At 41.9% G+C, this 123,061-nt stretch overlaps 2 protein-coding genes across 9 annotated transcripts; one reads left to right on the plus strand and one right to left on the minus strand.

The window, feature by feature from the left end:
* Positions 1 to 18,447: 18,447 nt before the first annotated feature.
* On the plus strand, positions 18,448 to 78,739 carry LOC142107515 (protein kinase C and casein kinase substrate in neurons protein 1-like). 4 transcript variants are annotated; one of them, XM_075190982.1, is made up of 11 exons: positions 18,448 to 18,557; positions 52,718 to 52,808; positions 57,221 to 57,377; positions 57,617 to 57,852; positions 61,794 to 61,949; positions 65,776 to 65,951; positions 69,825 to 69,945; positions 71,136 to 71,230; positions 72,151 to 72,245; positions 76,762 to 76,788; positions 76,926 to 78,739. In XM_075190982.1, the coding sequence occupies exons 2-11, from the start codon at positions 52,749 to 52,751 to the stop codon at positions 77,039 to 77,041; spliced, it is 1,239 nt and encodes a 412-aa protein (XP_075047083.1). In that variant the 5' UTR covers positions 18,448 to 18,557; positions 52,718 to 52,748; the 3' UTR covers positions 77,042 to 78,739. The 4 variants fall into 4 exon arrangements, with proteins under 4 accessions (XP_075047083.1, XP_075047085.1, XP_075047086.1 ...); XM_075190983.1 differs by lacking the exon at positions 18,448 to 18,557 and adding an exon at positions 31,896 to 31,974; XM_075190984.1 differs by lacking the exon at positions 76,762 to 76,788.
* Positions 78,740 to 79,465: 726 nt separating this feature from the next.
* Positions 79,466 to 109,667, minus strand: MED25 (mediator complex subunit 25). Of its 5 annotated transcripts, none has more exons than XM_075191058.1 (20): positions 109,568 to 109,667; positions 103,688 to 103,834; positions 102,375 to 102,420; positions 102,166 to 102,290; positions 98,649 to 98,747; positions 97,288 to 97,408; positions 94,399 to 94,558; positions 92,091 to 92,224; positions 90,828 to 90,939; positions 87,813 to 88,030; positions 86,414 to 86,551; positions 86,215 to 86,300; positions 85,723 to 85,780; positions 85,148 to 85,255; positions 84,537 to 84,725; positions 83,582 to 83,689; positions 83,395 to 83,478; positions 81,189 to 81,371; positions 80,202 to 80,388; positions 79,466 to 80,044 (listed from the first exon to the last, which is right to left on the minus strand). In XM_075191058.1, the coding sequence occupies exons 2-20, from the start codon at positions 103,810 to 103,812 to the stop codon at positions 79,938 to 79,940; spliced, it is 2,388 nt and encodes a 795-aa protein (XP_075047159.1). In that variant the 5' UTR covers positions 103,813 to 103,834; positions 109,568 to 109,667; the 3' UTR covers positions 79,466 to 79,937. The 5 variants fall into 5 exon arrangements, with proteins under 5 accessions (XP_075047159.1, XP_075047158.1, XP_075047160.1 ...); XM_075191057.1 differs by lacking the exon at positions 109,568 to 109,667 and adding an exon at positions 106,956 to 107,098; XM_075191059.1 differs by lacking the exon at positions 109,568 to 109,667 and adding an exon at positions 106,944 to 107,098 and having other exon boundaries at positions 90,828 to 90,936.
* Positions 109,668 to 123,061: the final 13,394 nt, after the last annotated feature.

A 123,061-nucleotide genomic window follows, 5' to 3' on the forward strand; every position in this document is an offset into this window, starting at 1 on the left:
GCTTAAATATGATACATTATCATGATGTTTTAAAGAACTGCTATGGCATTTGCCTGACGGGAATTATTCCTGTGTCTGTTTTGGTTCAGGGGGAAATGGTAAGTTTTTAAATATTCCTTTTAGCTTCATACATCACTTCATTCTGCCCACAAAAACTATAATAGATAGATGCAAATTAAAATAAAGTAGACATTGTGTTTTGACTAGAGATGCTCAGGCTCGGTTCCCAGAGAACCGAACATACCCGAACTTAGCAGACCCCAGTACCGAGCCGCAATTTTTTGGATTTGAAAACGAGGCAAAACGTCATCGTTATGTCATCGGATCTCGCGTTTTTTGGATTCCCTTTTAAGATCCAACATAATGGTGGGTGGGTTGGCGGGCCCAAGGACAATTCCATCTTGGGTTGGGAGGGCTGGCCCAAGGACAATTCCATCTTGCACCATTTTTCTTTTCTGCCACTGCTGTGTGCCAATGTGTCCTGGATGTGCTAGGAACTGCCGTGTGTTTGAGCCATTGCTCTGTCGCTTACCATCCAGCCAGGTCGCTGCAGTATTTGTCTGAAAGTGTATGAAAATAATATTGTGATCTGTGAGGTGGTCAAACTTGACTGCAAATGACTTGAAATTAGTGTTATTGAGGTTAATAATAATGTAGGAACAAAAAAGAGCAAAAATATGTGATTTTAGCATATTTTAGTATTTTTTTCTAAAAAATCCAAAACCAAAACACACAAGGGTGGTTTTGCAAAACCAAAACACGAAGCTAATCCAGATCCAAAACCAAAACCAGTTCACGGGGGTCAGTGAGCATCTCTACTTTGTACAAATGAAATGATTAGTTTGGGGAGAACGCTAAGCGTGATTCATATATTTGTGGCAATGTTGCAATGCTTCAGCAATAGCCCATCAGCGTGCAGTTATATTTTCCACATAGCTCACAGCAGGTGGGTCTGTGTGCTTTCAATTCCAGCGCTAATATTTAGTCCCTGTCTGGCCCTGGGAAGACTATATCGTCTGATGAGAACAACATGGAGTTATTTGGCCTAAATGCTAAGCTCTGAGTTTGGTGCAAGTCTAAAATTGCATCATCCCTAGGCCACCTAAGCCTGGTTGGTGGGAGCATAATGCTATGGATATTTATCTGTTCAGGGACTGATGAGCTTCAAAATAGATGGCAAAATATTGAGCAAGGTATAGACAAATCTTATAGCCTGCTTGAGACTTAGAGCTTGAGACTACAGGACAATGACCCAAAGCATACAGCAAAAGAGATAGAGTGATGTAAATACAAAAACAAACAATGTCTTGAAGAGACTTAGAGGTAAGTGTATAAATCTGCAAGGTTCCGCAGGGTTTAAAAATTGGTGATATTGCCTATAGCAACCAATCAGATTCTAGTTATTTATTCAGTACATTCTAAAAAATTATATCTGCAATCTGATTGCTTGCTATAGGCAACATCTCCAATCTTCAAACCTGCAGGAAACTCGTAGCTTAATAAATTGACCCCTAGTCAAAGCCCAGACTGCAATTTCATTGAACATCTATGGAATGATTTAAAAATTGCTGTTCCCCAATGGTCCCACTCGCCCAGATGGACCCTGAGCAACTTTGCAAAGAATGGGTAGAAATTGTATTGTCCACATATGCAAGCTAGCATAGACTTACCTAAGTTGACCCTCAGCTGTAATTGCAACTAAAGATGCTTCTACCAAGTATTAAAACATGGGGTGAATACTTATGCAATCAATTATTGTCTGTATTTTTTATTTCTAAGTAACTTTTTTTTTTTTTTTATTTATTTGACATTACAGGTTATTTTGTGTTGTTCAGTGGTAAGAATTCCTGAAGAAATCGTAATCTCAGAAAATGTGAAAGATACTAAAAATGGACCAATACTATTTATAGCCGCTGTGTTCCGTGACAGTCTGTCCCACCTCCTTAGTTGCTGTCTTTAGGCCGGTTACCACTCATGTGCCCGGACCCTGCTGCATACTGAATGCAGTGATTTACAGCATTGCACAGCAAATCGCATCCTTAAGCCTCGCATCTTCCCAGAGTCCAGGAGTGAGTCTACTTTTCTGGGACTACAGCAGGAATCCCCAAAATAGGGAACCTCACGGACATTCTGGGAAAGCACGAGGTTACTCAAATATGTGGATTCAAGCTGGTGCTTTATTGTAAAAAGTATACTCTTCTTTAGCTACACGCATCCTTGATTGACAGTCCCAGCCCTTTTGCAGTTAGTTGGCTGAGACTGTCAATCAGTGCAAGGTATAGCAATTGTAGTGCACCTGTAACCTACTCGCCATGTAGGTAGCCATTTTTTGAGCTGAACCAATATTCATGAGCATTTTGGCTATCTATTGACTGTGAACCAGACCTCATGAATATAAGTCAGACCTTAGGTTAGGCGGTGCCTTGGTGATGTCACCAATTCCTAGCAAATTGATAAGTTGCATACAGGTTCATCCCAGAAAATTCATCCCTGCACTGTGTGTAGGTGACTGGTCCCAGGAATGTAACTAGACATTTGTAGGCCCCATACAGACAGTTTGTAAGGGGCCCATGTATCGCCAAAGAGTCTAAAAAACCCCACTTATATACATGAGGCTTTGACTCGGGCGAAGTCCCCCAACTATGGACCCACTGCAGTGCACCCTAGCTACTATGCTAATTTCATCTTTCACTGGTCCATAGGAAGGGCCAGAGATAGCCTACCCCTGCTTTCAATAGTGAAGACAGACTTCGTAGTGCCTTGTGATGCCTGGTAATTGACACTAAGTGGTGCATTATTCCATATATTTTGTCCTAAATGTACCAATACAAGATGTATCCTGGCTATAACAAGCAAAACAAGAAAATAACTTTATGTAACTACCAGTGACCCATAGAATTAAAGTGTTTGCATTTCTCTATAAGTCAAATTACATGTAACCCTCTGTGTCTGATTCACCTCATTTATTTTTACAATTATTGCCATATGTAGTCATTTTGCCAAATTATGATTCAGTATAATCACATGGCGTATATTCAACTATTACATCAGATTTGCTTCTCTCTTGTGCTGGAAATGACACATGAAGTCAATTTCCCCATTTCAGAAACATATTTATACATTAGTACTAATGTCCTTTCATTTTACAGAAAGGAAAAACATATTCAGCTGTCTTCGTATTTAACAAAGGGAAATCCTCAGAGTCTTAAATGTACTTTATAAAGGTAAATACAAAACAAGAATACAGTAGTGACAGGCCTAGATTCTCGTCACCAATCAGGGAGCACTATCTGTATGTGTTATCCATGTTGTCTCATCACAGGAACAAAGGTGATATGAGTATGGGGTCTCCAATAAACACACCCGCGCTCCAGACAGCAGGTGTGGAAGGCATGAACTTTTGGTGCACCCTTTTCAGAAACATTCAGCTATTTTTTTTAGACGTTTAGAAGAGCCAAGAGTATCTCCTTATTCTATAGCGAGTATGTTCACCCTTTCATACCCCTTCCCTTTTCTTATGTATATGGTCCAATATTGGCATAACTAATAATGATATGACACAAGAGAGGTGTCTGGAGAGATCATGGGGGTGGTGAGAGTTGGCTGGAGAGATCACAGGGAGGTTGAGAGAGCAGGGGGTAATATTATACTGCGCTTAGCCAATCAGCTTAAGAAGAGGATTGGTTAATTTGTATGTTGTGCCTAAAGAGTAGCTATATCTTCCAATTATTTCCACTATTATTCTATAGCACCTCACATGCTGACCAGAAGATAATCCTATCCTGCATTAAGGAATCCTAACAAGGTTGAGACAGTCTGTCTGTGGGTGGATGCTCTTTGTTGGCACAAGCCCATTTCATACTCTTAAAAACCCAATGGATAAAGTATTGACTCAAAAAGCTAACATGTAAATAACATTAGGCAGGTCTATTCTCCTATACAGATGGTTTATTTTTTTGACATACACGTCTTACATAATTGTTTTTCATTTTTCCACTTGTCTGGTTTTTAAGCGAGCACTCAGGTTTCTCGATTTTCTGCTTGTTTTCAGAATATCGCAGTGTAGTCTAAATCAGTACTAGACCAAAGTTATCCCAGTATCTGTCACGGGCACTAGGAGTCTTTGCCCAGGATATCACCAGATGTAGTCTTACCAGAGTAGTGTATGCACACAGTGGTCTTCTGGTAGCAGGGTGACTAGCAGAACAGGAGAATCAGCAGATGGTGAGAGGATGCTAGAGGAAAGTCTATGACTAGCAGCAACAGGTTATGAGTTAAACAATATGAACACGAGGATCTTGATGGACGTGAAGACGTGAGGAAAGTCAGTGGTCTGCGTACAGCAAGTTGTACCACTGCTATAGTGAGAGGAATGTCCAGGGATAGATAGGAGGTAGTGAAGTCAGTGGTCTGCGTACAGCAAGTTGTACCACTGCTTGTAATGATGGGACAGGTTCCAGGTGCAAGTAGGTAACGGGGAAGTCAGTGGTCTGCGTACAGCAAGTTGTACCACTGCTTGTAATGATGGGACAGGTTCCAGGTGCAAGTAGGTAACGGGGAAGTCAGTGGTCTGCGTATAGCAAGTTGTACCACTGCTTATAGTGAGGAAACTTGTAACTGGTGCCAATAGGAAACAGGGAGTCAGTGGTCTGCGTTCAGCAAGTTGTACCACTGCATATATAGGTGAGGATAGGTACTAGGGTAGATGAATGGAGCATCAAAGGTAACACGGGGAGCACAAGGAACTTGATTCCAATGATATATATAATACAATAGCAAATGACTAGCGCTGCTTGGAGATACAAAGTCACTACTGAGATCCAGGACATATGAGACAAAGTCAATAGCATCTATAACTTCGTGAGATAGAGGACTCCGTAGATGAGCAGAACACAGTCCAAGCGGATATGCAATAAACTGGTAAAGTCAATAAAAGATAAGCATACCGCGGTTCAGTTGAGCAGGCTGTCACGAGAGAAACACAGGGATAGCTGAGCGGCTGAACGCCGACACGAGTAGAGACCACAGGAGAGTGGTAGCGGTAATCCGTGTCTGTGAAGCACACAGACAGAGAACACAAGAGGAGCAATGATGATTCTTGCGGAGGTCAGCAGGAATAGTAGACACGATGAAACACAGGAGAGTTGAAGCGGTCTGGCAACCGGCAATGCAGTAGTCAGGAATCAGCTGGGACTGAAGACACGATGAAACACAGGAGCGTTGAAGCGGTCTGGAAACCGGCAATGCAGTAGCGAGGAATCCGCTGGAACTGAAGACACGATGAAACACAGGAGAGTTGAAGCGGTCTGGAAACCGGTAATGCAGTAGCTAGGAATCAGCTGGAGCTGAAGACACAAGGAAACACAGGAACACCTTCAGAGACTCACAGGGAATGAGACTCCAAGATCAGGCAACGAGGTATTGACCACAAGTGCTTTAAATAGGGAGTGTTGCCTGATCAGCCAATTAACTAAAAGCAACAGGTCTGAAGAGTTCATAGAGGCTGCGCATGCGCAGACCATCAAGGATGGCGGGCGGCCACGGTTCCTAACAACGGGAGAAGAGGCACTCACAGTCCGGTGAGTGACAGTATCAAGCCCTTCCCAAATATAATATTTATTAAGGATTTCCAGTTCCATCTCTTTCCTATATAGGCAGTGTACCACAAAGTACAGTGATAATGTCAAGGCAAAACAGAGAAAAGGATGTTCCAGTAGAGGGCACTCAAGGGCTAGTGAAAACCCCCCCTCAATATTTATTGAAATGCACTTAAATATACCCACCCCCAGTTGTGTGTGTGGCGAAATATGAAAACAAAACCAAGTTAGAAGTGAAACGTTGGGCTTCTCTTGTATTCTTCACAATATAAACAAATATATTTTCTTCTTTATCATTATATATATATATATTGTGTGTGTGTGTGTGTGTGTGTGTGTAAAATCAGTGTAAATATCCAATTTATACACATTTTACACTTTTGTTCAATACAATCATGTTTAAGGGAGATTATCAGTCACAGGGCAACATTAGTGTGTGTATAACTCCTATATTTCAGTGAATAATCTTATTTGGGAAATATATTATTATAAGAGTCACATTAATTTCCTTATGTTAATTTGTTATAAAGAGGATTTATTTCTGTGCTCTGTTATTCTATTACTCTATCAAAAATAGATTACATGGTGAGCTAATTTAACATATATGGTAAATTATTTAGCTGATAATCAAAGTAAATACCCATAGGTCCAGACTTAATGTAACTCCTATATTAATATGGAGGATCTATCATGTACTGCTCACGTGAAAGATAGATTTTACTGGGTTCTGTGACTTATTCCCACATTTGTGATCACATTGTATCTTTAGCTAGAACAGCATATATGATAGAAGGTTTTATTGTGAAGACTAATTTAATATTCTAAGTCCATGTATCATATGATTCTTATAAATGATCACTCACTGGCTCCAAACTTGTCTGTTTTACCACTTAGCCACCGTGCTGCCCCAACACTGTGCTACCCTATGATATGAAAATCTGACTAGCACGGTGTTGGGGCAGCACGGTGGCTCAGTGGTTAGCACTTCTGCCTCACAGCGCTGGGGTCATGAGTTCAATCCCGACCATGGCCTTATCTGTGTGCAGTTTGTATGTTCTCCCTGTGTTTGCGTGGATTTCCTCCGGGTGCTCCGGTTTCCTCCCACACTCCAAAAACATACTCGTAGGTTAATTGGCTGCTATTAAAATTTACCTGTCTCTGTGTGTGTGTGTGTGTGTGTGTGTGTGTGTGTGTGTGTAAGGGAATTTAAACTGTAAGCTCCAATGGGGCAGGGACTGATGTGAATGAGTTCTCTGTACAGCGCTGCGGAATTAGTGGCGCTATATAAATAAATAGTGATGATCATGGTGATTAACTTAAAAGTTATTGCTTGATTGAAGTATACACCATGTACCCAATGTTTATAGAGGTTGCCATTTTTGTGGCTATTATATAGTCTCTCTAATAATCTATCTGAACATTAAACGTCTGTGTGCCGGTGTTATCAGGTTTTCATACTTAGAGCTGCTGTCTGAATTTTGCACCTCTGCCCAGTGAAGCAAGGTACTCTTCTGACGTAACGCCTGGGCATCACGGACAAGAAAGTGCCCAGCTCCTCTGAACCTTCCACAGCCAAGAGCCCGAAAAAGGCCAAGAAACAGGCAACTGTTTTCAATTCTCTCTCTACCTGGGTGATATGATAAATTATTCACTGATTTGAAAGAGTAGTTCATGGGGAAACAGCGAGGTACAGCTCAGGTGCTTTTCAGTGGTGCCCATATAATTAACAAATACCGTTTCCTGTGGTCATATATTACCTCCATAGTCCATGTCCTGTTTGGTTGTCGTCAAGTGGCGCCTCTCGCGTAGAGCTTAAATTTAGTAATATTCTAAATTGGACAATTTGGGGTTCAGTTAGTATTGGACGTATGTCTACGTTTTTTTTTTTTTTGCCCAAGAGACACATTTTCATGCTGCAAGTGTGCACCAAAAATGTACACACATGACAGTGTATAGTGTTATGTAGAATGTTGACTTGTGTCTCCTATCGCCTGGAGAGACAGAACCAGGGAGGACGGTGGTGTTCATGCATAGACTGAGTACAGCAAGGACATGTTTACATAACTGTGACACACGGCAGCTTAATGGTTAGCACTTCTGCCTCACAGTACTTGGGTCATGAGTTAAATTCCCGACCATGGCCTTATCTGTGTGCAGTTTGTATGTTCTCCCCGTGTTTGCGTGGGTTTCCTCCTGGTGCTCCCGTTTCCTTCCACACTCCAAAAACATACTGGGATGTTAATTGGCTGCTATCAAATTGACCCTAGTTTCTCTCTGTCTGTGTGTGTGTGTGTGTTAGGAAAATTAGACTGTAAGCACCAAAGGGGCAGGTACTGATGTGAGTGAGTTCTCTGTACAGCACTGCAGAATTAGTGGCGCTATATAAATAAATGATGATGATATGTTTACATAACCGTGACACAATTAGATGTGGACCATCGTAGATATGCCTTTTAGTAAACATATCTTCGCGCTATATTGATGACCATCAGCAGCATTATATAAGCGCTTCTGATTGGCTGATTGTGCGTTGTCTTTTCCTGTGTGTGTTTTGAGCACGTACCACCTCTAGATGAGTCCCTTTGTATTTGAACTTATCCTATCCCATCTTTGGCTGCTTTAGCAGAACAGCACCAGATGCAATCCTATATAATGGGATAAAGAACTTGTCTAATTTAATTTAAGAGCATGTTTGCTGAACATGCAGACTTGTCACGAGTCAGGCACGTTGGCTGTTTAAGAAACCAGACTCTCACCAGCTTCATACATAAATAAACTGCAATGGAGCTTCACAAGTCCCATCAAAGCCGGGCTATGGGGCAAGCCGAACCTCGTGTCGGGTGGGGCACATTTTATTCTTAGCTCACCCAGCTGTCATCTGGAATGCAGCGAGTGTAGGAACAAGGCTTCACAAAACCAGGACTCTGCCAATAGATCCACAGTCTCATAAAATGTTACCCTGGGATTCAGTAATATTTTTCTGAACTTATAATCTATGGCTTTAATGGTCTTTAATTGTACTTCCCAACATTTAATGTTGCTCAGCGTTTGGACCAGCTAATTGTACACGGTGACATAATACAAAGCATTAAAATTCCAAATACTGTACAAGGCAAATGCACAAATTCTATTAAAGAGCCCTAAAACCACTCTGATGTTGCCCCTAAATTCTGAATATGCACGCAAAATAACTTGTCCAGCCCCCAAAAGCTGAGCTGTTCTACAGATATTTTGGGGAAGGGGAACCAAGACAATGGGGGGGAGGGGGGATATCTGTAGGAGGCAAGAGAAGTCCATATATGCAGTGCAGTTCCTATTACCCAGAACCCTCCTGTGTACTGCCACTTGTTTCATGCCCGAACAGTGTTCCCTGCCTCATTGCTGATTTCATGTAACAACAATGGGCTATGGCGTGGCTTCCACTCTCGCAGGCTGGTGCTGGAGATGAACTGCGTGCAAAACATATCTGTTGCGTGGTCTCTCAGTGTGGCCACCATACACACCCCTCAGGAGCTGTTATTATTTGCAGTAAAACTATTTGACAGGCTTATTGTTAAGTAATCATTTGCTTTCTTCCAAATTCAGGCATTTGGAACCCCCCCCCATTCCCCCTCTAGATATCCATCGTTTGCCCCTGCTGAACTCCTCTATAAACAAAACCGCTTTCTTACAGCAAGGGTATATGCAGAAAGCTGTTGCAGGCGAGTTACGATCTGTACTGCTATTTATAGTTCTTGGACTGTTTGTTCATTGCTCATCTATCTTTTGGCCACATTTTCAGTTTTGACTACCTTGGACATCGAAACAAAAGCGTCTGACAGTTCTGAATAGGAAGCTGGATGGGAGGGAAAATAAAAAAAGTAATTATCTGTTCAATATTTATAGAAAATAATGTTTGGTAGTGGAGAGTCAGGTCCTTTTGACATTCAATTATTGTTCTACATATATCAAATGACCCACGGGATGCCATGAAAAAGTCCCAGCACATGTTTTTTTCTGTCACTCACATCAGTCCCTCTCTTAGTGGAGCTTACAGTCTAAATTATCTACCACACAAACACAGATGGGTGTAACATGATCTCCGGGTCACAGAACAAAGCTGTTCACCCACTCCAGAAGCCCCTCTTCTGGTCTCCTAAGAATGCTTGTGGGCCTGCTCATAGTTTGGGCTTCGGTTTCAGAACAGAGTTCTCTGGAGCGGACGGACTTATATCGCCGGGCTCCCCTTACCGCTAGTAGTAGTTACACGCTGCATGCTTTTGGAATGAATTGTGCTCATATTCCCTGGTATATTCAATTTAGAAGAGAGCTTTAGTCATGTAAATGCTTCGTCAATAACCATACCACCGATCTGCCTGGGCTCTGTGTTATTGCAGTGCACCTTGTTTGGTGAGCCACAGGCTCAAATCACAACATGCAGGAGAGTCCTCTTTCTGTTGTACCCGAGCAGACTTGGGGGTAAATGTATCAAGCTGGGAGTTTTCCGGCGGGTTTGAAAAAGCTATCATTTATTTAGTACATTCTACAAAATGATAGCTAGAATCTGATTGGTTGCTATAATCAAAATCTCCACTTTTCAAACCCGCTGGAAAACTCTCAGCTTGATACATTTACCCCTTGGACTTGAGAGGTGCTTTAATGATCAATTGCCTGTAACGAGCAGCCAGCATTCAGTTCCTGTTAAGAATGTTGCTTACTTACATGCTGTCTGTTTGGAACCATTTGCCAGAACATTGTTGATTGGTTCTTGAATGAGTATCGCTGATCTGTGTTGCTCGACAATCTCTACATTCTGGTTCCTGCTCACTGGTGATTCCTGATTCTTTTTCTTTTTCTCATAACTGACCTGGGTTGTATGACCCCCCCTGTGCCAGCTGCCACTACAATCCCCGGCCTGTTTATAAGGTATAGTCCTATGCTGCTTGTCCTGACTTGTTGGAGCATGGCTCTAACTTTATAGCAGTTCTACAGAGACCACAGACTCTTGATACACTACACTAGCTGGTCTGTTGTTGTGGTTACTGTGCACTTATGCAGGGACTGTTATTACCTTCATTCTGGATTTCCATGTACCATTTAGAGCTCCGTTTGCAATTCTGTTTCTATACTTCATACCTACATTCAGTCTAATAGGGGATATACTAAATTAAACTTTCCACCTGTTACTCCAGCTACTCTTTAGGAGCCTCACACGACAAACCAGCCAACAGAAGAGGGACATTTGGTGCCCATGAGACTATGGGGTATATTTACTAAACTGTGGGTTTGAAACGTGGAGATGTTGCCTATAGCAACCAATCAGATTCTAGTTAAAATTTTAGTAGAATGTACTAAATAAATGATAACTAGAATCTGATCGGTTGCTATAGGTAACATCTCCACTTTTTCAAACCCGCCGTTTAGTAAATATACCCCTAGGAGTAGAGGAGATATTCACCCCTGCAAATACAGTTACTTCTCAGAGCTTGTGACTGCAGCAGATGAAACAAACCACAAAAGCAATTTAATTCATAGGTCAGATTTCAAATGTAAAATATATAATAGAATGGGAACACTCACAGGGGCAAACACAGGATTTTCGAGGGTGCCGTACCACCTTTTTAGCCACATGACTCAGTCTACAAACTACATTGTACAATAAATATGCTCTATGAATATAAATGTATATCACCACCTAATTCTAGGGAAGTGTGTCCAATAGACATAAATGAAATTAAAATCACACGGGTGAGTGATTGGAGTGTTAGCCAGTCAGAGGGTCCAGGATATTCTGGTAGCCAATAGGACATGCTAGGGGGTATAGTTTTGGTTTATATATAGGGCAGTTTGTCAGCAGATCTGTCTCTTTGCTTCCGGATTCCTCCCGTCCACCCTGCAGTTTTAGGGGTAGGGGTGTATATTCTTTTTCAGGTAGTGTGTAGGTAGGAGAGCAGTGCAGTTGGTAAGTTTGCATCACACTTGCCACCTCTCCCGGAAAGTCCGGGAGACTCCCGAAATTCGGGTCAGTCTCCCGGGCTCCCGCGAGAGCTGGCATTTCTCCCGCATCCCGGAAATCCAGTGTTAACGGTGAATCGCCCATTTTGCCCCCCAATCACCCCCCCCCCCCGCGAACGTCATTTCCGTTGCAGGGGGTGGGACCAAAATGACGTGTTTGGCCACACCCCACCCCCTCCCGCCCTCCAATTACACCTCTCTCCCGGAAACAAGTTTCCAAGAGTGGGTAAGTATGGTTTGCATATGGTGCTTGGGTTATCTCGTCATAGGTCACTACTCCCCCATTTGGTTCGTGGTGTCATCACATGTTTGGTCCCATTGTGAGGAAGACCCTTGGCCAGTATGTTAAAGGTTATACTGGTGGTTATAAGGGGGTGTAGTCTTGCCGTTGGACAGATATTTAGCACCGGCCAATAGATGAGGTATGATACTGGGTTGGTGGTACTATGGTCTGACCTTTCCACCGTTATTGGTTTTGTTGTTGCTGACTGCCCTGCTCTCGTCCGCCTTCCAGTTCTCTTTAGCTTTCATCATTAAGTCATTTAATAAATCCCATTTTATTCCAACGTTAATTTGGTGTCCGTGTCTTTATTGGTTTATTCTGGAATGTTTAATTCTGGTATAAACGAGGAGAACTTCCCCGCTGTGCATTTTAATAGTTCTGTAGTTCTGCTTTTTTTTTTTTTTTAAATAATTTTATTTAAAGTTTTAAGTAGGCGATACACAAATATACCGCTCAGATACAAGCAGGTGAATACAAATAAAATGTGGCATACAATAATACAATAGTATAAACAGGTGTATGCATAAGTTAAGGGGGGTAGGAGGAAGGAAAAAAAAAAGGGGTCTGGGGGTGATGAGACCAAAACTGGAACCCCCTGTGACCGTCGGCCAGTTAAACCGTTGAATCGTGTACACCCCTACCTAAAAATAGAATAGAATTTGGCCTACCCGACCCTGTTCTTAACAAGATAGCCGAAATATTCTGAGCTTGATCAGCCAATGGGGCTGGGCTAGAGGGGTTATTGTATATGAACCTATAGTTCTGTTTTTTTAATCATTCTCCGCATACTATGGATTTCTTGGCTTGTGCATATACCAATGTATACTTCTCAAAGGAATAGTTAGTTAGTTGCCTCGTACATTTTGTTTTTTAATTTTTGTACATTACAAAAATTTGCAAGTATTAAGTACATCTATGGTTGTTCTGCCCAGGATTTGTATGATATGTGCCATATATCAACCTATCTTGCAGTGGCCTGTACTGTACTGAATAAAATGACGTTTTCGTGACACTAGCTTTTTTTTCCAAAAATCCAAGCTGGTAACATAAGTCTTTTCTGGCATACAGTGAAGCTGCTAACAGGGAAGTTTAGGCACTTAACCCAAGTCAGTGAATTTAGTATACGATCATCCAGTGGGCAGCAAAGAAATCTGATACATTACATACAAAGCTGATCGCCCCCCCTAGCAGGGGCTTGCTGCCGGCGGCTGCACACTGTGCAGGTCCGTTCAGCAGTGACAGTGTGCTGCCCGGCTGCTCTGATTGTGTTTTAAACACAATCAGAGCAGCGGGGCAGCACACTGTCACTGCCGAGCGGACCTGCACATACTGTGCAGCCGCCGGCAGCCTTAGAAATTAGAAAGGGGCGGGGCCTAAATCCCCCCCCCTAAAATCGCCCGGGGTATAGCAATAGTCTGGATCCGCCCCTGATCTGACAAGCAGATGAATGTGATGCCATTCAGTTAATAACAATATATATTTTTTAAATGAAATATGCATTAACTGTATTCTTTAATGTTACAGACTTGCCATGAAGTGTTAATGTTTTTATGCCACGTAAGTTAGCAGCACATGTAAGTAAGTGCAGAGAATTCAGCTGTGCTGCTACCAAACTCAACATCTCAACAGCTGCACGAGCTCTGTGACAATCAATGATCCATTTACATGACCATGGTCCAGCTCCCTGTAGCGTTGACTTATGGAGTACTAATATGAGTTGGTGAAGCTCCACGTCTTCATGCCACACCAGCAACGTCTTGATGTGCCATTATAAGTCTAATACCGGGAATAGTTTAAAGATAGAGAAGTATAGTAGAGCCAAGTTCTCGTTCACACCCTTCTCGGCAACAAATGGTCCATGGAATGTTCAAGTCACCGGCCAACTATTAGGACTGTCGTCAATGGATTATACCTCCTACACAGTTAATGCTGAGGGGTGCAGAACCTATTGATCGGCAGCTGCAAATCCAAGCCTGTACTAATGCTGTGATGGCAGTCCTAGGCCAGCCAGGGCTAACATAGGAAAACTGAGGGGGGTTTCTAGTGCCTGGAAACCCCCTCCAAGCCTGGGGCACTGTATAATTGAGGTGACTGGAACGTGCTCCCACTTCACACAGCTCTGCTTGAAAAGGGAGAGCTGCGTGCACTTAAGAGTAGTGCACGCAGCATTGCCCATGTATATTATGGGGATAGGAAGAGTTGGAGAGCAGCCAAGCACTGTCTGATATTATAGCCACACCCCCATGCATGCTGGTCACGCCCACTGGTGGCGTAGTGTGGAAACCCCTCTCTACAAATCCTATGTTTGCACCTGGCTCAGGGGGCCCAATGTGCCTACACTTGCTCCGCATCAGAGTTAGACATTGTGGTTCTTTAGCTCTTTGGTACTGCAAGTTCCAGCTTGGCTTGGAACTGGAGAGCCCCAGGTTGCCTAAAGGAGTTATAAGCTCATGTCTGCTCTGCTGACTTTTAGGACTGGTAGTTTCCTAACTGGGAGCCCCAAGTTGCCTGTCTCTCTCCTCTATAAAATGTAATTATGACTTAAATCAGAGGTCTCAAACAAGCTGAGCAGAGTCGAGTTAATATCATGACCGCTGAGAATTTGTATCCAGACATTACATAAAAGAGCACTAATGTTTGTCGCTGAGTGGTCATGGATCGATTTCTGGAAAAGGAGAAAGCTGCATTACATTGGAGCCTCTGAGTATTCTTCTTTATAATGGATATGATAATACTTTCCATCTTGTCTGCTGACATATTGATTCTACACTAGGAGATGTGTACTGTGGATTTACAAGTAGATGTCGTAAATACGGCTGCAGATACTTATATGTACTGCTGATCTTATACATTTTCATTACGTTTTCTATTAAAGGTGTAGTAGGGAAATATCTATATTTACAAGAATGAATGGATTGCAAGCAAAGCGGGTGGAACACGGCATTCACCAGAAGCGCGGGAGGAGGGCGCTGTACTTGGGAAGGGGGGGGGGGGGTGTAGGCGGCAGCAGCAGCCTACCTGGGCAGAATCTTTTCGAGGTGCCCCTTATGTTCCGAATTCCTGTTTTAAATAGAACAGGTGCCAGAACAAGCACAGGGATAACTGCACAGGCACCATGAAGCATCTGGCAACATCAGGGCTTTGGAGCACTGGAGAGTCCAGCGCTGGCTCTGCTTGCAAAGTCTATGATGGGCAGAGGGTAAGTGGTTCCTTTGGTTTATATTTAAATAATTATCAAAATGAGAATTGTCCAGTATGCAGAGATGACAATTGGGGTCTCGGCTACCTCACCTGGATATATACTATGCGGACTCGAGGCTGCCTGCCCCCCTCCCCGATTGGGTAGAGACGTGAGAAATAAGGAGTGTATATATCTATAGCCAATGCTGACATCGCTGGTAATTCTCCCGTGTATGAATGCGCCAATCCATAAAGTGCATTTAAGCAAAGCAAGTCTGTAAGATTGTAAGAAGTCTCTGCCATATTGCCCCCTCAAATATGGTTGGTGTGCTTGATGACACTGATCCAGACCACTTATCAGGGAGTGTAACAGCACTTTGTGAATATGTGGGCAATGTAAGGTGTTTATTTATCATTTGTTGTATATTGGGTGGCAGTAAGTATCACTAGCAGTGATACAAATTGTCCTGACGTGGGTATTTACCAGGCCAGGCCTCATTGGCAAGCCCCTCTTCTAAACTAACTAAAAACCATACTCGCCAACTTTTCCTCCTTGGCTTCAGGGAGATCCTGGGGGAGGCGGGGTTTGACTAATTGTATCATTTGGCTCCACCCCTAAATGATTATCACAATTTAGGCCATTTACAGCAGTGGGCGGGGATAAGATAATACGATATTTGCATCATTAAGCCCCACCCCCACCACTTATCTATTGCAGGGGCGAGAACCAGGAGGTTTCCCTGATCTCCCGGGAGGTCTCCCAGAAATGCGGGAGTCTCCCGGACATTCCAGGAGAGTAGGCAACTATGCATTAAAGAAAAGCAGCTAGTGAATCTATAGAGACTGAAGTGTCTTTTTTACATTTCTGTCTCCATTACAGAAGTCATGTTGTCTTACCTGTCAGTCTTTGATTAAATCTTGGTCTCCATGAAAATGGCCACCTCCATAGGCATCAATACATGGACATAGGACACAATTTCTGAACTGCGTCATCATGCCACAGATGGCGAAGCCAACCACGTCTTTTACTGGCTCAGCATCAGGGAGAATGCCAGACTCTTCAGGGAGAGAGGGAGATCACCCCTATTTCAGGGAGTCTCCCCGACATTCAGGGAGAGTTGGCAATTACGTTAAAAACTCCTTCACCGACAGCCTTATCCTGCCGACGAAAGATGGAAGGACCCCTGTTTGGCTACTGCGCATGCGCAGCTAAAGCCGTGTATGTGATTAGCAGTGGAACCCAGAGATGGTTCCAGAGAAGCTTCTCCCGTGGACACCCGTGAACTCCATTGAAAAGGAAACTAATGTTGAGATGGAGTTGGGTTTAACGGTGGCGGTGAGGAGCAAAGCTTTTCCTGGCAGCTACATCCCTTGTTGCTGTATGCAGTGAGGCAGAGAATTGCAGTAGCTGGATAAATCTTTAGTATTGTGTATCGCAGAATAGTTCTGTGTGGTCGGAGTGTACCAAGTATTGTGAGGATAAGGTTCTCTTAAAAACAAAAAAAGCTGTTGCTCAGAATTTTTCTTTTTGGATGTGTATAAAACTTAAATAACCCAGGCTGCCAACTGCGCGCTGAGAGCTGGATGCACACGTCAAGGGAGTGCCTGCGATCTCCCAGATAGAATGTCTTTTTAATAGAGATGAATAGACGTGAGCAGCTGTGCAGTTTGTATATCAGAGCATTACCTAATGTTTCAGTCTGTACTTTTATTTGTAAACGTGTCCTTAGACTTTTGGGCAATGGATTTATTAACTAATAATCACTAATTTCTCAGTAACTCTGCTTTTTCTTTCCACTGAAAGTAAATTCCTGCATTTATTCTTATTCTATACATTGGGACAACTGCACAGTACCTCTCTTGTTCTGTATGTAAATGCAACCGGTGCACCGGTGTGTTATGTAGACTGGAGGCAATTCTCACACTCTGTTCTTACTCTGTCATAGGCAAACCAAGGAGGGGGGGGGGGGGTTTCTAGTGTCTGGAAACCCCCCATCCAAGCCTGGGGCACTGTATAATTGAGGTGGCTGGACCCTTCCCCCGCTTCACACAGCTCTGCTTGAAAAGGGAGAGCTACATGCACCTAGCAGCATTGCCCATGTATATTATGGGGGTAGGAAGAGTTGGAGAGCAGCCAAGCACTGTCTAAAATTATAATCACGCCCCCATGTATACTGGTCACGCCCACCGGTGGCGTGATGTGGAAACCCCCCTCTACAAATCCTGCGTTTGCCCGTGTTGGTATATAAGAATAATTGCACAGTACTACTGCGCTTGTTCTGTATATTCAAGTTCATTCTTGGTGGTAAATTTTTTAAGCTGTGGGTTTGAAAAAAATGTAGATGTTGCCTATAGCAACCAGATTCTAGTTATCATTTATTTAGTACATTCTACAAAATGACAGCTAGAATCTGATTGGTTGCTATAGGCAACGTTTCAAACCACCCGGAAACTCGCAGCTTGATACATTTACTCCTTGGTATCTGTTCCTTTTTTATGTGCTTGGACAACTGCTCAGTACCAGTTCTCTAGTTCTGTACGCTGGATGGAATTTATTCTGTATGTGCGGACAACTGCACAGTACTAGTCCTCCTATTCTGTGTGCGGGATTTTTCATATATGACAGCGAGCACAGTGGCTTAGTGGTTAGCACTTCTGCCTCACAGCGCTGGGGTCATGAGTTCAATTCCCGACCATGGCCTTATCTGTGTGGAGTTTGTATGTTCTCCCCGTGTTCGCGTGGGTTTCCTCCCGGTGCTCCGGTTTCCTCCCACACTCCCAAAAAAAATACTAATAGGTTAATTGGCTGCTATCAAAATTGACCCTAGTCTGTCTCTTTCTCGGTCTGTCTGTGTGTGTATGTTAGGGAATTCAGACTGTAAGCCCCAATGGGGCAGGGACTGAGGTGAATGAGGTCTCTGTACAGCGCTGCGGAATCAGTGGTGCTATATAAATAAATGGGGATGATGATGATGATATATGCCTTAAGGCTTAATTCATCAAAATCACTGAAAATAAAATACATTGATCTGAACTGAAAATAATTTTTTTTTATTGTTATCACATAATTATTGTGTGGAGCATATTCTGCTACGAAGTTCTAAATATTTATATACAAATGTTTTCTATCTGCCGTATATAATTATATAGAAAATTGGGCCTTGACCAAAGGCGCTGCCCACGTACCGAAGTGAACTTTGAAAACATTATTCATTAACAAGAATCAGGGTAACATTACACCTTGTGCCCACTCCCCACATCGCAGGGAGCATGAAGAATCAGGAGTGCAGGCATCTCATTGCTGGCTTACTGCAGTATTTCCATCAGCTCCAGCTTTCCCCATCTGACACTGTCTAATGTTACCCCTCCTACTCCCACCCAAGCCTCCTCCTTTCCTGGCCATCTCTAGTCCCAGCTAGCTAGCTGGCAGGGAGCTGTAAGTCATCATCTGCAAGGCTAAGACGGGGAGAGGGAGAGAGAGGCTGCAGGCAGGCTCGGCTCTGGTAAGTCTGCTCAGAGTTCTCTGTGATTTTCATTGTTTGGATGTCATCTGTAGTTCTATTTTATGTCTTTGGGACACTCGCTGCGTTGGGGGATCCTCATCATGTCCTGGGTGACTGGAACAGCTGAGATTGGCAGGTTGGAAGACTGAGGTTGAGCTAAAGCTCAAGAGTGGATAAAACTTTATAACATTGCAATAGAACTAATTGTGAAGGGAGACCTGTGATCGGCTTTAATACCTTTCACTTTTTCCTAGACAGCTGCAAGTCTAAGCTGTTTGTGATACTCTACAACCAGACAGGACATTTGATGGCGTGTGCTATATATTTGTTGGAATATACATGGGCATTATGGATTGCACATTGGGAACTGTATATCTAAGTGTGAAACGTTTTGCTGTTTGCTCCCTGAAGCTCTTGCTACACCCCCCCCCCCCCCCCATCTATACATAGCCAGCGACTGAGGCTGATGGGACTTACAGTTCACACTCTGCTTGGGAGCAAAAGTTGCTGGGGGGGGGGGGGATTGATCCATATTTACTAAGTGCTATGTCTGGTCTAGTCCTTGCTACAACTAGTATACTATATCATTTTCCAACAAGTTAACCTCATCACATGTCAAATGTCTCACATCTGTATTCGTCACATTCCGAGCAGCTTTGCCATTAACACTCTAAGTTATATTATACATAATTATCAGTTTATTTGTATGTGAAATCAAGTAAGAGGTCTTGCAAGAAGACTATTAAAATATGCTAATAAAATATTACAAGATCTCATCCAGTCTGTAGTGTTAGTCTAAAGAGCTAAGTTGTTTTGAACCATTGAAAAGTAGACCTTAGAAGCCCGTGGGCTGTTTGTGAATATTAAGTTGGGATTTAATGTGTAGTAGCAGTCCAGAGTGAGTTAACATTTTAGTCCATGTACAGTAGTCAAACAAAGGGATGTATTCTCCTAACTCTGTTGAATGGGAGACAGAAATAGATAAAGGGGACATATCATTCTTTCATTTTGCCTGTCTGCAATCAATACCTCATGTTGGTATTGCCGGCGTTCCTGACATTATTGGCCTAGCGGTGGGAAACGGGCTATAGTATTAAATTAATCTGGTGGAGAGAGCAACAGGCGCTGTATAGACATAGTCAGCCAAGGTCCCAGCAGTCAGACACCTTGTGGAGAGGCTTTGATTCTATTTGAAAAGCTTTGAGGAAGTGGCACAAAATTACAGTACCCACTGCAAAAATGCACCTTTTGTTGTATTTGTTTAGCAGCCAGGAAAATAATGTGATTTCAGCCCAATTATCTTGCTGACTTGCTTAAATAATTCATTTTTTTGTTTGCCATTCTTTTGCATCCAACTTTCTAACTTATTTTAGGGCCCCCTCCTGAAACTTTCTAATATCCAAGGCGCCCTTTGACTAGACTTTTGGCTGCTAGCAGAGGAAAGAAAGGTTTTTTGTTTTTTTTATTTTATTATTGGGGAAAAGCCGTTCTATTCACACCTCCCCAGCTGTTGGGCTATAGTAGATTTCAGGAGAATATGGTGGGGAGCTTCTCTCCTCCATTCACCGTTCTGCCTATCCCCTCCAAGCCGGTGCCCCTGAGAAAGCGGAGATAGAGCCAAAGAGCTTTTATAGTCGTAAAATGCAGAGTGCTAGTGGATTGCAAGGTATTTCGGCACAGCTGTGAGTGCGGAGGAGCCCAGCCATTGGGATGATAGATGAAGTGCTTGGGGGATGAATGGGGGATAAAGTAAGGTATGGAAAGTTTAATAATAATAATGGAGACTGAAAGTATTCAGCAATATTAACCGTAAAAGTATGACGCAAACAAAGCTGCAAATAACACGGTCGTGGAGGAGTAAGAAAGTCATATAGGTCTTGTCCATCAGTTGCAATATATTGGGCATGTAAGGTATATAAAAATGATAAACGTTATATGGATTTGACAGCTGATCACACGCCCTCCTCTACAAGTCATTTGACCTGGTCCTTTGTGCAACGTGCCCGCTGGTGGTGATATGTACTGTCGTATCATCTAAGGTCAGGCAGCCAGTGACTAACGTATAATATGGACTTCCTTCTCCAAGTGATGTAATAAGGTTTTGCTGTAGACACTTATAGTACCGATCTTCTATTTTCTTCAGGGCCCATTATAATCACATAGCATGGACTTCATTACACAGAAATAAGAAATGGTATTGCCAGGGCTGGATTAACCATAGGGCTAACTGGGCTACAGCCCAGGAGCCTATGGCATCCAGGGGGCCCTTGAAAGTGCTCAGCAGCAGTATTGATCGGTCGGGGGAGGGGGCGCCCCCGGCGCGATCAGTGCTGCTGAGCACTTTCACTGCGGTCCTTCTCCGGCGCGCTATAGTCTCCTTACGGAGGAGATCTCGTGAGTCTCACTCTCACGAGATCTCCTCAGTAAAGAGCGTACAGCGCACCGGAGAAGGAGGTAAGTGCCGGGGGGGCAGCTCGGATCACGGGGGGGCGGGTAGCTCGGAGCACGGGGGGGGCCCTCACGGGGGAATGGAGGCCCCCTTAGCCCAGGGGCCTCCATTCCCTTAATCCGGCCCTGGGTATTGCTATATTTAACTTGTTAGTACGTCCTTCCTAGTAGCCACATTATTGGATTCTATATTTGTTTCTCACTTTAACACAATTGCAGTTATTCAGTATATTTATATTATCAAGTAAACTCATTTGAAGAATGCAACAGGGTCTGTACCAAATATATTGAGTCGCACAACTCGGATTTGGTGCCGGGTGGAGTAAATCTAGTTTTGAAAGCTCTGTATGTATGTTTAAGAAGCCACTGTGTTGGTCTGACAAATAATAACCATATTATAAAGTATCCATACAGTTAGGCATACTTGCCACACTTTGGCAAGCCAATTGCGGAAGATCCCAGGCAGGGGGGCGTGGTTGGAGGGCGGGAGGGGCGGGGAGCGGTAATTCCCGTCATTTTGGCTTCACCCCCGCGACAAAATGTTGGATTTTTCTCCGCGGGGGGTGGGGCCAAAATGACGCTATTCACTGCAAATCGCGTCATATTGAGGAGCATGTTGCCATTTGCGGGATATTTGCCTGCTCGCCCGGGAGACCTACCCGAATTTTGGGAGTCAGTTGGCAAGTATGCAGTTAGGCCATATATGGACCAGGAATATTTGGTTCTATGTCCCAGCCTGACACTAGACAGGTTGAAAATTGTTGAAAAGTTCTAATAAAAGTTAAAAAGAGATAGAAAGTTGTAAGAGAAATCTGGGCTCCTAGGTGCCCCCTGGGCCATAGGCTGGAGCATAGGTTGCCTAATGGATGATCAAGCTCTGAGCAGGATTAATGGTATAGGCGGTGTTTCTCCACCAGAGAACAGCAGCTGCTGCACAACATCTTAGAAAGTGGAGCTGGCGAACCAGTCTCTATTGCGAAGCTGAGCACTGATTGACAGCTCTGCTTCTGTAGCAGCTCTTAGTTTTTTGCAGCAGTGGATATTCCTGGCCTGTCTATGTAAAAGTCATGCCAGACTATTTATAAATGTTACTAGTCTGCTGATCACACTGATTGCATGTCAGGGTGGGTCTCGCTTTCTCCCATCCTCATGTGCAGCAAGTTATACATTGTACAACCACTGCACAGTACATCTCTGCTTTCACCACAACCGTGAATGCAAAGAGACAGAGGCACCGATGCTTTCATTTGTTTGTTTATTATAATTTTACAGTTGTAGATCTTGCGCCTGTGTTCAGCGTGATGATATATAAAAAGCTATATGTAAGTTGGATGGATGGTTTTGCACCTGTTTCTTGGTTTGTTTGTCTTTTTTGCATTTAAGATGGAAGTAAACTGCAAAAATGTAACTTCATTATTTTATATTGTATTTTAATTCTGGCTTCCATACGTGTTTTTCAGCAAGACCTTTATATCATTCGGGCAAACTTGTTTGCTACCATCGTTGTATACACCACAGAGTAACTATACGCTGTGAATTCACTGTAATTGTATCCGCTTAGCAGTTCTGTGTCCCATTGAAGAGACATGGGAATAAATAACTTTCCCTGGGTATATATATATTTTTTTTGCGCCCTGTCTATACAGTGCATATAATGTTACACAGTGCTATACACAGAACTGTACAAGCAATAAAGCTAGTATTTGACACAGGGAGACAGACTTTTTTCCAAGGTCACAAGTTAACAGTAGAATTTCTGCTGGCTTCCCAGTGCGATTGCTGTATGGTCAGCACCATTAACTATTGAGCTAGATATGACTCAAATTCTATACACTGTACACAGCATTGCTCAGGGGCTCGAGAAATATTTTACAATCCAGGAGCCAACCTAAATATTTAGAAACCTCCTTTACACACAACCTGCATCATAACCCTTCCCTGTCCCCAATCAATATTTAGGCGCATTGTCGCCTGTTGCCTCCGGGTTTTCAAACCCTGTTGTAGCGGAAATGTGTCATATCCAAGGTCAACACAAAAACAAAGAGGGCGTGCACAAGCGTAATAAGTTCCTCTTAAATCATCACCAATGTGCACAGAATTTTGAGGAACGTACCAGATAACCAAGAGGATGACCAAGAGGCTTATCTCACATCACTTTGATCCTGCACAACTCCTCTTCAAAATAAATATCTCTCCAGTGCCATTCAATACTATTCCAATACTCCAGTCATAAAAGAGGTGATTGCCAAATAGTTTAAAACCTTTTAGGTTCTATAATAATCACTATTTAAAAAAAAACCACAGAAAAAATAGGCTGATCTGTGATCAGAATGTCCACAGAAGGTTTTCTTATATTCACCAACGCATTTCACTTCCATAAGACTTCATCAGGGGGATCCACAAGTTGTATATAAACCAATCATTTTACGTTACCGACGGATGAAAACCCATTTAAATCTCTGTGCAATGGACATCTCTATGATGGTTCAGTCCTCATTTTCCTGTTATCTCTGCTTTGGAAGGGAGGAATTCAGGGGAAAGATGATTGTCTGCTCTGCTTAAACAGTACCTGGACCGAATTTCGGGATGCATGCACAAACTTTTGGCAAGTAGGCGTTCATCTGTTTACCTCTGGAAGAACAGCTATTGCAAACTATCGGTATTGGTGGCATTCAGTACATGATGCAGATCATACCCCATTCCTCTTGGATGTATATGCATGTGTCGGTGGCCCATGACTTGGGCAGGGAGAGCGACTACTAACGGCGTATGTACCGGAATGGTGGAAGATTGAGGTAGTATTTGGCCACTTTCCACGGTTACTAAGCGCTCTCACCCAGGGGATATCGCACACATGTCAGAGATTGAATTAATGTTTCCAGCAGAACAGTTAAAACCACTTCTATCAGAACTGTTTCAGAAATTTCCATAACCATCTGCCAGCACATCGGCTCTTTAATTCTCCCTTCTTCCCATTATATATCTGTATGGTTGTGGTACTTGTATAAAGAGCAGCGGTGAAGACGGGACAAAACGTGCTGTAGTTCCTGTAACAAGTTATTTACAGAGGGCCTTTAAAAACAGCGAATATTTTTGAATTGATAGAATAACTGGAGTTTTTGGGGTTATTTCTAGGGGATGAGCTGTTTGCGGAACATGTTTTCTGTGTGTCAGTGGGATATCTAGAAAGGGCAATGTTCAGCTGATCTCTCAAGAGGTTAGTAAACTATGTAGTAAACGGTCGAGTCTACAGGGGTATATTTAGCTCAATTGAAAAAAACTAAAACTTGTGCCCATGGGGTAGAGTAGAATTTTCTTTTATTATTTGTCTTGTCATTGTTTTTATATGTCAATTATGGGTCATTCATGGCCACTCCTTCATTCTTGTTGTGCATATTACAACATGTGGGGTGTGTCATTTTGTTTTACTATTGGGTATATTAGGCGAACAACATTTCCTAGTGGCCCTGGTGCTTGTACTTTCATCAGATCCAGCATCCTCTAGCAGCTACCGTTAGCCATGGACATGCTGGTGCTAGTGGTTCTACCAGCGCCATCAGTGGCTGCCAGGGCTTGCTGGGACTTCTTGTTCCACCAACGTACTTAATTATGTTAACACTTTAAAACATTACCCTGGCATTCCCCGCCTAGGGGAGCCAGGAGGAACCTCAGTGGTCTTCAGGACATAGCTGCTCTGCCCTGGCGGGTTGTGGTGACCGACCCATTATTTAAAAAATGAAATAGATAAGCTGGCGAAACTTATTGCCGGAAATTTTAGTGTTCATCATCATTTATTTATATAGCGCCACTGATTCTGCAGCGCTGTACAGAGAACTCATTCACATCAGTCCCTGCCCCATTGGAGCTTACAGTCTAAATTCCCTAACATACACACAGTCAGACATAGAGAGAGAGACTAGGGTCAATTTTTTTCTTGATAGCAGCCAATTCACCTACCAGTATGTTTTTGGAGTGTGGGAGGAAACCGGAGCACCCGGAGGAAACCCACGCAAACACAGGGAGAACATACAAACTCCACACAGGTAAGGCCATGGTCGGGAATTGAACTCATGACCCCAGCGCTGTGAGAAAGATGTGCTAACCACTGAGCCACCGTGCTGCCCAGTGTTATCACCAGATGGAAAATTTTGCAATCCTAGTTACACAACTGAAAAGAGCTGATAATACTGTGATTTTCTTATTAAAGTACATGTCTTCGGATCAATGATAAATGTGTTGTTTTATTTTACTATACAACAAGAACAGTTTCCTGCCCCTTACAGACGTAACATAGATTGCATGAGAAGCTTTACTAGACTCCAAGGAAACTAAACTGTTAGGATTCAAGGGACACATCAGTATACTTCACTGGGTTTCGAAGTTCTAGACATTCCGGTGTTTGTCTCGTAAGTAAAATATTTGCTTAGTACATTCTGTAGGTGCAACATCGCTGTACAATGTTTCTATAACAACATTATAAATATGAAAATTTGGGTTTACTTATTTTACGAAAGACACCACTGCTATAACTTCTGGCGTGATGTCTTCTACTGGTATAACGTGTGTGAGGGGCACTACTGGTACGTGCAACATTTGAGCAAATCATCTCTCAACCACGGGAATAATTTTGTCTTACGCTGGTGTCACGAGATCCGGGTACAAACGCCATCTCCTGGGGAGCAATTTTCACACAGCTGCCATAAAAAGTCACAACAGTTCATTGTTCTGATACAAGTAGCCTCAGCTGGTTTTATTAAAGATGAAAAACAAAAATGAAACCACAAAAAAAAATAAAAAAATCCTGGTCTGTCCGGCTCTAATACACTAATCCCACTGTAAGTGTGGAAGGACCTAATGTTCAACTCGCAAACAAAACTACAGATGCCCTGTTTAGTTCACTTCCAAAGAAATGGCAGTTTGCTCCCATTGGAGTATTTCAGCCTGAGAGACACAGACAGCGTATACTCACTGACAGCCTTTTAATTTTCACCTTGCAGGTACAAGCGTACCTCCCAACATTTGGGTAGGCTGCTTTGGGACTGGGGGTGTGGCCACATCACGATGGATGCACGGCCACACCCGGGGACCTACCTTTTGAAGCGCTGGATCGTATCCTGATTTTGGCCACCCATTAGTGTGAACAAATAGAATGTTCCTGCTACTTCAATCTGGGGTCCAGCTGAAGGATGGGCCAATCTGCGGCCACCTTAGCATGACTAAATACAATAATATTAATGGATTGTTAATTGTGGATATAGTTATTTATATTGCACAATTTGGCATTACAAGTTCCCGAATAATATAATAATTCAATAATTTTGTCCCCTTAATATAATGAACCCCTCCACCCATAAGTTATTAAATGAATTTTGCCCCTTAATCAATACATAATAATGATTGCCCAAATAATTTAAATGTCAATGGTGCTTTCTCTTATGTTCTGAATGTCAAAATAGTTCAAACTGAATGTTTGAACTATCAAGTCATTCAGAAACAGGTATTAAAACTGTCCTGTCCTGTCTTTTGGATGGCAGATTTAAACAAACCGCTGGTGGTTCAGCTTTTTCAATCCACCACACATCGCTATCCATTTTAAATTGCAGCCTCAACCCGCCCTATAGTAAATGCAGCGGTTTCGATCATTAAACCGCGGGCGATGTGTGGCGGTTTAAATCCGCCACCAAACTCGATTCTTAGTAAATCTAGGCCTGAGTCTCCATCACAGTGCCCTAGATATATTTTTATAAATATAATTTTTCCTCGATTAATGGCTTCTTATTTGACATGCTTACGCTGTTGTGTGATTCTAACACAATTATCTATAAAAACCCAGAAATTTACACTTGTGTACACAGGGTGCATTGTGTGCGAGCATAATTGTAGCATGACCATTATGATGCAAAGACAATAATCCTTAAATCCTATTTAATAAATAGGATTTAAGTTTGAGGAAAAGTGTTATCATACCTACTGTAGTTATTTTTTTCTGGCCATCTCAATATTAATTGCATTGGGTCTGTATCTTGCCAATAGACAGATGCCTGTCACCTCCCTGAGGTTTAGAAAGATTACTCACCCCGCTAGATAGGCTTTGTTAACTTAGTGAAATATACCTGACACAGATATTGACTAATGATCTCCTAGTTCAAAGGATGTACCACTTGAGAGTAGCTAGGTGCATCATGTATTGGGTTGTAGGTCTTAAACAACATGATAGAAATATATCTCATTGTCACAATGGCAGTGTGTTTGTAGGTGGATAGACCAATTGATTTTTGTAGGTGGAAGACCTGGTGAAGCTATTTATCTGGTCTTGGAGTTCTAGGGCAAGATTTACTAAACTGCGGGTTTGAAAAAAGTGGAGATGTTGCCTATAGCAACCAATCAGATTCTAGTTATCATTTTGTAGAATGTACTAAATAAATGACAGCTAGAATATGATTGGTTGCTATTAGAGATGCTCATTGACCCCTGTGAACTGGTTTTGGATCTAGATTAGTTTCGTGTTTTGGCAAAACCACCCTCATAGGTTTTGGTTTTGGATTTTTCAGAAAAAATCCTAAAAATGCTAAAATCCCATAATTTTGCTCTTTTATTTTTTTTGTTCCTACATTATTCTTTTATCATCAATCGTTTTTATTGAAATTTTTTAAGTAAATGGGGGGTACAGAAAGAAAAAAAAAGGGGGGGGGAAGGGGTGGAGTTCGAACACACCAATATAGCATTTGCAAGTTACAGACAGTATACAATATATAGTATTCAGTTTACTGTGGAACTTTAAACTAACTCACCAGACCTGGCCTAGGAAAACCCGCCATAAACACTCAATCAGGGCGCAACTATTGACAAAGAACCACCAATAGCAGGGGGAGGAGAAGAAATGTTATTTACTGGAGCCCCACCCCCGTCGGTCACGTAGACAAGCCATTCAAACCATTTCATCAATGGGGAAGATGGTTTCATTGAATAAGAGACATCTAGTGTTTCCATTTCCCTACATTATTCTTAACCTCAATAACACTAATTTCAAGTCATTTGCAGTCAATTTTGACCACCTCACAGATCACAATATTATGTTCATACACTTTCGGACAAAGACTGCAGCGACCTGGCTGGATGGTAAGCGACAGAGCAATGACACAAACACACAGCAGTTCCTAGCACATCTAGGACACATTGGCACACAGCAGTGGCAGAAATGAAAAATAATGCAAGATGGAATTGTCCTCCCACCCACCGTTATGTTGGATCTTAAAAAGGAATACAAAAATTGCGAGATCCGATGACGTAACAATGAAGTTTTGCCTCATTTTTAAACCCCAAAAAGTGCGAAGGTCTCGGCTCGGTACTTGGATCTGCTAAGTTCGGGTATATACGTTTCTCGGGAAACCGAGCATCTCTAGTTGCTATAGGCAACATCTCCACTTTTTCAAACCCTCAGTTTAGTAAATATATTCCCTAGCGTTATAAAGGTTAACACTTAATACACCTAAATACTCCCAAGTGATTCAACACAATGAATTGGAACCCTTACCCCCTTGCTAAAGGCAGCAGCTACCAAAACAGTCCATACCGGCACAGATCGTCTACACCTCTCTCTAAAGAATATACAAGTGTGTCACCAAATCTTTCAATACGCTTTGTGGAATTTCTCCAGACTGATGAATTCTATTTTATTTCTCCTGGGTATCCGAGTTGAACTCCGCAGGTACATTTTTAAGGACTTGCATCTTAGAGAATAATATATAGGGGGGGAATTCTGAATGGGAAGGCTAGTAAAAGAAAAAAATTAGTAATATGTGCTAAAAAAAATAATCTTTTTCTTGGTCACTCTGATCAGCATTAACTACATTGGGATCTCTTCAAGCAAACAGAAGTGTGATACCACAAATGCTGCATAAGCTCAAGTTTATTTGTCGGAATTTGCAAGAAGTCTCAGGACACTCATTTCAGATTGAGCTGTTTTCACAATCAGGCAGTTAATCTTCCTTCAAGCTCATCAACTATTTTTCTCGTGGAATGTTCCATTAGATCCCAGGTGACTGATTTGGTTTGGATCTTACGTGCTGTTGTAGTGGTCTTTACAATACAGCAGTTCTGCAGCAGGGTGGTTAGCACTTCTGCCTCACAGCACTGGGGTCATGAGTTCAATTCCCGACTATAGAATTTTCTGTATGGAGTTCGTGTGTTCTCCCTGTATTTGCGTGGGTTTCTTCCTGGTGCTCCGGTTTCCTCCCACACTTCAAAAAACATACTGGTAGGTTAATTGGCTGCTAACAAAAATTGACCCAAGTGTGTGTGTGTTAGGGAATTTAGACTGTAAGCTCCAACTGCGCAGGGAATGATGTGAATGAGTTCTCTGTACAGCACTGCGGAATTAGTGGCGCTATATAAATAAATGATGATGATGATGATGTAAAAGAAGAGCTGTTTTTAAATACCAGGTTTCCCAGTGATGCTTTGGAGCATCTAGTGCAGTGATGGCTAACCGGTGACACTCCAGGTGTTGTGAAACTACAAGCCCCAGCATGGTTTGCCAGCTATCAGCTAGTTATCTACTGGCAAAGCATGCTGGGGCTTGTAGTTTCACAACACCTGGAGTGTCACAGGTTAGCCATCACTGATCTAGTACTTAGGTTAAGTCCTAGGATGGTCCACATAACTTTACTGGATCACGTCTCCTAAATGCTGCTTTTATAGACCATCGAGGCACTATACACCAATGATTGTGAAAAATGCTGGTATGGACTTTGGGGGATCACAACTTTAGATTCTGATAAACACCAACCTGCAGGAACTCTAGTGAGGAGGCTGCTGATGGACTAGTCTACCGCACAGACTGAGGATCTTTTCCATGCACGATGGTAAATGGAGAATTGTTATATTTATTAATGTTTGGACGAGTGCATGTGTGGATGCTTGTTCCAAAATAGTTTTTCATTCAGCCACTAAGCAGTCAGGGCTAGCCATTGGTGATTGGATGACATACAGGAACATCCCCATCTAACAAAACAAGTAGACCCCCAACAAAAAAAAACACATACAAAGGATAGTCTAGATGGACTTGTAGGTTCATTTCAGCCGTCAAACTCTGTTTCAGGAAAACTGAAAGACTTCATTGTAAATCTAATGCAATCTTGTTGCCCATCGCAAACCAGGGGCCTCTCAACCGGAATTAACAAACAATGATCACCTATCAATAATTGTTCTGATTATTTTGAGGAGAAGCAAGATAGAGGGAAAATTCAGTATCCGTCCCCTCTGCTTGGCTCATCTTTCCTCTGTCAGAAAGCTTGGTATTCGCTGGAATTGCCATCAAGTCCACCACTGGACCGCTCCACCTGGGCACCGATGGGAACATTGTCTGGTTCAACTCCATTTCATGTCTGCCCAATGAAAAATTAACTCTGTCGTCTTGGTGTACTAAATGTAGTCTTGCCTTTGTGATCATTCTCTGTTCCAGGAGAAGTATTGACTCCAGCAACCCTGGACTATTTAAAACTACAGAAAGGTCGGGCACACGCACATTCGTCCAATTCCAGCTCTGGCATCTGTCACAACTTATGCTTAGAGTACCTGCTAACGTTTGCGCAGCTCGAGTAGAAGGTGCAGAATCTAACGTGCCCCTGGTTTTTACCCAGAACCCCCGCAAGGAAGTATGGGCTTCGCTGCAGGAGACCCGCAGGTCGCGGTCCTTCAGTGAGTCATATAGCGAGGCACAGAATGAGAGTAGACAAGTGAGCCGGTCTGGTAACGTGCTGGCAACAAGGTACAAGGGGGAATCCAGAAGAGAGGTCAAACAATGCCGAGTCGATAACTTTCTGGAGAGAACAATACACAGGGGAAATCCAAAGGGGTAGTCAAACAATCCGGGTAGAAAGGTCACTGGAGATCAGAGGGTAGTCAGAGAAGCCAAAAACACACTAGGACGCTGGAGCAGGAAAAGACCTGATACTTATAGGCATAGGAACAGCCTTAAATAGTGCTGACAGCCAATGGAGAGAGAGGTGACGGCGCTGTCATCGGCCGCCGCCAGAGATTAGAATAGCGTCCCATTGCCTAGCAACGAGACGCACATGCGCAGATGAACTGGCGGTCCGGCCGGAAGTATTGCGTCTGGTTGTCTGGCAACGTTTGAATGCTAGAACATGTTTGCAATTAATAGCCACTGTAAAAATTAATTTTATGTACAGTAGCCCTAACATTCCGATAAATGTGTGTGTGTGTATATATATATATATATATATATATATATATATATATATATATATATATGTGTGTATTAATGATTATATTAACAGATGTTGATGTATTTAATATTTTTTTTCTGTAAGTTCTGATGGGACTTATATGGGACTTCTGATGGGACTTTATATAGCACAAAGATCCGCACTAGAATACCGTACGTATGTTCCATTTCCATCCGCTTAAAAAAACAAAGTCCGATTGCGTTCACTTTGCGTTCCTTGATGAATAAGGCCCGGTATAGTCACAAATAAATAATTGCCTATAAAACTAGACTTGAATGGTCTGTGGACATTTTAGTAAACTGGAGCTGAATTGTCAGCCCTGCCTGACCTCCCTGTATAACCCTAATCCCCCCAGCCCCCCTTCCATTCCCCTTTATGCCAGAAATAATATCTAGCAGGCTGTTTAAATGGTTGGACGTGTCAGATTACAGCTTCTGCAATACCACTTGTGAGGGTCGGTGTATCCATTTTCTTGGCTTCCTTTCTCCATGGTAATGTGTTTTGCTTCATATATTTGTTATTACTTATCTGGGCCGTATACAGAATGTTCGCGTGAAATTAATAAAATGTGTGTGCTTACCATCCAACAAATAGGCTACACCCTGATCGGTACACATCACACCTGTTTAGAATGAGACCGCGTCCTATCCCAATAGACCACACCCCTTTCGGACTCCGTAAATCGGAACTGTCTCGGACCAATTGGGAGACTTTGTAAGGTATATATTTCGTCTTTGAATTATAATTAAGTTTAGGCTTTTTTGTTTGGAACGTTTTGCATAGTGTGCGCAATATGTCTGCTACCATTACTTCACGTTAGCAGGAATAATGGTGCTATTTATGAATCTAAACACCCTATGCAAAAACAAAGCAAAAACTTTTTTTAATACCTTGTGTTCCTTACGATATTGCTATACAACATAAATGTATGCCTGCCAACATTTATAATCCCAAAAGCAGGACAAAATAAGCTCTTCCCCATTCCAACCATACTCCACCCACAAATGGGTAATTTTTTTTAAAAAAACACCTACTTTCTATGTTTTGCACTACCCTTTTTACGGTCTGCGAATCGGGATGTACCTCCAAAATCAGAACCTTTTGATAGGTATGTAAATGTCTCAACAAAATGAAGATTCAATAATCTGTCCTTATCACCACAATGTCCAACATATCTTTCGTCGATAGGGTCCAACTTTCAATCATGTAGCAATCCAGCCAACAATGTGTATATTTTAAGAAAAAAAGACGAGAATGATATAATATAGTGTAGTAACTTAAAATATATTGGGCCTTTTGCAGAGTACAACGCGACTTTGGCGTAATGTAAGGCCTAAAATTGTACATGCAGAAACAACGTATTTCAGCCCATATGCTGAGTCCCCTAGGCTGGTGCAAATAATACGGCTGTAAAAGATGTATCTATGTCTGCATCACTTTGCAATTCCACAAACATCCTCACTGTACTCGCAGGGGCAAACTCAGGATTTGTAGAGGGGGGGTTTCCACACCATGCCACCAGTGGGCGTGACCAGCATGCATGGGGGCGTAGCTATAATTTTAGACAGTGCTTGGCTGCTCTCCAACTCTTCCTATCCCTATAATATACATGGGCAATGCTGCGCACACTACTGTTAGGTGCACACAGCTCTCCCTTTTCAAGCAGAGCCGTGTGAAGCGGGAGCAGGGTCCAGCCACCTCAATTATACAGTGTCCCAGGCTTGGAGGGGGGTTTCCTCCCTCGGTTTTCCTATGACTCGGCCTACGTGGAACGCCCCTTCCCTTCCACATCACACCTCTTCGGCACCATCGTGGATGCGTGTACCTGTGCATAAGTGTAGGGTTTTTTTGTGGCCGTGCGCAGAATGAAATTGTTTAATTTACAGTAGACAGACGTACGTGCTGCATCCGGCCTATTATGTCTTTTCACCACATTTAACTGTTCTCATTTAAAATCTAGAACTCCCAATCACTGAACAAATCGTCAATCCATAATCAGTGAAGTAGACACCACATCCCTTTGTGATTACACTCACTCGATGACCATATTCGTTATCGCATAAATAGATTATATGGTTCTTTTGTAGCCTCTGACCTCAGGTAGAGTTTTCCACCGGTCAGAACTTCATAACATAAGAACAAGGGAGAAAGTACAAACCTGGCATATTTATAACAATAGTATTACTCACAGTAATAAAACATAAAATTTCATATGTACGAGTTTCCTTACCAGGTAGAATGTAGGTTCAGACGGGTAAAGTTCTCGCTAAAGTCCCTTCATAAGGTGCGGCATTATTCCCACTAACCCCCCCCATAGGCAAACCAAGGGAGGGAGGGGGGGGTTTCCTAGTGCCTGGAAACCTGAGCCACTGTATAATTTAGGTGGCTGGACCATGCCCCTACTTCACACAGCTCTGCAGTGCATGCAGCATTGCCCATGTGTATTATATGGATAGGAACAGTTGGAGAGCAGCCAAGCACTGTCTAATATTATAGCCACACCCCCATGCATGCTGGTCACGCCCACTGTTGGCGTGGTATGGAAACCCCCCTCTACAAATCCTGCGTTTGCCCCTGCCCCCCTGATTGTGTCACATTGCTCCATAGAGTTCTATGAAAGAGAATTTCATGGGTTGTAGTTCCCAGCTGTGGCCAGCAGAGGTGCTGTAGAAAAAGTGGACTGGGCTTTAGGCAATATATATATATCTACTACCAGATCAGCCATGTAAATATGGACACACATTAAATACATATATTGCATGGCTGCACTGCAGCTAGTTCACATGCATGATCATATCTGCTGGGTTTTTTTTTTGACTATGCAGATATGCAGCAAACAAGAAACTTGTGTACATATCTCACATTATTATATATTTTGTCAAAACATTATTTTGGAACTTGAATTAGGAACAAAAAACGTCCCAGCAAGGACTAATTGTCCTATAAAAAGACTTAACAATAAATAAAGAACAACCATCCCGACTCAAGTCGAATATCTCTCTAAGGCAAAATGAAGTTGGGTTCTGCAATATAAAAGCACTCGGCGCTTAACGATGTTACCAATGGTTCAGAAACTGCCGCCCGAAATTGAATTAAATCTCTGTACGACCAGTATATGTAATCCAAAAATATGAAGGCACTTCCCAATCAAGTACTTGCATGGATGTTGAATCTCTGTGCGGAGTCAGCTGCCCATAGCATTGACGGTGCGCTATTCTTTACTGGAAACAGACAGAAGTCCCATACAAATATCCCATATATGATCCTGCCTTCTATTGAAGACGATGTCTCTACAATCATTCCCTCTATCCCACTCAGATAAGTCTTATGTTGATTTATATTTGGTACATGGTTTGAATTAAATCACTGATTGAAGTAAGAAACAAGCGGCCTTGCTGTATGTGTTTTTTATGTTTACATAGTTTGTTATTTTTTATTACTTTTACAAATCACGGTTTATTTAATTACTCATTATAGCGCCACAGGTTTTATATTGTTTGTTAATGATCAGAGTCCATATAGTCACTGCCCAGGTACTAACGCGTTTTGCTGATATGGCGACAATTTCTTCAGAGAGCAATAGCTTTTCAGGACTGCAGTGAGACGTAATAATATATACAAAATTCATTATGTACAGTCTGACAGCTGTGCGCCTCGCTCAAATTGATTCGCTGAAAGTCTTATTGTAGTACTTTATTGAATTGATGTATTTTTATTGTTATACCCTAGTGCTCTAGGCATCCGCCTTGCGGTAGCTCAGACTCTGCCAACAGCTCAGGGTAGTTTTGTGATGATCTTGTCACATTGATACAGAAAGACCGTGGTGTCAAACAAATTTCATATATCCAGCTTAGTTTTTTTTCTTCATCTCTCCCGTCCCCACTTGGAGAAGTGACAAGAGGTGTAAGGATGCCAAGCACAAAGTTGTATCTAGATGAAATATCTTATGTCTGCCACCTATCACGTCTGTTTTTTTTTCCTATTAAGTCACACTACAACCTAACTGCTGAGATTTGCTGTGAGTGACATGTTGAGTGTTTTTATTCGTTTAGCCCTAGCTTATATGGACTCAAGTGCGAGATTTCTACGTTTTTATGTTTGTGCACAGGTAACGTACATACACACTCCTCCGATATGGAGACCACAGTTCTGGTCCTTGACGTCATGTGTACGCTGCTCAAGTAAAAAAAAAAGAATAAACATAATTTAAAATAGAAGTTGCGTTGATTCTAAGAGGAACAAGTGAGGGAAGCCTTCAAATTGTAACTTGCATGTGGGCTATTATTGTTCTATGATGCGATTGTTACCTGTGGAAGGACAAGTGTCTAATCTTATATGTAAAGAGAGCACAGAAGAGGGTTGATTTTGCCCAGGGGTGTAATTTTTTTTCAAACCTTCTAAAAAAGGAGTGGAGGTGTTGCCCATAGCAACCAATCAGATTCTAGCTATCATCTTATAGAATGTACTAGAAGAATGCTAGCTAAAATCTGATTGGTTGCTATCCTCTTCTAGAACGTGCTAGATAAATGATTGCTAGAATCTGGTTGGTTGCTATGGACAACACTTCCACTTTTCCTATTTAGAAGGCTTTATAAATCTACACCTTGATTACGAGCCCACATGGACCAGCATCACACCACCAGGCCCCAAAGGAACTATCCCTCACTCCCTACAGCACTGTTCAAAGGTAGAACTACCATAGTGGAAGGGGGTGCAGTCGCTATGACAGAAGCGCAGCTTTGTGTAATATACGGGGATTTAAGAGCGGAGGTGGCCCCACACAGATGCAGGCTCTGTAGCAAGTGCATCCCCTGCAACCACGGTCAACACCTCTAATGCTCCGTATGCATCCGTGCTCTCAGTCTACAGGTGTTTTGTAACAGCACTGTGAAAATACAACACGCCAGACTCTGTCATTGAAATGACATTGTACACGCCATTGGAACATTCCATAAATTCCCACACAGCAAAGATTAACTTAGATATAAATCAAAACATTCCTGCTGACTGCCAGTACTTTGCTGCTTTAAAGGTGTAAATTTTTATTTTCTTTGTTTATATTTTCTACTATACTTTTATTTCTCATACGAGGTAAACCAATTGGCTGTTAATGACTAAAATAAGACCGGGCTTTAAATATAGAAAAAAACAAGTTCAGTAATTGACTAAAAAATATTGTTTAAGATTGTTTTAGGACCAATGGTAACTTATTGGCAGCAAACTGTAGACAGCTAAACATGAGCGAAGCTGTGGTGAAATTTCATGTTTCTCAAATTTTTACGCAAAACACTGTTTCTTAGAGGCAGAGCCGTAATTTAGAATTCTAGCGCCCGGGGCGAGAAAGACAAATGCCGCCCCCCTAGCCCTCAATTTTAACCAAATTAACCTAGAATATTCCTAAATTGCGCCCCCCTTCAGTGTTGCGCCCTGGGCGGTCGCCCCTGTCGCACAGCCCTAGTTACGGCCCTGCTTAGAGGTGTGAGGTTCCACAGATACAATGTTCGAGTTCCGCTGTTTCTCCATTCTGCTCAGTATTTGTAAATTCTGAGTACTTTATAGCCTATAAATAGAGCTGGGATGACAACAGTGCTCATTCGTTCTGTTCTGTGGTGCTGTTAGGAGTATAATAAGTGCAGGCAGAGCAATAATGAGGAGAGATCCGCAAGGAGCGCTGAAGGTGAAATTCCCCCAGAGAAACAAATTAAATTCTGCAGCCAATTGTGGAATGTGGTGAATATTCCGCGGAACAGGTTTGAGAATTTGGCTCATCACTGTTCTCTGCCTTCCTTGTATTTCGGGGGCTAAGGATCTATATTGCTACTTCCAGCAGTTCTTGGTTTTGAGGGACGGGTTTATATAATACAAGACATGAAAGAAGGTATCTCTTCATTCAGCCAATGTCACAGGATTCAATATTCCAGTGCAAATAGCTTAGTCTATGATGTGTCCAAATGATGCACCAGAAGCATCGATCACAAAGATACAGCAGTATAAGCAAGAAATGATTTGAGGGGAAAAATTAGGAATATATACCATACATGCCAACTCTCCCTGAATGTCTGGGAGACTCCCGAATTCCGGGTAGGTCTCCTGGGAGAGCTGGCATTTCTCCCGCATCAGAGCCGGCATGGAGGTATGCATGGGGAAAAGGGGGCGGGGCTTCACAAATCGCAGCATTTTGGCCCCGCCCCAGGGATATAATGCCTGCTTTAGGTCTTTTTACTAATGTGACAGAGGTCATGAGGCAGGAGGGGGTGTGGTATCACCATAGCTCTGCCCCCACTATAAAATGCAGAAGTTCACGGCATTGAATAGCGGGGGGTGAAGGCTTAAAGACACGATTAAGCCCCGCCTTCGATATTCAATGGCGTGAAATTCTGTATTTTTCAGGATCCAGAAGGTTTTCCTACTCGACCAGGAGGACTCCCTGAAATTTGTGAGCCTCCCAGGAATTCCAGTAGCGTAGGCAAGTATGATATCTATGTGTATTATTATAAGTGAATAGCTGGAGATAAAATGAGAGACTCAATAGCACAGTGGCCACACAGCCATAAAAACGTCAGACTGCTTCCTTGCCATTATCTGTGGAACACAGTGTACTGTTGATATAGTGGCAAACAGCCATGCTGAAGCAATGCAACCAATCACATTCTTGCTTTCATTTTATAACCTAGGAAAATTACAAGAGAATCCGTTTGCTATGGGATATAGCACATGGCATCATTTTATTCAACAATATTTATGTTGTTTTTAAAACAAGCCAGATGTGTCCTTTCTTATGTATAAAATATATTAAACATTATGGACCTAATTCATTAAGGAACGTAAATGCCGATTAGTGTCGTATTTTGCATAATATTGTTCTGCGCATGCCCAGAAACGAACCATACCCCAGAGAACGAAGCAACATCATCCAATTCAATTTCAAGTGCAAAGGACCCTTTCTATATGCAGCCTACGATTTCAGGGGCAGAACAGGGAGGAGACTGGGTGTATGCACGTAGTCAGTGTCATCGCTGCCTACTCTCCCGCAATGTCCAGGAGACTCCCAAATTTTTGAAAGCTGTCCTGGACTCCTAGGAGAGCAGGGCAACCTCCTGAATCCTGCACGCTTTGTTGGTGAAGTGGGTGGGGCTAATTGCGGCATCCTGGCCTCACCCCTGTGCTATAATAGTCCAAAATTTGTATTGTATAGCAGGGGGTGGGGCCTAATTATGCAATTAGCATGGCTCCTCCCCCGAGACACAGCCATCTTTGAATATCTACCGGAGGGGTGATCTCCAAAGATGGCACGTATGGTCAATGCACAGTTACGGTGTGCCAATCTCGAGCATCCGATTCAAGCTCTGGGCATATCTAAGGCATACTTGCCAACTCTCCCGGAAACTCCCACATTTTGCGAGAGTCTCCCGGACGAGTGTGGCAATCTCCCGAATTCTGCCCACTTCCTAGTGAAGCGGGCAGATCGGGAATCGCAGCGTTTGGCCCCGCCCCTGCTGTCAAATGACGTGTTTGCGTCATGACGTCACAGGGGCCAAAATGACGCGATTTCATTCATATCACTTGCACCAGCTACAGGTGTGGGGTAAGTGCCGGAAACAACTGTAAAATGTATTTCAAGTACAGTAGACAATAACATTCGAATGATTCTATTTTATGGGAACAAAAAAAATATTTTTAATGTTTTATCATTAATAACTATGGGCCTGATTCATTAAAGGATCTTAAATGAAGAGGATCCTTATTTCAGTCTCCTGGACAAAACCATGTTATAATGGAAGGGGTTCAAATGTGTGTTCTGTTTTGCACATAAGTTAAATATTGACTGTTTTTTCATGTAACACACACATATCAACTTTAAATTTCAGTGTACAAATAAGCTATCAAGTATTTGTGTGTTACATGAAAAAACAGTTAGGGCTAGATTTACTAAGCTGCGGGTTTGAAAAAGTGGGGATGTTGCCTATAGCAACCAATCAGATTCTAGCTGTCATTTTCTAGAAAGTACTAAATAAATGAAAGCTAGAATCTGATTGGTTGCTATAGGCAACTTCCCCACTTTTTCAAACCCGCAGCTTAGTAAATCTAGCCCTTAGTGTTTAACCCTTCTGCAAAACAGAACACTCATTTCCACCCCTTCCATTGTAACATGGTTTTGTCCAGGAGACTGAAATAAGGATCCTCTTCATTTAAGATCCTTAATGAATCAGGCCCTATATTATTAACATGCAAAAATTAATTGAATAGTTGTTTTTTTTCCTGTGTGTTCTTTCGTGACTTGATATTCTACATATGTATTGTACGTATCTTGCAGTGTATTGTCTGTTAGAGCAGAGTGGATCAACGCCCGTATTCATCAACGCATCTCCAGACCCGCCCCTTGTTGAATACGGACGTACATACACCCAATGCACATGAGTTTTTGGATTTGTTAAAAAAGCGCACATTACGTTCGTTTTGTGTTTCTCGCTGAATGAGACCCCATGAGTAAATTATAATTTGATGCAATAATTTGCTCCATTACAGAGGAGCAGGAGCAAGTTAGACTCGCAGTAAGTGAGATGCAGTCAGATATAGAACATCTGCCAAGGCAATTTGCCGCTGTCCCCTTATTTTATGACTTTTATAAATGCATGGAAAATAAGCAGGCAGCCAAAGCTGTACCTGCCAACGTAAAACAAATTGCTAAAGTGACATGGCTGGACGTGATGCGCTGGGGATTGGGGAGTTGGATTGGAAATGCTACATCCAGCCAGGAGATTTTCTGTTCCAGGAATCTGCCGCTCGATGCTGGATGCTGTCCCAGCTCAACAATTCATGAGCCTTCTGTGGCCAGAAGCACAGGGTGGATGTGACGCTTCCAAAGTGCACAGGCTTCAACCTCATCCCCACGTTGTGTCGTGGCTGGAGCAGCAGCAGCTGTACAGAGGACAACAACTGATATAATACATAGACACAGACATTCAAAGCTTTTTTTATTTTTGTTTCCTGTCATAGGAACTCCTGTCATTGTTCATTGGTCAGGTGCATTGTGGGAAAGGGTGGATGTGACATCATTGGCGATGTAGTTGGTGTCCACATGACTGAAACGAGCGGGAAACCTGGTGGCAGACACAACAATCTGACTTTGCTCAGCGCCTGTACTTGATAGCTCAGGACCAGGAGCATGTTTGAGGACACAAGATGTTGTTAGACAAGACTTCTGCAGCTGTATGAATGGTCAAACTTCCAAAATGCGAATCAATAAATGTATATGTGAAAATACTGTGTTTAATTGGCATAAGTGTGTTGACCATTGGCCCTGGGCAGTGATTCATACTCGGAATTCTTTAATATCCCCTATCGAACCCTTCCGAGTTTCATTTTTCATTTATAGTGCACAGTAAGCCCAGACTCCAAGCGATCTGCATGAAGAACATCTCTCCCCAAGATCCTTGGAATATAGACCAAGCCCATCATCCCAAATACAATAGATCTCTTGCCACAGTCATATTTGCAGCACTGTTTACATAGGACAGATCTGTGTCCCCTCACAGCCGTAGACCTTCCATAAAAGACAGTTCTGCTTTTTAAAATAACGTGTTACACACCTTCCTCTGCTTTGTGGGGAACCCGATTAAGTTGAGCTTGCAGAAAGTCGAAAACTTCATACCTAATACATGCATTATTAGGCCGCCTCAGTCAGCCAAAGCAATAACAACGCCGAGCATGGTTGTCTCCGGGACTATCGGGTTACAACGTCCGTAGTCCGAAGTGGCGACTGAGGGGCTTGGGGTCTGAATGGTATAGCCACCATAGATATGAGATAACCATCAGAGATTGGGATCTGCAATGCATAGACAACAGAGACAAGCAATCAGAAAAGGGCATCTGCAATTTATAGCCTCCAGAGTTCTGTGTCTGCATTTTAGGACCATCGGAGAACGGCCATCTGAGAATTGGTTCTTCATTAAATAGCCATCAGAGATTGGGATGTACACTGTGGTCACCAGATCATGTTCTGCATTGTATACTGGTCATCAGAATGTGCCCTGCATTATACAGTGGCCTTCACAATAAGGTCTGAAATGTTTTATGGTCAGTAAAATGCTTCTGTATTGTATATTGGGCTGTCCTCCATGTGCTTGGCATTGGGATGTAGATGATGGACAGTTGTGTCTCATGCACACATATTCTTGTTTGTCATACCACCAATGCATTGCTTTTAGCTGTACCCTGTGTCATGCTGTTTACACAGGGGACCAGAGCATGCACGGAACTGGACGCTCGGTTTAAACAAAAAAAAGCTTACGTAATGTGTTTCCTTTTTACTGAGGTCCACTTGATAAGTATTTATTTTTATGCCACAATAAGTGTATCCTTTTATCCATCCCATGCATAACCATATACTTAGCAACTTTGGAGATCACCCCTCCGCGACATCTCCAAAGTTGGCTGTCTTGGGGCCGTGGCCACGCTCATGGTGTCGCTAGGCCACACCCCTGCTATACAAGGACAATTTTGGCCTATTATAGCAGGGGGCGAGGCCAGGATGATGCCCCCACCCAATTCACCAACGAAGCCGGCAGGATGCAGGAGGTTACCTTGCTCTCCTGGGAGTCCGGGAGAGCTCCCAAAAATGTAGGAGTCTCCCAGACATTCCCAGTTCCCCGTGCTATGAGGAGTGCACTAAGTATATATTTTTCTTTCTTTTACAACCTTTCTTGCAAATTTAACTTTCCCTCGCCATAGTGCAAAATACTCTTCTCACCCCTCTCAAAGTGCGTTCAAGTTAAAAATCTATGAAAACAAAATTGTCAGTTAAACAAAAGAGTATAAGCAAAACTATGCCAACAAGTGTTACACAACCGTTTCGATGATGACGTTACTCGATTTTCAGCAATTTGCTTTGCTTAATAAATTGCATAAGGGAACTTGGATGCAGATGTGGCTAAAATAGGCATCACATAGATGTTCAGAACAGATGTGTGTGTTTTATCCTTTAATCTATAGACTCAGTCTGATCTATATCTGTAAAGTTTATACTGTAAGGAAATTGAAAGCAGTCTCGGGATGTGACACTTGAGCTCATGTGCTCGACTAGAAGTGAGACCAATATGTGTCAGACAATCTTCTCTCTGTTCCAGCAGTGTCTTTCCCATGCAGATCAGTCATCTGCTCTTTTCCTAAAACCAGAACAAGGGGTCACTAGCCCAATACTCCTGTCTCCCCTTTCTGTACTCTCACTTTTTCTTCTTTGTTTTTCAATATTGTTATAAGCAGTGAAACAATGGGGGGTACAGAAAGAATAAAAAAAAAGGGGGTAGCAAGAAGTCACATTGAATGTCAATAAATAGTAGCTTCTTAGAAACATTACCTGAAACCTGAGATAATCTACTGATCGGGAGTCGATTTGGGTGCGGGGAGGTGTATAATGGGGGTGGGGAGGATGAACTAGAAGTCACAGTAAATTGACGGTGTGAGATAAAAGTTAGCAAGTTTATTTTTGTAGTGGATGGGTGACCTCATCGTACTCAGTACAAAGTTCCAGGTGCAAGAAAAAGAGTGTTATTTATACTACTATAAATATATTCCATGCTAACCTGGCAAATATATTGTGTTTTATATTTTGAGGTTTGTCTTTGTTAGTAATCTATCCCTATTTTTAATTAGGCCTGCAGTAACTCTATGCTACCAGAGGTGCTGCTGTTATACCTGGACAGTTTCACCTTGCCTGCAAGGGGTTAATGCCTCATCATCTGATCACCATCATGATCACCTGTGGCTGGCCTTTTTAGGATTGCATTTTCCAACAGGCCAGCGCAAGTTCATTTGTCTTTGAAGCTGCTGGATTCTGGGATACTCCTGTTTGGATCCTGACTTTCTCCCTGGCATTTGACTCCTGCTTTGCTCCTACATTTTGCACCTCCTTGTGTGACCTAGACCCTGGCTTTGTTTGACCTTGCTCCTGCTTACTCCCTGGTATATTGTGGATCTCCCGACTTCTGACCCCTGATTTCGCTGACCTTCCTTTTGCCTGATTCTCCTGTGGATCATCCAGTGCCTCCTGGCTAACCTGGTAATCAAGTCTCCTGTTTCCTGCACTTCACCTATTGTGCCTGGTCGACAGCTCATCTGCTTATCCTGGTAACCAGCATTACCAAGTGCTTTGTTTCTGTCTGTAAATATATCTCGCCAGCATTACCTGTTGTACCTATGGACTTGTGATAGCTGTATTGATTGCATATGATTATAGACTGTGACCGTTGTTCTAAATAAAGACACTGTTTGTATTTACAGCTATTGTCTGTTGTTTTCACACTTGGAATCTGTAACAGTCTTGGTAGATTAGTCATTCTAAATTTATTGTAGAGGAGTAATTATGCTAAGCAAACCCTATTTGAAAAGGTGTTTGATGCGAGTTTCTTTTCCCGCAAGTTTGCTAGATAGGCTTATTATATTCATCTCTGTTTCTAATCATATGATAGTCCAGTGATGGGCCTTACAAGTCATTAGTTATATCCGTAGGGGAACGGACACAACATCTCTCTTCATATAATACATTGTAAGTCTTTGTCAGAGATCTAGATATACAAATTTATTTAGCAACAAACAAACCAGGGAGACAGAACTATAATATTATGAAGACCTTACATATAACATATCACGGTGCTAGTAGTTACAGGTCTGATAGTCAGAGCAGGCCTGTACACGACCAGATGCTGAGTCTACTAGGTTCAGAATAAGGAGGCAAGACACAATGTAGTTCTTCAATACTTCAATGAAAAACACATATACATATATATATATATATATATATATATATATATATATATATATATATATATATATATATATACACACATACACAGATGATGATATGCAGATGTCAATTAGCCACGGCGGAGCGTGACAAGGTGGTAAACACAATAGCAGTCTATTCACAGCACAGATGATAATATGCAGGTGTCCAATAGCCAAGGCGGAGCGTGACAAGGATAAACACAATAACAGTCTTGTTATATGCACATGAACAGACTTGCAGCAGGCTGTGAATCAGTAGAGGCACAATAGAGAGAAAACAAAGTCTTGGTAATATGCACAAGATGATACTTGCAGCAGGGAAATCCCAGTAGAAGTGCTCCAGCACTAGGTAGAGAACTGAAACTCATACACAGGATACACAGGAGTCCAAGGAATCAGGCTAGCAACAAGTTGCACTGACAGTGAGCAGATGTCAGTGCTGAGTTTAAATAGAGCAGGTAAAGTGACCACGCCCAGAGGGTGAGTCATGTGATGCACAGAAAAACAGAGCAGACAGGGAAAGTAACAAAACCTGGTCAGGATTGTTACATAACATTAGCAAGAAGCTAGCAGACGTCCATCAGGTTAAGCTGCTTCGTTATTCTATGATCCACAGAGATATAGTTCTGTATGAAACCAGTGCAATTTTAGATCTCTGAAATAATGGCTGAGCATTTGCAAATCAATATATAGCGGGGGTGTATACAGTGGTATACTATACCACCATGGGCGGAGTTACATACTACACTGACCTACTAAATTCTTAGCATTATCTAATATATAAAAGCCTAGCAGCGTGTGTGTGTGTGGCGATGAAGATGACAAGAACCTTTTTAACACCTTAAGTAGCTTGATTTGACTAGAATGCATGAGTATCATGCACGGGTTAACTTGTGTGTGTGTGTGTGTGTATATATATATATATATATATATATATACATATATATATATTTTTTTTATTTTATTTATATAATTTGAATCCAGTTTTAATTGTAACTAATAACGTTTATGATTTTAAATATGATTGTAAGCTGTCTCACAAATGGAGTTTTATGTCGGAGCAGGGCTCTTTTCCGAGGTGTGAAGTTCTGGTGATACAATCTTCGAGTTCCGCGCCGTATCTGTAAATTCTGTATCCCACATTTCTCGGAGCTGGGGCAGTGTCGACGACCGTTCATTCTGTGCTGTGATTGGTGTAGTACTGGGAATTTTGGGCGAAGCACTTAAGGTCAATTTCCACCAGAAACGTGCACAAATCTGCAGTCAAATACGGAATAAGACTAATATTCCACAGAACAGATTCTCTCATCTCTAATTGCACCACTACCCATGTGGACATCAAGAATATAAAATATTGTATTAACTTATTTGAAGATGACAAGAAAATTAAAGTGGAATACACATGAACCTAGTGACTTGTATTACAGTGGACATAAATGCATCTTTGTACTGCTCTGGTACATCCCTTGGACATTTTCTCTGCTGTTACCAGGACAACTGTGTCTTGCACTTTAATTGACTTTCACTGGGACTTCACCATATGGAATGTACCGCTGTACTTGGACATTTCTTGTTTCCTATGCTGTTACCATGACAACTGCACAGTGTATCTTGAACTTTATTAGAACACACAGGAGTAGATTTATTAGCCTTCTAAAAGGAAAAGTGGAGGTGTTGCCCTTAGCAACCAATCAGATTCTAGTTATCGTTTACCTAGTACAGTCTAGAAAATGATATCTAGAATCTGATTGGTCGCTATGGACAACAGCTTCACTTTTCCTTTTTAGAAGGTTTTTGATTAATCTACCCCTTGGAGTTTGTTTTTGGACTCTTTATGGAAATTATTGTTCTTTCTACATTTTAGGTTTTGGGAATTTTCCCTTTTGTTTCTACCGTAAAAATGCACGTGGTGAACTTTAACAGATTTCAACTTTCCCTTTATTATTGTCTTGTTGATTATTTTAAAAGTACTTAATATTGTATTATTTTGTTTTGTCAAAGTAAAACGTGCCTCACAACTCACCTGGCTGCAGTAGTGCGCAGTAGTACAAGGATGTTTACAGGAGAGGGGGATTGGGGAAGGCCGAGCGCTTCCGAAGTCCTTGGCACAACCCAGTTATATTCTTATTTTCCAAAAAGAATTATTGTCTTCATTATACTCCTGATGTGTTTGCTTGTGAGTTTCTCTACAGCACAGTGGATCCCATTTACACTTTGGTTTTGCACCTGGATGATACACCCAATGTACACTCTCGGACACCCCTCCGCACACAATAATGCGCCCAGGCTTCCAGGGAGCTGGGAGAAGCTGAAGAAGAGCACTGTGCAAAAGTGTAAACATCATAACAACGTCCGAGCTCCTACTGTTTTACAACCACCCGTTTCATTAAATTAAACTTTTAAGTTTTCCTACTAAAATGTTGCTCTATTTAGCCTATTTAGCCTAATCTATGGCTTTATTTAATAATAAGTGATTGTATATTAGTACTGTCTTCATGACATGTGGCACTTTTGTGTGTTGGAAACTTGTTTACATTGAGCAGACAGCACCTAAAAAGACGCTTCTCCACTGAACCGAAGCTGGAAGACACAAAACGCGTTGCATTAAAACTATAGGTTGAGACCCAATTTCCGGCAGGTTAGAGCTTGTGCAGAATTGAGGTCTTTTTTTTTCATACTGAAAACTGACCATCATTCTGTAAAGTAAAGAATGCACCTAAAAAGGCATCTTTCCATATGCCTCTTTCATGTGTATCCGACCACCCCACATTCACATCAGACCCCCCACTTACCTTGACAGTTAGAGCCTGCAGACTCTGCAGCGGAGAGGAAGAAGGTAGGCCACACTGCACTTCCTACGCCTCTGGTTGTGCAGAGGAGGTCACGTGGCGCACAATTCGGCTGCTCCCGGTCACTCTTGCTCTCTGCTTTATAACAAACCATAGAATAAGTTAGATTGGGTGCAGCCTGCTGGGGGCCAATCTACCCCTGTCGGCATCACCGTCTGCTCTCCCCTCCAGGTGGAGCACCTGCAGCAGGGAGCCACGTTTAAAAGCTAAACATCCACTCGCTCCACTCCTGAGTGGTTTGTTGCTTAGATGCTGTGTTCACGTTACTCACTTTCACTTTTATCCTCCAGTACAACTGTCACTTTACGAATGGAATACATTTATCAGGCTCCACTTCTAAGAGACAATTCTCTCCAAACAGAACTTAAATACCTACAGGCTTACCTCGCTGTCAGACGATACCACACTCAAACTAAAGCTGGTTGCCTGTGGGGACTGACCACCCCCTGGTAGAGCTAAATATACAAAGAGCAATAAACAATTAAATTGGCTATAGAAATAGACTTGAGACAAGCAAATTGACATAGAACGGCCCTTAAAAATGAGTACATCTTAAATCGCTTGCATAAGACAAGCTGAATGGTTATAACAACTTTCAGTAAATGCTAGAATACACATCTCCTTTTCATAGGTAAGAAACTTGAGTAACGAATCTCAAAATCACCACAATCCCACTTGCACCAGTTCTCTCACGCTGGCTATCTAAAGCAGATAATGCACATATATAACATTGGGTACCGTTGGTGCATTGTTGCATAACCTGAGTTATGTGATGTCTCTGGTGTATATGGCTGTGGTTATTAACTTCCACACTTCTCCACAAATGAAGTAACTTATTAAACTTGTCGCTGTCTTTAACTAATGAAGTAGGTAAAAGTGCAGTAGCGCTATTTAGGAGCAGTAAGAAAATCAAACTTTAACTCCATCTCTTTGCAGTATGTACATATGTGTTTAAAGGATGAATACACTTATCACTGTGGAGACAGGGTTCTGGGTAGGCTGCAACAGGAATCAGCTGGGACCAAACCTTCTCTTGTTTGCTGTCCTTTGTGCTCACCCACAATTCACCCCACTAGTAGTCAGCATATTGATGCTGACTACACCGACAAGACTTCCCCCGACATCTTCACACCGAAAGGCTCCTTCCCGACGAGGCTGTGGGACGACTGATGTGCCCACCGAATCCAAGCAATCTTGATGAATGAAGAAGCCGGCGAGACTTCATGACGTCACTGGGAACCGCAACGCTGTTATCGGTGCTGTTACGGGGGTAATGGAGGTAAGCAGCTATGGACAATGTACAACGCTTTGGGGAAGCGTTGGGGGAAGTCTTGTTGGAATAATCATTATCATTATTCTGTAGCCCACCCAATTCACCCATACCAGGAGACTACCTCTCTGACCAAGTGCTAGCTTTGTATGCCCACAATAGTAATTCTCTGCAGGGCCCACCTGGAGGTTCCCTGTCACAGGTCCCTTGTAAAACGTTTCCCTCAGGCTGGACAGTCTCAGCAACTCTGGGTGACTACTGGCTCATCAAGTCCCTCCAACCCTCTTCCATCACTGGAGTCACTGGCTTTGTAAAACTCTGATTCTCCAGCAGCTGCTCTGCTCTACTCTCTCCCGCAATAACACCTTTCCTTGTCTCTGGGTAAGTTCTTATTTATATTCTCCTCTCTGCTGATTGGCTCCTGTGGACTTCTCGGACTGCCTCCCTCTACTCCTTGCCCCAGCTGGTAGATCACTTTGTGCCACCAGTTTGTTGTAGCCACACGACTGCGGGGTGGCACAAGTACAAAGAACCGCAGGTTAGCCACCGCTGCATATGTGGACATGGAGTTTCCATGTCCACAAACTTATGTTAGTGAATATTAATGAACATGTGTTTTGAAGCCATCCAACGAAATTGTGTTTTGTGGGAGAATGGGGTACAAAATCTTGAGACCAGGAGACCTTGAGTCATTTGTTGTGAGAATTTTACAGGTCAGTATTTCAAAATAGATTGGGTAGTATACATAGCACAGCTTATTCTGGGGACTAGTATCAAGAGTGTGCATCCAATCTGGTGAGTGGACTTCCAATGTGGGGACTAGTGTTTAGCGGACTTGTCTAATGTGGGGACTAAACCTTGATTTCTTGCTATGAGTTATAGCACAATATTATTAACGAAGCTCAATGTTGTGCAGGGAGAAATGGAGTTGTACAGTACACGGTATGTGGAAATCTATGTGAAGTTCAAGCTCCAGAAGAATACAATATAATTGTGTAGTTATATAACCGAGAAAACATTAGTTCTGTCATGGATGAGATACTTGCAAGTAAACCTAACTGATTTTCCCTCTGGGGGAAGTACATTGTTTGACTACAGACTGAAACAAAGAATTGTTGTAAATATTGTAATGAACAAACAAAGTGCAGATTGTGTGTGAAATGCTACTCCCGTCTTCAAAGGACAAAACTGAGACTTTTAACTCTGGAAATACAGAAATGATTATTGTCTAGCCTCTTGCCTTTTATCTTGCACTCATGACTACAAGGTTATGCAGGGATGTCTGTACGAAGAAAGCATCCCCTCTCCCAGACGGCTTGTATTACCTGGTGTGTTGTGACTGTTCTACATCTTCCATAATGCTCAGCCAGTCTGCCCACCTTAGAGGCACAATATACTCACTGAAACAATCAAAGGGATATTTTCCAGAAGTCACTTCTTGAACAGTAGTTGCTTATTTGCATACTGTCTCTAGAGATTTGCCTAATTAGCCCTTTTTGTTATTTTAGTAAGTGGGTAAAGCATTCATTCAAAGAGCTGCCATGTTACTGACATTTCTTAGAAGTCAGTTTCTCATTACTATGGATGGACACTGTGTTGGGATTGCTGATATGCCCACCATGCTGCGGACCTTCTTTGTTGCGACTGCATCCGCAGGATTCTACTTGAGAATAAATCAGCTCTGCTGGGAACTCTATGTCTCACTGTTTCCTACTGGTTGGATGGACCTTGACTGGGACCATTGGGCAGCTCCTTCCCTTACACCTTTGTTCTACTTGGATGTGGGATGATTTGTGAGGGAGCACCATCTGGAGGGAGTTAACCCAGACTTGTGGAAGCCCAAACTATCCAAAGGCTAAGGACATGATGTACACAATGGAGTCTGTTCTAGGGCTTCCTGCAGCAACTGTAAAACATGTTTGGGAGAATTCGGCCTCTAAGAGTATATCTATTAGACATAGACATGGATAACTATTCAGGGGAGTTTGCCTCTCAGGACATTTGTGCACTCCCTGAACCTGTGCAGATATGTTTACTGCCTCTGGTGTATTGTCGGCAGGGAAAAATCTCAGCATATCTTTTGGGACTGCCCTTATGCACAGGCACTTTTGGATGCCCTGGAACATTAACTTAAGGACAATGCACCCAGGACTTGCCTTTCATGCCATTCAGTATTTTATGGATTATTTCCTTGAGTCTAATGGATGTTTTGCTATGAAATGTGCTGTGAAGGCTGCCTAGGATAATGAAGGATCTTCCCACAAAGAGCCACTGAATGGTATTTCAGAAATGTTGTTCTGGTGGATGTTTGCAGCCAAAGTATGTAAAAGCCATCCCAGAAGGAAGCATTTTTACAGTACAGGAAAATACCTAACTTGCCACTGCCCATGAGAGGTCAGCAGGACTCATATGAAGACTGCTATGTTCAAGTTATTGAAACAAGTGAGACAACAAATTGTGTAATTAAAGCCTCTGGAAAGGACTATAATATTGCTATTGAGAGGTTATGGTGCTGTCTGAAGGAAAAGTTTATTCCAGCCAAATCTGCTGAATTTAAAGTTATCTGCAAGCTGACACAGTGTGCAAGGGGGACATAAAGCGAACTCATTTGTCACAAGCATGTGTCTATACTGCATCAGAAGTTAGATTCTATTGTGAAACTGCATAAAATAGTTGCTGAGAAGAGAATTGCCAGGTGTTTAACTCTACAGTTGCTTGGAGAGATTTATTACTAGTTGCATCTTGTACAAGTAAATAAGCTTCATGTGTCCAGCTGAAACTTTGCTTTAACCTGTGGATTACAATTTACCCTCATAGGTTCTGTCTATTGTAAAGTGAACCTAATCTACAGTCATTTCTGCTAAAGCATCTAACCTGAACAAACTGGATTAATCATTGTTGCGTCTCTACTGATTTTATCTGATAAGTGGTGTATAATTGCACTAAAAGTCTATTGTGATTAATTTGTCTAGATAATCTTCCGCAACAGCATTTAGTGTAATGGTCTAATTAACTTGTTAGCAACTGGTTGCCTCTCAAAATATTTATCCAGTGAAATCCATTTCACTGAAGCACAGTGCCTAAATTTAAAGTGAGATATATTTATTCAGTGACCTAAGTGTTATAATAATTTTATGTTTGCATATTGCTGATATTGTTGAATCAAGATATTGATGGTATTGTAGTATTGCTTCCCTACACTTCGCCCGCGCTGCCCCCCTCCACTGGAACAAGCTCCCTCCCTCCATCAGAACTTCCCCTAATCTGTCCAGCTTCAAACGGGCCCTAAAAACCCACCTTTTTCTTAAAGCCTTTCTGTCTCCCACTTAACTTCCTACCTTATCTTCTGCCTCTGTCCCCCTACTCTCCCTCTCTCCCCTGCGTCTCTCTGTCTGTCCACCCCTCCCCTTAGATTGTACGCTCCTCTGAGCAGGGCCATCTCTCCTCCTGTTTCCACCACTTCTAACTCTGCTCTCCAGCTACTTAGCCCTCCTCCTCAAAGGTCCTCCACCCCACATCCACTTTCGCTCCCTCCTCCCCCCTGGGGGTCTCCCTGTCTTCCGCGCCCCCCTTCTTGGGCCCCGTCGTTTTCGGATCCTCCCTCCCCCTTCCCCGCCCTCTCTAGCTGTGCATTGAGCGTACTGAGTTGCTGTGTTTACTGTACTGTGCTGTCTCCCATTGTATTGTGATTTTGTTTGTCTCTGTACGGCGCTGCGGATGCCTTGTAGCGCCTTATAAATAAATATTAATAATAATAATAATAATAATAATACACTACTGCTACTTATCTGCTGCAGTGGTAAAACCTTATGCCACAATCAAAGAGAATAAACCCACAAGTTTATGCAGTTTTAGCTTGTTTTATTCCAACACTACTGGGTGGCCTTTGCCTCTCTACCATGCTACCGAGCCTGTAGAGTGCTTCATTACACTACTTCTGAGGTGCCAATCATCTGCCCCGTTACACATGCCTAATATCTATTTAAAGTTGTTTAAAATGAACCCTGTATTTCCTTACTGTCCCTGGAATTTCACTATTGAATTTAATTGTCAAGCAGAGCTCCACATAGGAAATGTACACAGGTACATTTGGTGAACATGTTTGTGTGCATCATAAAATCATGAAACAGCAGCAATTTTTTTTAACTTTCTGTCTAAGAGATCCCACGCATGTATATGTTATTTTAATGTTTAAGTATATTAAATTATATACATTTATGAGTTATGTTACTCTTCAGTAGATAATAATATCTGTATAAATGGTGGGTTTTGATATCATTCCCTATAATCAGTGAGTTCTGATGTCATAAGTTGTTTTTATTAAGAACATTTGTGTATTATAAAGTACTCCCTACTAGAAGTTATTATGGATAGTAAGTCATCACATACTATATGATGACAGAACTATAGCAGCCCCATTTACTGTGCATTAAAACTGTGAATACATAGAGAAATAGGGATTTCCTACCTATTTTCCCTTTACAGCAGTCTGAAGTGTTGTGCTGTTCTTCAGAATTCTAGTGGGGTTCAGATAATAGATGTTCACATATCTTGTTACAGACGTCTGTGCAGAAGAGAAGAGGACATAGCCATGTCTGTGATATACAGCGAAGTAGCAGTTGATGAAGCCACCAGTGATAGCTTCTGGATGGTAAGTGTATGGTCTCCAACCACCTTCAGGACTGATATTGGGCATTTTAAACATGATCATCATCACCATTTATTTATATAGCGCCAGCAAATTCTGTAGCGCTTTAGAATTGGGAACAAACATTAATAAGACAATACTGGGTAATACATACAGACAGAGAGATAAGAGAACCCTGCTCACAAGCTTACAATCTATGGGACAATGGGAGTTTGAAACACAAGGGCGCGTGCTACATCATATTGCACACTGGACCAGCTAGAATGCAAAGGTAAAAAGGATGGAACATCCCAAAACAAGCCAAATATTAAAAGGCGTTCATGGAAAATGAGTGCAGTGGGGGAGGTATAGCTCCTCAGAGTGTCAATATTTTAAGCCTTTGGGAATAAAATAGCACGGATATGAATTTTCCGACTAGGTTTGAGATGTTAGGCTTGGTGTGAGAGGTGCAGTAATCAGCAAGTAGTGACCAATGTTTATTAATGACCAATCCTGAGCAGTAAGGTGAACAGAGAGTTTCGTCTTGCTGACAGTATATATATTTGGGTGTGTGACTTAGTATGTACAATTACTGGTAACAATTAATATGCCAAGTTTGGCAGGGGTTCATCCTGGTGCTAGTAGACATATATGACCAAAGACAACTGGAAATTATGAGTGGAGATAGGAGGTGAGAGCTTCACGTCTGTGTTTTCACAGGAGACCAAGTAAAAAGCAATAACTAAAGCAGGAGTGTGATATTCCTGCCTGATTTAATATTCAGACACTTGGAGGGATAACATGGATGGAATCTGGATAATGTATTTTAAGGCATTCAAAAACTATTTGTAAAATGTCTGGAATCCCGTTCTTTAGCACTGGGCTCATCACAGCGAGACTTTCCATGATCACACGCTATAAGAACTGTATTACTGATAGGAATGATTCAGATTCCTGATGACTGCTTATCACCCTGTTCTCCAATCAGGAGCCAGAGTAATCACGGCTACATATCCCTGGTCTGAAGGGAAATTCCAGACACCGGCAATCGCTTACCATAGCTTCACTTGTCTCTCAAAGGGGTGGCGAACCAAGAACGTAGCTGCTTCCAAGGCAGAGAATACAAATGGACCACTGAGTGATCGGGACTGACCCTTTGCTGGCTGGGGATTTAAAAGGCAGCATCTATTGTATGACCATCGCTCGTGTATTATAAAGATGATTTGCAGAGCAATATAATCATGTTCCAGAATATTAAGGCATCTATGACCTTATACCTGAATGTAATATTTAATAAAGTGAGTATTCATAGCAATGCTCCCTAACGCACCCGTCGGTGGTAGTGCCCCCCAACGTGCCCATCGGTGGTAGTGCTCCCTAATTTTAGTGATGCCCATATACTCACACCACCACTGTAGCCTCTTTGTCTGACCTGCTGCCTCATTTGTTGTCTTCTTCAGCTTTCCCCACCTCCTGCTCTTCCTGCGTCTTCGTGCTCCCTGGGGGAGTGCATTGTAACCAGATGTGATGTGAGGGTGCACACTACCCACTTCTTATTAGTCCCTGCCAATGGCCAATAAGATGTTGGGCTCACTTCCACGTATATCCAGCGATGCCAAGACTGATTGGGGGAACATCAGCACCTAGTTATAACCCCTTTCCTCCAACTCTCAGTTTTGAGCCTATAAAAAGCCCCTTTCACACACTGGGCCCCACAAATCAGTAATTCCAAATATTTCTGAATCCCACATTAATGAACAAGTTGGAAATTCAATTTTGGAGATTAGGAATCACTCCGACACTCGTTGCCTAATTTTTCTATCTGACCTCTGTGAGATGTGGAGGTCAGGAATAAAAGGAAGAGGTGGCCCTGACTTGATGAAGCCAATTGAGTCATCAAGTTGGCTGGGGTAAGGTGCATGTTGATGGGAATTAATTGATTACACACCTTCATGATGCCATTTGTGCCATGCAGTGGGTGGAACAAGACGTATGATAGCTCAATCTGCATCATCGTGGCACTTCCCTGCCCAGTTTGCAGGTCGGTGATCATCGTTTCCCGGAGCTTTGTCTGCTCTTCTGGGAGTCTGCTGGATATTCTGGGACAACAGCCAACTATGATATAAAATACTAAATAGGGGCAGAGGGATCTGAGTTACAACAAGTGTCCGTCACTCCAAAACTTCTGAACTTGGAAGTAATTTGTGTCTGCATACCTGTCATAACATGTATTTATTACAACATTAAATAAAATGGAATATATCCATTGACACAAACTAGTGTCCTCTTTAGCCTTGGAATACTGGCAGATATGCGATCACCAGAACAGGCGCAAAATGCTTAGCTTGGTTCCGCTATTTCTGATCTGCAAAGTGTAATGATGAAGAAATGTTATGTTATCACTGCTAGGCTCTTCATGTGGCCAGGAGACAATGTAAATCACAGCCGATGATCTCCATATTAGACTTGGAGAACAAGTGAACATTTGTTGTTACATTAAGTTGATTAACTGTGTTACGGAATCAATTCAAAACAACTATGGCACTGACTGTGAACCCTGCTTTACTATGAGCAGACATAGCAAGAGAAAGCTCTTCACAACGGAAGCCATGCAAAACCAGTACAGCAGGACTGGAGGAATTTAAGTAATTGACGATTTTATTTTGTCCTTTGAGAATAGTCAATAGTCACTTCCAGGGGGTGAATGTATCAAGCTGAGAGTTTTCCGGCGGGTTTGAAAAACCAATCGGATTCTAGATATCATTTATTTAGTACATTCTACAAAATGACAGCTAGAATCTGATTGGTTGCTATAGGCAACATCTCCACTTTTCAAACCCACCGGAAAACTCTCAGCTTGATACATTTACCCCTGGGTCTGGGACTAGGTGCACAAATGGTATTGGTTCCACATCTAAAAAGCGACTTTCCTAAATATCTACACTGACAAATCACGTCCGTTTTACCGGTCAGAGTGAAAACGGATTACATTATACAGGTGGTGGGTCCGGGCATTGCCGCTTTAAAGAGTGCCAGTCTCTTATATGGTAAGTAGATGTTTGGAGGTTGTGGCGGTTATTGTAATCGTTATTTTTAAGTCTGTGTAACATGTCGGCTTTATAAGTGCGGATGAAATGAGTACCATTAACCTATTTTACATAGAACATAACCTCACCCGGTGTCCACCCATTGCTCCTCACAGATAGGCAACAGCCATTATTATTATATGTTGGTAGATTAGGACAGGTACAAGCAGTGTTCGGTGTTCCCTTTAGGCAAACTTAGGCAGTCACCTAGGGCACCAGGGTGTAAGGAGTGGTTAAAACACTGAACGAGTGACATAAGCGCTACGGAATATGTTGGCGCTATATAAATAAATGATGATGATGATGATAACGTAGGAGCAGCAGCTGGCTACTTCTTAATGTGAAGCTGCCGGATGCAGCTTTTTACCTTAGTGGCTCACATGGAAACATTTCAATTTTCAGTGTCTAGTGGTCCTTTAAAACCTGCCAGGACTTAGTACAGGCTGCACATTTCTCAGTCCCTCAGTTTCTTTCCTCTATGGAGAGGAAGAAAGAACATAACTTGACAGATGCATTGTGCAGCTGCAGCATGAGAGCAGGAAAGTCTCAAATTTCAGTCTCTAAAGCCCCCAGGCATGAATCTACTACTGTGCCTTGTGATGAAATCCGGCACTTCCGTCTACCATCAGTATCTTTCTGGTTTATGAATGCCTCCAAATCATATCCATTTTTTTTGTTATCTTGTGATTTTCCATGCTCTGGTGGGTAATATGCCATTGTCCTGCTCCAGAAATGGACTATTAGTGTTGGTAATCCGATTGAGGTCACCTTGGTGTGGTAAATAGGCATTTACAATTTTGATTAAAACTCCAGAGAAAGTATGCAGTTCTCCTGGGTGGGAGGAGAAGTGGGCAGGGATGAGGGCACAAGGACGTGATTAGCTTCATTTTGTCCTCCGACCACTGCGTGTTTATGCAAAAAGCTCCACCTTCCACCTGTCCCCATTTTCACACTCCTGAATTGCGGACTTCAGGGGGAGCTTTTGCAGAAATATGCTGACTTTCACCTAAAAGTGGGCATTTTGGGGGGATATGGGCAAATCAAGGGATTATTGTGTTCCCATTGTCAATTTCTGCATGTTGGCAGGTATGTTATAGGGCAGTATTATACTGCCAATGTATAATAACACACGATATCCAAATGCCACAGATGGTGGCTCAGGAATATGGAATGTTGCCTATATGTTGGACGTTACGTTTTTTTATAGATCAAACTGCACAGATAATTTATTTTGTTGTTGTAATTAATGTTAATCTAGTTTCCAAATGGTGGGTGGGACTGTGTCAGGAATAATGGGATTCACAACGTAAAAGCTACAGTTAATATCTGTATTGATTTCCCATCTTCCAGCCAAACAACTACAGCAGCACAGTAAAGCGGACGGAGGATGGCTACAAGCTGTGTGACGACATCGTAGCTTGTTTTCAAGACAGAGCCAAGATAGAGAAGCAATATGCATTGCAGATGGACGAATGGACTCGCAAGTGGAAACCATTAGTAGACAGCAGTGAGTAATTTATGAGAACTGTCAGCTGCTGAAATAGGGTATTTCTATTACTGAAAGATGATTCGTTCCAAGATCAATCACAAATCTTTAAATGTCTTCTTTATCTGAGCTTAGTAACATGGTATGGTATAAGTTGATATTGTCATTTTACGGAAAGCTTCTAGATAGCAAATAAAATGCTCACTGTAAATGTGAACTTGATTGCCTAGCAAGATCCATTGTGCCGGTCTTAATTCTAGGTCCCATGTACGGCTCCCTCCTGCGAGCCTGGCAATCGTTTATGACGGCCACCGAGCGGCTCAGTGAGCTACATGTGCAGATCCAGAAGACCCTGGTGACGGACGACACAGACAAAATACGTAACTGGCAGAAGGAGACCTATCACCGCAAGATCTTTGGTGGCTTCAAGGAGTCCTGTGAGATAGAGAATGGGTTCCACAAGGCTCAAAAACCATGGGCTAAGAAATTAAAGAAGGTAATTGACTAATGTTATTTTAGTCGTCATAAAGGAATGCTTAGTTCATCTCTAATGAACCTCGGACAATACTGTCCCGTCCCCTCCCCTCTTTAACATATTTTTATCTTCTACTGTATTGAAAGGTGTCAATCATGTTCTTCCCCATATTTTCGATCAACTCTCCTGTTGCTACTCTGCATTACACCTGTCCCCTTTATGGCATCTGCTATTTGTTTAAATATGCAATGCATTTAAATGTAGCATTTATAAAGTTGTATGTGTATGAGCAATAGTTTAATCATTAGGTGGGTGTAATTGGCATGGCTCCCCCATCCTAGTAAAAGCACCAAGACCCCAAACTGGTGCATAGTCACCCAATGGCGCACGCAGGGGGGGGGGGGGTTTCCGAGTCTCTAGCAACCCCCCCCCCCGGGCTAACTAAGTGGCCACTGTCCTATACAGCAGCCGCGGCGCTGTCAAAGAAGCGTCCGTGGCGTTGCTGTATTGTATACAGCACCGCCGCAGACTCTTAGACAGCGTCGCGGCTGCTGTACAGGACAGCGCCGGCGAAACGGAGCTGCTGCACATGCGCAGCAGCTCTCTCTCGGTTTTTTTTTTGGGGGGGGGGGGGTGTTTTGGGTCGGCGCTCCTGTCACCAACACTTCTAAATAATTTCCAGGAATATTCTGCTGTGAAGTCTTGATGGGCCTTGGTGCAATAAACCAATCATCACAACCTTTTGACGGAACTTGGTTATAAACTTTATATAGATTAATATGTCTTCTCCTTCAGCATCACAGGAGGACACAGTGAAGATGAGGTTAAGCTCCCACGCGTTTTCTGTGCGATAGCGCCCAGGAACCACTCTATGCAAAAAGAATCAATCCTACAATTATGTATATAGTCAAACCATAAACCAGTGGATAAAAATAGTTAATTAGTTGAATTTATTCAAAAAGTGACATATAAACAAAAGCTCTAATATCTTTGTTTCTAATGTTCAATTGTATATCCAAAAGGAAACAAACTAAACACAAAATAACCAGTGGATTCCGGTGGGAGTGAGCAACAAGTAATGCTGCAGATTATTATTGAAAAAGTTTTGCCAATAGTAATAAGACTGGTTGGTTGAAAATTCTAAATGGATTAGAACCGAGCAAACAGTTGTTAGCAGAACCTGCATCTCTTCTGTCCATACAACAGTTCACAATCGCAAGATAGGAATTGGCAACGATTACTTTCTAATAACTGTTGGTAAGAAAGCATATGCTTAGCACACTGATTAGGTGCAATAGAAGAGACATTTTATCAAATCTTCAGCCATGTGGTCTTTCTGTGTATATCACATTGCTGCTTCTCCTCTGTGCGCTTGTGTGTGTCACACTTGTAGGAGTTCCGGGCTAATCAGCAGTTGCAGCCGCAGAGATTGTATATGATAGACCATGACAGGTAGATGCAAATCACCACTGCACAGCAAAGTCTCACACTTGCCCAAGTTTCACTTCAGATAAATTTCTTAGCAGAAGTGCCACGGAGAATCCCATGAGTATTTCTTTTAGCAGGACAAATCAAACAACCTGATCACATCAACTGACGCGTTTCATTGCTAGCAGCAATTTCCTCAGAGACCATATACTGTTGCACACTTTTTTTCTAGTTTTTATTAGGGGATTGCAGGCCCCTAGTGACTGGCAGCCTTGATTCACTATACATACTTGGCGCTGAAGGGGTTTGTAACATATATTTTGAACTTCCCACTCTTCTTCTACCTACAACTTTCCTCAGCTCTCATCAGTTTGTTTTAGTTCCCTGCTTAGAAAGGTGAAGTTCAAGATCTTTTGACTGAGATAAAAGTTGATAAGAGAAAGAGAAGACAAATCAGAGGATTACGGGCAGTTATGAATTTACTGTTTTTGCCAGTCAGTCTCGGCTGACATCCGCAGAGTGAAAGGGGAAAATCCTGGACTTATCCTGGGCCCGACCACTCCTGCCATGGGATCCCTATCTGCAGCCTCCAGTGTGGGTCTAAACCCATGTCTTTGTGTCAGCTGTGTGCTCCCTGCAGCTTAGTGCTCCCATCCTCTATTCTCAGGACTGGAAACAAGCCCTATCAATGGTGGCATTGCTCATCCCAGTATTACCAGGAATCACTTTTGAAGTGACTCAGACTTGGCCATCCTGTGCTCCTATTGGGAGGAAGGTGAGGTGATAGAAAGACACCAATCAAGGAGTCCCGAACACATAACAGTCCCTTCCTCTTCTCTACCCCAGACTCCAGTTCTGGGCTCTACTTGTTTCCCAGAGTATTTCCCTACTCTCTGCGTCTTTAAGGGCGATCTGTACTGCTGTGCACCTTTATCTAGGTGACTGGCTTTGTTTAGCCATCAGGACCTTTTTCAGTTGAACCTTCTCAGAGAACACAATCTCCGACTACAGATTCTCCAGTCCTTTTGATGGTTAACAGATACGTGTGCACCAAATGTCAGAGCAAGCTGCCAGCCGGACAGTTGAGACTGTTAAGCCCATTTGTCGGTCAGTTCGGGCAGCAGACAGGATAAAATAGAACAGGATGTGGTCAGTGCGGAAAACAGGATAACTGTTAACAAAGAATGATCAAAGACGAGCAGGGTTAGTAACGGGCAAACAGTAATACACTACATAACACAAACACCTAGGCAAACTAATATTATAACAGGCAATGAGTGAATGGCGCTGACCGTCTAATAAATCCGCAATGACCCAATCCCAGCAAAGCACCAGTTCAGCCCTAAGACTGATAAATAAGGTAAACCAGTCGGGAAGTATCAAGGCAACTAACACACGGACTGAGAGGCAGTGGAACACCGGAGTCTGCCACTGATTCTATCCCACCCTCTGTCCATTATCTTGACATTCCCAAATCTTCCAAATGTCTACATCTTCTTTGTCCCTATAATCAATGACCAAAGAAGATGATTACTTGTTGATCCTGTTTCCGCTCACTCTCTATCCAGGTGGATTAAGACTGTGATAAGCAAGGCATACTCAGCACTAGACTTGAGACTCGCAGCTTATTGCTCTTGGTCATTATGACATAGTGATTTGGCTAAATAGATCTTTAAGGTCCTCCTTGCATGCCTCCATTAAATTCAAATGCTGCCTTGGACAGGAGAGACCTGCAGGCTGCTGTTCTGAGCATCGGAACATCCGCATTGTGGCTGTGTCCCCCTGCTGGAGGAAAAAAGGAGTTTGCACCTACTGTAAAATCCATTTCTTTGAAGCATATAAGGAAATACAGTGTAGCTGGGACTACTATTTTTGTTGTTGGACTTTCATGTATCGTTGTTGGCTAATGGTAAATTAATGGGTTATGGGAGCTGAAGAATGTTATAGGAAGGAAGAGGTTCTTTATTTTTTTTAGTGCCCTGCTCCCTAAGAATGGTAACTTAACACCATAGTCTTTGTAACCCCTTAAATGTGGCGAAGATATGGTAAGTACAACATCTTTTTCTGAATTTTAAAAGCTAGGCTCTTCATTAATATTAATGCATAAAGCCCAGAGAATAAGAATAACTAGTTACATTAAATATACAGAAGAGGAGGAGTTGTACTATACAGTTGGTAAAAAATAAATAAAACATTGATATGTTTTTAAGCTCCCTCACAGCACTAGGGTGAATTCACCTCTGACCAAAGCCCTTTCTGTGTGGAGGCTGCATGTTCATCCCTTGTTTGTGCGTGTTTGATTTGGTTTAAAAACATATTGGTTGCTGGTTAAAATGGACCTGTGTGTGGTAGAGAATTTGGACTAGAAGTACCAATGGAGAGAAGGGACTAATGTGAATTATATTCTCTGTGCAGCACTCATAATATGGTGGTCCTATGTAGACTATAATGAAGGGTGACAGTCTGTTCAAATAATTCTCTGGCAGATAACATGTGTTTGGAAGTTCACTATCAGTGCTTTTAACTTTCCACAGCTTGAAAAGGCAAAGTTTGCTTATCACAAAGCCTGTAAGAAGGAACATTTAGCGAGTATCCGAGAGAACAATGGAAAGATCAATCCAGAACTCTCTCTAGAAAAACAGAAGAAACTCACAGAAGAAAATGAAAAGTGTAAACAGGACAAGGAAAAGGTGAGCTGCCACCAAACCACAGGTACCCAAATGCTACAGATAGTGGGAATGATGTATATATGTGGTGCATTGCCTATGATGTACGTATGTGGACTACACTTCATTTTTATACAAATTACAATTTTCTTTGTCATCACCATTACTTAAAGAACAACTATTGTGTGAAGTTTTCATTAATTAAATCTGCCCCCTTCCAGTGATGTGTATTGTTAAAGTATGTTTTTGATTACTTGTGATAAGATTTTTTCTTTATCCCTAGTGATTGGGGGATTTATATGCAAGTGTTTTTTTTTTTTACATATATACTCATAATATGTAACTAGGGTTGTATCATCCTGTATTGTTTAATTGGGTTTCTTTTTTGATACTTGGATACTTGATAATCGTGGTAATCTCATAAGTATACCATGTCAAACCACTTGCCTACACAAGTTATTTGAATAGTGCTTTTTTTGTATAAAAACTGTAATAAAATAGACTTTTGATAGAAAAAAATGTAAATAAGTAATTATACCCCCGATGTATAACAGCTTTTGGCACTGGAGGACTCTAGGAGGGGATTCCCTCGTTTGCGTATTTACTTGCACTAACGTTGGAGTTGTCCTTTTACAGGGCACCCTCCGCATGCACGCTGTCTGGGGTCATCACTGACTCCATCCTCAACTTCTCTCCCCATATCCAGTCCCTGGCGCAATCCTGTTACTTCCACCTTTCCAATGTTGTAAAGATTCGCTCTTTTGCGCTCACTCAATGTTACCAAGAACCTCATTCATTATCTTCCGCCTTGATTACTGCAATCTCCTCCTCACTGGCCTGCCTGTCACCCGTCTGTTCCCCCTGCAGTCTGTACAGGATAAGGCGTCATGCCAAACCTTCCGCTCCTGACCTTTTCTGCTGTGTCTGTCTACAAAGCCCTCCACTGACTCCCCATTGCCTCCAACTCAAGCTGCTTGCAAAATTCAAACAGACCAGCACTAGTATTGCAAAAACATGTTACAGGATCGTGCCCAACAATTGTTTCAGCGTCAGACTTTCTTCAGTGGCAAGAATACTTCGTGTTTAACAAGGGATGGCAGATGCATTAACTGTAACCCGCTCCCATAATCGTGTCAGCAAATGGTGCGGGACACAGAGGAAGAGTTGTATAGTCAGAGGCGAGCGAGAATCTATATTATTGAAGTACATACATGGGATGTTAGGGAATTTAGCAATAGAAAATGGAGGCGTTATGTAAAAGGCAAATATCAATAGTAGGATCGCATCTACAGAGCAGAGAATAAAATAAAACTGCAATTTTAATCTAATAACATTTTTCAACTAAAGCTGCACGATCCTCCCAACCAGGACTGTGAAAGCGTAGAGTGGAAAGATGTTTAGTGCCAGTAAGATGCGTCTCCTGTATATGTGACTCATCCGGGGACCATATTTTAATGTAGCCCAACACTAGGGAACATTTCAATCTGCTGTTGAGCCCCCCTTGAATTTCTAACTGAAGAATTTAAGTGTTTTAGCAGCCATTGTCTTTATGAAACAGATGTTATAATAATCCCAGTATCCAACAGACATATACGATGTGTTATGTTTTTACAATTATCCAGCAGTGCATAATAGAGACTACAGTACATGTATTCCCACCCACCACCATGTCAAGTAAAATATACTGTAGTTATTGGACTTATACCTTGAGCACATGTAATCCATGTTCGGATAGAAGCTTGGCTCAGAAAACTGCGTCCATCACTTACACTGAGAATGATCTGAACCTTAAAGTTGTCCTGACTGCCCTGCATGGTTGGAGGGCGACAAACATCTTGCCTAGCAAATATGAAGTATAGGTAAGCCAATACCTTAAACTGTCTCTGCATTGGATGATTAATACACAATCGGCAAGTCAATGGTGCTCATGATAGGAGGGCACCTGATAAGTTATCTCTACGGTCAAATAAGGGCAATCGGCAAAATAAATGCAAACATTTTAGGTTATAGATCAAAGGCTTGTCAGGGCCAATTAAATGGGGTTATGTATCCATTGTCACATGGGTCAGTGTTACATCTATGCTAATTACCCTTCTTAGTGTAGGAGGGGCCATCATGCTGTGTTAGTGCAGTTTGCAGGTAGCTAGCTGGGCTTGCGCCCATTATATACCACTTGCAGAGTTTGTATGTTCTCCCCGTGTTTGTGTGGGTTTCCTCCCACACTCCAAAAACATACTAGTAGGTTGATTGGCTGCTAACAAATTGACCCTAGTCTGTGTGTGTCTCTATGTCTGTGTGTGTGTTAGGGAATTTAGACTTTAAGCCCCAATGGGGCAGGGATTGATGTGAGCGAGTTCTCTGTACAGCGCTGCGGAATTAGTGGCGCTATATAAAAAAAATGGTGGTGATGAGGATGATGGTACGTTTATATCACTGCATGTGGTATCTACAAGACTTGGTGGTTTGAGATTGACCACGTTTTTTTTTTCTGCACCTCTATAAGGAGTTAGGGTATATTGAGATGGGTATATTTTAAAATTGCAGAGGCTCTTCCCTCGGGCAAGGCAGTTACTGCAGTAACTGAGCAGTGTTGTGATAAAGGTACATGGGGGAGCATCCGGTGAAGGTTTTCGGGAGATATGCTATGATCTTTCAGTACTGAATATAAATGACAGGACTTCTCTTTCAAACGTGGCTAGAAGCCTATGTCCAAATAAGGCAACCTTCAGTCCGCTCAGTGAGCCCCACAAGGCATATGAAGGTGATTTTCTTAATTTGGTTTGCTGAAGCTGGCATTGTAGAGGTGTTGGACATCAGGAGAGATGAGATCTTGCATGCTGTGGTGACTTCTAGCACATGACTGATATCTTCTGCTGTGGTTGGGTTCTCCATTGCTTGGAGCTCAGCCTTGTGCACCACTTGTTCCATGCCATCTGGGCAGCACGGTGGCTAAGTGGTTAGCACTTCTGCCTCACAGCACTGGGGTCATGAGTTTGATTCCAGACCATGGCCTTATCTGTGAGGAGTTTGTATGTTCTCCCAGTGTTTGCGTGGGTTTCCTCTGGGTGCTCTGGTTTCCTCCCACTCTCCAAAAACATACTAGTAGGTTAATTGGCTGCTATTAAATTGACCTTAGTCTGTGTGTGTGTGTGTGTGTGTGTGTTGGGGAATTTAGATTGTAATCTCCAATGGGGCAGGGACTGATGTGAGCGAGTTCTCTGTACAGCGCTGCGGAATTAGTGGCGTATAAATACATGATGATCATCTTGGTATGTGTTTTTTGACTTGTCAAGTTTATCCAAAGTAGGTGGCACTCCACAAGAAATTGAAGTTGGAACTAGTAAGGTGTGCTCTGGATGTTGTTGGGGTAGATAAGATGGCTATACAGGATCAGGCTGGAGAAGGACTAGCTTGTACAGTGCCTTACTCCATATCTGCAGTGACACTGTGCCCAGAATCTGCCATAACATGCCTATGACAACACGAGCAGCGTAAAAATAATTTTAATTTGATTTTTCTTTTTTCCTTTTAATTTTTTTGTTTGTTCTTGTTTCTACTTGGTATTTACCAACCACCCATTTTCCCCAGTAAAGATAATGTAAGAGGCGGTGTTAGATACAGTGGTATAAGCATGTTGGATGCACAATTATTAATATATAATACCCCCAGAGTATTACTAAATAAAGCCATATCTGTATGTGGTTATTGCCATTAATAAACACTCCTAACACACAGCAGAACCAAACATAAAACATAGATGATGATAAAACTACCTCTGTATAAGTGTTGCAGTGCATGATGGTCTTTTAAATACAGGGGGAGCATGACCTATATATTCTCCCACATGTAGGTGAAGCAGAGGTATGAGAAAGTCCTGCAAGAACTAAATAAATATAATCCCAAGTACATGGAGGAGATGGAAACGGTGTTCGACCAAAGCCAACAACTGGAGCAGAAGAAAATACTCTTCCTGAAGCAGACACTTCTCTCTATACACAAGCACCTGGATGCCACCAATAATGAGAGGTAAGTGGACAGTGTCCTCAGCTTATGCCCGAGTCTCACAGGTTGCTTTGTAGTCTCTGGTGGTTTACCAATTACTCTCTTTTCTAAAACTATTCTGTGCTACTAAATAATACAATAATCATACAATACTTACTCATTCCACTGCTGTTCCTGTACCCATTGTATGTCTCTCTGTTTCATCATTTTTTTTTTTTTAATCCTATTTAATTATAATTTTTGAACATATCTCCAGTTTGCTAAGTTACCTATATAATTATTTTTGCAATAAGGACATTTCCAAACGCTAGCAAAAGACAATAAGCCAATCAGGGGACAAGTCTAGGCATGGAATGAAACACTGTATAACACTCAGCAGTGGATTGCCAGGCAGTACCTGCTCTGCGTTCGGGCTAGTAAGTAACACACACACACTTGTTACATTAACACATATGCTGTACACAGCACAGATACACACTCTACATAAACCAATAAGACGTTCTAATTAGCTACTCCCACATGTGCTTAGCATTCTGTACTCGGTCTGCTCCTTTCAATGGTCTCCACTCTGTGCCCCCTGTCTTATCACTTCATCTCTACTCCCAGCATGTTTACCCCACACACTGCCCCACACTACACTTCATTCTGCCCCTACTCCACACAACTCTGCTGCAGCTGCTGTAATGCATTAGACTGGGGAAACCAATGGTAAGGGCCCATGTAATCTTGTTTAAATACCTTGGACTCACATGTCCCAGCCTGCCATAAAAGCAACTGACATAGCATGCTGGGACATGTAGTTCCACCGCAGCTAATTTATATATACTAGATATTTAAAGACAAAATAACAGTGCGCAAATTATTTCTTATATACATATAATGTCTCTTCTTAAGTCATCAGATAAATTCAGAGTTTCAAACAATCCTTTTTCTCCAGCTGGAATGCCCGCTTCTGTTTTCTTCACTAAGTGGATTGTAATCCTTGCGTCCTACCCTTTATAGCTCCACAGGAAATGCACAGTCTAAAAATCAATAATATAAGCGGGTGTTTCCATAGTGTAAAAATTGTTTACAAATTTTATTCACAATGGTTATAACAAATTCATACATACCAGAAGTAAAGTATATTCAAGCATGAATCATCGAAAGCTGAATTTTCATTTTTAGGTTCGAACAACTGCTATCAACACTCTCCACCAGGTATATCATGAAATTAAATTTTGTTTTAAACAAAGTCATCAACGCGTTTCGCCATCGACTTAGTCAGGAGGGATTGGCTCAATTCTTATAATCCACACACTTTATAGAACTATCCTTAATTTAAATACCACGTGTCAGGACAATTAGTTCTCTTCACATCTTTTCAATGTGCGGGTCACTTATGTATATTACAAACCCCACAAATACACAATTACATGCGTACACTCGACTGATTTAAAATCACATACATGTTAAATATTTTAATTCATTTATATGTATGCTGTCACACCTGGTATTAAATTAGGGATAGTTCTATAAAGAGTGTGGATTGTAATCATTGAGCCAATTATCCCTGATGAAGTCGATGATGAAACGCGTTGAGGACTTGACTTACAACAAAATTTCATTCCATGATCACTGCTTTTTGATCTAATAAGAAAAATACAGATTTTGATGATTCATGCTTGAATATACTTTCCCTCTGGTACATGTGAATTTGTTATTACTATTGTGAAATTTGTAAACTATTTTTACACTTGTTTTATTTATTTCTATATACACAAGGACACCAGGGCAGGGGAGGTTTATGAATTTAGTACGCTTGTGTGCAAGAGTAGCGATTGCCTCCTGCCCCCAACATATGATAAGAGAAGAATGGGGGGGCGGGATATGAAACAACGAGAGAGGGCATAAGTGACATATACCATCTCAACTCTTCCCTTGTCACGTATGCTTCCCCACCATTCTCCCCTTGTCACATGTCGCTACCTGCGGCGGTGTCTGGTGGAGAAGGGCTCTGGTTTTCACAGCAGCTGCTCCATGTGGGAAGAAACTCTATTCAGAGTGTCAGTGGCTCCCACAGATGTCACTGGCACTCTGCACAGACAGCCCATATCATGGAGCAAAAGCTACATTACATTAGTAACCCCACAAGTTTTCATATTACATTAAAACCCTTTACTACATTACATTGATAGCCCCACCAACTCCCACATTTCATTAATAGACCACATTACATGTCCTTAATACTGCACCATCACATATACCTGATCTGCAGAGCTTAATTGCTGTGTGTAGCAGACTCCTGTCTGGTCCAGCATGTACTTGGGGGGCAGCCGGATCCATGCATAGTTAAGGAAGTGTGAGGAGCGAAAGGGAAAGGAAGAAAAGAAGCAGAGGAAAGGAACAGGAAGGGAACTGGCCAGGCATCAGGAAAGAGTTGAAGAGTAGTAGATCAAACCCCTGCCTTGACTGGCTGCGTTTCCTGTCTGTTATCCTAAGCATCCTGCCATAGGCTGACAGAGAAGAGCTGAGCAAATCAGGACAGGACATTTAACATGTTGTCTGGTCCCTGGAGAGCTGTAAAGCAATCAAAGTGGACTCTGTTAATTAATTGAAAACTGAACAATGGGTCACTAAGTCAGCTCCCTATTTTAATTGTGGTCATAGACAAAGGAAGGTTGGGAATTCAAATTGATTTGGTTGGTCAGCACTAAAGAGGCCAAATTTTAAAAACCGTTAATTTTTCACCTCATTACTCGTTTCACCAGAAAATTTTGTTAGTAGGACTTAGCCTAATGTGTGCCCAGTTCTACCCCAACCACCCTACACAGCAGAATGAATTTACCATTGTTGCCCCAGTTCTGTTAATAAATTATTAGGGGCAGATTTGATTGTCCGTGATGTTCCTAAGAACATCGTGGGCGCCATTTTTTTACCGAAATTACGGTAAAAAGTAACACAGATTATTGCTCGAGCAAAAATCAGCTTTTCTTCTGTCACAAAATGCAAATTTTACAAATGCAGCGTCCGCCTTGGATTCCATTATCACAAAATAGGCTCCAGTGCAAAAAAAGACAACATAGCATATCTCAGCCAACACCTATACCGTACACAAGACATGGACTGTAACACAGCAAGTAGGGAATTTCTAAGCAACAAGAAAAACAAAGTATTCATATAAATTCAGATATGATTTACTTCTATCCAGTAGTTGTAAAATATACTCTTGAAGCTGTAGCAAAAAAATATTTTTTATATTATTGAATGCAGATAGAGACCACACGTTATTCTATATACAAACCTCCCAACTCGGCTGTATTATTATAAAGTGGTTTATTTGAATTCCTAATTAATTTAATTACATTTGGCATGCATATAAAGCTCTGGGGCCAAAGGCTTAGTATATTTTTACGAATTATATTTCAGTTTCTCAAGCAAATATGTGTGTTTTTTCATTGCACTTTTGGAATGTAAAGTATCTAAATATGTTTGAAACCAATGATATATTAATATGCATTTACTTGTTGGAAAATAATATTTTAGTTGGCTAAATTGTAATAATGCTGGAGAAAGTGACAGAATAATACCACCATACAGTAGTACATGGTTTATACTGTAAAATATCAATGTAGTAGTATATACTGTCCGTATAGAGACAGAGGAACTCTCCTATCAGGTATTTAACATCGGGGGTAAATGTATCAAGCTGAGAGTTTTCCAGCGGATTTGAAAAGCCAATCAGATTCTAGATATGATTTATTTAGTATGGTCTACAAAATGACAGGTAGAATCTGATTGGTTGCTATAGGCAACATCTCCACTTTTCAAACCCGCCGGAACACTCTCAGCTTGATACATTTACCCCCAGGAAACAGATTACTGACAGCAGATGCTTCTACTCTCCTGTGTTCACAGTATAATGACGGTATATGGCGACTTGAACCAGACAATTATGGCTGTAAACAACACTGATGATTTGAAGTGGTGGCGGAACAAACACGGCCCTGGGATGTTAATGAACTGGCCCCAGCTGGAGGTAAGGTGACATTTATGGATACATTCAATTATGGTCATTCTGGAGCAAGTGCAGTAAATACTAATTGTGCGGATTCCAGTTTTTCCTATGCTGAATTGAAGTCCTCATTCCCATACGTCATAAAATGATCCATATTACCAGGGAGCTACTACTACTACTATTCTCAATTGCCCAGTTGTGGGGCTTGTGACCCAGTTTATTTAAATGGCCTGAAATGAATAAATCGAATAGTGCAGCAAGACACATTATATTAAGCGAGTTATAACTCCTATATTAACGGGATAAACATATATGAGAAATACACACAGTCTATAAACCCTACCCTAGAATAGCTGAAATCCCACTTCGTTCAAATATGATGCAATAGATCCACAATTAGCCGAAATCACAGCAGACTTCCAGGCTGGTGACTCTGGTCCTCTAGACCAATGGATATTCCACTGGTATAGTGGTTTAAACATCATTATGGAGGTAATGGTGGGGTTCTAGTAGAGGGCCCTTTACCTCTCTACTACAGAGGCAGCACTTCCTATTCTGAGTGTATCTTTTTTCTGCTACCCTGGGGTGAGAAAATAGAATTGTGACTAATTTAAGACCACTTGCTCAACATCTTTGGAATTCTATAAATAGATGATGAGCTTTGGTCCTTCAAGAGGCCGCTGTGCAGGTAGATGGATCTTTTGTTAAGTCTGCAGATGACTCAACGCATTTAAACACAGGCACATCTGGGGGTAAATGTATCAAACAGAGAGTTTTCCCAGCGGGTTTGAAAAACCAATCAGATTCTAGCTATCATTTATTTAGTACATTCTATAAAATAACAGCTAGAATCTGATTGGTTGCTATAGGCAACATCTCCACTTTTCAAACCCGCTGGTAAACTCTCAGCTTGATACATTTACCCCCTGGTCTTACAATGATCATTCTGTACTACAGTATGGGTAAAAACAAACGATGGCATTATATGATTTACACTAAATCTGAATCGCTCTATCATGAGCAGGACCCTCCCTACCCTCTCTTTTCAGGTCTGCCTTTATTTTGTCTACCTTGAATGTCCCTGTTTTATATATATGTCCTGTATCCCCAATGTCAGAGGCTGTGGAGCACGGTGGAACCTTACAAACCAAAGACAATAACAATAATTATTGCATCTTTTGTATTGAGCACCTGTGTATAATTTCTTGCAGGAGTGGAATCCGGACAGTGAGCAACAGCTAGTAAAAAAGAAAAAGGTAAAAGAGGAGAAGGTGAAGTTATACAGCGTGACCCCCACTGAAAGCAGGTGAGGAGTCCGATTATATACAAAATGGCCAGAAATACTGTGTACTGAGCGTATAAATGGAATGTAAATCTATATATATATTTTTTTTTTTTATTATGTCCATTTGTGATATCAAATAATGACCGAACTAAAAAAAAATGTTGCTGCAATAAATTATTAGGACATACATTTTATTTCTCCTTACATAAAACTGGCAAGTGTACCATCATTTATTCAAGAAAGGGATAGACTATTTAATATACTGTTTCAGATATCAAATGAAAACATTAAGCCATATGGTGAGATCTGTACGATTGGTCCTCTTGGCTTATGCCCAGGTGCCTCATATCGAGTGGTTTGATTTTGCGGCTGTCAGAATCCCGACAAACCTTACAGTGACGTTAAAATAGCGATGAGTATAGGAGCGACAAGCAAAAAAAATCTAGACTTACCATCTGTCAGACACTATTTCCCCCACACTTAATGCCCGGCACATGTAAAAATCTCTATAGGATGAAATTACGTCTCTTCTACTGACCAGAGTGAAAATGACGGTTTTAAAGCGGCAATGTCAGGACCGCCGCTTGTAGAATGTAATCCAGGCGGCGGGTCCGTAGAGATTTGCTGTAAGGAGTGTCAGGATTTTGACAGTCGGGTAAATGACTACCACCAATCATTTGGGTAATTTTCTACTCTATACCCCTCAGTAGATTTAGCCGCCACTCTAAGGGGTATATTTACTAAACCGCGGGTTTAGTGTAGCATGTACTGAATAAACGACAGCTAGATTCTGATTGGTTGCTGTAGGCAACATCTCCACTTTTTCAAACCCACAGTTTAGTAAATATACCCCTAAGAGTACTAAGTAGGGGGTGTTGCTGGAAGGGTCAAGTGTTTTTAGAGGCACCAGTAATAAAAAAAATCATCTGATTGGTTCACAGCATGAATAAACCCCCAGTAAATGTCCCAGGAGTCCGTGTACGAGCAGTGTATGATTATTCTGGGCAGGAGTCTGATGAACTCAGTTTTAAAGCAGGTAAGCAGCTTCCACCCTTGTCCACAACGTTAATGGTGTCATTCCATATAGTAGCTCGACAATCTGTCCGTTTTGTATACTCTTTCACATTTAAGCTTTTTTTTTTTTATTTGTGGCTAAGGGAGTACAGGCACAGACTAGGGAAGATGGGTACAGGATTGTTTGGAATATAAAACTGACCAAAGACAATACAAACCTCATATGTAATCCGAAAATAAAAAAAAACATTTAAAAATATAAACATTCTTGGGTGTAAAAAAAAATAGGATTTTTATCAGATTCTAGCTGTGATTTTGTAGAATGCACTAAATAAAATGACGCTAGAATCTGATTGGTTGCTATAGGCAACATCTGCACTTTTTCAAACCCGCAGTCTAGTAAATCTACCCTTACCTTTGATGGATTAGATCTGTAATTCACCTTCCAATGGTAACTTTAGAAGTTACCATTGAGAAAGGATCAAAAGATCCTCAGTCCTGCCCAGGTCTACGATTCTACGTGCATAAGTCTGCAAGGCTCTGACCACACCGAGAACGAAAAGAGCCCTATTCCTCTGGAAACCTACTCCTTACCAGAGCCAGAATGACAATGTCCTTATTAATATGGAATCTAGACACCACCTTAGGTTAGAAGGAAGGTTTGGTTTGACGAACAACCTTATCCTCATAGAACAGCAGAAGAGGAGACTTACAGGACAAAGCTGCCAGCTCTGCAACTTTTCTAGCAGTAGAAATGGCCAAAAAGGAATCAACCAAATTCAAAAGGTGAATGCTGCAAAGCATTCAACAAAAACCTGAGATCCCACAGGTCACCAGAGAGACATAAGGTGGCTGTACATGAACCCTGCAAAAACATCTTATTAGGTAACAGAGCCACTCTCCTGTAAGAACATAAGCAACCTTGGTTAAAAGAAAAAAAAAGGAGGGCGTAAACGACTCCCTTTCCTCTCAAACCAGGAAATAGAAGTTCTCCAGATTCTTAAGTTTTGGCCGGTCCCAGCTTCCAAGCTCAAACCATGGTTTGTATTACGCGCTCAAACAGACCCTTACCTTGAAGGATCATGGCTTCAGCGGCCGCATCATTAAAACCAGCCACTCTAAAGCTTGGTGTAGAAACGTCCAATGCCTTAGAAGATCTGGTATGAGTGGCATATGTCATGATGGACCTACAGCCATGGTGAAAATATCGGTGTAGCAAGCTTGTCGAGGAAAATCTGAAGCTACCAGAATGATCAAAATGTCCTCATTTTTCACCGTCTTCAAGACACTGAGAAGCATTGCTACCAAAGGGAACAGATAAACCAAGTGAAACCACCAGGGAACTGACCTGACATCTAACATGACTACCTAGATCTCTGTTGAACCACAAGGTGGAGTTCTTCTACAAGAGACGTCATCCTATCTATGTTTGGTTGACCCCACCTGTCCACAATGTGGTGAAAGACGGCCGGATGCAAAGACCATTTGCCAGGGTGAAGGGTCTGCCTGCCCACAAAGTCTGCATAGGAATTATCCACCCCTGTGAAGAACGACGCCATGATAGCCTAAACATTCTGTTTGGCTCACCGTAAGAGCCTGCATGGATAATTGACTCTTGGTGGCACACTGATGATTGAGGTATGCCACCGCTGTGGTATTTTCCGACTTTATCTTTACTATCCTTCTGCTCAGACCAGCAATTCCAACACATTGAAAGCTTGGATTCCTCCAAGATCCAATAAAAGACCCTGAAAGTGGGCTCGAAAAAATACAGCCTACCAAACCCAAAGGCTGGTGTCCACTGCTTGACGTTCAGAATCCAACCGTGGTATTCCAGAGTCTATGGCATCACCTATAGATGGGACCGAAGCACTTATAGTGACTTTGCTTTGAGAAGAACATTGTCCAGGCAGGGAATAATCATTCACTCCTTTTGGACCGTAACAGAGCCACCATGACCTTGGTGAAGACTCTTGGGGAAAGGGTAAGACCAATGGGCAGAGAAGGGACTGATGTCCCTCCCAGATTGGAATGTGTAAATACACATCGTTGATGTGAAAAGCCTCCAAGAACTCCTCTTGTACCATACTGTTTATTGCCAATTTCAAGGACTCCATCTATAATCTGGACACTCAAAATTGAGTGTTTAAATATTTCAAATTGAAAATTGGTCTGAAAAAACCTTTTGGGCTACTGAACCAAAAAGAGGATTGCATAAAACCTAAAACTGTGTTGATGGACTAACCACCCTTGAAGAAATCAGGGAGTGAATGGCTTCTCACAAAACTAGGTGTTTTGTCTGGCTTGTAGGAAGCCCTATGATAAAAAACAAAACAAAAACAAACAAAATATCTGGGTGGAGATCTAAGGTTATGTTGAACCACTGATCTTGGAAGAGTGGTCAGGCTCCCTCCACAGCGAAACCTGGGTGGGCAGAACGCCTGTCCTGCAGATTGCTTGTCCAAAGACTTTGCTGATGGACATCAAGCAGTACAATCCCGCCTCCCTCTCTCTAAACAATACCTGCGTTAGAGGGCTGACCTCTAAGATGGCGAATCTGGGATGTCATTTCTTCCAGAGAACTAAAAGGAGCGATACCTGGAAACTTTGGACTTGGGGGCATTAACAGGAAGGAAAGAATTGTTATATCCTGTTCTCTGACCAATGAGGTTATCAAGCTCAGGCCCAAACAGAACATCCCTTGAAAAAGGAAGCAACTCAAGAGTCATCTTAGACTCCACATCAGATTCCCAGGTCTTAGTTAGAGGGTTTAGACAAGCTGAAAATGCAGAGGCTGAGATGTTAGCCCCTATAAGTCCCCAGTCCAGAGCTGCCTCTCACAAGTACTCTGTAGCTCTCTACAACAGCTCCACCAATGTGAGCAATTGAGACCCCGGTTTGCCAGCTAACAAGCCCTCAGAAAGCTAGTCCATCGTTCCACAGCTTTATTCACCAAAGCTAAGTTCAAGGCAGGCCTTAAAGAGGCTCCTGCTGCCGTGAAGATGGAATAAAGGATCCTCTTGTTTTAACAATACGCACCATCCTTAAGTGTGGCTGCATTTGGAAGGAGTATGGCAGATGTCTTTGACAGCCTCCCAGCAGGTGTGTCCACACCTGGGGGGGGCATTTCCCCATTTACTAATATCCTCAGAGGAAAAAGGATAACTCTTCTACAGCCTGCCTGCAGGTCACCTGGAACTTCTGGCCTGGCAAGGTCCATGCCTTGCCCAAGAAATCATCTAGCTTGGAGGAAGAAGGAAATTAAAGTGCTCTTTTCACCCTCAGCTTAAATGGAGAAGTCTCTGCAGTCTCAGGGACTTCTGTGGCTGTGATGTCTATTGCCAGGCACATCACCCGTATCAGCTCATCCTCTCCTAACAAGGAGCTTTCAACATCTGACCCTACAAGCACTTTACAGAATCTGACTCCCAAGTTGGGGTACCACCACACTCCTGCGCTCGCATGAAGTGGACAGCGTGGAAACCTTAGCCAGGCCATGAACAGAAGTCGCCTGAATTCTGGCCCAAGCTAGGTTCACCGAGACTGTTACCACAGAACCCGGATCTGCCAAACCGATAGAGCAATAGGTAATCAGAGAAAGACCTCCCTACCGGGAACAGGTAAGCTGAGCTATCTCAGCAATAGAAGTGGCTAGAGACCTCTCTAACAGAGGCAGACTACATACCTGGGACCCAGTCGGGTTATACTCACCTATTGCCATTTTGGTGCGTGGTGAATCCACAGTTGCCGTACTGTAGCCGCTTTAAGGAAGCAACCATCACAGCCTCATGACAGCAGTGACAGTCTCCCACAGAGGCTTCCACTGTTGGGCGTGTGTGGTTGGCAGTGGAGACCACCTCCCCCGGTCCTCCGATCCCTTGCACCTAGCAGCGTACAGCCGTAGACACTTTTAGAAATGTACCAAAAAGAATCCATGGCATGAGCGTCAAGCAGTGGAGTAGCAGTTGCTCCATGTAAGCTGCCTCCTATGCTGCTCCAGGCCTTGCTCCCCTCTACAATTTCCTTTAAGTTCTGTGCAGGAGCTTAATGAGTGAGCCACAGACACTGCATGTTATTTGGAACACCAGAATGCTGTGCGCACAAACCGGCATTTCAGGGCTCCAAAATTAAATTCTTCTTCGGTAGGAAGAGAATGCTGATGTTCTCCTCCTCTCTGAGCAGGAAGTGCAGAGAGACACACAGCGGACCAGGAGACAACAAAAGGAGGCATGTGGCTGGCTCGATGAGTAAGGGTAGGGTGTACCTCCTTCAAAATCTTGGGGCTAATATACATCTTTGATTTACCCAGTGTGGATTTGGAATTTATTCAGCCTTTGTAAACAATCAGAGCAGGCATTTGAGATTCTGATACTAATGGTTGGATTTGCATCAATTTCATAATGTTATACAAAGTATATTTTGCTAGACTTAATTATCCAATTTATGATTAATTATATAGTGAATTATTAAGAGATTGGCAATATTCATATTACAGGCACCTCTCTAAGCTAACCTCCACTATTCTGCTTCTTATTAAGGTGGAAATACTACAAGGGAACATATAGGTAACATGAGATTATTTTTTTATACACAATTTTCAGCTGACAGGTTGCTTTGCACAACAGAATTAGACAACAAAATATTCTAGATATTATTTACAACCTTTGCACTGCAATCTGTCTAATTATTCTCTTGTAACCAGGCGATGAACTCACAAAGATCGAAGAGGAGGACGAACAAGGCTGGTGTAAAGGAGTGACAGACCGTGGGCAGGTTGGCCTGTACCCTGCTAACTATGTTGAAGTTATTTCTGGATAGAGGACTATTGCTGGAAACCAGTATGTGATATATAAAGATGACAATCGGCTCTACAAGGACAGTGTGAAACTGATGAAACAATCCACACGGCCTTACCTTCCCCACTCCTGACTGCTGGGCTTAGAAATGTAAAGGGCCAGGGGCCAAGTTGAGGCCTGCAACCTTCATCTGGATTAAGAACAACATTAAATCCTGCCACTGGTTAATCAGGACCACTCCTCATATTGAAGAATAAAGTTATTACAATATGGAACTTTTACTGGAATATTGTGAATCCAGGTCCTGGAGTCAAACGCCCTTTCCCTGACCTAAAACCAGTCCTTCCCGACTGCCACAAATAGGGATTACCACTGCCCATGGGGACTATTATTACTGCCAGCTTACCGTACTCTTGTTTTTATATCATTGAAGTAAAACACACTTTACTCTCTGAATAGTACAAATGATGCCCTCTAAACAACGCACACAGATCTCCGGTAACTTCTCCTGCCTGGTTCGGACCACCTTTAATATCCAGTGTGTTTCACAGTGCTGTGGACGATACAGTATAACCATGTGTGTGAGTGTGCAGGTCTTGTTTAATAAATTGTATCTGATGCAGTAAGAGAAACTCCTACTTTGGGAGGAATAGAATGTGTTTTTTCATTTGCTAGGAATGGCTATCGCAGCGGAAAGCACATTAAACAACATCTATGGACACAATTTGGCTGTGGGTTTTTAAGTCATGAACACCTCACCAATGTTTTAGCCTACTTATCGTACTTACAATACATGCAAAGTAGGGATCCTCCAATCTTTCATTAAGGATTGGACTGAATACCAAATTCTTTTGACAAATTTGCTTCTCTAAAACGCTGGGCTATGTTCAAGGTGTGTTTTGACTTTTGTTGCACTACTAAAACGAGCTAGGTTTCATTTTATTATTGTTGATTTGTAAGGATTGGAAGAGCCCCACTCATGGGAGATGTTGTAATCTAGAGGAGCGAGTTCAGCTCAGAATGGGATAGTCGGGAGGATGTACCTAGTGTGGTAGGAGAAGGGTAGGCTCTAATAAAGAGATGGGTGTTTAATGATCTGAAGGCTGGGAGAGAGTAATCAGGTATGAGATGTAATTCTATGGGTGATGGCACGTGAAGTTTTGTAGTTGGGAGTGAGAGCTGGTTACCAGAGGTCAGAGTTAGATCAGAGTGTGTGAGGGAGAATATACTGAGGGGAAGATTGAGATGTAGAAAGGTGGTGTTGTTGGAAAGGTGGTGTTGTTGAGTACTTTGTAGACTGTACTGGATTCTTGAGGATATGGGGAGTCAGGGTAGGGATTTGCAAAGTGCAGCGGATGTGGAGTAGCGAGAGAGGAAGGGGAGTCTTGCTGCAGCATTTAGGATGGATTGAAGCGGGGATTGAGTTTGGGGAATGCCAGATAGGAAGAGGTTGCTGTAGAAGAAGCAGTAGAGAATGGATAAGAGTTTTGGTTTCTTCATGGGTAAGAACAGGCCCGCATTCTACCAATATTTCAAAGGTGAATGTGACAGGACTGGGAGAGAGATCGGATGTGAAGAGAAGAGCTAAAGGTGAAGTCGATGGTGACCCCATGGTAATGATGGTGTTGCTGACAGTGAGGGATATATGAGCTGGATGATAAGACCTTTGGGCATATTGTGCTGCACAATCACGCTAAATAATAAAGGTATTATTTAAGTCCCTGTGTTTGTGGGTGTTTAAAACAGAAATAAACCTTTTATCCCTTTCTTTAAAAGGTTGTGAAAAGAGTCCATAGATGAGAAATTCTCACCTGGAGATTGTATTACACGTGTCAATCAGAGGAAGGGATTACCGCTAAAGGAATTAACAGCTAGCGCTCTGGGGCAGGGCTTATAGTGACTAGTATTGAACAACGGAGTACCTGACACAACAAACCCCAATCCTACATCGCCTCTATTGCCCAATATAATACACGGGAAAGCCCTATGGTGGTGGCATTTTTCTTTTTAAATCACTAGAACACTACAGAGTGTCTCCCTCCTTCCCAATTAGCAAAGGGCTTTGATAATTAAGTTATATAACTGTACAGAAATCACTAACTAGCATAATGTGGGAGCTATGTGCCAAATTATAGACAGAGACTCACTTCTACTAAATGCCTTAACCAGATAAATGTTTCAAACTTTAAAAAACAATTTTTCTAAATAACTTTCATTACCAGTAACAGCACTTTGGTGGGGGACTCACCCCTGCGTAGAGATGGCTACAGGCCAGCACCCTGCTAATTACAGTGAATAGGGGGTGTCATATGAAGAGAGAGCACTTATTAGTAAGGGAGGCTATTTAGTAAAATAAATAAGGTGGAAATCTCCTTCAAGCTCTCATTTGTACAGTAACAACCAAAACAACCACGGAAAATTCAACAAAGTACAAAAACACTTAAAGTATATTCTAAAATATTTATTTACTATACAACACATTCTGTGTTTCACGTCAGCAGGAAACAAAAATGCTACCATCTTGTAACTTTTTTTTTTTTTATATATTCACTAAACCGTAAAAAAAACAAAAAAAAAAAACAGGCCAAATAAGTCAAAAACTGCAAATATGAAGAGACAGCAGATCATTTGAAGGTCCATGATTGACGCCATCATGTCACTGTTAGGACAAAAAAAAAAAATAACCCGGCAGAAGGTTCCACCTGGTGGAAGGTGACGGAAGTGCACACAATTTTTTTTTACTGACCACGTACGTCATCTGGGGGGATCCAGTAGATTAGGATAAGGATTATATAGAGGAAAAACATGAACCAGAGTATGAGTATAGGAGTCTGGTAGATGTGTCTGTACAATACCAAAAGGTTGTCTGAATGAAAGAAAGGCCTACTGATGGAAGGCAGCTAACCTCTACTCTAGGTTCAGATGAGGTCCATTAAGATATCATCTTCCATGACACTTTGAGCCTGCACTTGCTGCAATCCTGATTGAGGGACAGGTCCCCGCGGCCCAGTGTTCATCATCACCCCTGAAAGGGCAAAATAGATAAATTAAATACTTGACAAGGGCCTTTTTAAGAGAAATCTACTGTACCAACCTTGGACAGCTAGCCCACAGATAATTACAGTAAGAGATCCATCACATAGACACACTGGTCTACAGCTATAGTCCTGACTCTAGCTTACCTGGCATTGGTGCCCGCTGTGCCATTTGATTGCTCCACTGTTGTGCCGGGGCCTGGTGCATAAGGGACTGTCCTGGGATCTGCAGCTGTGGTTGGCCAGGGGGCTGGTGCTGCATCTGTTGTCCTAACGCCTGGTGTGGCAGCATGTGGTGCATGGGCTGCTGGGACTGAGGAACGTTGGCCTGTGGCTTTAAAACACAACACAAGTTACCATCATGAAATACTATACACTTGTTCATCTTATAGTCACCCTGCAGCCAAGCATCACGTAAACACCCCTTTAAAACAACCTGAAATAAAAGCAGCTTTGTTGTATATCAAACCACTAATAATTATTATTACTTTTTACATCTATTTCGATCAGTGATTTTATAGCTCAGTCCAGGCAGCGCTTTGATCTTAATATATGGATCATAAATTGGCTCCTATGCTAAAATAGAGACCTCATTCAGGATGTTAAAGACAGTGGACGGAGAAGAATGAACAGCATGGGTTGTGTCCAGAACGAATGCTTCAGTTTAGGGATCAGGCGGGGATAGAAGACAACGCTCCCACCTTATCCGTTTCGCTACACATTAAGTAAATAACCTTTATAGGGGTTCTCCATCCTAAGTGATCGGCCGTCACCCACAATTATTTTCTTAAAATCAGACTTTAGCCAACGACTACAGAGATGGCCTCACAGATTGGACAAGCAGGTCTGCCATAGGTCACAACACATTTCAATGGAGTCTACTACTAGAACGTGCTGTGTGAGAGAGGAAAAACTACTGCATGGAACCATGGGTCTGCAAGCCCGACAAATCAAGTGTATACGGTCTGGGAGTAGGGAGCGGAGAGCGGAGAACATTTCTTATACACCCTCTCTAATATTAAATGTAAAAAAATAAAATGTGGAGACAGCTCTTTTTGTTAGCTTGGTGGGGGGAAAAAAAAATAAAAAAAAAAAATAGGAAAAAGTAAACTCCCAAGCAACAATAATACTCACCGGCTGTTGGCTGAGCAGGAGGTTTCGGAGCTGGGGGTTGGCTCCGGGATTCTGAGGTCGTAACATGGCTCCTGCCTGCGGGTTCTGAGGCTGGCCGGGGGCTTGGACGGCAGCATTTGGCGGCTGCTGAGATGGCTGGGCGGTAGCCTGAGGGGCCTGCTGTTTTTGCACCCTAATATGTAACTGGAATGAGGCAGCAAAGTGAAGACATTGTCAGTCACAGAAGATTTGTATGTTGGACGCATCGTTCTTCCTCTTACTATCACACATCAGAGACATTGCTGGGTTCACAAGAACAAATCACAGCGCAGAGATCTCTTCATAAAATGTTATTACTGACGAGTATGGAGAGATTAGGCGCTCACAGGTGGGTACCTCTGGTACCAAGTCTGTTCACAAAACATTTATTGATATGCAAGACCCCAGAATTTGTGACTGAGAGTTTATAAAAATAAATTTACATTTTTCCATTTGGGGTGTGTTTATAAGTGACAATCTCCGAACCTCTCCACAAAAACTATAGGCTGCCCCTAGTTCCTCCACTTATCCCTTTTTTATGAATACTTTAAAAAAAAAAAAAAAAAATAGGTGTATCTAATGCTATTTATGCAGCAAACATAATAAAATGTAGCAACTTAATATCCACTTAAAATACATATATAGAGCTCTCACCGTAGCTGCTCTAATAGAATACAGATCGAAAAGCACAGTAAAAAAAAAAAAAAAAAAAAAGCGCAAAAAATACACACAATATCACCAGAATATGCACAAAGGAATCATCAAGCCTTGCGAGATAAAATAAAGTAAATAAACAAAACAAATCCAAAGAGCGAAAAATATAAGAAAAGTATATGGGTAAATAAAACATAGATAGTTTGTATACAAAAAAGATGGATGTGATGTATAACAGTAACTAGTAATGAATCAATACAAAGACTACTAAATAAAATAAAAGGGCTACTAAAATGGTCTTTGCAATTATGAACAGGCTTGGGACAGGATCATAGGGATGTAGTAGTGCAAGATTCCTATCCGTTCCAGTAGATTGCAATTTAAAGTCCAGCTTGCTAACCAGTACTCCCTGTACGCTCCTTCCAGCATCAGAGCTACAATCATTTCAAGCAGACGAGCTGCTTGTCAGACAATATTTTTATTGATTCACTGGTTTTATTACCAGTTACTCTCATAGTAACACCTATTATACACCACATTCATCTTATCTGTGTTTCATTTACCCTCATACTTTTCCTATATTTTTCGTTTTTTGTTTTTTTTTGTTATTTATTTTATCTCACACTATTTGATTGTTTATTCCTTTGTGCATATTCTGCTGATATTGCAATTGTTTTTTGCACTCTTTTTTATTTTTTTACTGTCAGCAACTAGATATCCATTTTCCTGAAAATATACATTAGACCAGAAACTATCGATATTGTGTAAAATCACTGACAACACTGGCTGTGTGATGCCTACACTGTGGGCCCTATTCAAGTTCGGACAAGAAGTCTGATCGCGTAGCGTATCTTGCAGGAAAAATAGCTCAGCAATGGACCTTACGCCAACGAATGACACTGCGTGCAATTCATGTCTGAACGCAAATGACACTTACGACCTAAGAGGCAGAACGGGCGGACTAACATTGGCCGATGCGGCAGACTCAAGCCCTGGGTTTCTCGTAAAGTCTTTGATTTATAAAAGTTACACCTATGAATGCCATTAGCTAGCACAGAGCAACCGTATGCAATTAATATGGTCTATAAAATCGTATTGTATGGACAACATGCATTGAAAGTTTATGTAATTAATGTAAAACAAGTTATATTTGAAATGTAATATTTATATAAATTATACTGATGTTGTTTATTTTATTATCAAATAAAAGTTGTGTGTGTTCTGATGTGACCTCATATTGTATATATCTATGTGCGTACACTGCAGTCTGTTCTGTATATCTACGTACAGTAAGCATTGTTCAGGTAGAGCGTAGTTACACCCAGATTCAAATCAAAACGTTATCTTTTGATCCGCTTGGATATTAACACTGTCGGAGCCAAGTTCAAAGTCCTGTTTTAAAGCTCAACTTCTGTGCAAGTTCTTGTATGGAATGAAGCGCGATTTCCTGGCCTGGAGAGCATGAACTTAAGCAAAGCCAAAAAAAATAAAAAATGACTGTTCATGGCTGATGTGAACTTTATGAGCCGCTCACCAGATTCTGTGATCTCTGCTGCTCGTCCATCATAGTAACCTGGTTGACAGATGGCATGCCTGGGGCTACCTGCTGACCGGGCATCTGGAGGGAGAGGAAGGGAAAATAAAGAAAAGTTAAGAATGTGCTGGTTTAGAGGATGCGTTCCCCACAAATAAACATGCAGGAGATCCAGTCTGCCGTTTACCTGCTGCGGTATGGTCTGAGTTACTGGCAGAGCACCAGGCTGCTTGGATAAGAAGCCCTGAGGGTTGGATTGTACAGAGCCAGCAGCCATAGCCTGAGCTGCCCCCATCTACAAGAATAGAAAGGCAAACCAAGGCTTCATAACAGAACTAAAGGTTACTGCCAGAGACAGAGAGAGCGGCGGCTGTTCTACACGCTGGGATTGGTCTCGTTAGGGATCACACTCCAGCCAGTGGCCCCTTCAGTATGTAGGAGTATGTTGCAGCAGTTTAATGTGACCGATAGAAGAAAACATCTGCTAATGTACCAACCCCGTCACTCCAGACTAATTAGGACTTGTACTCGCTGGCGTTTGTTTTGCATTAAAAAACGTGAAACCACACGTCAAACACAAAGCACTCTTCACTGTCATCACACGTGTTCTGCAGGCCATTAGGGGTCGACCTAGGCTACCCCCTATGTGCTGAACACAAGCGAGTGGAGCACTCTGAAAACCGCAATGCTCACATAAATGAGTAGTATCACAAGTGGATATGGGGTCACACACAAAAATAACCCCAGCAGGTATGCAGCCTAAGGTTCCATCTATTGTCATATTGCCTGATAAATAGAATTGTCCCAGCTCTCTCTCCATTATAGTATATGCACCATGTAGCAACTACAAATAAAACGCTGAACAGGCAAACAAATGCTCAGTAGGTTACAGAAAAACTCTCCAAAACGACACTCAGTGAGTGAATATAAAAAACTAAATTATACCGATTGGATCCGCAAAGCGTACCCAATGGCTAATAAGGACCTACACCTCCCAGCCCCATTAACGTTCCATTCCATCCTAACGGAACATCCGCAGCAAGTACAATTTCGTTTTTTCTATCAACTCACTGGACTCCACCTAAAACTACATGCTTAGCTCTGCGTGCCGTTATCAGAATATAGAGAAGGTTCCTTCTTACGTTCCGGTGCTGGTCTATCTTCTGCATCTGCACTTGCTTGTGATTGGTGATCACTTGTCGGATACCGTTGACAAAGCCGCTCTGATCGTAGGGAATCAAACCCATGAAGATTTTCTTTTTGGAGGAGTAGAGCAGCATGAGAACCCTGACCTCGCATGGTGTGGTGTGCGGAAAGTGGACACATCCAGCCTAGAACAGAGGGGGGAACAATACATAGAAATGTTACCTAACCCCAAAGAGTCCAAACTATAATTTATTAAAATAACTGTGTCTAAGCCTGAACCCTGTTCCATAGTAAGCTATGTCACTTTGTCTCTCCGGTAGCTAAATAGTAACAGAGATTCCCAGTACGGTTCCGCCACATAGGAACAAGCTCTAAAACCTGGTCCACAGTATATATAATACAGCACATAGTAGTACTAATCACACTTACAAAGAGATACAAATTTTGTTGAACAAAACTTTATTAAATTCAGCAAACATTCTTCACTTTAAAGTAGCGGCTAATATATGTCTGCACAATGACTGATGTAACACTAGGACAGTCATAATAACGTTACATTATGGTTATGTCGATTCATACATTCATTTCTCTTTTACTGTGCACTTACAAAGCCGCTGCCCATGATGCGGTATAGACCTTTGAGAGACTCCAGATCGTTGTTGGTGAAATGGAACTGCACCATGCGAGAGTTTCTGAATAAGGGACCTAAGGTTGTCTGTAAGGCAAAGAGATCAACACTTAATTCTTTATGTTATGTTGGGAAAAAAGGTCGGTCACCAGTTTGTACAGCTAGTGATATAGCCTAGTATAGCCAATCTGGTCTACCAGTTAACACGAAAGTTGAGCGCATGATTTCAATATCGGCTACCTATTGACAAATGGAAAAGAAAGCGGTGTGCCGCGATGAGCTGGCGTCTGTTCTATAAATTAACCAATAGCGCTCAAGCACAAAAAAAAAAAACAATAGAGGAGATGACCTATAATCTAATTAACATCACTTGAAATAATTCAAACAGCAATGATGGAATAGAAATGGCTCGCTAATAAACAAAACAAAAAAAAAAAAAAAAAAAAAAAAGGACTACGCTTGTAAATACATAAAATAACTCTCATCAATAATTGTCGACTCATCTAAAGCTCCGAAAATATAGCTAAAGCCCAAGTAAAAAGCAGATTACGTACCAACAACTGCTGCGGGATCAGTTGCATAATTAACTTCTGAGGCCACTGATCGGTTTTCCTGCAAGAAAATATATAATATAATTTCAGGATATAAAATAGAACGATTTCAATTTAAATAGATCCTAGATTCTTTCAACCAGACCCGATACAGCTACCAGCAAAAAACTGCTGTATACAAAATGATAGTTTAGAACTCTGAACTAATTCAACCAATTTAAAATTAAGACAACGGTAGGAGACATTTCACCTATGAATTTCATCAAGTAAATAGATTGTCTCATGTGGCAATAACATGCATTATAACTTATTTCATATTTTATTCAATGTTCTGGCTCATTCACTCATTGGGCTACCCTTCCACTATGTACCCACCTGTTAGCTTTATTTAATAGATCATATCCGTAAATAACCCACCCACCCATCCAGCTTGTTTGGTTTGATAAAATATGTAATTGCCGTCCTATATAAGACCAATGAGGTTATAACACTTACAGGTTTTCTCCAGGGTTGACATACACTTGACACGGGAGGGAGCGGGTAAGCTTGGCATTAGTATCGACAGACGCCGGCTTAGGTTTCTACAATGGTAAGAAAACAACATTTAAATGATGACCAGGGAATGATCTTCAGAGGAGAACAGTTTGTTATTCCTAAAATGTTCCCACCAGACCACAGAATATAGAGCGCTCACCTCCTGCCACTCCAGAACGCCACTCCAGGCCAGCATTTTGTTGGCGACGGATTGCTGTGTAGTGGGCAACTGCAGGGTCCCAATCTGAGGTGCAGAAGACTGCTGGGGTGGTACACCGCCCGGTGGTCCTGTGCCCGGCTGTCAAGACGTAAACACAGGTTATTTAGGATGGCATTACGATTATTTTATCCATGCAGATACATTGGCGCAACTGATCGCTCAATTCATCATACATACTAGTGATTTAAACGGACAGTAGTAAGTTAGGACTACACATCTTACTGCAAAGTGATATAACAGGGGCTCTTAATGTCATCTACAATTAAAACCCCTGTATGGTATAAATTAAAATATTAGCCCTTTAAGTAATGAAAGTGGACGGGCATCCTCTTTAACTAAACCTTTTTTTAGAATGAGCAGTGATCACAGCAAGCAAAACAGGCATGATATGCTTTTGTCATTTTAGCTTTATGTCCCGTGCCTCAGGGATGTGTCTTTGTAACGGAGACAGGAGGACACAAACAACTCCTTAACGAAGCTTTAGTGGAAATCCAAGAGGAAAATTAATTTTACATTTTGCCATCAAGGCAGAAACCATTTATGTTTGGCCGTTAATAGGCCTTATTAACATAAAACATTCTATTATAAGACATTGTTAGAGACACTAAACAGGTGATTCACGGAATACTTAAGGGCAGTTATGCATAGATTTGGTATTGGCCCTAAATTTCACCCCTGGGTAAAGCTGCTTTATTCGGCCCCTGCGGACAGAATTAGTGTTAATGATCACACCGCCTCTTATTTTGGCATGGACAGGGGTACGAGGCAGGAGTGTTCCCTCTCCCCTGCCCTGTTTGCCATTGCTATAGAACCTTTGGCCGTTGATACGCGCACATTCCTGGAACATGCGGCCTCAGACATCCCTGACCACCCTCCTCCAGGTTGTAGAGGAGTTTGGGGTTTTCCCTAGCCTGAAGATTAACTGGTCTAAGTCTAATATTTTCCCCATTGGAAGGGGCCTTCCAGAAATTGTTGGTGGGACGCTGAAATTTAAATATATGTGAATATGGGTCACAAATTCGACTGCTGATTATGTTCCACTGAACATAGACCCTTGTGATCGGTTACCTTTGGGCCAACATTTCTACCTGGATGAGGCTCCCCCTGTCTGTGTTGGGTGAACCTCATAAAAATAAATGATCCTCCAGCCTATTCTATATTGTTTGAAATGATTTATTTTGCATGATTATTTATTAAGTGTGGTTTGAAATGTACAACGGAACTTTTTTTGTTTTTTCTTTCTGTAATGTTTAAAAATTAAATAAAAACATCTGATTTTTTTTTATTATTTTTTTTTTAAAAAAGGAGGAGATTGACAGTAAATGTTTGACAATAATACCATTGGCTGCGGAACAGGCTGTTGCTGTAACATCCCCTGCGTAGGCCCAGGCCCCGTGGTTACAGTGGAGACCAGACTCTGTTGGGAAGATGGCGTTATTAAAGATGCAGTAGAGGGAACCATCTTTGATGCTTGTACTTGAGCCATTGTGGGAGCAGGTGGTTGGTTGAATGGTGGGCCAACGGGCTGAGCAGGCTGCATGGGTCCCAGGCCTGGAACTAAAATAGAATATATATAATAAACAAGGACTAAAGACAACCAACTTGCAAAGTAAAAAGGGCAGCGACATCTAAATCTCATAGTTAATTGATCTCGTCTGTGTTTAGGATATTAAGTACAGTCGACAGAAAATATTATTCCCCCTGACACTGAAGCAATCTAAGCATTATCTGCACAAAAACAGTGCACTCGGCTAATTTTTTTTTCAATTATTCAGTATCCAGCTCAACTCCATTGTTTAACTAAATGATTGGTTTTCTTCCCTTTTGTGTTTTACATTAAACTTAACATCAAAGTAATTAACATCAAATGAATAGTGGTTGGTTTTAACAAGTGGTCTATGACAGGGCCATGGTCTCGAACTGCCAATAAACAAAGCGGCGCTAACATTAACCGTTAAGTTGTCGTAGCTGGAGGAATGAGGCACTGTGGAGCCTCAAAAAATAGAAACAACTGAATACAAAATCCATGAGCGCTGAGCACTTCTTGAATATCATTAAAAGATAGATACATACTAATATATATATATATATATACATACACACACACACACACACGTTAACCCGTGCATGATACTCATGCATTCTAGTCAAATCAAGCTACTTAAGGTGTTAAAAAGGTTCTTGTCATGCATTTGGGCCATCGCCCAGGCCTCAACCACTCCCCACTGTCACCCCCAGCAACCACCAACCACTCCCCACTGTCACCCCTGGCAACCACTCCCCACTGTCACCCCCGGCAACCACCAACCACTCCCAGCTGTCACTTCTCCTTCAAGAAATATATATATTTTTTTTTTAAATCTTTATAAACACTTTTAACAATTAACAAATGAAATTAACAAATTAAAAACATCTTAGTATACCAAATTTCAGCCCTTTCTGAATTTTTTTTCCCACACACACTAAGAATTTAGTAGGTCAGTGTATAACTCCGCCCAGCAGGTGGCGCTGCAGCTCGGTTTTATTTTTTCCACACACACACACACAGACAGACAGACTAACACACGCCACTAGACATTATATATATATATATATATATATACAAACGAGAAAAAGAAGCGCCAAAACATAGTGTGATATTGCCAAGTTGGAGCAGTGATCAGATTGAGTAGTGCGTTTTAACAAAAGTGAAACATCATTTAATTCATAAAATTGTATCCATAAACAGCAAATTCATTGCTCGTACATTATATAAAATCAATTCAAGCTTATCTGTGCACTAGAATCATCCACAGTCCAGTTATGATCTCGCCAAACACCGGTAATCCTGGCTCCTTGACATCAATATACCGACAGGGGATAAGATTCCTCAGCCCTTTTCAGGCAAGTGACAATGCGTCCTCAGCTGGTGAATCCGAAAAACGAGTGCACCTCAGAAAAGATCCTTGACGCGTTTCGTCTGTTAGACTTTATCAAAAAGTGATTTTATATAATGTACGGGCAATGAATTTGCTGTTTATGGATACAATTTTATGAATTAAATGATGTTTCACTTTTGTTAAAACGCACTACTCTATTGTTTGCTATTTTCTATCTGAGTTTTAGTCTGGAATACCCTAATCTGCTTAAAAAGGATCTGGAGTTCGCAGAGGGATACTGTCTCAGATAAGCGAAATTTTATTATTTATCTGGTACGAGGATAATTTGATAATCAATCTGATCACTGCTCCAACTTGGCAATATCACACTATGTTCTGGCGCTTCTTTTTCTCGTTTGTTTATTTAGATTGTACATCTGCAAGCTGATGTATCAAAGGGAAGCAGCCTAATGTATGCGATTTTAAATATTTTGAGCACAGGTTTTTAAACACGTGATCCTTGGTGTTTGCACTGAGCGCCGTTGTCTTTTCCACATTGTTTTAATATATATATATATATATATATATATATTATACAAAAGCAGCCACTAACCATTGAAGATTTATGAATATACAACCGCTAAAATTGAAAAAAACACATTGATTAATTGCATATCCTAAATATAGGAAGTTCTCTAGGGCTTTCATCCAATACTAAAGCTCAATGTACAGCTGAATGCCGTTTGTTTGCTAAACAATATTATATTATACGCCCGCAACCTAAACATGTTTCCAAAAATCAATCACATGAACAGGGCAGCGATCCAGTCCATTAATATAATAGCCAGCATTTAGTTTCCTTGTGAGTGATTTAACTTGTCACTCATTAATACACAAGTCACTGTCCATATTGTCTTCCAAGGTATGCAAAACCATACTGAGATTCTTAGCGGATTCCTTCCATAAAAAAAAAAAAAAAAAAAGCATTCATATATATTCTAAAGTGTACAAAACACCATTACCTCTTGCAGCGTTCTAAAGAGACAGAGACAATGGGACATGGGAGGAAGAAACGCAAACAACGTACTACATACAGCCTGTAGGGACTTTTCTGACAAAGGCAGCTTCCACCAGAGATAAGCCATTTGCCCTTTAGGACTTGGTGAAGTTATGTAAGGAGGACCAAGTCACCGCCTTGTAAACCACATAGCCAAAGGCGTGAGATTAACCGAAATGGAGTACGCCTTCCTAATCACAGACATAATCCATCTCGGAAATGCCCAGCCTGTTATGGGCGAGACTCACTAGTCTGTCTCTCCCAGAAGGCTGAAAGCTCTGTAGACTTGGCACGTTCATATTCCTGTCCTCACTTTGAATGCAAACTTGAGGGTCATCCTGCTAAAATTAATTCATGCAAAAAGGTTCATTGCACAATGACATACATCTCTGCTAGTAGTAGTCTTTCATATTTAATACCAAGGGAAGGTGGTACTTACACCGGTTCGCGATATTGTTGTTGTTCTTCTGCTGCTGGATTTTGGCAGCTTCCACCGCGGACTGGGCAGCTATCTGTGCAGGCGTCAGGGCGTTTGGCTGAGAATTGTGCTGCTATTCGAACAGAGATGCGACAGGTCAGCTGCTGGGACAGCAGATTAATAGAGTACAACCACTGAAGGGGCACCAAAGTGTACAAGCAGACACGAATACTAGAGGATGTTGCCTGTACATCGATCTGTGCCATATTGTATAACTTGACCAAGATTTCTTGTTGTGGATTTATTTTTTGGCATTTTTCTCCAAGTTTGAATAATACATTGGACATAAAGCGACATTATAGGACTGGATCATACAGGTGACTTTTATAGCAGCAACAATATCTGCAAACAATGGTTTTGTAGGGAGAAATTCATAAGCAGTTGACATAGACAACCTATCTACATTCTGCAGTCAGAGCTTGGTAGAGTATTGTACTGTTGGGAAACGCTCACATGTAAACGTAATATTGCTGTGTATACCGCTTTCCTCTTTATAATCTTGATATGTGATAGGACTCCTAACATTGATTATCTGTGCTACTTGCATTTGAGACCAGCAATAAACCGTATTAACAAAAACCCAATGGTGCAGTGAGAGAAGGAACATAACAGCGTAATACGATTTTGTAGCACATTCGTACCACTTGTAACTGTGACAATAGTTTCTCATAAGAATCCACCTTCATACAACTAACTTATTGGTTTGTATAGGTCATCATGCCACATTCACAAAACACATTGGTTTATCTTTCTAATTCTCAACTGTGCATTCAGCACTTATGTAAGTCAGGAAGATATATGTCTAGTTTCTAGTGTGCTCTGCTCACTGGATACAAATGATTGTAAAACGCAACCTTTTATCGATGAGCAACAAAATAGCTGCTTGATGATATTAGGACATGGCTGAAAAGCACAGCTGCTAAAGCAATGTATTTAGTAACATTTAGAAGAGGGCATGTACAAGTTACTAACATTTTCTGCAGCTGGAAATGCTATTTTAAAGCTTTTTTTTTTTAAGGACAAGTTATACCATAGGAGCAAAAGGAGAATGTCAATGTATTAAGCTTAATTTTACAGCACAGGTGCATTTCAATTTACAATAAAAATCAGTATAAAACTGAAACAAATACGGAGTGAAAAAACAAAGACGTAAAAAGCTGTACAGACAACTACATAAACTCATGACGGTAACTGAAGTTGGGGACACCGTGATTCGCTGCTCACCATGTATGGGGGCTGGACTTGTGGGAGCTGATGCGGAGGGGCAGTGGGAAGTTGCGGCTGGACGACCGGGAGCTGCGGCTGAGGAATAGCTTGTTTTGCAGGAACAATCCCAGGAGGGGTGACCACTCCGCCTGCTGTGAGGGAAACATAGGCAATACGAACAATTAACACACCAACATGCAAAGTAAATTATGAAGGAGTACTGGAAAATAAAGAACTCCTTACATTAGATAGCAGGGATGAAGGTTGTACAAATACCTTTATATGTTATAATATAAATTCACAACCGAACATCAGAAGCACAGGGTGTGAATGGACATTCACTTCAGCATGTAATTTACACAGCTACTTATACGGAAAAATCACTAATAAATCAGAGAAAGCACAATATTACCTTGTTAATAGATCACTGGCTTACTAAACAGGCTTCCAAACAAAGTACCCTCACTGTTTCTGAAACTCCAATTATGCTCCCTAAACCTGATCAAGTGGACTAGAGAGAGAAGAACTCCGCTCACAATGTTGTCATCCCCTTCCCATGAGAGCCTGGCCCTCACTTCAGATGTGCGCAACCTGTGGGATCCCAGATTGTGTTTTTGGGTCTCCAGATCGTCACATATGCAATACATTCAATTGGGAACCTCCTCTTTTGGGGTACCAGAACAAAAGCTGACACTTGGGGTTTAAACAACAAAAAAAAGTTGATTTAATTATGATGAATGGGCAGTTTGATGATGGGATTGGGAAATTGATGACGTGGACATGCTGATAGGGGGATTATAAGATGAATGATGACGAAAAGACTGGGGGGTGCAAATGAGAATGAGGGAGTCCCGTTGTGAGAGGAGTGGCGAGATGATAGTTCTCTCCCTGCAACTCACAGCTTCATCTCCCACACACTACTGCGGAACTCTAACATCAAGGCCGTTGCTAGGTAACCGTGCCGGGCTCCGATTCGACCCTACGCATTTCGTAACCGACCGTGACTTCATGGACGTCACAGAGTTCCCCAGTCAACAAGCTGCTGGGAGATAACTACCACCACCACCTCGCCGCACAGCGCATTAGAACAGGACTCCTGGGACATGAACCAAAAGAAACCTTTATATGAACTTTTCACACTTCTGAAATGTGTTTTGGATTTTATTTTCATTTTTAATAACATGTACTTGACGATACGTCACTATTGTCGATTCCCCTTCTCTCTCTCTCTCTTTCTTTGCATGCTTGTGCCAACGGAGGGATTGATGAGGAGAAAGGAACCCAGTTTTATTAGTGGATTTATTCTGGACACTATTACCTATGAATGACTGTTTGGAAGTGGACAATCAGAACATCTAGGAACCTCATGTGCTCTTGAATATTGAGGTTAAGAGCTGCATTTACATGCAAGTTAGTGTATATATCAGTGTTATCACTGTATAATAGCGATACAAGTGTCTACGTTATGTTGCAAATTATCTAGATGGTCTCTTCAAATTTGGACACATATTTCATCTCACTGTTGGTTGTTATAAATCCTACAGTAGATTGTCATCACATTGTTAAACCATACACATTGTGAACGCTGTGTGCCCTATTACCCTCCCCCCATTGCGCCTGAATTCTCACAATTTTGATATCATTCTCTAAGGGGGAGGAAGACAACCCCTCTCAGGGTTCCTGGGCAGGATTCCTTCCCCCTCTATAGGTAGCTCTGTCTGACAATGATCAAGTGCTATGAGTGTAGTTGTGTACACGCAGGATATATTCTAGGGGCATGTGGTGTCTATTTCATTGATTAAATGTATTGTTTTAACTTATTACGGACATTAAGGGTAATATGTGGTCTTCTTGAAGCGTATATTGACCACTGATATAGGCAGTAGATTATTTCATTGTCCTGGGATTTGATACCAAACTGTCCCTATGGCTACATTCGTTTTCACTGCAAAGAGAACGACAGAACTGCGTTGTATTCTGTGGGACGGGAAGTAGAACAACTTTACGTGAGGATAATAATGTCTGAATATCACGTAAAAGGAAGCCAGAAGTAATGTATTAAGGTTATGAGGGGGCAAACACAAGATAAGGTTGCCGGAAGGTATACAAACATTTACATTTCTAATGAGTATGGACTTTACTGTGCATATACTGATTTTTTTTTTTTTATAAAACTGTGACTGGCGGATTCCCAATCACCACTCGTTCACCTGGTTTGTTTCAGTCATCGGGAAAGTACATGTAACGGTTTATTTGCGAAGGTTCCATTCAATCAGTAACTCTGTTTCTGCAGCAAACACCTGTTGCTTTTAACAAATGAACTCACCCGGAAGGACTATTCCTCGGATAAGTATCATGTGTCGAGGATCCTGGTTGTAGTCCTTTGGCTGTGGGTCCATCATGCCACCTATTGGCATGGCTTTCTCAAACAGTGTCCGCAAAGCGGGCAGCTTCCGAGGGGAAATGATGGAGAAATGGATTCCTCTCTGCAAAGAAATAATAGGAAATAATAAAACAAGCGCTGCAGATCTAGCACCAGATTAATATCCAATACAGAGTTTAGCAATCCTGTAAGTACAAGGCAGGGGGTTTATTCTTACCCTTAAATCCTTTTATAATGAATTTCATTGTTGGCATCAGACCCCAAGGATTTAAAACGTTAACTCAAATTTTATACATCATTTTAAAGAATTAAAATGTTGCAAATAGTTTTCATTACTCATCTTCCAGTCTTCTGCTGCAGTAAGTTGCTGTGTGTTTGGATCCCAAAAATGGCATATTTTTCCCCATATGTGGTTTGAACATGTCCATCAAGTGTAGGATAGAACCGCACTGTTTAATGGTTCTGTAACTCCTTCGTAGTGCCGTTAGGCTATCCCAGTGGTTAGCAAGCGCTCCAACGCCACTTGCCCTTCACGCTCGGACACACTACTGTAAAACGTCTTTTCTGGCACCAACTTTGGTCAGAGATAAATCGTGGGGGACTGGAGGTCTACACAAATCTCTCATCCTGATGAAGTCAAACATGACAAAACGCGTAGGGTCACTCCTGAAGATTTTGTAATTTTAGTAACTGATGAAACGGATGTCTTCTCAATGGTGATAATCTGTTCTCCATTGATTCTACATAACCGGCTATTGTTTTTAGAAACTCTGGTCATTTGGACACTTAATTCAGTAAGTAGCGTTATTAGAGGATTAGTTGATTTGCTTTGAAAGTGAAGTGCACAGAAACATGCCAACACCATCAAGCAAAAACATGTGCTACTCTAAAAAAAAAAAAAATTCTAATTCCAAAAATTAGTTGGAAAGGCCTAGGTCCTCCAATGAACTTTAAAACAGGATTTGTACAAAAATCCTACTTCTCATATGTATCACTGGATGACACAAGTTTTTAGGTATAGGCCCTGTCTTCTGGAGGTTGGACACTAAGGAAGTACTAACTGCTCCCCCTCTGCATGCCATATCCTGGGCATGAGCTCCGCAAGGTCTAGTTTGGTAGTGGTCAGGACCAAGCGGGTTGTACTTTTTCCAAAAAGCACAAGAGCAAGTGGTCTGCACTTCTGACTTCCCCACAGGGGGCAACTTTTTCTTCCTGGTCTCAAATGACCAGATTGCTCTCTCACAGCTCATTCCTTCCAGTCAGGACTGGCTGCGTCTGTGATGAGGAGGATATCTACGGAGAAATAGGTTTCCTATTTCTCAGGTCTCCTGTGAACTAGAAATCTGCTGTCTCCGTCACTACTGGTCATTCAGTCCGGACACTGCAGCCGCTCCTGCGGGCTACTACTGTGGCAACCATGGCTATCAAAATACATACAGGCAGATCTCTGCCACAGCCACCAATGCTACCCCCCCATAGCTTCCTCTTGCATTTAGGAAGGAGGAATAAGTACATGTTTTGTCCAAGTCAATTGTGGCCCATCCTTCACCATATCCTGGACTAGCCAGCTTAAAAAAATAAGGGTTTCCGACAGAGCCTTGTTCTGAGAGTTAGCCTTCTAGGTTGCAGACGCCATCTTCTATATCTGTTAGGCAGTACAGGAAGCAGTTTGTCTGGCGGCTAATGCATTTTTAGCTTCAGTCACTTTTTCGGGACGTGTAGGTGGTGAGCAATAGCAATGACAGGGTTCTCCCAAAGTGTGTTTTTGCACTCCCCCAAATCAAGGGAGGGCTGACAAATTTTAGCCCGGGGGAAAGAATCAACTGCTCCCCTGCCCAGCCTGCCACAAATGTCCCCTTCTGACTCCCCATTCCAATGTTTTTTGGCTCTAGACCAACATTTCCATTTGTAGTGCTCACATTCAGTCTGTCAAAAGCTGTAAATGTGTTTTCCAAGGTCTGGGGACACTTGTAAGGCCAAGGGAAGAGAATATAGCCAACCTTCTTCTAACCCCGATGACCTTCGGCTAATTGATTATATTTTGCGGGTCTGGAGGTCGACAATGCTGGATCTTCCTCCCTCTGATAAAGGATTTCTGGCCTACAAGAACAGATGGTATCTCTCAGACATTGCTGCAACGCACCACTCAGACATGTCCTGAATCTGATGGTGGAGACGACAGAGTGGGTTCCATTTGCCTAGTTCCATAGGGATAATCAGTTGCCATCCTCAATCAGCACTCACCAATCCCTCAATCAACACACTGTGTGTGAACACTCATCCCCTGGATGGTGGATTTTAAAAGCCTCATTTTTCATCCCTATACCTGGAATTTTCTATAGAAATGTCTGCAGAGACATTGAGCTCCTGTTCCACCCATTCACGTGAATAGATAGTGCACTTTAGGAGAATATCTGAAGCGTTAAATGGTGTAAATTCTCTAAATAAAAATTGGTTGCATCTACATTCTACCAGTAACAGAGCCAACAATCACATCAGCAAAATGTTGGGCAATACGTAACTCTCCAATTCCTTACTAGAATGCTTTGAACAAAGCAATCAAGCATACAACATACAGGCATCATATACTATTTATGACAACATTTATAGGGTTGACTCAAAGATGACTACACTTTGGGATACAGATGGAGAAGGATTTTGCAGCCAATACTGCTTAGTGTTGGAGAAGTCACAAAGTGGACATCTTCAAAGCACATTCGTTACAATCATATACCTACCTGGGAGGATTGAACTGCAATGAAATACTAATCCCTTTATTTTAGAGTAGGACGCCAACGCGGTGGCCATACTTATGGAATCCACGAGACTTACCTCGCCGATCTTCTGGACCAGGTTCTCCGTTGTGTACCCAGAGTAGGTTGTGCTCTCTACAGCTGGAAGCAGGTATGGTGGAGAGTTGCAGATTAAGATACAGACCTTGTGAGTCTGCCCACTACAAGACACAAATTAACAAGATAAGAATACCAAAACACAAATCCTCATAAAATGAACTGTACAAGGATACTTGACTGTTCCACAAAGTGGTGGGTGGTGTAGACAAAGGAACAGATCTATAAACAATTGGAATAAGACATTGGTACTGTAGGTCATATAACTTGAGACACACTAAACATAAAAAGAACATTTTAAACTCTTGTAAATAAGTTTTAATTTGTATAGCTACAATTCCAAATACAGGATCGGCTGTGTCACCTACAAAGTGCAACATGTTGGCAGCTTAATAACAGAAACCAATTTAGAAAGAACGAACAGTCAATTGTACTGGATACAGTTCCAGCTTACAGACTTATCGGATGGGAGGCACTTTGATATCAGTTCTAAAGAGCCCTGAACATTTTTAAGCTCTCCATTATGGAAGCCAAAGCTGGTGAGATGTGAAGCTGCCCACCTCCAGCTCATCATTACAGAACACTCTGAAGGACATAAATCAAGCTCTCCGCTTCAGTGAAGGATTGTAAAAATTAAAAGCAACCTAATTTAATTCACAAAGTGAGGCAATCAGAAGGTATGAGCACACTAACAAAATGCAGTTATATAGAAAACACATAAAATACTATAGTACCCCTTCAGATTTTTCGAGCCCTCTCAACTTTTGAAAAATATGCCTCCAATCGCCTTTAGAGACATGATTTAATTATATAGCAGCTGTTTGACATCAGCGCAGATATTCAAGGCGGGCCTGAACTCGCCCGGGAAAGGGAACTTCGCTCCCGCCCCTGAAGAGGACTATTGTGAAAAACTAAGACAGGACTGCTTGAGTTGTAGGTGAAGAGGCCGACTACAAGTTATACTACAGGTGGTACCAAACTCAACAAGAAGTTTCCTAACTTTGACTGGGCTTGTGGTTGGTATTGTAGGTACAGAGGCACTCCATAAAATACATGGCCAAAAATCTCTCTCTTCTGGGACAAGGTATCCTGACTTATTGTTTAGCACCAATACCTTGGATCCCCCCCTCCCCCAAGACTCTCAGAGTGGCACACTGAGGTTTTTATGACCATGAGATCAAGGCTAATGGTAAATCATTTCAGCTTTCATCCTTGTGATGAACAATGGCAATTGCTGTATCTACAACGGTCAATCCGCTCAGCTTGTGGATTGGGTCCCGTAAAGTCACATGTTGTAAAAACATGTAAATGTATAGACTGGACTCAAGCGTTGCGTTAACTTACATCTGTTCCCTCATCTTCTTGAAATCGTCAAAGAGTTGCAGCGCAGTACTAAGTCCCTCAGCTATGAGACTGCAGCTCTCACCACCGCCTCCCATAAACCTGTAGAGAAAGGAAGAGTGTGAATGGCAGCAATGCAGTCTGTTCTATGAGCTCGAATTGTTCTCCATTTTTATAGCACCCGATTACATTGAACTTACACACAAGACAAAGATCAACTTAGACTACTTAGAAACGAACAGCATTCGTATTAGAAACCACACCAGCTGAATTGTAGCTCGTTACATCACACTTTCACTACTTCTTATCTATCAACTTCTCCTCTATCACTAACCTATTACTGCTCACGTGTTTACTTGTACTACTCAGCACTATTGACAGAGGTGAGATGTTTACTGCAGGTCCACAGAAAGCTCAGTGAAGTCTGCGATCTCATGAATGACCTTTAAATTGCCAGACTTTAATACATAAACACTGCACTGCTGTTCTGTAAGTAAGCCTGACCTCACCACGCAGAGACGGCAGACTAACCTGATCTAATCATAAAGATGACCGACGTCTGACAAAGGTGTCATCATTACACCGACCTCTATCAAAGCCCAGACCACACCAGGACACCTACAAGTTGCAGTCAATGTCTGGTCAGCGCTTGTCAATGTTTTAGTGTGTACGGACAGCACATATGTCATAGAGATTAATGATCTACATAATTAAAACTAGGTCAAGCTGAGTTCACCCAGCCTAACTCTGCTGGGTTGGTATACATAAACACTGCACATTGATCATGTAGCATAGTAGTGGAAAAATATACTGAAGACTGACGCACGTTTTAATTTTGTTTACTATCATCGTTGTCATATTTCATCTCCAATTTAAGATTTGAATTAAATTTTTATACTTTTTAGAAACAGTTGCTCATTTTATTAAATACAAAAATATGTTGTGCTGGGTATAACACTATCATTGGAACACACATCATCATGTTTTGATTAGAAGATTCAGGTGAGTCTGCATTCCATAGACTGCATAACATTTACCATTATGAAAATATGCATTTTAACAGATTATATCTGGGTTTTAAATGATAATGATTTCAGTTGTCTATAATACTATACTTTTTCCTTACTGATATTCTAGCGATTTTCTAATAAATATCTACTTACGTTAAGCTAACTTCTGTAACAAGTCTGTTGAGTACTATTAAAACAGATATATTCCTATATTTACTGGTTAAATTTATCTTTGGATAGCACAAACTAGTTTCCACTAGTGTGAGCATTTAATTGTTAACTTATTAACTCATGAACACTGACAAATTTACATCCCTTTGGACCGTTATGAGGCTAAAAAATAAAAAAACTACATTCTACAGAACTATGCTGATTAAAATCAAACACATTGAATATAAACAAAACATACCATTAATATATACTATTACATAATTATAAGGACCATGCTCATAACACGTAGGGGGAAATTTATCAAGCTGCACGTCTCCGGCGGGTTTGAAAAGTGGAGATGTTGCCTATAGCAACCAATCAGATGCTAGTAATTTATTTAGTACATTCTACAAAATAACAGCTAGAATCTGATTGGTTGCTATAGGTAACATCTCCACTTTTCAAACCCGCTGGAAAATAGCATTTTGATAAATTTACCCAATAATCAATGTTGTAATAAAATCGCTCTAGGGTCAACGGGTAGGTCTGGTACAGAATAAAATGCCATAGCCCTAATCTCTACTACAAACCACAATATCTGACATTTATCTAAACTATGAGAGGGAAGGGGGAGTGGGGGGGGGGGGGGGGGGGGGTCTGTCAAAGAACCAAAGAATATTTGGCCTGTTATGTAACAAGCCAATAATGAAAGTGCTGCGTGATTGGGGGTACAACTCTGCAAGATAGGAGCTTCATCTCATATAACCAACTACTTTTAGCAATCAATAAGATCTCGTTCACACATATGCACTGGAAAATAGTTGATATAATGCATGAAAACTAATGTCTTCTGGCGTTTTTATGCCTTGTGCTTCTACCACTGCAATTTGATATACGTATTAATACATGAGAGATAGATCCTGAAAGTCTAAAGTTTAAAGGTAATTTCAACATTTAAAAACACCATGGTGGGAAGAAGCCTATAAAAGACATTCAAGTTATTTTTATGCAGTTTCCAGGCATTAGTGGATGTAAAGCACATTAACAGTGTGAACGAGCCCTAAATGTAACATGCAATGTTTAGAAAACATCTTTCTGGAGAAATGATAAAGATAATGACTTTCTACCAAAAAATGGTAAATAATCAGTTTCTTGTAAATATAAAGTTAGAAGTTTTTCAATTTCAATCAAGCAGTCATATAAACGCAAAACATTTTTCTTTCTTCCATAACATTATTGGCTGGGTATGCTTGTCATAGTCTGGAGAAGCAAACTTTAGAAATGAAACATTAAAGTGCAACTATTACTTGAATTTTTTTTAATAAATTGGTATTAGGATGGACTGTACCATTTAAATTTCCTAACGTGTCAATCCAACTCTGTACAGAAAATTATCTTTTTTACAAGCTCTGCAGCAAAAACATTTCTGCTCAAGTCAAATTTAAATAGCAAATGCATCTTATATGTTTACAGCCTAAAAATCAGGCATCTTCTTGCTCTCAGTATAAACAGTACAGTACTGACAGACATCATGATGGCAGCTCCCAGATCTGCTTTAGTGTACATTTATCATATAAAATTGTGACAAAGTAGTTTATTTGTCACACCTCTCCTATAGAGATATAGGTAAAACCCCAAGGAGTCTGCAAGAACAGGCTGCAAACAGGGTTAAATTCCCTCTGGGCTTCTCTTGCAGCACACAAACACACAGGAGCACCACATGGGTGCAATTGGTTTATTGTTTTCTGCGACTGGTTTGTAGTGCTTGGGTGGAGGATAAAACACTGTCCGTTCTTGTGGGCGGGTCAACCGATGCCAGCTAGTTGGCCGGTGACTAGCTAGGTGAACTGTGTCTAGCTAGAGCGAGGGATTGCCTGGTGTCATCCTGACAAAAGTCTGCTGTGCCATTTGTGATGTGAACAATAAAATGCACGGTTTTGCAAGCAAAAAGTTGTTTGTGTCTGTCTTCTGCCAGTATCACAAAATATAAAGTTTAATATAAAATATTTTAATTTTGGGCTTAGCTCCCCTATGACCCATATTGCCAATAGGACATTTATAAACATCCATAGTAGGTGACGATATTTCTACCAGTTTTAAAAATGATCATTTAAAAAAAAAAAAAAAAAAAAAAAAAAAAAAAAAAAAGGGGGTGAAAGTATATATCCAAGGGACACTGCCTTTAGTGAACCTTTGCTGTCAATAACAGCCTTGATTGACAGTCTAGTGAGAAATCCAGGAATACCCTTACCAATGACATTGCCTGATGTCATTAAGAATTTTCCTGGAGGGCAGTCTAGAGTACGGAGGATATCCAAAATAAAAGATAAACAAATGGATATAAATGAGGAGAGACTTACATGATGCTGTCCAGCCACTGAACAAATTCATAAGCACTGCTTGTGGGCGCGTGACACTGGACGTAGGACTCTGGTGCACAGTCCACAGTGTTGAAAACCACAAGGCTATACTGGGTGCCTCCATACTGAAAACACAAGATATTACAGTGAGCACAATGAAAGACAGACACAATGTACCTGTCAGTCGCTTAAACTACAGAGTAACTCACATCTCCTCCGAAGTCAGTTTCTGCCGGAGGGCCGCCATTGAAATATCTAAAGACAGGAATTAAAAAAGGTATTAAATGCACAATATAAATAAAATGACCGCATAATATTGAGAAATTTTGAACAGAACTGTATAAACAAATACAAGCATGAAAACAGACTTCCTAAATGTAATATGCAATTTGTCCATAACATAATCTAGACCCCAATACCAGAATCTGAATAGAAAAGGGGTTTACTACACACACACACACACACACACACACACACACACACACACACACACACACACAATCCCCATTCATCCTCATGATGGGACATGGTGGTGGACACCTCTGAGAGAAGCAAAGAAAACTATAGTAAGAGGAGAAAATATCTCACAATTTACAGGGGGGGGGGTTTACTCCACAGTCATCAACTTCATAAAAAAACTCTTCTCATGTTGACATTTGGGGGGAGATTCAATTGCCGGTGATATGGTACGTGAGCAACACCGTGATGTTTGGCTGCACACATTAGAGGCAATTACGGTAGCAATCTCTGCTCATTTTTAGGCAGGAAAAACAAGTGGCGATTGCAGCCAGAACAGTGGCGCGAGGCGTCTCCGTGGAAGTTCCGGAGACACCTCGCGCCAAACTGAATTGCCCCTTAAAGCTATTTAGCAGAAATGTTTCAAATAAAAGGTGATCATAAAGTATGACACATAAAATATTAGGTTTGCATTAAAAGATATCTAGCACATCTGTGTTAAGTATCATTACATGTCTGATAGCGGCATATTCAAATTTTGAAGAAAAAAAACAAACAAAACAATAATTAGTATTAAGGTCCCATAACACTTAAAATGTATCGCTAGTAGCTATTTTAAGGATAACTTTTTATTTTTCTCAAAATGATTAGCTGGGTCTACATTTGTCCACATTTGGTCCTAGCATAGACTGAGTAAGATTACTCAGTTAAACACAATGGGTTTGATTCATTAAGGAAAGTTAAGCAAAAGTAAGTAAGGCAAAACCATGTTGCATTGGAGGGGGAGGAAAAATTTAAAATGTGATGGCAGATTTATATTTGGGGTAAGGCATGTCCTAGAACAACTTTAAATTTCAATGTTCAAATAAGCTATTAAGTATTTCGTGTGTTACATGAAAAAACAGACAGTATTTTCCTTATGTACAAAATAATAAATTAATTTGCACCCCTTGCATTTTTTGTCCATAAAACTTAAGCAAGAAAACTTACTCAATTTTTTGCTTAACTTTCCTTAATGAATCAGGCCCAATGAGCCTTTAAATTTTATGTACAAAACGTAACTTACTCTATTGCAGGTAGCAGGTAATGTTTTCGCAGGGACTCAAAGTAAGGTCCTAAATTTGCTGTTCCTTCTATTACAAAAACGACATCTGATACTATGCCTCCATTTCCCTGTGTAGATGCTTCCATAGCTGTAACTGTTCAATGCAATCTGCAAGAGACAAACAGTGGATTTTAGAGAAAAGTATGTATAGAAAGATAATATAGGGACGTAGGTAATATAGTATATCCTGACTGAAGGGATCGAAACAATCTGTGATATTCATCAGCATCACCATTTATTTATATAGCGCCACTAATTCCGCAGCGTTGTACAGAGAAGTCATTCACATCAGTCCCTGCCCCATTGGAGCTTACAGTCTAAATTCCCTAACATACACACACATAGACCGAGAGAGACTAAGGGCAATTTAATAGCAGCCAATTGACCTACTAGTATGTTTTTGGAGTGTGGGAGGAAACCGGAGCACCCGGAGGAAACCCACGCAAACACGGGGAGAACATACAAACTCCACACAGATAACGCAATGATCGGGAATTGAACTCATGACCCCAGCGCTGTGAGGCAGAAGTGCTAACCACTAAGCCATCGTGCTCAGTGGGTTCAGCTTGTGCAAAACTCTGTTGTGTAATATTTACATGATAAAGAAAACAAATGCCCACCAAACTGCTGTCTATCAGAATAAAAGTGAAAGTATACACCCTAAAGGGCTCAGGCCTACAAGCACTATTAAAATGCTCCCATAACCTAAATGAGAATGGGGCAGTAGTTGACCTATCAAAAAGTAAACCAGAGGGAGATCACATACTCCGATGTTGTAGCCTTACAGCATACAAAGACATCTGGACATTGGCTGACATCACTAGAAGAAGTGTCACTGTAGGCACTAGCTGGCCTAAACAGAGGGATAATTGATTTCTATGCTTTACAGCAGTGGTTCCCAAACTTTTGCAGTTCGCTGCACCTTGAGGGGGGTATTCAATTGACGGCGGGATCGCCGAAAACCCAGCGCTCAAAGAATATTACCGTTAATACGGTAATCCTGCGCGTAAATACCGTTAATACGGTAATTTACTGGCTGGATTTCAGCTCGCAGCTCAGGGAGCTGCGAGCTGAAATCCAGCGAGTAATTACCGTATTAACGATAATATTCTTTGAGCGCGGGATTTTCGCCGATCCCGCCGTCAATTGAATACCCCCCTTAGAGTCTCCATAATTTTTTCAAGGCACCTCTCCAAAATAATTACCGAGCAGTCCTGTTTTATAAGTAGTCAAAAAAACGTAATAAGTATTTAGGTCAGGACAGAGATACTTATTTAGTTGTATGCAAAAATAATACGCATAAATCCAAGGGAAAAGAATATTTTTATATATATTTTTGTTAATTATATTTGTGTCAAAGAATAACTGTGCCCCCTCTGCATCACCACACACACTCTGTGCCCCTTCTGCATCACCACACACACTCTGTGCCCCCTCTGCATCCGCGCACTGCATCCTTTCAGCCCCCTCTGCATCCGCGCACTGTGCCCCCTCTGCACCCGTGCACTGTGCCCCCTCTGCACCCGCGCACTGCATCCTTTCAGCCCCTTCTGCACCCGCGCACTGTGCCCCCTCTGCACCCGCGCACTGTGCCCCCTCTGTATCCCGCCGTGGCCAGGAAGAAGAAAAAAAAAAAAAAAATTACCAATCCGGCGACGCCCGGGACCCAGCATCCTCTCTCCTGCCGCTTCTCACCGAATATGCCCGGCATTCAGTGAGAATCGAGGAGGTTGCTGGGTCCCGGGCGCCGCCGGATTGGCAAGTTTTCTTCTTCTCCCTGGCCACGGCACCCCTGTGACAGCGGCGCGGCACTCCTGGGAGCTGCGGCACACAGTTTGGGAACCTAGGCTCTACAGACATGTAGTGCACACAGGATTTTTAGGAAACACATGAAGGGAGAGTGGTGCTTGACGGCTTCATGATCTGTCATGCGTCTTTTTTAAAATCTTGTATGCACAGATGGGGCCATTTAATAATGATAGTGAAATGGCCCCAAAATACAAAGTTTGGACATATTTACTGGTTGGAAAGGACATATCTTAATGACCACAGCAAGCAGACAACTAGCATTGTAGACAAGAAATCTATAGATTAAAAATGTTGTAAATTACTTTTTTGTTTGTCAATAAACTGATGTATGTAACCCGAAATCTTTTCTTTTATACATCCAATCGATGTTTTTGCATGCCAGAACCTTTCATTAGACAAAGATCAGTGTCCTGTGGTGTACCCCCAGCAGCAGTAGTCTGGTGATGGGGGGACATCCAGGGACAGACATTGTAGATCAGTGTCCTGTGGTGTACCCCCAGCAGCAGGTCTCTGGTGATGGGGGACAACCAGGGACAGTCATTGTACATTGTAGATCAGTGTCCTGTGGTGTACCCCCAGCAGCAGTAGTCTGGTGATGGGGGACATCCAGGGACAGTCATTGTACATTGTAGATCAGTGTCCTGTGGTGTACCCCCAGCAGCAGGTCTCTGGTGATGGGGGACAACCAGGGACAGTCATTGTACATTGTAGATCAGTGTCCTGTGGTGTACCCCCAGCAATAGGTCTCTGGTGATGGGGGACAACCAGGGACAGTCATTGTACATTGTAGATCAGTGTCCTGTGGTGTACCCCCAGCAGCAGGTCTCTGGTGATGGGGGACAACCAGGGACAGTCATTGTACATTGTAGATCAGTGTCCTGTGGTGTACCCCCAGCAATAGGTCTCTGGTGATGGGGGACATCCAGGGACAGTCATTGTACATTGTATATCAGTGTCCTGTGGTGTACTCCCAGCAGCAGTAGTCTGGTGATGGGGGACATAAAGGGACAGTCATTGTACATTGTAGATCAGTGTCCTCTGGTGTACCCCCAGCAGCAGTAGTCTGGTGATGGGGGACAACCAGGGACAGTCATTGTACATTGTAGATCAGTGTCCTCTGGTGTACCCCCAGCAGCAGTAGTCTGGTGATGGGGGACATCCAGGGACAGTCATTGTACATTGTAGATCAGTCTCCTGTACCCCCAGCAGCAGTAGCCAGGTGATGCAGAGCTCAAGGACCACGTTACACACATATAATCGGAGAGACTACGTGTAGCAATAAAGACCATCTATAACTACAGACATAAGTCCCCGCACGCCCTGGTCAGCAGCAGAGCATGCTGGGAACTGTAGTCCTACAACAACCAATGAGTGACCACTCCCTCGTGCATCCCTCTCTCATTCTTACCCCCTCGTGTACCTCCGTGCTGCTGATGGCCGTCTCCCTGAGAGAGGACTGGGGGTCGGGGGGTGGCCCCCTGCCCGGGGTCCCGGGGATGCAGTTCACGCTCTGGCTCCCGGAGGCGGCTCAGCCTCCGCACGTCGTCATAGACCAGCGGCGCAGGACGGATAGCCGAGCGCCGACCAGTACACAGACAGAGCCATACATCTCCGGGATCGATTAGTGCTGCCTGGCGCCCATAGAGCTCTATGGCAGCGCTCATTGCCTGGTGGGAGGAGGGGACTGAGCATTGTAAGGTCTCTCCCCAGACACCATAGTAATACAGCTCTGTATCACGTGTTAAAGTGGGCCTATAACAAATTCATTTTTATAAATTCAATTGCACGTCCAGCATACAGTGCTAACTAGGTGACCTGAACATTTATTTGCTTTTACCTTTATCAGTGGCATTTTATGCAAAAAAGAGAGTGAATACAAATATTTAGTACAAGGCATTTTATGCAAATGGAGAGTCAACATAAAGTAATCCTATTATTCAGATGAAAAGTGCCCATTTTATTATACTGGGCCCATGATGAACACTCCACAGACTGCTAGGCAGAGTTGTTGCAATGATAAAAGCACCAAAAAATGAGACCCATTTGAAAACGTGAGCTAGTAAATCAATGGTTTGAAACATACAGGAGACATGACCAAGGTTACGGAACAATGTTTTGGGGATATGGTTCTGCTACTGCAAAATATGCTACTGGGTCATCGCTGTTCAGTAGAGTACTGTTATAGCCATTACATACCTGCCTCTTAAACAATGGTCACTTACTCTGAGCATTGTGAGTAGACAAGTCTGTAATGACCATAATCAGGCCGTGCTCTGTTAAGCTGGGTACACACTACACAGTTTTCATCCAATAATCGGCTAAATCAGCCGACATACGACTGCTCGTTCAAAAGTCGGGTCAGTGTGTACAGTGACACAATGGTCGAAAGTCTGCCCAAATGGACGATTGTCGCCTCATTTGGTTGGTCGTACCGTTTAATATTTTCGTTCCAATCTCGTTTCCGCTGTGTAGTGTGTATAAACTTCCGAGTACAAAATTACAGTCACTGCTCACAACAACATGGCTGTAAAAAGGCGCTAAAGGGATGTCCGCTCTTCCCTTTATCGTCCTAAACAAGGCTAGTGTGTATGCAGTCCATGGACCGAGCGATCGGAACATCGATCGCATGTAAAATCGATTGACATAAAAAGTTGGTGGAAAATTCTGTAGTGTGTACCCAGCTTAAGTTATGGCTGAAGCATTAGGGATGTCTTTACCTGGGGTGAGTTGCCTTGTGGCTGTTTTATGTTGGTAGCTGGTGCTGTTATGTTGGCACAGAGCTTTGTTTTCTAGGCCTTTAAAAAAACCAAAACAGCAATATTGCAGAAACGAAAGCAGTAGCTATATCGATCTTCTCAGGGCCTTGACAATACGGATGACTTTCATACACATGCTTCTTTCAAATATTTATAGATCCTTCTAGTTACTGTTTGCTTGGAGTTTTTATACATACATTTATATATGATTAAAACAAAAGGAAAGTGCACTTATAGTGTAGTATGTAAGAGCACCAAGCTTATTCTGATAAAAAGCAGCGTACATTTAAAAAGTAATTGAAAGCTCATGTGTTCAAAGCTCAGACGAAGCCAATCCACAGTGTCAACATAGGATAAATTTCAAAGTTTGCAATGTCTTGTACTACAAATAAAATACAGGTCCGAACGAGACCACACGTGTGTGTGAAATCTTTCAGACAATTTTAATTATGATTAATTACAATGAGTAATAAGGATAAAAGATTACATGGACATCCTGAAGGAATTGTAGCAGCTCCTTTCCCAGGCAGAATCTCCCCTGTCCAGACTGGAGATGAAGATTCACAGCCTGACGCACAAATATCAGTGCCAAGCATATACAGTGAGGGCAGCCACCAGGGGACGGCTGGCAAATTTTAGCTTGAGGGGCAAGACTCGACTCCGCAGCCTATTAGTAACATTTTAAAGGAAAAAAAACTGCAGGTGACCCAATTCAAGGTAGCCCACTATGGGACCAACCTGAGGGGCAGATGCCCCCCTACCCTGTAGCCCACCCTGCCCCTGGCACCCACCCTATGCGTTTCATTACTAAAGCTAGTTGCTAGAACTTCCTCAGGGGTATGGCTTAGCCTCACTACTCATGGTTTATATACTCTCAAAGACATTTAGAGAAAATGATATGTGTACTATCCAAATTACCTAATCCCGGTCCGTCTTCTACATCTACATATTTTATATAAAATTATGTTATATAAATGTATCTATATTTATACATTAATACATTTCTATATCTTACTATCAGAAATAATTTCTTTTCAACAACAGCCATTCAACAATCAGTTTACCTTTCTCGCCCTCCCCCAATTATAATTGAAATCTTAGACTGTAAATGGTTTTGTAGGAGTCTTCAATACATTGTAAAAAATATTTTTCTGAGGAGATATCTTGGGGCCAGCTAAAGATGTATATAATGAGTCACTTTCATAAGCAACATACCAGAAAACCTAATTTAAAGGGTCCTAGGACCCCTTAGTGAGGGTGAGGGTGAGGCACTTACCGTGTCCGCTGCTGTCATATTAAAGTTATCCTCTAGGTCGCACGCAGCATTCCTGTCCATCACATCTTCCTTTGTAAACAAACACATACTGTTTGCTCTGCTGCATGGGTGTGGCCATTTTGGATGCAGTCAGGTGATCATTTCAGACCAACCAGATTCAGCAGCTCTGACCACATGACCTGTTCAACCAATAGCCATTTGGAAGATCCTATTCAAACCTGCACCTGTTCATTGCCAGAACAACATACTTCTCTCTTGAGAATAGTGCTTTGCTACAGGTGCTAGTTGGTCCTGCTTGCACTGGTTTATAAAGTGATAATCTTTCTGTGAGCATCCTGCATTACCAACTACATATCGCTTTGCAAGTACCCTGTATTTTTAAGTGCACATCTTTCTACAAATACCTGCAATTTCAAAGTGCATATTCTTCTACAGGTATTATGCATCACTCTGCAAATACTCTGCACTGCCGAGCTGCTCCTATTTCGCATTCATCCAAAGTGCTTACCTCATGCTTGCCAACTTATGGCAAGTATGATCCGGGAGCCTGCAGGGGAAGGTGGGCGTGCAGGGGGTGGGGCTCTGAAAATTGTGTCACTTTGGCCCCGCCCCGTGATGTAATGACGCAAAACGCGTCCTTTTACAGCGGGGACGGGGCCAAATGCCGCGATTCCCGGTGAATCGCGGCGTTTTGGACCTAATTTTGCCCACTTCACTAGGAAGTGGGCAGATCCGGGAGATTGCCTCACTCTCGCGGGAGACCGTGAGACTCACACGAAATGCGGGGAGTCTCCCGGACATTCCGGTAGAGTTGGCAAGTATGGCTTACCCCAGTAAGAACTTTGCACTGTCTAGAGTTTATTCTGCAGTACCGGTGGTTTTTCTGGTATCGCCAGTTCTGTTGCTGGGACTGATTCTGTGTCTCTAAGGCTTATTTCCAGTTCCGTTTATCAGTGTGTGGGTTTCAGGTCTGTGGCCGTCTCACAGTCCTGAGTTTGCAATTCCGTGTCATGGTTCTGAGTTCCTGTTTCCAGTTCCAGTTCATTCAGTCCTGAGTTTCTGTGTGTTACACATTCTGAGTTCTTAATAGTTGGTTCCAGTCCCGTGTGCTGGGATTGAGTTCCCACTTACAGTTCCAGAGTGTTATTACAGTGGATTCCAGTTCCATACTCCAGTCCTAGACTCCCATACTACTAGTGCTACTTAGAGTACTCTAGATCAGGCTTGGCTAACCTGTGGCACTCCAGGTGTTGTGAAACTACAAGTCCCAGCATACCCTTCCAGCAGTAAGATGCTAGATACAGGCAAAGCATGCTTGGGCTTGTAGTTTCACAACACCTGGAGTGCTACAGGTTAGCCAAGCCTCTAGATGAACAGAGAGCTCATCAAAGTCTCCAGGTTTTGTTTCACTCTTGCTTCAGCCAGAACCAAGGGTCCCAAATCGGATTGAGAAATACAGATGACCGTGAGTACATCTACATGGGCACAGAAGTTGGTAGGTGTTCTCTAATATATGCATGCGGCCTATTTTAATAGACTCCCTCACAGTTACTCATTGTCCATTATAGATTTAACTTGTTGTTACCTGGGTTTCTTGTATGTATGTAGAATCTGATTGGTTGCTATAGGCAATCAGATTCTAGCTTTCATTTTGCAGAATGTACTAAATAAATGGCAGCTAGAATCTGATTGGTTGTTATAGGCAACATCTCCACTTTTTCAAACCCGCAGTTTAGTAAATCTAGCCCTAAGGGTAAAGGGCAGCTGAAGAGCAAGTGTAGCCCTGTTATTGGTGTTCACAGCTTAAGTTCTTCGTACTACTCAGACTGTTTAATAGCAGTAACAAGTCATCTTACAGGTGGAACCTGGCTGAACTAACTCGCTGGGGACAACTTTCAATAAAGGAGCCAAACTGGCACTACCCAACTTACCATATTATATGAACATTCCCTATTCATATATTCAATGAATATATCTGCAATCGTTTCATTACAGTTACAGAAAAAGAAGAGAAATCTTTCGTAAAAACAATCTATAAAACCTTTTTTTTCACCAATTTGGAATATTACATAAATTGCTCAATCTCCTTGTAACCCGAGTCCGTTTAATTAGTAAAATGTATAATAATGAATATCCCACACATCATGGACTATCTACTTTTTTGTACCCCACGTATATATATTGTTGTCCAGTTGCAGTACTTGTAAAGCAATCGTTATAGCAAACCATTTATTGTAGTATGAACAGTCGCCACTGTGAATTCCAGGCGGTATTCCTCTCGATTCATCCGTTTGATTCACGCATAGCATTGCTTTGATTTTGAGTTATTATTGGAGTAAAACAGGAAACCTCTCCCTTGACCTATTTAGGATAGCTCCATTTAACAGACTGAGTCTATTTCCTTTGGCCTCTAATAATAATGAAATCAGGGTGTATTGCGTCTTCTCTCGTTGCACACGAAAGGGAGCATGGCCATGGCACAGTGAGGGTGTAGCCACACACCCCGTTGTATGCCTAGCACTTCTAAAGTGATAGAACACTCCGTAATGACCTTCCCTCAACTCACCCATTCACTGGTTGTAGTTGGCTGTGCAGAGTGAACTGGACATTCCTCCTAACATTTGGAGACAACGGTGGCAATGGTCAGGATGGTGGATCAGACCCTTCAAATTGGGACTGTCCCACATAAAGGTATAGCCAAACCGAGAAGGGGGGGTTCCTAGTGCCTGGAAACCCCCTCCAAGCCTGGGGCACTGTATAATTGAGGTGGCTGGACCCTGCTCCCGCTTTTCACAGCTCTGCTTGAAAAGGGAGAGCTGCGTGCACCTAACAGTAGTGCACGCAGCATTGCCCATGTATATTATAGGGATAGGAAGAGTTGGAGAGCAGCCAAGCACTGTCTAAAATTATAGCCACGCCCCCATGCATGCTGGTCATGCCCACTGGCGGAATGGTGTGCAAACCCCCCCTCTACAAAGCCTGCGTTTTGGAGGAATGCTCCCAAATTGTGACCCGAAAGCAAACTCACCCTCAAAGGGTATACCGCAGAACCTGGTTTTTGAGGATGCAGTTCTTGCGGTACTGGACAAGACTGATGATCTGGCAGCCATTTATACAGACACTATTGAAGCATCATATCATTTACCACTTCACTGAGAGCTAGAAGGGAGGAAAGAATTAAGATCTAGCAGCTGAGCCATAGCTTCGAAGATCTTGCCACAGAGGCTGCACTGCATTATTTAATTATCATTAATATTCACATACTGTGGCTGATTTGATTTGGAGAAGGAAGAAGCTAATTTTATATGTTTGTATTCATCTTACATGCACTTCTGCATTCAGCGTTGGCATTTAGCATAACGGGCCTGACTTATCAAGGCTCGTATCTGCCGATTTTGCGCATGTCCAGAAGCGTGATACATGTCCGTAATGCAGCCCTGTCCGCTGCATCGTCAAATGAAAGGGACCCTTACTACAGCCTACGATTTCTGTGAGTTCACAAGGTAGGTAAGGGGCATTTTGCCGTAGTCACTGTACAGTAGGGGCGTGCCAAACTCAAGCGCACGCAGACAGGTCCAAATCCAGCTCTGACAATCTCAGTTATTTGTTTTTCTGCCGTATCTCTTGTTCCAGCTACAGAGCTAGTCTAAGTCCTGATCCGTAGTGATGACACTCTCGTATTCATGCTATAACATGTGTTTACAATCACGAGCAACTGCAAAAATGTATTTTATATTCAGTAGATATTAACATCCTAATAAATGTATTTCATGGGGGGGGGGAAACCCTGTTTTATGATTAATGCTTTTATTATTACAGGTGACATTAATTCAATAATTTTTTTCTGTGTGTTTTTTGGCGAATTTATGATCCACAGGTACTGCAAGTGTCCTACATCGTTGTGTGTAGTAGAGCACAGTAGACCTACACCGATTTCAGCAGCGCACATATCTTGAGATCCGTCTCTTGATGAATTCGGAAGTGAGGAAAGCCTAATTACATGCGTGTAATACTTAGCGCAGGTTGCGCACAGAATGCGTGGCTTAATAAATCAGGCCCAACATGTCAGTGATCAGCTCCTCTCCCCTTTGCTGGACACGTAGGATATCATTGCTGGAAGCATGCAGTCTCTATTACCCTCCATTGTAGATATATTGGGTTAGAGTTGTGTATACAGATTTATATATTCATCAGGTGATCCGGAGCAGATTACTTAGCAAAAGATAGTTGTAGTTATAAGACAAACTTATGGTAAGTAATGGTAAGCTTGCTTGCTTACTATGTCAAGGTGTGTGCACAGCCAGATCTGGTGTCAAGTTTAGTACGCAGAGGCATACTTGGTGCGAAGACTAATATGTAAAGTCTCAAGTGCCGGGACTAATGTGCAGTGACACATCTGGTGCCAGGAGTAATGTGCAGTGCCATATCTAGTGCCGGGACTAGTGTGCAGTGCCATATCTAGTGCCAGGACTAATGTGCAGTGACACATCTGGTGCCAGGACTAATGTGCAGTGCCATATCTAGTGCCGGGACTAGTGTGCAGTGCCATATCTAGTGCCGGGACTAATGTGCAGTGCCATATCTAGTGCCGGGGCTAATGTGCAGTGCCACATCTGGTGCCGAGACTAATGTGCAGTGCCATATCTAGTGCCGGGGCTAATGTGCAGTGCCACATCTGGTGCCAAGGCTAATATAATGGGCCACATCTGGTGCCGAGACTAATGTAATGGGCCATATCGAGTGCCAAGATGAATGAGCAGGCCATAGTTGTTGCCAAGACTAATGTGCAGAGTAATATCTAATGGCAAAACGAATGTACAGATACATATCTAGTGCCAAGACGCATGTGCAGAGTTGTTTAAGTGTTAATTCCATCCTCTATCGCCAGGTGCCGCTCACATCTGCTGTCTGTATTCCCTGATAGCACTGTTGCTGCCCTTCACTCTGCCAGGCAATCAGAGTTCAGTGTAGGACAGGAACACAAGCAGTATTAGGCAATGCTGATAGCTGTCTGGCCCAGGACCATGGGGATTGAATAACAGTTATCTCATTCACTCACACCATCCACAGCTGTGTATTTGGAGGGGTTTCGTCTTTCCATGCTAGGGGTTTGGGAAAATGTCCTCACTTAAAGTGATGTTTAAGATAACATAATAAATCTCAATGGGAGTGCTTCCTATAGAGCAGAGGACAGCCCATGTGACCGCAACTGCATCGACCAAAGGGCTTCTGATTGGGCAAACCATACGAACACTTAGAAACCAACAGGTATATAAAATGGCTGCCACCCTGAAATGACAATGCAGTAGTTTTACTGACTGTTTATAGTGTTATTTATATAATTTGCTGTATTGGACTGATGGCGGACTGGGTAGAAAGATACAAACTTATTCACCTATAAAATCAGGGAATAGTAACAGCTACCTACATTTTCAAAGCTAAACATCTGGAAGCACTATAATATTCCATTTTATTTTTATTTTATTTATTATTTTATTCCACAACTTGCAAGAATCCGAAGGAACTGTACTGATAATGTAAACGTTGTTTAAGTAAAAGAACAGGGAGATATTTATACTAAGAGGTTCAAGGAAAGAGTTTAACCTTCAGGTTTATTTGATGGAAGTTTAATAAAGACTAGAAATTTGAAACGCTAAAATCCCCTTCTATATAAAGTTAAGGCTACTCTCAATCAAGAAAAGTTTGGTATTTCATCTATAACCAACTATATCACACATGACAGAAATTAGGAGATTATATAGATAGTCTTTGTGCTGTTCTTAAAAACTGTTTTTGTGATATAGTGGCCACAAATGTCTATTACTTGTATTTGTATCACCTTGTTATTTTTAACACGTTACTGAAAAAATAGTAATACATTACAATCCCATTTAATAGATACCAATGACTTAAAGCAACATGCAAAAGTACAGGTCATACATCTACAGAGTACTGTTGCAGTAATGCCACTAGAGGGCAGCAGAACAGCTCTGCCTTTCCTCTGAGGCTAAATAGAATTGTGTGTAGATGCTGTTAGAATCTGTGTACTGTGGTTTCATAACCTGATAATGTTAGTTCTAGCAATACTGCAGCACAGACTCAATATTGTATGTTCATTCTTTGTACGACTGTATCACTCCAGCCTTGTTTGTATGTGAATTGTAACGGCTGTAAATGTGTTATTACCTAAAGTATGAAGAAAACTAAGCAAGGACATCTTCTGTGAATTATGGGAAGAGTGCGGTTATAGTGGAGCTAACCCCAAACTGTATTTTCATGTATTGGAGAGGAGGGTGATCTGTACTGTCTTATATATGCTTAAATATTCAAACAGCACTGTTTACTTCGAAAATCATTTGGAAGTTGCTCACTGAACACTGCCATAATTTTGTAAATTTTATTACACATTTATTACTTTCAAGTTGTTTTTTAAAAAACGAATTGTCGCCAATTTTTTTGTTTTTCATTTCACCTTAAATAAATCCAGAATATGATCTCTCCATCCATTTAGCAACAGTTGTCATCTTTAGAGAGCTGTTTAGAGGGGTGGAGTATCCTAAATAACAAAACTGTTCTGTGCAGACTGGTGCAGGCAGACAGCAGGACAGGAGTAGTGATGTCAGAGCAAGTATAACAGACCAACTACACTTTGTCCCTGGAGTCCTCTGTGCTTTGTAACCACCACTTTAGATCATACTTGCCCACTCTCCAGGAATGTCAGAGAGACTCCTGAATAGGTCTCCTGGACTCCTGAGCCAGCAGTTAATACTCCCGTAACCTGCCTACTTCCTAGTGCAGTGGGCAGGATAGACGCTTCAATGACGGGTTGCGGGGTGAATCGTGTCACTTTCACCCCACCCCGTGTAACTGACGGTTTCATCACGGGGGTGGGGCCAAAATGACACGATTGGCCAGGAATGCCCCCTTCCACCCTCCCACCACTCCTGAATTCCGGGTGGGTCTCCCAGGAGGGCAGGCCATACTCCCTAGTGAAGTGAGCAGGATCAGAGCCTCCATGACAGTATTTGCAGTGAATAGTGTAATTGTGGCCCCGCCCCCTACGGCAAAACAACACTATCATATCATTGGTGGGCATATCACGGTGGGCAGTCCAAAATGACATGATTCGCTCCACCCCCTTCCGTCCTAATACTTCACCTCCTCTCTGGGATCTCCTAGAGGCGAAGTAAGTGAAAAGTAGGTAAGATGGCATAAAGTAACATGGAGAACTTAAAATAGGGAACATAACGTAACACGAGTCACATATATAGCACAACTAACATAAGTCAAATTGCAGAACAGAGAATAGACAAAGAAAAGAACATAACGTAACAGCATGATACAGCAGAATATTGGAAACATAAAGGGGAAACACTGAGGACCGAGCGGCAGAGGGAAGTGTTATATAACTTAGATGAATTAGAGATAGAGGTGAGGTCAAGAGGGGGCTTTCTGAGGATGACTGATACAGGAACCTGCTTAAAGGAAGAGGGGCGAGTGCTGGTGGGAGGGTTAAGTTGGAGAGGTGGTAAAAATACAGGTGAGCATTGGTGGTGAGGGCATGGAGATGGGGAGGTCATGGGGAGAAGAGGTTATAAGAGTGTGGACTTTATCCTCAGTGAAGGGGTGGAAAGATCACATAGAGGGATGGCTAGAGGGGGAGAGTAGGGAAGGAAGGGCATGGGGAGAAAAGAGGAAGAGACGGAGGGAAGTTTGGTGGCATTTTGTGCTCAGAAAGCACGTGTAGTTTCTGATGCAAAAAAAAACCTAATTTGTGTATTGGGTCGCACGTATTTCTTGATATGTCCAACTCAAAAACAGTATTTCTGTATCGGGTATTGTGCAATGCATATTGTACAACACATCATAGTCCTATTAAACCAAACCCACATTACACTACTAACCCCCCCAAAAAAGATAGACATGGGCGCATGTTGGGGTACAGAAATGCGTATGTATTTATGCCACAAAAATTGACGTCTACCCAACTATAAATCAGACCCTTAGTGTGCAAATCAGTTCTTGCAAAACCAAATAAATGGCAACATACCTTTGTCTGCTTTTAAATATTATATCGAGCTTATCCCCAAACTATTTGGAACGATTATCATTTGTCAAAACAAGCTGTCTTAGCATATACAGTATGCAAACTAGGGGGTTTTCCCAACATTATTATTCTTATTTTATATATATATATATATCACAGCACAATGATGTTTTTAATAACAACAGAAGCTAAACAAATGTTATGCAAAACAGGGCTGATCCCAGTCGCTCTACTGCATGAATGATGAATGAATATGTGCTCCTCATCACTACAAAACAACAGGTTGTGGCTTAATTAATAACATGATGTTAAAAAACAATGATTTGCAGTAATGCAGATTCCAATAATGTATTGAGCGTAAATTGTTTATTTTTAACTATGTAAAGCTGGGTACACACTACAGGGTTTTTGTCCAGTAATCGGCTCAAACAGCCGACATACGACCGCTCGTTCAAAAGTCGGGTCAGTGTGTGTAGTGACACGATGGTCGAAAGTCTGCCCAAATGGACGATTGTCGCCTCATTTGGTTGGTCGTACCGTTTAATATTTTCGTTCCAATCTCGTTTCCGTTGTGTAGTGTGTATAAACTTCCGACCGATGTGTACGAAATTGCAATCATTGCTCACGACATCATGGCTGTAAAAAGTCGCTAAAGGAACGTCCGCTTTTCCCTTTATCGTCCTAAACAAGGCTAGTGTGTATGCAGTCCATGGACCGAGCGATCGGAACATCGATCGCATGTAAAATCGATCGGCATAAAGAGTTGGTGAAAAATTCTGTAGTGTGTACCCAGCTTAAGACCGCATCATTTAAAGCTACATTACCATCTGGAGGCAATTAGCTCCTCCTGCTTCATTCTGCAGAGTGACGCTATGGGGGAGATGTGTAAGTGAGAAGGCCAATCAGAAGCCGCATTCGCGGACACTGCAGCTTCCCGTTGGTCCTCCTACTCACACTGTGGTCATCAATCAGATTCTAGTTATTTATTTAGTACATTCTACAAAATTATAGCTAGAATCCGATTGGTTGCTATTGGCAACATCTCCACTTTTCAATCCTGCCGGAAACTCGCAGCTTAATACATTTACCCCCCCCCCCCACCCTTCCCCCATCCCTCCCAGGTCTCAGAGGTTTGCTTTTCTCTTCAGTGGCACAGTGCTAACTTTTTGTCATGCTTCATGGGCACAATTTTTGGCATGTCCTCTTATTCGGCATGATGTTTACCATTTTTGTTATTATTTAATTCTGAATTATTATTATTTCAAATACATGGAAATAAAAATAGGCGTTTACATGATGCGTGGGTGTTGGGGTCATAGGTCAGATCAGTGCAGGCGGGGCAAAGCTCTAACTACGCCGTGATTGGTCACACTGGACTTTTGAAGTGGACAATACAACAGAATGTTCCTATAAAAATATTTGGCCCACCTGTTTACAAGGAAGAAGCCACATTTTTTCAACAGCGCTGCTCATTATAATAAATACTTTTTGATGTACTGTATACACTTTATTAACATCACATGTGATAGGGCCGGTAAAACAGGTTTCTTATACCTGTGTTAAAAACTGGCATAAGTAATACATAGCAGAACCCTGATTTATAACCTGATATGAACTGTAACTTGGCACAAACACCAGTCTCTCCCGTCTCCATAGTGTCTTGGCAGGACGTTGGTACTTCAGTTATTTAGCTTACAAGTACTACTATTAACCATATAAATAAATTATTTGTGGTGACTCGTTATTTTGGCCCCGCCCCCTGCAGTAAAATCACGCTAAAATAACGCTATTCATCATGCCCCGTCCCCTCTGTCCTCAAACTTTATCTCCCCTCCAGGATCTCCTGAAGGGAACAAGTAAAAATTTGTCAAGTATGCGTAATATGTTTTATATAGTATTAATATGCATCTAATACATACTTGCCAACTTTTCCTTGTTGGCTTCAGGGAGATTTCGGGGGAGGAGGGCGTGCGGGGCGGGGCTTGACAAATCACATACTTTTGGCCCTGCCCCCTAAGCGATTGTCACAATTTTGGCCAATTACAGCAGGATGTGGGGCTAAGATGATGCGATATTTGTGTCATTAAGCCCCCCCAAACTTATCTGTGGGGGCGAGAACTGGGAGGTTGCCCTGCTCTCCCGGAAGCCTTCTAAGAAATGCGGGAGTATCCGGGACATTCCGGAAGAGCAGGCAACTATGCGTTAAAGAAAAGCAGCTAACGAATCTCTAGAGACAGATGTGTCTTTTACATTTCTGTCTCCATTACTGAAGTCATGTTGTCTTACCTGTCAGTCTTTGATTAAATCTTGGTCTCCATGAAAATGGCCACCTCCATGGTCATCAATACATGGACATAGGACACAATTTCTGAACTGTGTCATCATGCCACAAATGGCGAAGCCAACCACGTCTTGTTCTGGCTCAGCATCAGGGAGAATGCCAGACTCTTCAGGGAGGGAGGGAGATCACCCCTATTTCAGGGAGTCTCCCTGACATTCAGGGAGAGTTGACAAGTATGAGTTAATAACTTTTTATGACCAAAATACATAGTTCTTCTGGGGGTCGGGACAGCCCCCCAGCTTCCACCCATTCGTTTTAAATTTCCATAGCACCACTTCTAAATTCCCACTTCAAACACTCATTCCAATACCAGTTTATATGTTTTACTAGCTTTAAAAAATGCTAAATAAAAGTATGTATTTTGGCAACCAGCGGGTAAAGGGTACGGAGAGTGATTTATTATTTACAAATGTCTCCTGTAAGTAAACCACCCATGGCCAGGAAAGATCTGTAGATGATGTCTATATTTAGGATAGCTTCATTGTAGACTTGTGCTCTGGTATCAGTCTATCCCTCTGCTTTTTTTGTTTTATATTTTAACGTAATAATATATATATACACGTGTCGAGTTAATTCTGTGGATTACAACATTGAACAGATAGTTTGCTTTCCTTTTCCAGAACAATAGAAAACAGATATACTATTGCTAGAGCTGCATCGCTCTCTCCAGGCTAATTAACGACTCGCTAATAACGGCTGACTGCGTCCATTACACCCGGCAGCTGCAACAGATGATTCTACAGGCTTGATTGCCTGGAGATCTCCGATTGCGAACTGCGTTGTGAAGCTGATTAGACAAAACTGCAGGTTACTAGCGAAAGCGGGGCCAGATTATGGTTCAGAGGGCCCTAGGCCAATACACTTTTTACGCCCCTTCGCCCTCCACGCCAGGCTAATACGCGGTAGGTAAAAAACAAACTCGTCCTTAATTTAAAATGCGGCTCACCTTCACCCCCCCCTCTCCCAATGTTTATGCTCCTTTGTTTTTCAAACTCAGCTACACTTGGCTTGTTAAAGGGACACTGCAATCTTTCTTAACTCCGTTTTCCTTAAAATCAAGACTGTATAGCAGAACGGAGGCAGGAACAAGAGTTACTGAGGGTGAAGATGGAGGGGACTGTCACTCATAATTGCTTATCAATCACCCGTCCAAGGATGACTTATTGTCTTCAGCCTTTTACCATGGTTTTACGTCAAGACTTAAACCTTCCTACATTTTTCTTTCTTCTTTGGAGAACAACGATTCGGTTATATTTTAAAATTAATTTCAGTTTATACCTTTCCCTGTCATAATTTTGCTACCCCAAATTTTGTGTCCTAGACCTCAGCCTAGGCCATCAAGGCCCCCCGACTTGAAACTTATAGAACTTAAAGGATCTGCTGCTAACGTCTTGGTGCCAGAGACGACAGGACACCCTCAGAGGTCTTGTGGAGTCCATGCCTCGTCCGGTCAGTGCTGTTTTGGCAGCACAAAGGGGACCTACACACTATTAGGCAGGTGGTTTTAATGCGGTGGCTGATTGTATATATTACAGTGACTTGTATAAATGAAACTCTTGATGAGTTTACAGTGGTTTTGAAAAGTGGAGATGTTGCCTATAGCAAGCAGATTCTAGCTGTCATTTTGTAGAATGTACTAAATAATTGACAACTAGAATCTGATTGGTTGCTATAGGCAACATCTCCACTTTTTCAAACCCACCGGAAACTCGCAGCTTAATCCAATTACCCCTTGGCCACTGTAGAGGCCAGTGGAGTACATGGAACCAGCTTGAGATGACGTGTGCTTTATTCTGCAGGAAGTATCCTTTAGAAGAGGAGTAGACTGTGGCCATAATGAGATACCTGTGCTCAGCAACAATACTCAGGTAGGCTGTGAGATTTAAACATTTCTCAATTGGTATTAAGGGGCCTAATATGTGCCAAAAACACATTCCCCCCCCACCATTACACCACCACCAGCCTGCATCATTGACAGTGGGCCAGGTGGATCCATGATGTTTATGCCAAATTCTGACCCTATCATCTATATGTTGTTGCAGAAATCGAGATTTGTCAGACCAGGTGACATGTTGCCAATCTTCCAACTGTCCAGTTTACTCTGAATGCGAGTATACCATCACTTAAATGCCACCAAGAGATTTCTTGATCCCTATGCAATACCATATATGTTTGTCTCTTGGATTCAGACTCTTGAGCCTGAGATTATTGACCTGTCTTTATACTTGTGTCACATTCCATTTCAAACACAACATGTATACTGATTGTGTGAAGTACACCTCTCTGACAAAACATTAACACAATCACTATTTACTTTTAGATTCTGCACTAGAAAAAAAATAAAGCAACTGTTTGGTTGCTAGGGGCTACAGTACAGCTGTGCAATAGTATTGTTGCTAGGGGCTACAGTACAGCTGTACAATAGTATTGTTGCTAGGGGCTACAGTACAGCTGTACAATAGTATTGTTGCTAGGGGCTACAGTACAGCTGTACAATAGTATTGTTGCTAGGGGCTACAGTACAGCTGTACAATAGTATTGTTGCTAGGGGTTACAGTACAGCTGTACAATAGTATTGTTTATATATAGCACCATTTTAATAGAAAAGAACACTATATCGCCAGCTCACATAGAATCCTTGCACAGGATACTACTGGTGGGGGTGGAAATAAAGTTTTGAAACCCACACACTAACCTAGTCACAGCAGTGGCTTCAAATTCTATTAACAGAAGAGAAATCTGACCCTGTTCCAAGAGGCACTAAAATAATTTACATTGTAAAACGAATATTTACAAAACAAGCCTACAATGTTTGTATCCAAAGAACACAATTCTGTCCACCCTGAAAATAATCTTATTTGCTATCTTTTATTGACCTTGCTTCTGCTTCTAGTTTAACAGATGACGTATTAACTTTGTTGTTATAAGCAGCACAAACTGTGATCAATTGGCGTCATGTGATGGTCCAAACAGGAAATTGAAGTTACAATTGAAGCTTGTTCTAAATCTCTGATTCATAGGATATTCCTTGTGCATGACCAAAACTACCAGCCACGAGAAATCACATCTGTATATAACTTTCTGCCATTCGTAAAATTATCTACGC

The sequence above is a fragment of the Mixophyes fleayi genome, chromosome 11, assembly GCF_038048845.1.
Source record: "Mixophyes fleayi isolate aMixFle1 chromosome 11, aMixFle1.hap1, whole genome shotgun sequence".
In the NCBI taxonomy this organism is placed as follows: Eukaryota; Metazoa; Chordata; class Amphibia; order Anura; family Limnodynastidae; genus Mixophyes; species Mixophyes fleayi.

Bases quoted from the DNA above. Each gene is read 5' to 3' on its own strand.
- LOC142107515 (XM_075190982.1), top strand. From the start codon at position 52,749: ATGTCTGTGATATACAGCGAAGTAGCAGTTGATGAAGCCACCAGTGAT. The intron at 52,809-57,220 runs GTAAGTGTATGG...CCCATCTTCCAG, and splicing joins CCAGTGATAGCTTCTGGATG to CCAAACAACTACAGCAGCAC. The intron at 76,789-76,925 runs GTAACATGAGAT...TCTTGTAACCAG, and splicing joins TACTACAAGGGAACATATAG to GCGATGAACTCACAAAGATC.
- MED25 (XM_075191058.1), bottom strand. From the start codon at position 103,812: ATGGAAGCATCTACACAGGGAAATGGAGGCATAGTATCAGATGTCGTT. The intron at 90,940-92,090 runs GTGAGCAGCGAA...CTGTTCGAATAG, and splicing joins AAGTCCAGCCCCCATACATG to CAGCACAATTCTCAGCCAAA. The intron at 83,479-83,581 runs GTAAACGGCAGA...CTCTCCCTCCAG, and splicing joins CTCAGACCATACCGCAGCAG to ATGCCCGGTCAGCAGGTAGC.